Source organism: Panthera tigris, chromosome A2 (genome assembly GCF_018350195.1).
Source record: "Panthera tigris isolate Pti1 chromosome A2, P.tigris_Pti1_mat1.1, whole genome shotgun sequence".
In the NCBI taxonomy this organism is placed as follows: Eukaryota; Metazoa; Chordata; class Mammalia; order Carnivora; family Felidae; genus Panthera; species Panthera tigris.
In genome coordinates, this window is record NC_056661.1 from 111,505,706 (window position 1) to 111,649,884 (window position 144,179).

The 144,179-nt window shown below is 37.1% G+C and overlaps 1 protein-coding gene across 1 annotated transcript; it reads right to left on the reverse strand.

The window, feature by feature from the left end:
• Window positions 1-30,707: 30,707 nt before the first annotated feature.
• On the reverse strand, window positions 30,708-95,186 carry MACC1 (MET transcriptional regulator MACC1). The gene is made up of 5 exons (XM_007089074.3): window positions 95,056-95,186; window positions 52,464-52,585; window positions 48,946-50,987; window positions 45,143-45,331; window positions 30,708-31,332 (listed from the first exon to the last, which is right to left on the reverse strand). Exons 2-5 carry the CDS (start codon window positions 52,576-52,578, stop codon window positions 31,120-31,122), a joined length of 2,559 nt encoding a protein of 852 aa, XP_007089136.1. The 5' UTR covers window positions 52,579-52,585; window positions 95,056-95,186; the 3' UTR covers window positions 30,708-31,119.
• Window positions 95,187-144,179: the final 48,993 nt, after the last annotated feature.

A 144,179-nucleotide genomic window follows, 5' to 3' on the forward strand; every position in this document is an offset into this window, starting at 1 on the left:
TTTTATCACTTAAGTGTGAAAATAATGGTTATTACATATGTAATGTAATGTAATAATGATAAAAATTATTAATAATTTGGCAACTGGCATTTCATGATATTTTCATTCAACTCAATTTTCTACATGTCATCTTTTGCATTCTTTCTCAAGTAGAATGCATTACATAGAGGAGGGTATTCTAGATCTTTTTCCAGGCTTCATTGCTATATACCAGATGCCAAAAATATACATACCAGAGTATTCTGGAATTCTCTGAAGAAGCCATAAAGAATACAAGTGATTCTTTTCTCTATGTCCCTTGTAGGAAGTAGTCAACCTATTACTGTCACATTTGAGTCTTAGCTTAAGTTTGCATAGTTTTAAAAAACTTTAGATATAAAAATAAGTCATACTATAAACAAGGGCTAAACACAACCCTCTTCCACTATCCCAGCTGTTGAATCAAATGGTGCCAGCTAATGCAATACATAATATTAACATTATTTCCTTAGTCATTTATAGCAACCCTTCTCAGTGACATAGTGACCTTCTAACGTGCAAACATAACCATGATGTTGCCTTTTCTAAAACACTTCCATGCCATTTCACACCTCACTGTTGAAGTTAAAATGTCTTAGCATGAAATATAAGAGCTGTTGTTATTTAACCCTTGCTTATTATTCCATTCCTTGTCACTTGTTGCCATGTCCCACATTCCTTCTTTTCCTTATAGCTGAGGTTGCAGACTTACTAAACTACTTGCAGTTTTCAAAACACACCATATCTTCAGTGACCATCCCTGTCTCTCTTCATGTTGCTTGGACTGTCTGGGGACCCTACCTAAAGCTCTTCATTTCCCTAACTGAATCAGAGGTCAAATATCTGGAAATGTCAACCCTCTAGGATATTGACCAGAATCTGAGATAAAATTAAACAGGTCCCCAAATAAGCTAGAATCAGTGTTACAAAGACCCAAGGGAGGTCTAACTTAGAGCCTGTTAAATCCAACTTCATACAAGACCTATTATCCAGCTTCTGTGTTTACAACAGATTAGTAATAGCAACTTTGACAAAAGAAGTAGGCTGATAGAGAAGCCCTGGTTATCAGCAAAAGTTAAAATATGAAAAGCTGGACAAAACTAAAGGAAAAGACCAGAAAAATTTAAAACCTTATACAGTTTTATGGAATGCAATAGAGTAACCTACATCATTCAGAAATACATTATTTTCAGTGTATAATTAGTATATATTGGTAGAAAATGTTGTAACACATCTAAGAAAGACTGTGGGATAAATTGTTTAAAAATCATGAAAGGATGGTACATAAAGAATAGTACTCTCATCTAAAAGGATTACATTTACATGGAATATTGCATAATCTAGGTAAGGACAGTATTACTTTATTTGGAAATTTTAACATATAAGAACAAAGTTGTTCTATTCTATTGAAAGATTCCAACTTACCGATGGCCATATATTTCTGTCCTAATTGCACTGAATTTTGACAATAATTTTTCAAAGGGAAAATATATTTATATGTCAGTCATAGGTTTTTATCCTCAGTTATACCAATACATGATGTTTGTATTTAAAAGAGATCTTGGGCGGGGGAATGGCTGGCTCAGTTGACAGAGCCTGAGCATGTGACTCTGGGTCCCAGAGTCCTGAGTTTAAGCTCCTACTGGGCATAGAGATTACTTTTAAAAAAGTTAAAAATAAATAAAAAGAGATCTTAGCTGCAAGTTTCCATATATAATAGCAGTTCAAGTTTAAGGTTTATTCTAAAATCTTTGCCATTTTAAGATATAAATACCTGTAAGACTACAGAGGCAAGAAAATCACGATATAGGGACTTCATGTGTCTTGGTAGATATTGGAGTCCATGCGATTGTAAGAATGAATGATAATTAACTCAATTGAGAGAAAGGGTAATTCAGAAGAACATTTTATGCCCCTGCACATTTATTTCCCACACAAAATTTGGGGGGAAAACTTTTGTTTTCATTAATGCATATTTCTATAAAAAAAATCCACAGGGGTCTTATGTCACAAAAAAAGGAGAAAATGTTTTCAATGACAGAGAGGGTCACTTTCTCTCTTAGCATTAACTAGTATTTCCTTATGGGATGAATGATATCACTACTCAATTAGTTCCTTCTGAGCTATAACTAGAAAAACCCATTCATTTCATTGCCTATTACCAAGTAGGGGTGAAAAGTGAGTTTCCACTAAATATTTCTGATTCACACTCTCCTTTTTCATTTCTCCATTGTGACCTGCCTACACATAACACATTTCTGTTATTTAAGGTTCTTCTTATAGTTCTTTTTTTCACATTCCCCCCATACCATTTAATCTGTCTTTTTATATACATGATGAAATATATGCATTGAAAAAGAGTGAAAATACATATTCTCTGTAACAACTTGCTATTTCTCCTCCTAAAAGATTGAAACTTAAAAAAAAAAAGAATTAAAATAGCAAACATATGTAGTACATGCCTGGGAAATTTATAATAAATTCAGGAAATAATATTCTTATAATAGGTCTTTAATCAATAGCCTAATATCATCTGTGCTTTTCCTAATATCCCCATAGCCATCTGGGGTTGAAAGATACTTGGGAGCCTCATTGCATATGAGAAACACTGAAGTAACTAGCTGAGACAAAGCTGTTCAAAATGGATCCTGAATCTGGGTGGGTGTTCCTTTTTCAAAACTATCTTGTCCACAAAATCCAAATGGAATCTGGGAACAACAGCATCCTTGGACAAGCTGCAGCTTTTTATAAGAACACTCTCTAAAATGTGGTCTGCTGGAATCCGAAGACTAATTTTTTACTCCAGGGCCTATCACTTAACCTTACCAGCTGTGTGATCATGAGTTATTTACTTCTCTGAGTTTTAGTGTTCTCATTGTTGAAGCACATATGATAACAATACCTACCTCACAGGTAGGTAATATGCACATATTAACTCATTTACTATCAACGCCTGTCATGCAGTCAATGATTGATAAACTTTAGCTATTTCTCTCATTGAGGTAAGTAGCTACATAGAAAAGAGGCATTGGTAAAATTAAAGATCACTTGTGGAATCCATTTCCATTACCTTTAGGTAATAACATTAGAGAGTACACAAGTATATCCTTACTCTCCTTAGCCACATACGGTTCATCACAGTCATTTCAGGAAGAGGTCTGGATATTTTGTGTTTGTGTAAGCCAAGGAAGGATAACACAAGAAAATACTTGAGTTCCAGAAATGCTATAACTAATGGAAGATATCAGACGCTTGGGGCCATTCTTGGAAGAGCCACTTTTAGCTACTACTCTTCTGAGACCAAAGCCACACTAAGAATACAGAGAGGACCACAGGGTAAAAACAAGTTGCTATCAGTTCTGTGTATCTTCTTTTCTGTCAAAAATAGTACCGCTTGTTTGTACTTCCTTGTGAAAAGCAGCACAAAAGAGGCGATGTAAGAGTTTCAAAGATTTGGTTAGTTTTAAGGACTAGGGAGCCAAATTAAGTGAATAAAAGGATTAGTATGGGACAAAAGGAACACAACAACTCGGTTTGGATTCTAAGTCAGATTTCTGAGATTATCTGACTCAGCTCAATGAAAAGCCTCTTCATTCAAAATCTTTTTACACCCAATAACATGAGAATATGAGTAACTATAAAACAAAGAGAAACAAAAACTTTGATGTTGGAAGGACATGTTCAAAGGCATTAGCAAAGGGAAGTTGTGATCCTCACATATAAAATGTTAATAAATGTGGAAAACAGGGGCGCCTGGGTGACTCAGTTGGTTAAGCATCCAACTTCGGCTCAGGTCATGATCTCACAGTTTGTGAGTTCGAGCCCCGCGTCGGGCTCTGTGCTGACAGCTCAGAGCCTGGAGCCTGCTTCAGATTCTGTGTCTCCCTCTCTCTCTGCACCTCCCCTGCTCATGCTCTTTCTCTCTGTCTTAAAAATAAATAAAACATTAAAAAAATTTAGAAATGTGGAAAACAGAGCATGGACTGGGGAAACAAACACCTCTTTAAATGCCTTGGGCCATATAAAAAGAACAGTGTGGCGCTATTCTGCTCATAATAGTCTTCTGTCTCTTGATTAAAGTCTTGGGTTTTCATATCAATTATTTGAGATGTGAATTTCTTCTTTCCATTTTCTAAAGAATAAAAGTAAAACACAAATTCACTATTTTGAAATGTTGTGGTTTACTTTTACTTTAGGAAAGAGCAAGGCAATGGAAACTAATATGGATATTTTTAATTCTATGTATCATGGAGATACGTATGCATGAGAGAGGTCAACCCAGATCCATCTGCCTGTGAACCTTGCTTAACAGTAGTTCACCACATTGCACTGTCAGTCAGAGAGACTCAGGATAAACTCTTCTAGATCCTGATTCCTACAAGGACTTAATGGCTAGCTCTCTAAGGACAGCTGCCTTCCTAAGAGGGAGGAAGGAATTAACCATTCTAGACAACAATGGTGGGCAAGAAGTCTCTGCTCAAGGCTTATTTCTTCCTTTTGTGAAGACTGAATTATCCTCCTGGTTCAAACTAACAAGCATAAGACCAAATGCCTTGCTGTGTTGAGCAGGAGATCAGTAATGAGCATGCAGAAGGATTCCTGGCAGAAAAGATTAAAAAGTAAATAGCTTATTTAGAAAGAGTATTTGAGCCTTAGAACAAATGGAATTCATACTTTTAAATGAGGGAATGTAGATTTTGGCATGTAAACTTCTTAGCTTAAGAAAGAAGTTATCAATCCATGCCTCAAGTTGTAAATAATTAAGTCAGAGTCTTCCCAGAACCCTCCCTGTCAGGGAGGAAAGCACTCAGGATTTTGTTATTCCAGTCTGTTAATTAGCATTGACAATGCCTGAGAAGATGCCTAAGATAATAATGGACTCTGAGATTTAGCTAGGTTCCCATGATAGTTATGGAATCATTTTTATTCCAGCTCAACTCCAACACTGGTGTATCTCATCCCAATCTCCTCTAGATTGGTTGTGAACCTCACCATCTAGCTCTTTATTGCATAGAGCCTTATATGAACTAGTAATTACCCCATGTACTTTACTTCTTATATCTCAACTACATTGTTAAATCCTGAATGCCCAGGACCAGAGCATATATGTCTTTTCACTCTGGGATGCAATGCAATAGTGTGAAAGTACTTTACATGTGATAAACCAAAACATTTGGTATCATAAGTTTTCACAAGCCTAGCATGGTTCTCAGCATACAGAGTCACAGCATTTTATCACAGTAATGAAGAGCTGAGCCTTCTATATTTGCCAGGTACTTCAAATATGAAATAGTTATGTAAAATAGCAAATATAATCCAGTTCTAAGATCTATGCTTGTATTCTGTTATTCAGTTCTCATAAGTACCCTATAAGGAAAGGATGACAGTCTGGTCCAGTCTCATCCCAGAACCTACTTCTTTAACTTATCTCTGCCACTTTGCCACCTATGGAGAGGACCCAGAGCTAGAAAGAATTTCAAGTCTTCAATTTATAAAGGAAGAGGTGAAGACCCAGAGGGGGCAACTAACTTGCATATGGTTAAACTACTATTAAATGTCAGAACTGAGCTAGAGACCAGTTTCCTAGTCCTAAGCTCAGAGTTCTTCACTACGACCCATCTCCCTGTATGAGAGGCAATCCATATATGTAACTTGTGTGCAATTTTAATGTGTTAGAGGAAAACTGCGGCAATCTCAAAGTTTCTTGGTCCCTTGCACACTCAGTTATCTTTGCATATGACTGATCTTTTATAAAACGAATACATAACTAATTGTTTTAAAGGTAGCATCCTTGCCACTTAATGTTGGATGAAAGCATAGCTCTCAACTATTAAGTAGAGAGGTTAGTTAAGATAAGAGTGGTGAATGATTTAAGATTCTGCTTGGTGAGGAAGTCTGCTGAAAATTTTTCCTAGCAGAAAAATAGGGGTTAGGCTTTTTTTGTTGTTGTTAATTTGTTTTAATTTTTAAATTTAGTTTGGCTTACCAGGTATATCAAACATGAGAAAAAGCACAGGATGTATTGTTCATACAAACATCCATATGCAAAAATAACTACATTAAATGCATGTTAATTTTTGCTGTACCTGGTTCAAAGCTCCATTAAAAAAAATGTAATAGAAACAGCCCATGCCCCACTACTAATCTGTTTCTTCCTTTCTCTAAATGTGATTGCTTTTCTGAAACTGCATGCATTTCCCCTAGGCAGGTCTTATGCCCAATTACTACATAGGTATGCATGTAATCATAGATAACATACAATAATTTTATATACTTAAAAATGTATATGAAGGGCTACATATTGTTTAAATTCCTTTTAACTGTATTTTCTTCATGCAACATCATGTTTTTGTTTTAGCTTTTAGTTAGAAGGTATTGTCTTTAGGTATATAAATTATACCCTTAGGTGTGAAGGCATATGACAGGTGTAAGCAAAAGATATGATTATGAAGGAAACACATATTTAAATAGCAGATTCCCGTAAGGCAAAGGCTATTGTGTATCTTAAATTATGTATTCGTAATTTTGATTTAGTGGTATACTTCTTAAAGAAAATGAGAAATTGACATAATAAAATTGGAGTGGAGGTACAACAATGTCAAGTATTATATATAAGGAACCAAGCTGGAAAACATCGTGAGAGACTCTAGAATAAGGGGCATCCACCAAGAAGGGTGGAGAATTCCAAATACTCTGGGATCCCAGTCCTAGTCAGCCCCTACTTAGGCTTCTTTCCCTTTGGCTGTCTCTCCAATACTCCTGTCCACCTGCCTTAATTTCCTGGGTTTACAAAGGCTCTGTATCACTTCTCAGCCCAGTTAAGAGTTATAGCCCTGGCAAGAACTACTCTTTCTCTTCCTTTCCCTGGAAACCTTGCCACCCAACAAAATCTCCTAAAAGTCCCCCACATGCCTCAGGAACTCTCTTGCAAATGTCTTCCTTTTGACAAATTATTTTGCATTTCTTACTTGCTGCATTATTCATGCGTTTAGTCTGAGAAAACTCCTCAAGGCATCGTCCTTTTGACACAAATTTCTAATTTCCCATACCTGTTGTTGTATGACTAAAGCATAAGCAATTATAAGTAATTTTAATAACTCAGTGGCTTCTTGAGTTATATTTCTCTAGGACTCAACTGTCATACCATATAAAATGTAGGATATTGTTTTTATAATAGACAAAAATATTAATGAGAAACTCTGAAAGTTAGACCAATAAGAGTGCTGGTCTCTCACCCAAATACTAGATAAATGCCAGAAGCACCACCACGGGGTGGCAGTGGGACAAACTTCCTATAAAAGAATTATTTGAAGATATCACTTAATACCTCTACAAATCAATTTTGTTTACATTCCCTTATTTGATGTTCACAACAAAAGGTTAAAGAAAAAGTGATATTTAAGCCCGAAGACTACTCTTCCTTCTAATTTTCTATTATCTTCACATGTATAATTACAGACTACTGAGACAAAAAGCTACATATAGACATGCTTTTTGGAATGTCAAATCAAGGAGGTAAACACACTGAGAAGAGTGTTCCCTAGAGGGGCCTGCCTACCCTCTGATAAGGTCCACTTGGCTGTGGACATTTTTATGAAATATTTAAATTAGGGCAAATCAACCTAGGTATCTGTAATATCTGGACAATTTTATGATTCCAAACTGCATTACGATAACAAAAGATTGGGTGAGACTATAATAATCTACAGTTGAAACTGGAAATTCTGTTTTGCTACTGTAACCCCCAGCCACATGTCTCTGATAGAAGGCATGGAATATGGTGTGGGCCATAATAAATGTTCATTCTCTTAGCCACATACACACACTGGCACCCACAGAATGTTCTCTCACTCCATACAAACTCTACACAGTGTCTGGGACTTAGACATATCTTCTCTACTCTATTTATATTTGTGTCTTGAATGCCATATATGACAATGTTATGGGTTAAATTGTGTCCTCCTCAAAATTCATATGTTGAAGTCCCATTGCCCCATACCTCAAAATGTAGCTGTATTTGGAGAAAAGATTTTTAAAGAGATAATTTAGTTAAAATGAGGCCCTTAGGAAACAGCCCAAATTCAATATGACTATGTCCTAACAAGAAGAGAAAGGGACACCATGGGTATCAGAGAGATGATCATGTGAAGAGGCAGCAAAAGGGAGGCCAGTGACAGCCAAGGAAAGAGGTCTCAGGAGAAGCCAACTTGCTAGCACCTCAATCTTGGACTTCCAATTTCCAGAACTGTAAGGAAATACATTCTTGATGCTTAAGCCATCCAGTCTGTAGTGGTATTATGTTATGGCATCCCCAGCTAACTAATATAAAGCAAAGAATATAAGTCCTGGACACTTTGAGTATACCAAATGACCTCCTCTGCAGTCAAAAGAAAGCATCACTTGAGGTCTTGAGTTCTCAAACACCCTCAACTACAGATCCAAGTTTCTGTTTTGTCCTATACCAAGAACCGCCTGTTCTTTTGGATTTGCACATGGCTTGTTAGTTATCCTTTATATCATGGATTCCTGTGACAGATAGGAGCCCAGCAGCTTTAAATCCTGAGCATTAAGAAACAAGCTCTACATAGTCTGGTCTCAGGCACACTGTCTAAAAGATAATCAGAAATTCCCATGAAAAGTAACCTCTTGCCGTCAGATCTTCTAGGTATCATTGTACAGAATGTGACTATCAACTTCTTCACTGTGATTTCCACTGATAAAACAACCCCACTTGTATTACTTAAACTTTGATATACAACACATTCTAAGAAGTTTCTTAAATTGGTTTTTTAGCAGGTTCAGAAAATTTATCCTACCACACTCACTGTACTATACAGTTAAATTTGCATTAAAAAATCCTTGTAACTGCTTATGTCTGGTTTCTGAAATGACTTTGCAGTTTCCAGTTCCTTCTTATTAAGGTACCAGTGCTAACCAGTAGCCAAGGTAAGTTTCTGTTTTCATTCTGCCTGAATTCCTCTTCATCTAGTTTCTGTTTTCTATGCTATCATTTTCTATTTGGGGATTGATCTCTTCTCAGTGTCTGGATCCTTACTTCTGAATCTCTGCTTATATAGCTCTCCAAAATGTACACAAGAACAACATTTAGTAATAAATGTCTATAAGCATTTTCATCTTTTAAAACCTTGGCTGCCTACATATTTATTGCTCGGAAATGACACCTACTTTTTCTCAACTCAGCAATACTGCTCACCAACCCAAGCACCTGTGCTTTTTTCTCTGTCATATTGGGAATACTGGAGGATCACTATAAACCCCTCATGGGAAGAATCATTTCCAAATGATGTCTGAACTGAAAGCTGATCTCATGGTGGCAGGGGTGATATTTACAATATTTAATAACAAGTAAGGCATAGGCACAGACCAATCAATACTGATACCTAATGTTATGCAGCAAAAATAAGGTATCTTTAAAATTATCATAAGAAAGGTCTAAAGGTACATTAACATTCATCAAATATACTCCTGTTGGCCCTGGCTTTGTTAGGGCATAACACTATGACACTTGCTGGTCACTTGAGAAGCACAGGATCAAGTCATAATTATTGCCACCCTGTCCCCCACAGGACTGGTACTCTGCAATATCCCTGATACTGTTGGCATCATTTCCCCATTGCAGACTTAAAGCTTTGTGAGGCTGCAAAAAAACCCAAGTGCTGTTCCTGCCTTATTAAGCAGATGAATCTTAATCTACTGTGGGTGAGTCAACCAGATCCTTACCCATTCATTCACTCATTCCATTCAAGTTAACTGAGTTCCAAATATGAACCAGGTACGAAATTTATTTTTAAAATGTAATGAATAAATGAAATAATATGACTAGGTGTATGAGTGGACAAATTAGCAAAGCCACTTTGCTCACTAATTCTCTTTGTAGTACAAATATGAAATATTCTCAAAATAAAAAGCCTTAACACAGAAGACACAGTGGGCAGGAAATGTCCTCCCATTTACAGAGACTAGAACAGAGGAGGGAGATTTATATCCAAGATATCATGGATAGGCTATGTTCCAGCCTCAGAAGCTGTCATTAGTTGAGAGGAAGAAGAAAAAAGAAAAGCAAAATAATATTTCATAGTGGTGGCAACATATAAGGCTATTTGACTCTTATGAAAAATATTTATTTATACTCTTCTATTTTCAAATTAATACTATTAGAAATCTCTGGGTTTTCTATAACTTACTACAACCCTGAAGAAGTTTATGCTCCATTTTATATCTAAAGAAACTGATTACTTTGTAGCTTGCACTATTTCTCAGGTCTTCAGTTGCAGATTACTGGTTTAACTCTCAGTGAATTTTGCTGTATTTGGGCCTGGATCTGGAACCACAATCCCTAAATCTAACACAAGAAGAGTTAAATCATAAGCCTCTGAACATCCACTTCCTTATCTGCAGGGCACAGGCAGAATTAATGGGACTGTATTAGAGAAGCTGTTGTTTGCGCATTCTGGAATTTCTTTTAGAACATGAACTTCTTGAAGACAGAAATTATGGTCATATTCACATTTGCCTTACATATGACAGGTGCTAAATAACTGTTCTGAATGAATGACTGAATACATTAGCATACTCTGGACAGGCCTCCCCAAGACTGGGTTTAGTACTGGGCAAATTTGAAGAAGAGCATGGGCAAACCACAGTAAGTGACAAATGCAGGGAAAAATCTGGAATTTATCTGAAATGAGGCAGCCTATGGGTATGTAGCCTAATGAGGAAATGTGTTAAATTTAAGGAAGTGTTAGTTGTCTCAAATGTCTGAAAGAAGTAAATATAGAATGGTCCTGGTGAAAAAGGCTTCTCCCATTGACTGCAAGATCCATGAGAGCAGGAAAGATGTCTCATTTATCATTTTATCCCCTGTACTTATGCCACAAATCAGGCACTCACTATTTATTAAATGATGAATGAATGAATATATGAATGAATGAATTCATTAATGGTGTTCAAAAGGTAGCTTTATGCTTAAGCATAGACAGACTTTATTCATAAAAGGAAAAACGATCAAAAGCAGAATGACCTGCCTTTTTAGTGGTGAGTTTTTCCGTGTTGAGGCTGATGAAATAGAATCTGGATGATCATACAGTGGGTTTCTTTCAATTTTAAGATATTCTGATCTATGCACTGATCTATCCATTGAGCTACTATATATTTTCTGGGTCAACTGATTCTGATAATTATACCCAATATAAATGTGACTGATATTCACTCAAATTACTTCACCGGTAAGTTTCTCCAACCATCTTAGAAATCGTGATATTATATGATTATAACTATTCCTATATAATATATAACTTTAGATAATCCTGTCACAGATATGCTTTGATAGTCTATGATTTTATTTGGTAGAGTGTTTTAGAGAGATATATCAAATCCCTTGTTCCAGGGATTCTTTCCAACTACCTTATCTAATATCCAGAAACTATTTATATTTTATATCCCAATCATTAAAATGTTTAGTTTTTTTTCCTAAACATAGGAACAACTGTCAAAGTCACATCTTCACAGTTAATTATAACTAGGCCTCTCTCAAGGTCTATTTCCTGTACAAAGTACTTTGTCACAGAATTATTTCTACTTGAGCACTATTTAAATAGTCAGGATTGTAGCTTTTCTAAAACTCTTTTAAACAGTGGAATGTTTTGGAAATACAATCTCCTTTATTAATGTAAGAGCCCTGCCCACAAACTTGAGTTAATTCTGTTGAGTCAGGACTTACAGATAGATTCCTGAATTTACCGAGAGCTTTAAATGTAGTGTTCCAAGTGCCCTTTGCCTCTAGGAGTCAAGGGGTGCATTAATGTAGTTGTCACTGTAATATTTAATAAGGAACCTTGTGTAAGATTTTAGAAACTTTCCATTCAAAGGTGTTTTTTGCTCCAAAATAACAGACACTATCAATATACAAATAGGGCTGGGAAGGCAGAAGAGCTGGTCAATTGTACTTTGCATTCTCGGGACATAGAAAAATGGAATTTAAGAAGTAGGTAGTCCAAACAGAAAAAAGTCTTCAAGTTCACTGTTTTTACTATGTGCAATAGTTGAAATTAACTGTCAAATGAGCTTTGAATCAGACTAAATGTAAATATAATAAGTAACAACTTATGGTTAACACAAGCACGTCTGCTGTTTGCCACAAAGCCATAAGGGAAGCGGCAGGACTGAACTGCAGGACTGATGACAACAGATCTCACGACTTTTCATGTCTAATATGTTTTGTAAGTCCTTTAAGATAATAAGCATTCATTCAGTGACTTTCTACATGTAAACTCAACTGCTGACCAATGCTTTTTTTTCTGCCATGTTTATAATTATTTGTTTACATGCTTAGCTCTGCCACTTGATAGAAGGTGATGTAATAATGGAAAGATTTTCTTTATGTCTCATGCTGTGCATAGTGCTTTAGATATGGTAGAACAACATGAATATTGTTTTCTCAGAAATAGTTACTTCATTAAGAATTATAGGCCTCCTTCCATTATTTTTGCCAATGAGAAAAAAGAACAGGGGAAAGAGGAGGAGGAGGAGGAGGAGGAGGAAGGTGAAGAGGAAGAGAAAGAAAGGGGAAAAAGCAGAGGAGAGTGACATACACCAGAATGCCATAATTAAAGCAATCAATTCCCATTTAAATTTATTTGGATCATTGTTCATGCATATGATACCAGATTTGGCACATATCAGTGATCTTTAATGTTAACTGATAGGCTGGTTGATCACTGTGTCCATGTTAGGTCACTGTCATGTTCTAGGTAACCCCAAAAAAGATTTCCAACGATGCTGCAAAAATCGCACTTAGACATTTAAAACCCTTTCACACCTTCTCCATATTTTAAATTTAGTGTGCAGGTGAATGCACCTAATACTGGTCTTCATAAATCTAAATAACTGCTTTAACAAATACTCTTTCCATAATTTCCAAAACTCCAGCTAAAATTTTAATTAGCAAGATGTGTTCTCATATCTCTCCCTATCAAATTTTGCACCTTGTGTTCAATTTAAGTTTTGCCTTTTTCACAAAACAGCCTGTCTCCAAGCCATCGATCTTTCTTGCTACTTTTCATGACTCTCTTCACCTATAAAAACAGCCTATGTCCCTTCATTACCATGGGGTTAACTATTGTAATTATTTGAGCTATGGCACAAAATGCTAGACAATGATTTCAAGTGTCATCCTTCCCAGTTGCCACTTTTATTTTTATCAGTGACTTTCGTGTTTTGTACCTGGGGTGAAAAACTATCTCAGTTTGTCTGGGACTTTCCTGGTTTCAACAATAAAAATGCCAAGTCTCAGGAAATCCCTCAGTCCTGGGCAAACTGGGAAAGGGTGTTTACACTAACTGCACTGAAAGGACTCAAAAATGATAATTGGGGAACAGTTTTTTAGCCTTCGCTCTCAAATTGCAGTTCCCAGTTGGAGATTTTTCTGCTTCCTCTCAAATCCCTGTTTGGAATAGTGATCTATTTAGCCCCCTCAGGAGTTCACCATATCCTGTCTTTCTTCCCCACCCACCACGTTCTTCAAGACACATTTCCCAGATTTGCTCAGTGTGCTTTCTGGGTGACCTAAGCCTTCTAATATTTTTGTTTGTGCAATAAGAGACATTTGTCTTCCCAGGAATCTCCATGTTCACACAAAAGATAAACAAGTAAATAAAGGAGTCCAGATTTATGTCATAGTCCCCATCAATGATGGTCTGTTCTTAGACTATCTTCAGATTCCCCACCTGTCAAAAAAACATTATCTGCAGCACTCAGATCCTTTAGTAACAACACAGAAAACCCAAGGGAAATTCTCTTACATAATTCTCTTACATTACAAGTATGTATTATCCATACCAGTATTTTTCATTAGTTCTAATATGCAGAATTAGTGCTTTATCTTGCCTGAGGTAAAAGGATAATGCAGACCTAGGTCTGCCAACTCTTTACAGTTCTGCTCATTCTGTGGCTCTGGAACACCCATCATTTCTCAGACATCTAAGATTTGCCTATGATCAAGAAACAAGGAAGCATAACTTTCAAATGATCATTGCAAAATTGCTTAAAATTCATTTGAGGAGTTTCTGGGGATGATGGCATAGTAGGAGGACTCTAGCTCAACTCATCCCACAGATACAACTAGAGAAAACTCATACCAGTGTAAATCACCTGTGTAGGAAATCTCTACAACTAAATTTAGAAAAGAGGCCACATGCAAGAAGGTAAGAAGGGCAGAGATGCAGTTGAGAAGTGAACTACAGGACTGTCCACAGGAGGAGGGAACGCCAAAAGTACACAGAGGGGAGAGAAATAGATCCCCCATACCAGGGAGCTCCCACAGGGAAGACAAATCCGCATGACATTTGACTTTGAGAACCAAAGGGGCTGAGTTTCATGAGTTCTTATAACTAGCAAGACTTAAAACTTAGAATTAAAAAAAGGGGCACCTGGGTGGCTTCATCGGTTGAGCATCTGACTTCGGCTCAGGTCATGATCTCACGGCTTGTGGGATTGAGCCCTGAATTGGGCTCTCTGCTGTCAGCACGGAGCCTGCTTTGGATCCTCTCCCCCTCTCTCTTCCCCTCCCCACTCATGCTCTTTCTCTCAAAAATAAATAAACATTAAAAAACAAGTTTAAAAAAGAAAAACACAGGCTCAGCTCTAGGAGAGGGGGATGGTGAGAGAAAACTGAATCCCCACCCTTAAAAATCAAGCACAACAAACAGCCTGTGGAGATAAAGCATAAAAACACAGTTTGAAAGGCACCTGGGGCATATGGGAGGGAGATTTATTTCAGAGCTTATCCAGAGGAACAGAAATCTCTGGAGAACTCCTCTAGAAACAAAGGAACTGATAGGCACCATTTCCCTCCCCCCGCCCCCCCCCCCAGCATAAACACACAACCACCTGCTGAACTCCATACCCAACTTGATAACACTGCCACCCCATGACCCTTTCCCATGCTGTGCTTCAGCTAACCGCCCCTCCAGACAGCCTGCCTCACTCTCCGTGCTGCAGGGCCCCTCCTGCAGAGGAACCATCATGCCCAAAGATTGTTAGCACAGCCACCTTGCTGCCTCACCCTGCTATGCTGTGCTTTCACAGAGATGGACAGGCCGCTTCAGTCCAGGCACTGCAGGGTCCCTCAGATAGAGAATCTGGGGCACACAAAGCTTGCTAGCACCTCTCCCAGGCTGTAACTCTCATCTCTTGCAGTACTTCAGTGCACCCGCCCTCTGCAATATGCTCTTGACTGGAGCCAGACATCACAGGCCTGGAAGTGTGCAATCAACTCCATACAGTGGATATCACCATTCCAAAGTGACTCCTACCACAGAGAGAAGGGAGAATAACCACATGCACCAGTCAGATGGAAGCCCCAGCAGTGGGCTGGAGGCAGACAACTGGTCTGACTGCAGGGCCTGCCCACCAAAAAAGCTTCTCAGGGGACAATACGGGGGGAGTACCTTACAGTTTGGTGCTACTGCATCTCTGGCAAATGCCTGGTCTGAATCAACTGAAGCCCAAGGCATCCCCAGACTGGTCCGCTAATACCACAGAGACCAAATTTGCCTACAATGGGCAAAAGAAGCCACTGGAGATGTCTGGACTGAAGGAAAAAAGCAGCTCAGCCATAACAGCAAAATGCATGCAACACGCATAGCAAACACCCCTGAAGTGCCAGGTTCTGGTGAACAGGGAACACTGCAAGGGAGAGCACTAAAGAACCTCTTTTTCATAAGGCCATTACTTTCAAGAGATGGAAGATCTTCTGGGGAAGCAAAGAGAAATCCAGATTCAGGATGCACAGAGATCCCCCAACAAAGTCAACCCAAGGAGATGCACACCAAGATACATAGTAATTAAGATGGCAAAAAATAGTGATAAAGAGAACATTTTTAAAGCCAGTTACAAACAAGGGAAACCCCATAAGGTTATCTGCTGATTTTCCAGAAGAAACTTTGCAGTCCAGAAGGCAGTGGCATGATATATTCAAAGAGCTGAAAGGAAAAAATTCTGTAGCCAAGAATACTTCATTCAGCAAAGCCATCATTCAGAATAAAAGGAGAGGTAAATAGGTTCCCGGACAAATAAAATTTAAAGGAATTCATGACCACTAAACCAGCTTTACAAGAAATGTTAAAGGGAAATATGTTAGTGGAAAGAAAAGACCATAAGCAAGATTAAGGAAAATAGGAAGCACAAAGCAGTAAAATAAGTATACGTGTAAAAATAAGTCAGGGGATTTGCAAAATAATGAATGTGACGTATGGCACCATATACCTAAAATGTGGGGAGGAGAAAAGTAAAGAATGGGTTCAAACAAAAGTGACCATCAACTTATTATAGACTTCTATCTATGGAAGATATATACAAACTGAATGGTAACCACAAATCAAAAACCAGTAATAGATATGCAAAAAATAAAGAGAAAAGAATCCAAGTATATCACTAAAGAAAGCTAACTAGATGTGAGAGAAGTTAGCAAGAGAGGAAAGGAATGGAGGAAAACTACAAAAACAATAAAACAAGTAACAAAATGGCAATAAATGCATACCTATCAATAATTACTTTGAGGGGCGCCTGGGTGGCTCAATCGGTTGGGCGTCCAACTTCGGCTCAGGTCACGATCTCACGGTCCGTGAGTTCGAGCCCTGCATCGGGCTCTGGGCTGATGGCTTGGAGCCTGGAGCCTGCTTCCGATTCTGTGTCTCCCTCTCTCTCTGCCCCTCCCCCGTTCATGCTCTGTCTCTCTCTGTCTCAAAAATAAATAAACGTTAAAAAAAATTTAAAAAAATTAAAAAAAAAATTACTTTGAATATAAATAAATTAAATGCTCCAATCAAAAGACAGGATGACAGATAAAAAACAAAAAAACAAAACAAAAACAACACCACCAATCTGTATATACTGCCTACAATGGGCTCATTTCAGACCTACGAACATATGCAGATTGAAAGTCAAAGGATGGAGAAGCATTTATCATGCAAATGGATGTGAAAAGAGAGCTGAAGTAGCAAAATTCAATACTTAAATTGGACAAAATAGACTTTAAAACAAAGACTGTAAAAAGAGACCAAGAAAGACACTATAATCATTAAGGGAACAATTCAACAAGATCTAATAATTGTAAATAAATATGCACTCAACATGAAAGCATCCAAATAGTTAAATTAGTTAATAACAAATATAAAGGAAGCAATCAATAGTAATATAATAATAGTAGAGGACTTTAATACCCCACTTACATCAATGGACAGATCATCCAAACAGAAAATCAAACAAGGAAAAAATGGCTTTGAATGACACATTGGACCAGATGGATTTAATAAATACATACAGAACTTGCCATCCTAAAACAGCATAATACATATTTTTTCACATGCACATGGAACATGCTCCAGAATAGATCACATATTAGTGCGTAAACAAGTCTCAACAAACTCAGAAAGAATGAAGTCATTCCGTGTATCTTTTCTAACAACATGGCTATGAAAGTAGAAATCATTCACAAGAACAAATATGGAAAGAGTAAAAATACATAGATATTAAATAACATGCTACTAAACCATGAATGGTAAAAACAAGCAATAAATTAGGAAATAAGAAAAATGGGGACAAATAAAAATGAAAACACAACAATCTAAAATCTTTGGGATTTAGCAAAAGCTGTTCTAGTAGGGAAGCATTATACATTGTATTTTATAATAATACAAATCTACCTCAAGAAGCAAGAAAAAGGTCTTTTTTGCAACCTAACCTTGTACCTAAAGGCACCATAAAAAGAAAAAAACAAAATTCAAAACCAGTAGTAGGAAGGAAATAATAAATAGTAGACCAGAAATAAATGAAACATAAACCAAAAAAAAAAAAAAAAAAAAAAGAACAGATCAATGAAAGCAGGAGCTGGTTCTTTGAAAAGATCAACAAGATGGATAAACCTTTAGCCACATTCATCAGAAAGAGAAAGAGAGAGAGAGAACTCAAATAAAATCAATAATAAAAGAGGAGATATAACAACTGACACCACAGAAATACAAATAATCCTATGAGAATAATGAAAAATCATATGCCAACAAATTGGACAACCTAGAAGAAATGGGTAAATTACTAGAAATATATAATCTCCCAAAATTGAACCAGGAAGAAGTAGAAAATTTGAACAGACTGATTATCAGCAATGAAAATGATCAGTAATGAAAAACTCCCAATAAACAAAAGTCCAGGACCAGATGGCTTCACAGGCCAATTCTACCAAACATTTATTTATTTTTTTAAATAATGTATTTATTTTTAAAGAGTGGGAAAGAGAGAGGAGGGGAGGGTCAGAGAGAGGGAGAGAGAGAGAATCCCAAGCAGGCCTTCCATTGTGAGCATGGAGCGTGACGTGAGTCTCAAACCCACGAACTGTGAAATCAATACCTGAGCTGAAACCAAGAGTTGGGGACTTAACTGACCGAACCATCCAGGCACCCCTCTGCCAAACATTTGAAGAAGAATTTATTCTAATCAATCAACCAATCAATCAATTGAAAAAAATTAATACCTATTCTTTTCAAACCGTTTCAAATAGAAGAGGAAGGAAAACTTCCAAATTCATTCTTTGAGACCAGCATTTCCTTGATACCAAAACCAAGTAAAGACACTACAAAGAAAGAGAGCCACAGGCCAATATCTCTGATGAATATAGATGCAAAAATCCTCAACAAAATATTAGCACACTAACTCCAACAATACATTTAAAAATCCTTCACCATGATCAAGTGGGATTTATTCCTGGGATGCAAAGGTGGTTCAATATTTGCAAACCAATCAATGTTATATATCACATCAATAAGGGAATGAATAAAAAACATGTGATTATTTCAAGAGATTAAAAAAAAGCATTTGACAAAATATAACATCCATTCATGATAAAAACCCTCAACAAAGTAGGTTTAAAGGGAACATAGTTCATAAAAACCTTATATGAAAAACTCACAGTGAACATCATACTCAATGGGAAAAAACTGAGAACTTTTCCCCTAAGGTCAGGAAAAACACAAAGATGTCCACTCTCACCACTTTTATTCAACATAGTACTGGAAGTCCTAGCCATAGAAATAAGAGGAAAAAAGGAATAAAAGATATCCAAATTGTAAGGAAGAAGTAAAACTCACTATTTGCAGATGACATGATACTAACTAACATGATACTATATAGTTTTACTATACAGTAAAATCTCCATCAAAAAAACTTACTAAAACTGATAAATGAATTCAGTAAAGCTACAGGATATAAAATCAATGTACAGAAATCTGTTGCATTTCTATACACTAACAATGAGGCAACAGAAAGAGAAATTAAGAAAACAATCCCATTTACAATTGTAACAAAAATAATAAAATACCTAGGAATAAACTTAACCAAAGAGGTGAAAGACCTGTACTCTGAAACTACATAACACTGATGAAAGACATTGAAGATGACACCAACAAATGGAAATATATTTCATGCTCATGAATTAGAAGAACAAATATTGTTAAAATGTCTATACCCTCCAAAGTAATCTACAGATTTAATGCAAACTCTATCAAAATATCAATAGTATTTTTTTACAGAACTAGAACAAATAATCCTAAAACTTGTACGGAACCACAAAAGACCCCAAATAGCCAAAATAATCTTTAAAAAGAAAAACAAAACTAGAACTATCAAAACTCCAGACTTCAAATTATATTTGAAAGCTGTAGCAATCAAAACAGTATGGTACTGGCAAAAAAAAAAAAAGATATTAGATCATTGGGAAAGGATAGAAAGCCCAGAAACAAACCCATAATTGAAGTAGAAATGTTGGGGTTCAGAGCCAATGCCCAAGCCCAAGAAAGAATTCTTGAAATGTCTTTGGTGAAAAAAAAAAGGTGGTTTTATTAAAGCATGGGGACAGGACCTGTGGGCAGAAAGAGCTGCCCTGGGATTGTGAGGAGTGATTGATTATATACTTGGGAGATGGGAGATGTGGGGAGGTAAAGGTAAAGGAAAGTTTCCAAAAGGAATTTTATATTCATATGCTAAAGAAGACTCACAGGATCTTGGAGGCTATTGTCAAGCTAAGGTTGTTTTTCCCGCTATGAAAGCATTAACACTAAGACAGTTGGGAGTTCCTGGAAGAATGTCATACTCTCCCTGCCTCAAGTATTCGTCAGTGAGCTACAGTTATAAGGCAATTTAATTTTATATACCTTTTCTTCTGCTTTTGTTCCCCACATCAATGATTATATGGTCAATTAATCTTTAACAAAAGAGGTAAGAATATGCAATGGGAAGAAAACACATGGTGTCTCTTTAACACATGGTGTTGGGAAAACTGGACAGCTATATGCAAAAGAATGAAACTGGACCACTTTCTTACCCTATACACAAAAATTAACTCAATATGGATTAAAGACCTGAATGTGAGGCCTGAAACCATAAAAAATCCTAGACAAGAACACAGGTAGTAATTTCTCTGACATTGGCCAAAGCACAAGTTTTCTAGATATGTCTGCTGAGGTCAGAGAAATAAAGGCAAAAATCAACTTTTGGGAATACATCAAAATAAAAACTCCTGAAGAGTGAAAGAAACAATCAACAAAAGTAAAAGGCAACCTACTTACTGGGAGAAGATAGTGGCAAATGACATATCCAATAAAAAGTTTGTATCCAAAATATATAAAGAATTTATACAACTCTACACCCAAAAAACAAATAGTCCAATTAAAGAATAAGCAGAAGACATAAACATTTCTCCACGAAAGACATCCAGATGGCCAAAAGACACATGAAAAAACTCTCCACATCACTCACCATTAAGGAAATGCAAATCCAAACTATAATCAGATATTACTTCATACCTGTCAGAATGGATAAAATCAAAAACACAAGGCAACAATGTTGGCAAGGATGTGAAGAAAAAAGGAATTCTCTTGCACTGTTGGTGTGAATGCAAACTGGTGCAGCCACTGTGGAAAACAGTGTGGAAGTTCCTCAAAAATTAAAAATAGAACTACCCTATTATCTAGTAATTGCACTCCTGGATATTTACTCAAAGAATACAAAAACACTAATTCAAAAAGATCTATGCACATCTATGTTTACTGCAGTATTTGCAATAGCCAAATTATGGAACCAAACCAAGTGTCCATCGACAGATGAATGGATAAAGAAGATATATACAATGGAATATTACTCAGCCATAAAAGATGAAAACTTGGTATTTGCAACAACATGGATAGAACTAGAGAGTATAATGCTAAGCAAAATAAGTCAGTGAGAGAAAAATGAATACTGTATGATTTCACTCACATGCAGAATTTAAGAAACCAAACAAATGAACAAAGGAAAAAAAGAGAAACAGACTCTTAACTCTAGAGAACAAACTGATGGTTTACCAGAGGGGAGGTGGATAGGGGGATGGGTGAAATAGGTGAGGAGGATTAAGGGTAAACTTCTCATGGTAAGCACTGAGTAATGTGTAGAATAACTGAATCACTATATTGTACACCTGAAACTAATATCACACTGTATGTTGCCTATATTGGAATTAATATAAATAACTTAATAAAGAAAACAAATTTAAAGAAAAAATGCATTTGAACAATGTATTTGATTTCAGGAAATTAAAAAAACCCCCAAATTTGGCCAAATCATGGCCAACAAATTTTTTGTTACAAGCTTATTGTTATTGTGTCCCCCAAATTCATATGTTGAATTCCTAACGCTCAGTACCTACCAGTGTAATTATATTTGGTGATGAAATCTTTCATAGGTAATTGAACTAAAATGAGGTCACTAGGGTGGCCCTTAATCTAATCTAATGTCCTTAGAGGAAGACATTAGGACACAGACACATGGACCAAGGTAAAACCCTGTGAAGGCACAAGGAGAAGATAACCATCTCTAAGGCAGCAGAGAGGTCTGGGACAGATTCTCCCCTCCAGGTCCGAGAAGAAAGCAACCCTGCCAATACCTTCCTCTTGGACTTCTAGCCTTCAGAATTGTGAGAAAAAAAAATTCTGTTGTTTAAGTCACCCTATCTCTGGTACTTTGTTATGGCAGCCCTAGCAAATTAATACAGTTTTCTAGTAGATAAACACAGAATATACCAAGTGGTCAAAATAGAGCTCTCATTAAAGATAGATTTAGAAACTTGCTTAAGGCAGGAACCCAGGTGGGTAGATTAATTACTTGCAGTGCATTTGAAGCTCTCACATGGGAACTTGGATTCATCCCTAAGCACACAGTAATCATCTCAGCAATCAAAATGGAAAGAAATATAAAGGTTCTCTAAAAGTGTGAAAGAAGGATTTCAGATTTTTTTCTTCCAAACTATCAGTGAAACCTCTTAAAAACGGCTTTAGGGATGTTACATCAAGTCCTCTCTCCTAGTCTTCTCACAAATAACCTTGACTGCTAATCTCTTATTTTACCACAACCCACAGTATTCCACTCCACCCTGAAAAACAGAAAAATATGATACTCCCTCCTGAAGAGAATTTCTCCAGACACAGGAAATTGTGAATATAACTAAACATATATTAAATAGGAACTATATATCAAGAAAGAAAATGTTGATAGGTTCATATAACTAAACATATATTAAATAGGAACTATATATCAAGAAAGAAAATGTTGATAGGTTCTTAAAAACAGACAGGGTGAATTATATGATATGTGAATTATATCTTAAAAAGATACTATGTATGTAGAACAAACAAACACACCACCTTTGTCAGTGTATCTCTTTCCTTTGGCCTGTTTTTCACGGAAGTCTTGGAACCATCTAAATCACCTTGTTCATAGTGCTGTTCTACTTTCCCCTTGGGCAACATTTAGAAGTCATTATTGATTCAAAAGAGGAGATAAAAGTCTCCAATGAAAAGTCAGATGGCTGAGAAAGAAACACCACTGACCTTGGGCTTGCTTTCATAATTGCATTCAGAGAATATTCAAAGATTTTGTCATGCTGTTTTTCACTGGTAGGTGAGGCCATTAGACGCTAACGTTACAGTTTTGTCAATCAGTCATTCTGGGAACTCCTCTATCCCTCTCTCCCGGTCAGCTTTTTTCTGGCAGCAGGCAAGGTGCTTCTACTAGATATGGGCCCTGCTTTGAGAGTGAGGAATTAGAAAGAATAGAAGATCTGCCCCTGGACTTCCTGGGCCAGGTGAACCCATAGTCTTAGTGGGGTTTTAGATGGCTCCATCATGTCATCAGCAGTTCATAAAGTGGTATGCAGAAGACAGATATTGCTGGCAAAACTCAGTCACTTAGGATTTGATTTAGTGTAGAAGTTTATAGATGCTGGCCCATTACCCAGTCGCATAAGAAGGACCCCGATGACTAGCCTTGTGAATTACACCTGAGGGAGAAAGTTGTCTTGGTACCGGAAATAGTGCTGAGGTTAACTCACCTCACATTTTTAGTGGAAAATTGCTGTTGACTTCCCCAACATCCATCTCCTTCCATTTCCAAAAGTATTTCGATTTCACCCGGTGGTCAATGATGCTCAAACCTTGTGTCCTGGATGATTGTCAGAGGAGGAGCCTGTAACTCAGTTCTGGCCAAATGACCACTGGTTACAGCTCTCACTGATTGGCTGAGGGATGAACACCGCACCTAAATCGGTCCAATCAGAGGGACCGTTCCTGTGAGGTTATTAGGAAATGCTCTCTTGCCCTACCTATTAATAAGCATTTGCTCAGAAAAACAGAACCAGCAACAATGATGTACGCTAAAGATTTATTATGGTGATTTGACTTTATACATTTGTGAGAGCTGGTCAGAGTCTTGGCTGGCTCTCTCCACTGTCTTGGCGCTGAACCTGAAGTCACAGGTCAGGCTGAAGGAAAGAAAAGATGGACATGGACTGGGGAAGAACACGTACAACTAGAATCTGTCTGTCCCTGGCACCCACTCTGCTTTCTCCCTGACTTCAAATCTGCAGCCTCACTGCTGAGTATAACCCACGTTAGGTGGCGCTCTCGCTGTAGATTGGCATTCACACCTGGGCAGGATTTGGACAAGGGGAAGAAGGAGAACCTAGGGAAACTGGGGTTGCAGGTCAGGCAGCTGTCCTTCCACCCCTACCCTGCCAACAAACGAAGTCAGGGTCTGCAATAGGGCCTGAACTACACCCACCTTCCAAGAGTCACAGTGGCTGCTGCTTTACTGTGGCCTTTCAAATATTCCCAATATGCTGCTACCCTTGTAAGCAACACTCATATACCATTGTCTCGCTTGTTTGAATAGTTGGGTGGTGTTCAACTATTCAAAACAGTACATATTGCAAAAACAATTTCACTAGGTTATGTAATAGTGTTAAGTGCTATAAAGTGCTTAGTATGTTTATGCAGCCTACTTGGCCCGTGAAAGGATAGCCCAGAACTCCTGGGCTGCTTCTGTGGAGCCCAAGGATGAAACCAATATAATCAAATACAGAGAAGCGGGGGAAACAAGCAATTTGATTGCCTCCTTCAAGTCCTGAAGCCAGTAATGCCTGAAACTATCCTAGAGTTTTCAGGTGTGAGAGACAATAAATTCTTTGTGCTTTAGCCAGTTTGAGGTAGGTTTTCTGACACTAGCTCCTGATAGACTGCTAAGTGGCAATCTTAACATAGATCTGCAATGTTTGCTTTAGCTGACCTTTCTTAGTAGTTTTAAAGGGCAATCTTAAGCAGCATTAAATCTATCCTGGAGAAAACCAAGCAGCAGTTAATTGATAACTTATTATTGATCAGATAAGGAGAAGAATGAAGATACTCTCCATTTTTAAGAAGATGAACAGGACACAGCTGGGTAGCTCAACCAGTTGAGCATCTGAGTCTTGATTTCAGCTCAGGTCATGATTCCAGGCTTGTGGGATCAGGTCCTTCTTCAGGCTCCTCTGCACTGTCACTGAGTGTGGAGCCTGCTTAAGATTGTCTCTCTCTCCCTCCCTGCCCTTCTACCCCGCTCATGTTCTCTCTGTAAAATAAGTGAAAAATGAAAGTAAAAGACCAACACAAACAGAGGAAGACAAAGTTCCCATTGTCCCTGAATAGTCTCCTTTCTTTAGACCATAATCAAACTCTTTTCTATCTCCCCTTCACACTTTCCTTCCTTTCAACCATGATGTAAGGGGACTGGGTGAGCATTGAGTACATATTTCCTGGGAGCAAAAGAGTATATTTTCCTCCCATAAAATAAATTTTTCTAGGAAGGAGTTTGGTAGCTAATCCTATTAAACAATTTAACCTGATACATGTAAGGTCAACATTACACCAAAGTTGCCAATCCCAAATTCTTTTTAAAAGACTGAGCTTGGTGGAACCAGTTTAAGTAAAACTCATAACTTCATCATGACTAAGTTCTGATTTTTAAGTACTAAGCATGCTTATATGGATATGCTAAATGTCCAGTAAATTCCAAGGGTTCAAGTGTAGACTTAAATATTAAGATCATTTAAAAATCTGCCTCCAGGTACAAAAGGACAGACTCAAACATCTATATGAATAGAAATAAAAAGTCATAGGTTCTCTCCAAGTTACCCAAAGAAGAACAATTTAAAAAGGAAATGATGGCAGAGGATGAAATATGATACATAATATCTACATGAGCTTGTCCACCTCATCACCCTTCTCAGAGCCACCATCCCTTTAAATGTGGAAACACTCGTTGGAAAGAGAACATCTGGCTACCTTATTAACGAGTGCCTATAATCATTTTGTAATTCTACAATGAAAGTAAGGCATATGGATAGTTGTATTGATCATGTTAGTTAAAAACATTTAAATGGGTGATGGGCATTAAGGAGGGCACTTGTTGGGATGAGCACTGGGTGTCATATGTAAGAGGTGAATCACTGGGTTCTACTCCTGAAGCCAAGACTACACTGTATGTTAACTAACTTGAATTTAAATAGAAAGTAAATAATGGTATCCTTGGAATGAAAAAACAAAAAACAAAAAACAAAAAAAACACCACTTTCCCCAATAGGGAAAATGAATTCAACAAGAAAAATGTACCAAGTGATTGGCCAGTAAAACAAAGTTTTCTCAAAAGATACAGAAACAAGTGCATCATTACGTATATTTTGCAAAATCATCTTAACACCTGAAATTATTATTAATCTCAAACAACTAACCTGTTTTTATTCAAGTATGTTTACATTTCAAATAAAATGCAGAGTTCTTAATTATTTCAGTTAGTTTTTCAATGAAAATTATTATTTTGAAATAATAAGGCTTTTATTAATTTCCTGTGAAAAGTTCATTCTATATAAATAAATGGAGCTATTATATAACATGATTTTTTAAAATAATTTAAAAACTATTTCTCTGATGGAATCACATAAAAATTTGTTTGTCTAGAAGCAAGTTTTTCTGGCTTAACAAAGATTCTTTTATTTTCACAGAGAGGAAGGAAACTGTAATTCAGTGGTTCTCAAAGTGGGGTCCCTGGATGAGTAGCATCTGCATCACATGGGAACTTCCCAGAAATGCAAGTTATTGGGAACAACTGCAGACCTGCTAAATTAGAAACTTGGGGGTGGGACCCAGCAGTCTGTGTTCCAACAAGCCTTCCAGGCAGTTCTGCTGCTCTGAAATTGGAGAATCCCTGCAGCAGAGGTTGCCTGGTCTAAGGCCTTGCAGTAAGACTGGAGTATGTTTGCCAGTGTGCTCTAGGTAGCTGCTTGTAAATTTCTGCTACCCTTCTAAGCAACACTCATACACCATTTTCTAGTCTGTTTGAATAGTTGGGTGATTTTCAACTATTCAAAACAGTACATATTGCAAAAGCAACTTGACTAGGTTATGTGAGTAATATTATAAAGTGCCATAAAATGATCAGTATGTTTATGTGTATGTGCTATGGGTGCTATGCCTCACACATAGGAGACATTATTATCATGTAGATAATTAGTATTCAAATTATTAGTCTTAGCTCACTTTTACTTCCTGCATAGCAAGACAAATAAACAGAAAAAAACACCCATAAAATATCGTGCTCATTATATACTCACAGACATTTAAACCCAAGAGGAACTTTGTCAGGCACCTTGTCTTACGGATGAGAGAAAACTGAAGCCCAGGGAAGCTGGGTTACAGGTGGAAAGTCTCTTAGGAAGTAATAGGCAAAGATCAGAAGCCAGGGGCTCTCAACTCCTGGACAACTCTTTTGCAGAAGAAGCCATCCTTGTTGTGTTCACTATAACAGCAGCAGCACATGCTCTGGAATTTTCTCCATTGGCATTACTAATTATTTTCCAGTACTGATATTTCCATCCTCACCCCCTCATATATGAACTGACACTATTATTCAGAATTGCAAAGCTTTTAGGTGAAAAACCTTCTGGATTACATAAGCCTAGGTATACATAAATAGAAAATCAATGTAAAAAATACATGCAAAAGCCACAGATTTGTACATTTAGTGAAATCTTGATGCTTGAATATGAGACAAACATCAGGTGCTAGATATGTACAAATTCAAGTTTCCTGTGTACACATAGTCACTTTTTATTTTGTGTTGTGCACTAATATGTATACATGCAAGAAACCAACCCTCAACAATTACTTTATTCTGAAGAATGTCTTTGAGTTAACCTCACCTAACATAATGGTAATATATGATCTTTGGAACTTCACTAACATGGAAAACAACTTCATATAGAAGAAGGGCAAATTATGTGGGAATAAGAAAAAAAACATCTATTTTAACTAGAAAAGCCTCTAGCAACATGTTTTCATTATTCTCCTTTTTCTTTATATTGCCTCAAATATTCCTTAGACATTAAAAAATTACGGAAAATACAAATTACAGTAGCACAGTATGAAAATTCAAGTTTTGAACCTTCTAGTTACAGCATAGTATGATTTGAATATATTCTCTCTGTTGTATTTTCTTTTTCTATTGTATTTTCATATCACATATTCAAACCTGTTTATTAGCAGTGGCATTTCTTAGACCAATGCCATCCATTGATGTACTACATTCTGCCCCTTCCAGAAATCTAGGCATTGTCAAGGTCAAAACTTCATATGGTATTTTCTACATTACAGGACATGAAAATGTGCTGTATCCATCCCGCCGGGTATGAACAGTTAATTATCTGCTGTTGCATGCACCTCCTTAATTGGCCTCCATATTAAGGCTTTAACACAGGAAGTGGAGGATCTGTGGCTTCCATTGAAAAACTGTTACATTGCAAGCTGAGCACTGAACTAAAATCTCATCCTAATGCATCATTAGAGAAAAAGCCTGAGGTACTGAAAGAACTATGATTTTTCCACTTCGGAAGTGCTTAAAGAAGTTTTAGATTAATGGCTTTTGATGCTTTTAATGATGTCAAGGATGGAATTTAAGTGCCTTATTAATTCCCTTGATTTGCTGCCAAATATTAAAGGAAATTCATGATTACTGAGTTAATCTTTTCTGATTATGAAATCCATTATAGGAAGAAAAATATAAAATTCAGAAAAATAAAAGTGATTCATAAAAATATTAGAATATATTTATAAGAACAGAATGTTTGGACATGGGTTTAAAATTCCTCTGGAAGGATTTGTTACAAGACTATAAGATATCTTTGTATATATTAATATTTAAGCCATTGCTTCATCCTTAAGTTGCACTTCATGTTTTTCATTTTTTAAACTCTTTTTAAACTTCCCAGCCACAGTCACAACACATGATGCGATGTAAACCTGAAGTGATTTGTTTAATCTTACTACCCTAATCAGCTAACAAGATCTCTGTCTTCTCAGATCTTGGAGCCTGGAAAAACCCAGTTATTAATTCCTTACTATCTCTTCCCGAAATTCTCTGGTTTGCTGACATGTTAATAAGATTCCAAGAATGTTCTAAGGAAAGCAAAATCACCACTAAAAATGATTGTGTCCTGAACTTACAAACTATTTCTTTCCTCCCTCTCCCTGAATTTATTTTCAACTAAAATAAATTCTGTCCTTGAATGTGTGTACATAACTCCCTGGGCAGACTATGTTCTCTTATTATCAAATATAAATATTGAAAGCCTTAAAAACTGTTCTTAAACCTAATTCAAATTACCTTTGCCAGCATAAGAAATACCCCAGGGTAGGTGTATTAAAAGCTCTAAAAAGATTCTGCTTTTACTTTTTAGCCAAATGGATATGTTTTATTCAGGATCCCCAAACAAAATCCTTATTCAGCTCATTATATTACCTTTGAGGGTGTGTCTTTCCTTCCTTCACTTCTTCACCCTTTCAAACCCTTCACTCTGGCTCTCTGCATCTCTGGAGTTTCCCTCCTGCCTCAGGGCTTCAATGCATTGAGGAACGACCTCTTCTACCTTCCCTGGACTAAAAGCAGTGCTTGATCCTCCTTCGGTTCACCATTTCTTTCCCAGAGAAAACATCCCTGACCCTTTGGATTCATAAATGGCCTTTCATATCTATATCCCTTGGCATTCTGGCCTGTCCATTGTAACTGTTGTTACAGATCTAATTTTACATTTAATTGTATAGTGTTTTAAATTGTTGCCTGTCTCTATAACTTAGCAATACTGAAGTCAGGGATCATGCTCTTTCTTCCACCACTATTAACCTCAAGCATCTACGTGCCTGCCACAGAGAAGGTACACATACTCCATCTGTTGATTAAATACAATAAATGAATGACTGTCCAAAGCACATAAACACTGGCATGTGGCCAAAGGATTGAACATATGAGTAAGCACAAACCATCTCTTTGTGAACTCTACCAGCAGTTAGCATTTGCACTGCCCTAATTCCCTATGTAATCTCTGTCTTGCAAAAGCTTCTGAAACACTCTGGTAAACACACACACACACACACACACACACACACACGTGTGTTTGTATGAGCACATGAGCATTCACACCCACAGATATCTGTGTTTTGGGCGGTTACGACTGCTTCATTCAACAGTGATAAGTCAGGTTTTTAAAAAATAATTCTTCTTGGGGCGCCTGGGTGGCTCAGTCGGTTAAGCGTCCGACTTCGGCTCAGGTCATGATCTCACGGTCCGTGAGTTCGAGCCCCGCGTCGGGCTCTGTGCTGACAGCTCAGAGCCTGGAGCCTGTTTCGGATTCTGTGTCTCCCTCTCTCTCTGACCCTCCCCTGTTCATGCTCTGTCTCTCTCTGTCTCAAAAATAAATAAACGTTAAAAAATTTTAAAATAATTCTTCTTATTAAAAATCCCTGAGAGTTAAAGAACTGCTCTGCACAATGATCCTGAAGAAAAAATCCAAGTTAGGCAGGGTTAGCTATGTCCCAAGATGCTAGGGGAAGGAAGATGGTGAAAACTCTAGTCCATGGATGCAAACAACAGATTTCTGATGATCAGTCATATTTTTTTTTCTGGCAGTCTTTCAATAGATGGTGGAAAAGTGCAGCAAGTTTCACTTAAAATGAAGTTGCTACTATGTCCCTATAAGTTTTAATGTGCACTTTTAGTTTTTTACTATTTTGCTATGTGCTATGCTTAAAAAAAATAATAAAACCAGATTTTGCAGACAGAAAACTTATTTCCCATTGGCTATTTGCCCTGAGTGTCCTCACCACCTTAGTCTTTTCAGATGAAAAATGGGAATAATGTTAGCAAACTCCACTAATAAATAAAAAAGATGGAATATAGAAAGCTTGTGGCTCTGTGCCTGTGCACAGAGTATGTGTTTGCTTCTCCTCTCTCTAGACCCGCTACAAGTAAAACTCCAGTGTTCACACTGGGAGCCTCTAGTTTATCTAGGTAACTGTGTGAGGTAATTATGCTAACAGCCATTTGTTTTGACTTAAAGAAATTAAAGCAACTTTGAAAGGGGCAAGGGTTTTATTGTCCTTTCTCAACAACAAAATGGCTTAATGTTTGCATTTGAAACATATAAAATTACATGTTTAATTATAAAATGTATCCTTGGCTTTTGTGTTAAGCTGTGCTTTCACCAGGAAAAAATATTTTTTGACAAATGAAAAAAAAGTAATACTTTTCTGAGATTCTTTATGTACGCGTGTGTGTGCACACACCACATGCACACACACACATACACACACACGCACTCCATTTCCCTCCTACCGTTCTCCCTCTTCCCCAAAACATACCCTATACTTCCTCAGAAGTAGAGAATGCAGTTGCTCTCAAAAACTCTAAGGAATGTATCAGTATTAAAGCTCCAGTTAACTCTCGCCACTGCTTGGTCACAGGGTTTTTCATTCTGTCCAAAGCCGATTGAAGGTCTTGTAACACGTCTCTGTAGCTACTTCCATAGTGAGCACCCCAAGTATAGAGAAAATCATAAGCAGGTTTCCACATCATCTATAAAGGAAAAAAAATTAGACTGGAGTAGTTGGAAGACAAACAGAGATGAAAATAGATGCTTTTAAAAAAAGTTTTAAAAAGCCTCTCAGGACATAAAAAAACTGGAATACCAATTATACATGGACTTACTTAATGTCATAGAAAACGTTTCAATAGCTATCACTTCCATCTTATATTTTTGTGTTTCTATGCCTAGAAAAATTTTAAAATAATGACAAGTAGTGCCTCTTTTTTTTTTTCTTGATCCATCATCTAAACATTGTTCATTGCCTTGATATGATATAAAATTCTTTGTGTAACTTTTTGATGTTACTGAGATAAACTTTTCACTCTCTGAAAGATTTTTAAGGTAAAAATAATGATTCTTTTATTTTAATACTATCTATGGTGAGCTTTATTACACGACATATCACAAGAAGGAGCTATACAGTGTATTTAATGCTTTAAGTCATTTTATTTGAGCAAGGAAAACAAGAAAAGATGTACTTTCATGATCAAATCTTAAAAGGAAAGTAAAAATACAGTTCTCTAATTTAAAAATAATTTAATGAATCATTTTATAACCAAAAGAAAGATCAATATTCAATGTTTTATTATGCTTTCCCCAAGCACCTACCAATACCAATGACATCATTGTTTCCATAGAAATAAATGTACGTCAAAGAGGAACTTCATGTTCGAGCATGTATGTAATGGTAACCAAGGCAACCGGGCTCAGAGAGAATAAAGACAAAGGCTGACCAAAGAAGATAAATTGTAGAATAAACACACACACACACACACACACACACACACACACACACACACACAGAAACACAATGAGCTTAAAATAAATTTTTCTAAGAAAATGAAAAAACGAGCCATGTACTACTTATAATTGGACTATTTGGAATATAAACTTTATTACCTCTACCTATTTGGGTTCACTAAACTAATTCATTTGTGATTTTATCACAAATGCAGGAACACAGACTGTGAGCTCAATATTATGCAGAGCTGCCCTCTTAAATAGAGCCTCCATTAACAGTAATATCACATGAAGTAGGGCTTTGGGATATAATTTTTCACCCTCCTCTGATAGCCTCATATACTCTACAATTGAAATTAAAAGAATGAAAGACCATAATAAAGAGTTTCAATCAATTTAATCTACATAAAAGGATAGGCATTGAACTCAAAAAACAGTTTGATGTTATTTGTCCAAATTGGCATTCCTGGGAAGCCATGAACACCCATATCTTTGTCTCTATTGATGAAGCTTGATTCTGCAAGGTATTGAATGGAAAATAATTATCAATATTATACTATATCCAGGAGGTTATGATGCATCATCCCAAATGATCCCAGATTTTTGTATATAAGTTTTACCCTCTCCAACCTGATTTACAAAGAACTGCATCTTCCATCACTGATAGACTATGAATGAGATGTTCTCTTGTTTATTTTTCTGAATAGTCACTTTGAAATCAAACCTCCCAGTTGCTGGTCACCACTAATATCTCAGCAATGGAAGATGAATTGAGGCATATTGACAGATGCTTTTTGCCAGATTCAATCTTGCCTGCCACTTCTCAGATGCAAAGATGCACTAAACAAGTAAATTATTCTGTAGTGAGTATATACTAACCCTCTGTAAAAGCTTTGAGACCTGTATTCTATGTTGCATTCATTTAAAATTCCCTGATGCTCAACTAGTTGGTACATTATTTTTCAACTTGCCATATATTGTTTAAAATAATGGTGTTTATAGCTAAAACCTTCTCATATTTTATGCTAAGTCCTTTAGTAATTTAATGATAAAAAGATGTATTTGAGGGCTGCCTGGGTGGCTCAGTACGTTAAGCATCCAACTCTTGATTTTGGCTCAGGTCATGATCTCATAGTTCACGACTTCGAGCCCCGCATTGGGCTGTGTACTGACAGTGTGGAGCCTGCTTGGTATTCTCTCTCTCCCTCTATCTCTGCACCTCCCCTGCTCACGTGCACTCTCTTTCTCAAAATAAGTAAATAAACTTAAAAAAATAGATGTATTTGAAGATATTTTATGATAAATAGCATCTAAGAGCATTTCAGTACCCAGATGATGGCATAGTCTCATAAAAACCAGATGTCTTTTAAAGAATCATATCTGGATAATTTTCAGTTTATGCACTACTATGTGTGCAGATTCAAAGTAACATCATAGAGGCAGCCAGAATGGCTCCACTGCCTTTCCTGGTAAACACACACACACACACACACACACACACACAACTCTGCACCACATATCTTGCTGCAGCACAGTGGATTGCTATGTATAGAAAAGCCCTGAGGCATACTCAATCATGCAGCAGTCCTTTGGTGCTGTTTGAAATAGGAAATACACCAAGGCGATGCAGGAATTGGGAACTACAGATTCAGAAGTCCAATGATACATTTATCTACTCACTTATGCAGAGAGCTATATAACACTCTCACATTTGGCAGTTTTCACTGACAGCAGAACATTTCGGTCAGTTCTTGCAATTCAGAGAAATTTGGATAGACTTCTGAGTCCTGAACCCAAATTAAGACACCTGATAGTGTGAAAGGACTCCCCAGGAGTACTCTGAATTAGTCAGAAATGCAAGGAGGGATACTGCTTTAAATTCATTGGGGATTTCCTGGAGTCTAATCCATAAGCTACATAGAAAGGGTTACAATAGCTTGGGGCTGAAAACACTAGAGCAATGGTAAACTTCATGATTTATACTAAAATGTGTATCTATTGCATTCCAGTTCTGTTTCTCTTTGAAGCAAACTAACCCTGAATATTCCTTTAGTGCAAAATCTGATCTGCTATATATAACATCATGTGTGGCTGTCCATGCAGATGACAGAGAAACACTATTGTAGCACAAATACAATGAATATATTCAAAACACATTGTTGTTCATTAATTATTTCACTTATTAAATTAAGAGCTTTTGAGTAGCTACCACTACAAAGAATTTTGTTACACAAAGGAATAAAATGATGAATATAGCATGGCTTGTTTTTAGAAGCTTATAGCATAGAAGGGAGATAGACACTTGCACAAACACTGACCCATTGTATAACTAGACAGCATTTGGTAATTAACAGTTTAAGAAAACTCAAAAATTACTTTCATGTTTTCATTTAGTGTAATAAAAACTGAGAGTTCATTGACTGAGAAGCAGTGTGGTGTAACAGAAAGAAAGATGGGTTTTGATGTCAGAGCTCTGGGTTGCCATCTGAGTTGCACTGCCTATCGGATGGGTCAATTTGGGTAAATCAAAGTATCTGAGTTTTGAATTTTTTAATCTTTAAAATATGGACAATAATTTCCCAGGTCTGTGTCCAAAGAACCTTCTAAAGTATCTGGCATATAGTTTGCATTTAATACTTTTTAATAGGATATGAAGGAAAGTGGGTACTTTTGGGGTGAGAGAAAGATAGGCAACCTAGTTTTAACCCTAATGCATATGAGGTGAAGGCATGAGTATCTCCATCTCCAGTAAGACTTTGGAATAGAGAGATGACCTCCAGGAAGCAGCCAAGAATTTATTAGCATCATGCCAAAGTGATGAGGAAAAATGAGAGTAGTGGAAAATGCCAAGGAAGAAAATGAAAGGGTGAAAAATTTAACCCTCAATTAAGTCCACAATTAGGGACCACAAACAAGAAATAGAAGCAATGAGGGGTGCTGGATGGTTCAGTCGGTTGAGCATCCAACTCTTGATTTTGACTCATGTAACGATCCCAGGGTCGTGGGATAGAGCCCTGCATCGGTTCCGTGCTGAGTATTGGGATTCTCTCTCCTTATTTGTCTGCGCCTTCCCTACTTGTGCGCTCTCTCTCTCTCTCAAAAATAAATAAACACAACAAAAAATTCTCTATTTCCCTCTGCCCCTCTCCCCTGCTTGCATGTGCAAGCTCTCTCTAAAAATAAAATAAAGATTTAAAAAGGAAAAAGAAAAAAGTAGAAGCAATATAAGTATGGAGAGAAGCTGGTGTCAGAGTCATAGAAAATGAAGCAGGGTACTTCATGTTGCAAAAGTCAAGGATTGATAGCATTCCAAAAAGGACATTCAGCTCACCCCAGCTTCTCAGAGCCTGTTGTTCACATAGCCTCCCAACTCCACATTCAGTGACATCACATTAGGAGGTGAAAATCATCAATGTTAGGAGTTTTTACACCACGGAAGATGGCAAAGGTATAATTTAGGGCTTTTTCTCCCTTGAAGAGCTATTAAACGTGTGCCAGCATGCCACTCTTTGAGGACATCTCTTCTCTGTTAGCCCCTCTCTTACCTGTAATGTCAAGTAATATGGAAACATGAAGCAAAAATGAGAAAAATCCAGGATTTTGGCACTATTAGGACTTCAGTAACCATGGAGAAGGCAGTTTGAAGAGAGTGGTAGAGGACAGACTGCAGGTAGGACCAGGTGACAAGGAACTAGAAACCACAGAAAAAGTGGGTCACATTTGGAATTTGAAAGTTAAAAGAAGAGAGACAAAGCTAGAAGGAGAAGCAGTGGAGAATAAATTATTTTTAAAAGGAAAAAAAATCTATAAAGACTAATATTTTACATTTGAAAGGAGAGGTTGGTTTGAATCCTACCCTAGCCAGATAATTTAGGGTTGATGAAGATTAAGGAGGCAGCATATTTCTCAAGAAGATAAGTTAACTTCCTTTAAGCAGAACACATAAACAACACAAATGTTAAAATCATTATGGAGTTAGGGTAATGAACAGGGAAAATATCAAGAATAATTGAGAATAAATGGGATTTAAAGCATATGCTATAGTTGTGTACTTGGTACAAATGAAAAATGTTAAATTTGGGGAACTAGGTTTTAAAAAAATTTTTTAACATGTATTCATTTCTTAAAGCTTGTGAGCAGGGAAGGGGCAAAGAGAGGAAGACACAGAATCTGAAGCAGGCTCCAGGCTCTGAGCTGTGAGTACAGAGCCCAATGCAGGCCTGAACCCATGAACTGTGAGATCATGACTTGAACCAAAGTAGGACACTTAACCAACTGAGCCACCCAGGCGCCCCTCGGGGGCTAGGTTTTAAAAGTATGTTTTATTAAGAGAAATAAACAAGTCTCTGCCAGGTATGGTAAATAGAACTTTCTCTACATTGAGATTTGCTTTAACAAAGCATGACAAAAGCCCAGCCTTCATCAATGCAATAAATAGTCCAATCAGTGTTTTGTTGTCCTTTGCGACAGAGCTATATGATATTTGACTCAAGTCCTTAAATATTTTACTTTTGTTTCTTCAGCACTTCTTTCTGTCTGTCATTCTACGTTTGCTTATTCAGCAAGTGAACATATGCTATTGAAGGCAAAGACACAAGAGGAAACTGGCATACATTAATTAACTATAGACTTTACAAAATTAGGTCCAAAAATACACATTAAAAGCCACAAAGGAAGGGTGTCTGGGTGGCTCAGTCGTTTAAGCATCCAACTTAGGCTCAGATCATGATCTCTCTGTTCGTGGGTCTGAGACCCACGTCAGGCTCTGTGAGGACAGCTCAGAGCCTGGAGCCTGCTTCAGATTCTGTGTCTCCCTCTCTCTCTGCCCCCACCCTGCTCACACTCTGTCTCTATGACTCTCAAAAATAAACATTAATTTCTTAAAAAAAAGCCACGAAGTATTCTCAGCTTTGTAATAATTAAAGAGAAAACAAAGTCATACGTTTTCTGGAAATGTTTGAATAAAATCAGTAGAATAAACAATTTTCTTTCCACAATGACCTAAGTCCTCTGAAAGCTGGAAGTGATTGTGGACTGCTATGATCTCTTCCAGGTTTATGTTATCTTATATATCTATTTAGTGGTTTAAAATAGTTCTTCCGTTCTTGTTCAGTGTTATGATTTAAGGGATGATATGCAGAAACTCTGCACTAATGCGTAGATAAATCAAAGGAAAGCATGCTCCTGAGGGTTTGTTTTTGTTGAATTACTCGTAACCACAAAACAAATTCTCTCAGTCTTCTTCACCTCTAACACAATTATTTGACACACAGGCATTACTCTTACTCCTATACTCTGAGATTTTTTTAAATGTTAACTTCACGATGTTATGGGTTCATCTCTGAATAGGAAGCACGAGGCTGACAAAAGCATAGAGTTGTTAATTTCTCAACTGTGTGTTTTGATCTCCTTCTATAAGGGAGCATCAGTAAGCATCAGGAAGTATTTAATCTATTAAAGGTTAGCAGTTTCCAAAGTCCTAACATTTGTGTGAAATGTCTTTGGTTTATCTTCCAGGCATTAGAGGACAAAGAAAATGGTAAAAGAGCAATAAAAGAAGTGGTGAGATGTCAAAAGAAATGAAACAGGAATAGAAATTTAAAAAATAGTTTTCCAAATTTAGAGCGCTTGTTCCCAGAAGCCAGTAAGACTCATTAGATAATGCTCTGGATAATGAAATGCAACATGAATAAAAGCAATTCAGATTTGAGCTTAGCACTCTATGTCTTTTTTTAGCTCATAAAACATGAATAGCATAAAGGATGCAATTGGTTAACTACAATTGGATGATTACATTTTTCCACATTAAAAGATTCATAACCCCCTTACTTTCCTCATAAAAGTATAGGAGCAATGTTTCATTTTAAGTACAATTAGCTGAAGAAGTATTAAGGCAAATTTGCATTATTAAAGATTATTACATGTGTTCTATCTTCAGTACATCATTTATAATATCCAGGTGGGTTTTCTATCACCTTAAATGGTAAGTACATAAATAGTGTTGAGAGTTACCATTATCTTCAGAAAAGAAGGGAGGCTAACCTATCAGGGAGTCCCTATTTCCTTAGAAGGGACATGGACTTGTTTGAAACTTGGACAGAAGATTCTCTTGGAAAAGTCTCTGGGTACAGCCAGCTTTGCTTCCTCTAGGAATAACCACTTGGAACATCAGGGGTTAAGCATAACCCAGAGGAAGATAGAGGACTCATACTTTGCTCCTGCATCTACTCAAAACAATCTAACATCTTAGGAAAACCGGCTGGACGAGCCATCCTCACTAACTCCTATTTAGGAAGAGAATTCAGGTCACCCAGCTATAAATCCAGAGTCATTTCATTAAAGTATAGCCATGGATTTATTTCAGTAGTAAGCAGTTTTAATCAATGCTGATTTAAGTCTTATACTTAGCTGGGGTTTGGTTTTTCTAATATTCCTGGTTGTTTGTGATTCCTCAAAATAAACCTCAATAAAGAAAACCTAAACTCTAAATAAAATATTTGTGTCTCTAAATCCAATTTAAGATATCTTTATAATATTTAAACTTTATAATATTTATTAATATGATTATTATTTCTATTTGATTTTTGGTAGGTAATAAGACATATAATGTAGAAGATCATATGACTACAATGTGCTACCCCATGAATTTCACTGCGATGTCATTGTTTCTTTATTTCATCATTTCAAGAAATGGAGTAATTTTTGGAATTAAATATTGTAGCAACAAGCATTATAGTATTGTACAAAATAGACTATGGTAATCTAAATATTATGTTACTGTGTCAAATCTGTAGTCCAAACAATGAAGAACTGAGAAATTAGTCTATACATGTTACCACTTGTAGATGAATTTCCATATAATACTTTCCCACCTTTAAGAAATTGTAAATGTATCTCATACTGTAAAAGCCCAGCAAACCATACAGTTAAGTACCAAGGCTAGAAGTGGACAATGCAATGTCCCTGCAGAATCCAGGACTTGCTGTGTGAGCCAGAAAACCATAAGAGTTCAAGAACTTCCTTTTATCTTTTGCAAGAGACATTTTCCAAGGAAAATAAACATTGTTAAACCAGTAAAAAAAGCTGACCAGCCAAGGCTTTTTTCTTCTTATTTTTTCCATGCATTACCATTCCACCAGTTTTTAGAAGAGAAACCTTGAAATCATTGGTGACTTTTCCCTTGCCTACATTCTTTCTATAGTTACTTGCAGCCATATTACTAAAAAATTACTATATTTCCTTTTCCAAAATCATTCAATGTCACACAGTTGTCAAATTCACCTCTTGCTCTTAGTTAAAATAATAGATAATATATATTTAGTTATTACAATGTGCAAAGCATTATTCCAAATATTTCATGTATATTATTTCATTTAATCCTCCAAATATCCGATGAGCAAGATAGTATAATTCACATCACTTTCCAAAAAAAAAATATTCCTAGAAAAAAAAGTTTATTTGCTGAAGACTAATAGATAATAGACTAGATCGGGAATCCAGACCAGCAATCTTAACCTCTATGCTCTGGCAGTCATTAAAGACTCTATTGTCTCCAATATATACATATATGACCATATCTCCCAATAATTACTAAAATGACCTCTCCCCTCCAGCCCACATAGTCTCCTCAATGGTCTCTAGAAGTCACTGGTATCCAGAAGCACTGAAATCTCCTTCCAATCCTCTCCAATTATCCAAATGCTATCCATCCTTCAGGACTAGGGTGTGTCTTCTGACAGCTCCTTCCCAATTTGATCTTCTTTTATTTAGCTAATTCTGAAAGGACTTATTAGTTGTGCATATTGGATAGGACTGTGTGTAAAACATACCTGGGTCTGGAACCCAGTTCTGTACTTAATAACCATGTAATTCTGGATGATTTACACAAATGCATTCACTCTTAGTTTGCATATCTGTAAATTGTGAATGGTTATAATGTCTTCCTTAGAAAGTTTGTTAAAATAAATGAAATACAGTAAATAAAATGCTCATAATGATTAGCTGACACAGTAAACACACAATAAATTGCAACTATTACCATTCTCATTATTTTCACGTATTTCAGCATCTTATCATATACATTTTTAAAATAAAATAATTCAAGTTATTAACAATTTATCTCGATTCCCAGGCCAAATAAAATGTGGCTTTAGGGAGGAAAAAATCATATTTTTCATTCTGTTTGTGATTTTTGTAGCTCCTAAAGCTCCAATTCTGGGAACTGACAGTCCTAGTAAATATGTTAAAAGTACAGATGAATTAAATACTGAGAGCAAGGATTCAGAGGAAAGATACTAAATAAGTAGGAAGAATTCCATATAGAACTTTTATTCGTGTATAAAAATAAATAAAGTCAGCTCTTTGAGGAATACCTACTTTCTCACTTTAAATCTAGACCCAGAATAAAGTGCTCTGAACACTATAGCTGCCAGTCAGAAATAAGGGGGGACAAATATATGGCTGAAGACAAAACAGAAAATCAGACTTCACTGATTGAGCAAAAAGACTTATAAACACACCATTCCAGTCATAACTCTCTATAGGTGAGTGGCTTCTGAGATGAAACTATATCACAATTAACAACGTTGACTTCCTTAGGCTTCCATAATTAGGGCGGCCCATTCTGGCAGGTCAGATAAGAAATCAGCCTTGACAGGCCTATTGGTGCCTGTGTTTGACGTGGAGCCCAGTGCGGTAGAAGGTAACTTAGTAAGAAGTAATGTTTAGTGTCCTTGGTAAGTAAGTGTCCTGACTGAATAAGATGGAGAGAGTATCTTCTTCATTGTGTGTCAGGGGCCAATGGAAGACAGTTACTGGGAAAATTGTCACACAAACCATTAATCCCAGAAGCTTAAGTCAAGAGTATCCAAGTTAGGCCTAAGAACATCTTAGCCCTGAAATCCCCAGCATTTTCTCCTTATAAAATCCAATTTTTTTAATGGGCTATTTTTCTAATATTTTATTGATTCTGGTTTTTAAATTAAAGCTCTAAATTTGTTCAGGAAAATAAACTCCAATGAATTTTCATTAACATTCACTGGAAAACCTTGGCAATGATTAAACATCTTTGTGTAGTACAAATGTATTTCTTTTTCAAAGGCAATACTCCAAAAACATATTTTGCTTAAAATAAGACTCAAAATTTTATAGTTTTGTTTTTACATTAGAAATTCAATATCATCAGAAAAGTTGACTAACATTTCTTATAACTTAACTTAGATAGGTGGTTAGTTTAAAAAGTGACTTTCTCAAAGTCTCCAGGGAGAAGGTTTTTTTTTCACCTTATAAAATAATAAGAAATGGCCAAAAGTACTCAAGAAAAATCTGACATGCTATTAATAATCTCTTTTCTTTAATTGGATTGAAGCTTGATAAAGATACTAAGGCAAATTTTGGTAGTATCATACAATGGCTTGAAAAAAGAAAAAGAAAAAATGAAATGAGTTGCTTAAACCCCCAGTCCTGACTACACCTCTGGCACTGCCACTCAGCTACCATGTTGGATTTGGTGTGGGTGGGCAGAGCATAATGGTTAAAGTACAAAGGTCCCAAAGTCAAAGTCTATGCTCCAAACTTGGTTCCATGACTTCCTAGGTATGTATGTTTAAGCAAGTTACTCAGCCTCTCTGTATCTTAGATAGTAGTAATATCTGCCCCAGAAGTTTTGGTTGAAAGGATTAAATAAAGTTAATTTTTGTAATGCTCTTGGAATAGTGCCTGGAACAGAATAAGAGCCAGATAACTGTCTTTAAGATAAAATAAAAATAGAACAAAAGCAAAGAAGAGAAATAGAAAAAGAATGAAAGTGAGTGAAGAGCCCGATTGTAGACATTGGCACACATAGAGAGAAAATGTTGGAAAGTATGCCCTCTGAGGAAGTGAGATAAAGGAAACAAAAGCAGCATGGGAACCACCAGGCCTTGTTATCTCTGTGCCCCAATTCTGGTTCCCTCCTTCTGCATTCCCTACCCAGAACTAGTATCAGTGTGTTTTAAAATCATTTCTTGACTTGTAAATTGATCATTTTTGTGAGTAGTCTCTTTCCTGAGAGAAAAAAAAAACAAAACAAAACTGTACAGCTGTTTTTTGTTTTTGTTCTTGTTTTTGTTTTTGTTCTTGTTTTTGTTTTTGTTTTGTTTTGTTTTTCCAGGGGGATAAAACTTAGCATACATTTACCCTTTAGTTTAAGTGGTCTAGACTCCCATAGATTATTTGGAACGGGTTCAGGCCCATATCATGCATAATTTTCTAAGCATTTAATAACATGAATCACAGCAATGACTGTCAGCATTAGCCACAGTAAATTGAATGATAACCTCCAGAAAGACACCTAGGGACTTTCCTTTCTGTTTCTGAATATATATCAACCTTAGACATGCACTTAGTCATTTGTGATTTGGACTGTGCAAAAGTAAATAATGGAAAAGTAGGCTGTTTGTTGGCTTCCATCAAGATTTAGGGAAAGACAAAATATAAACAATCACAATTAGAGAGAAGTTAGATGCTTAACAAACCTGAGAGAATAAAAACTTTCTGGTAAATAATTCTCAAGAAAACCCTTTTAAAAACAAGGCCTTACTAAGAAAAAAAAGGCTGGTTTTCAGTTAGGCAACTTTTTTTAAAGAATTATTTTTAGGGGTGCCTGGTTGGCTCAGCTGATAGAGCATCTGACTCTCGTTTTCAGGTCAGGTCATGATCTCATGGTTTGTGAGACTGAGCCTGACCTCACAGTTTGTAAGATCAAGCCCTGTATCTGGCTCTGCGCTGACAGCATGGGGCTTGCTTGGGATTCTCTCTCTCTCGCCCACCCCCACCTCCCCCCATTTGCACTCTTTCTCTGAAAATAAATAAAATAAACATTTTTTAAAAAAAGAATTATTTTAGAGCAGTTTTAGGTTCACATATATCTAGATTTTGCAGGTAGAGATTTTGCATATATCTCCCACCTATGCATAGGTGCATATGCATATATGCATAGCCTATAGCCTACCCTGTTATCAGCAGCCTCCACCTGAGGGGTATATTTGTTAGAATTGATGAATCTACAATGATATATTATAAATACTCAATGTCTACAGTTAACCTTGGGTTCATTGTATATTCATTGCATATCCATGTGTTGTATATGCTATGAGTTTTGACAAATATAGATATCATTATGATATTATACTGAGTATTTTCACTGCCCTAACAATCCTCTGTGCTCTGCCTATTCACTTCTCCTTCCTGAAAGTCTGGCAACCCCTGATCTCTCCACTGTCTCCATAATTTTACCTTTTCCAGAATGTCATCTATTTGGTATCATACAGTGTGAAGCTTTTTTTCCAGATTGGCTTCTTTCACTTAGTGATATGTATTTAAAGTTTTCCCATGTCTTTTCATGGTTTGGTAAGTCATTTCTTTTTAGCACTGAATAATGTTCCATTGTCTGTATCTACTAGTTTATTTACCCAGACACCTATTGGAGGACATCTTGGTTGCTTTGAAGTTTTGGCAATTATGAATAAAGTTGCTATAAACATTCATGTGCAGGTTTTTGTGTGGACAAAAGTTTTAACTCTTTTGGGTAAATACCAGCGAATGTGATTGAGTGATCATAAGTTAAGGGTATGCTTTCTTTGTACAAAACAGCCACAGTGCCTTCCAAAGTGACTGTATCATTTTGCATTCCCACCAGCAATGACTTGGGATTCCCATTGTTCCACATCCTCCAAAGCATTTGGTGTCATCAGTGTTCTGGATTTTGGCCATTCTGATAGGTGGTGGTATCTCAATCGACAATGTATTAATCAAGTTCACTTAAATATCAGAATAGCATATCCCTCAGAATGTTGTTCTTTTTTTCCTTATTAAAGGTGTGTCATCTTTTAGCTCATTCAGTAAAAACTGATTTGTAGATTGTAATGTCCTTCTCAGTATATGGAAGTAAATGTAGTCTACAAGGGGGAGGAATCTAAAAGGGGGGAGGATGTGTCCTGGATGCTCTTGCCTCAAGAGTCTGTTTGGAGTCCTTGCTGGATAGCCAGGCTCTAGGAACGCTGAAGCTTCCAGCGCAGCTGCTGGGATTTACCTGACTTGATCTGACTCTTCAAGCTTCATGGAAAAGTTGTCTTGTTGTGCTCACCCAGCTGGCATAGTTGCTTCAAAATAAGAAAAAATTCTCAAAAAATTAAAACCCAGCTCTATGCCCAAATAGGAAGTGGGGAACATAGCTTCTGCCTCCTACCAAGTTATCATCTAATCAGAGAGATAACCTTTCCTTAACTAAAAATATCTTGAAAATGCTTTCACTCATGTGAGAGAAAGACACAGGACATTTTATATGTGATTATCACTAGAATATTTTCATTTAAGTCAACAAAAATGGATTCTCTTTCTTTATGGTAAATAGAGAAAATATTTACCTAATCTAGGCCTACCAGTGTACATTTGTTTTGATATTAATAAAAACAATATTTGCATGGTAAGTATTTACTTTGTACTAAGTGTTGTTATTCTATATTTGATGTCTATAGTTCTTACTGTATACAAAATTACAAAGGAAATAATGAAGCTCTTAGGTACTTCTAGCTTGCATTACCAGGCTCTCATTACCAGCAACCCCACAACACCCACCTCCTTAATGTTTGTCACCAAACATTATTTATCATAGGTGACGAAGTCTATAACTGAGGCTGATAAATACTTATTATTATATCCTCCTCCTTTATTCTGATTTGGCCCCATTTCCTCTCTTCAAAGTTTATCTGTTCTCTGCCTCAAGTTCTTATTAGCCCTGCCTACTCAATGGCTAGCTATCTAATTTGCTCAATTTATTTGCTCAAAGACCATGTTAAAATGCAATCCAATAGGAGAAACATCAATATATTTTAAAGGTTCTTGAGGCCTTTAAGGAGAGATGTAGGTTTAGTTCAGATAATATTGATGATTATAGCTACAGTGACTTCAATTAGTGGGTCCTCTAGGAGACTGCCTCAATGAATCCATGTATATGGATTTATGTTTGATTTCCTTGGTCTGCAATTTTTCACTATTTAATTAGACAAATAGAAATCTTACCTCAACAGCAATACCTCCAGCTTTTCCTCGATGAGGAATCTCATATGCCTCCATCTGTTGCTTTGTGAGTCGCACTAACTTTTCAGCTAGTTCCCTCCAGCCTTTTCCAAGTTTGACAGCTGATGTCAGAATAGCAGCCTCTTGGATGAGCTGTGCTACTAACCCTTGGCAATCCATCTTCAGCAGAGCCTGCAGCAACAATTACATACCATAGTTAAAATCAACTAATTTTGGCTTCCTCCTATAAGTTAATTTTTTCATTATACATTCTAGAAACTGGTATCCTCTCTCTCACCACATGTATACTTGAGGTTTCTAAAATTCAAAAAGCTGATTTACTTTTAAGCAAATCCAACCAGCAAAGTACAGAGGATATGACTAGACCAAAATTAGGGGAGAATTAAGCCCAACTCAATGACTAATTATAAGGCCTTGGGTAAACCACTCAACTAATATGTTTCTTTAATATCCTAATTGGAAAAAGAGGAAGTTCAACTGGACACTTCCAAAGATACCCTGAGGTTCTAGCAGTCTATAATTTTTCAACCCAGAAATGATTATTCACTCTACAAAAAATAATTCCTTTCCTTACCAGAGAATTGGTTACAGGATTTTTCTAAAAAAATAAGCATACTAGTGCTGGTAAATATTATTCTATTTTTCTTCAAAATGTGATTTAAAACTTCCCAGAATGATGCCTCTTGCATAAAATAAGATACTCCTACAACTTTGAACAAAGCTATTTATATTGATGACTTTAAAAAAAATAACTCTCTGCCTTCACCCCCATTGTAGTTGTGCTAAATATAAACCATTTAGTATTAAAAACAGTCTTCAACAATGCAAAATGGAAAACATCAGTTTTCCCTTTCCTTCCTCCCTCCCTTCCTCCCTCACTTCCTCCCTTCCTTCCTTCCTCCCTCCCTCCCTCTCTCTCTCTTTTTCTTTCTTTCTTCCCTTCCTTCTTTCCTTCCTTCCTTCCTTCCTTCCTTCCTTCCTTCCTTCCTTCCTTCTTTCATTTTAATTAGGTGTCTGAGCTTTGTCAATGACCATGCATATTTCAAACAAATCTATGAGCTTCCCTTTGGCTTGAATATGTTTTTTAAAATAGGATTAAATCTATCTATCTATCTCTTCTCTTTTCAAATAAGCAAATAAACATAGTAGTGCCTCATCATTTAACAGCATTTCAAAGTGTTATCTATCACTATGAAACAATAAGTAAAAATGAATGGCCAGGTAAGGCAACTAGTAAAGTCCATGGAGTGTTCATTCCTATGGAAGCATCAGAAAGACCACCCATGGTTTTTAGACATTGACTGTATTCATCCTTACATTTATGATGAGGAGCTAGGACCTCAGGGAAAAGCAGTACTGAGCTAGCAGGCCCCTGAAGATGATTTTAGTAAGTTGTGGAATGGTTTTAGCAATGCTTATTCCAGGTTCTTGCTTTAAGGAAAAGAAATTTACACTTGGAGTTACATAATCTGAGTTTAAAATCCAATTACACAAAGTATAGACCTTTAGATAAATAACAAAATATCTCTGTTTAGTGATTTTTAAAATGGATACAGTGGTGATATCACCTTCTGTAGCTGCTCATAATCTTTATGAAAATCGAATCAGATACTCAGGTACTTTAGGAATTGTCAAGTACATAAAGACAACCAGTCTCAATGTCTAAGATATGACTAAGGGTTTTAGAACCCACAGTCTTTATTATTTCCCTTCAAGCTACTCCAAATTAATATACAATCCAAGAGAAACATGTACTTGTTATGCAAATAAGGTTTCAAGATATGGCCTCTATACCCCTTCCATACAGAAATCCTGAAGCCTCTGCTCAGGCACAGCATGAGTTTTTAGGAACTACTCCCTTGAATGAGTTCTTCATCAGCACTGTTTAGGTAGTCACCAAAGCCACTAAATTCATTAGCATACACCAATATAGTGTAGATATGATGAGGCTTAAACTTCCAGACCACCTGACCAAAATAACTTTTTTTTTCCATTAAGAGAAACAAAAAAAGCAATTTCCAATTCAAGATTTTATGGGTCCACGCTGAACGTGAACTAAGGCAGAGGTAATGAAAGGTAATGAATCACTGCAAAATGCACATGCAGCTTCAACCAGGTAGATCAGCCAATGACTCTAAATGGCTAGATTGAGAATGTGGCACACCATCATAAAACTATCCACTTAATGACTGGATATTGGGGCTTTCAAAATTTAACCTTCTCAGTATCACTGTTGAATCAAAAAAATTATAAAGAAAAGAAAATGTTTTATATATACTATTTCTTTATTGTTAATGTCACAGAATAAATTCCTCTCTAAAAATCTCTCTCCTCCATGTGCACCTTGATTAAAGCTTTTGTCCTCTCTATGAACCTGCCTGTATAATCTTACTCATCTCTCCTAAGGACCAGTTATAATGGTATTTACTACACAGACCAATATACATATTCACACAAACTTTTACACACACACACACACACACACACACACACACACACACACACACACATTTATAACTGTTTTAGGAAAGTATAGTGGTTTCAAATGTGGCTTTGGAGCCAGAAAGGTCTCAAGTCCCCTCTTGATACTAACCAACTGTGGGGTCTTGGGCAAGTCTGCCAGCCTCCCAAAACTCAGTTTCCTCTGTTGGTACAATGAAGATACCAGCTAGCTATACTTACTCCATAGAGTTTATGGCTGAGATAGTGTGTATAGGGAGTTCAGCATAGGGCCAAACACATAGATAACCCTACAGGAGTGTTAGCTATCATTATTATTATTTATAAATTCATATTTTAGCTAATTTTAGGAATATATTCTTGATATCTCTTTTTATTTTTATAAAATACTGAATCTCTATTTTAAAGGCAAGACAGTTTATCTACTTTGTATCTCTCCATTGAGCCTGTATTACTCCATTGAGTAAATACTATGTCGAAAAAAAAACCAAAACAATGATCCTGAGAGTTCTATTAAAACATGAGGATTAAGAGGTGCCTGGGTGGCTCAGTCGGTTGAGCATCCGACTTCAGCTCAGGTCATGATATCTCAGTCTGTGAGTTCAAGCCCCGCGAAGGGCTCTGTGCTGACAGCTCAGAGCCTGGAGCCTGCTTCAGATTCTGTGTCTCCCTCTCTCTGCCCCTTCCCCTCTCATGCTCTGTCTCTCCAAAAATGAATAAACGTTTAAAAAAAACAAAACAAAAAAAAAACATGAGGATTAAGAAGAGAATTAGCAATATCATTTTTTGGCTTATGATGCATTGCATACGAAAAATGTCAAATTGATAATATGAAGGATATTGATGATATGGGTCTTTTAAAATTCTGATGATATGTTTTAAAAGCAATGCTGAAAATTTAAAAAAAAACACACTAAATAGTGGACAGATAGCAATGGACAAGTTAATCAATCTTGTTTCAGTTTGTTTTTATTTACTTTCATCTTATTGAAGCTTCTCTGATATTTTAAGAGCTATTCAACTACTTGAGAGAGGAGAAGAGATCTCTTAACTGTTACACTCTAACACAAACAGAATCTTTAATCTTCCTTTGAAAGATGATCCTCTGGAGCCTAGTTTCTGGGAAAATCACTCTTGAATTTTAAAACTTAGAAATCAATTATATTATCTTGTAAGAAAATCTCTATATTTGCTATAACGTGACTTCAGTTTATTTGAGACTGCTGAGAGTTTTGTTAAGTTCTCTCATATGTTTGGTTGTAAATATTGCTAAGTTAATAAAGTTCTCTATGGTAAACATATTACTGTGATCAAGGAATACTCACCACAATAAGTTCATAAAGAAACTTCCTGGTGTGTCTAGCTGCATGGCAATCTTCCTTTAACTTCTTTACGACATAGCAAACCTTTTCCGATTCTGTGTCTGCTTGTATTTGATCAAAATCTTCTAGTGCCAGATGTGAGTAACCCAAGACATCGGCTAAAGCTTTCCAATCGTAAACTTTTTCTGACACCAAGGTCAATACAACTGAGTAGATGTACGTCAGTTTTTTAAAGGGTAGGGTAATTTGTTCAAGAAGATTTCTGGTTGTGAAGACATTATCTGACATAGATATTACTTGTTCCTTGGCAATCACCTTGATATTTTTGCAGTGTATAAGTCCAACCTTACCTCTCAAGATTCCCACATACCATTCTTTCACTTTGGACTGCCCAATAGCTTTTACCTTACCCTCTCCAAGAAGAGCTACTGTGTCCCCTTTGAAATATTCAAGTAAGTAGTCAATCTTTTTTTGTCTTAGCACTGTCTTCAAGGTTACCCCATAGTTGGTGAAGTTCATTTTTTTGTCCTGAAATGTGGGATATTTAATACACACTGTTGGTAACAATGGAGCAGACCTGATTTTCTTCTCTTCCTGCAAATTACCTGGCAGATTTGAGAGCCTTTTTAGGCTTGGAGCTGGATCAGGTGTAGTGATAAAGAACTGTGTAAGTGCTCTACCATTGGGAGGCTCCACCTGAACACGGAAAACAAACAAGTGCATTTCTCTGGAATCAACTAAGGAAAATAAAAATTGTTGATTAACTACTTCACCTGCTTGCAACTGCTTTTGTTTAATTTCTTTCCTTTCTCCTTGTGCCTTCACTTCAAAATCAGGATCACATGAAAAAACAGAAATATTTAAATCTTGTGGCTTGTCAAGGAAGAATGAATGCTTCCCCCAAAGCTGAAACACAACCGGAGATGTGTTTTTACCACCCTTCTTAATATCAGAGATTGTAAGCTTTCCTGGCATATAACTGTGTCCACAAACTATAAAAATAGCAGTGAAACTGGGATGAATATATCTGGGCCCATAAATTCCAACTGACGTGGTTTTGTGGATACAATCCCAAATGGTGGCAGCTGGTGACTGAGTAGCTTTAATTTGTGCAGCAACCACTAGATACATCACCTGGCTCAAGTCTATTAGCTTGACTTGAATAATGTCTTCATAAATATAGCAGTTGTTTAACACTTTGAAAGGGCCTTCTTTACCCAAGCTGTGTAAACATACCATTTCTGTCATGACTTGGCTGAAAGGATCCTTTCTCACTTCAGCCCCTATTTTCATCTCCAGCAAAATGGCTTCCATTGTGTTAAGGTTGCCTAACATGATTTCCAACAGTGGGCTTACGGTGCATGAAAGATCATGGTTAAGCGTTTGTGGAGGTTCAAGAAAAGCCCTTAGAGATACCTCTTGGAATTCTCCCACAGCTACATGGCCTTGGGGTACATGAACAGTGATATCTGATTCAGGTAATTGTACTGATCCTCCTTGGTGGCTTAACTTACAAACTGTCACAGTCTCTGCAACTTGTGTTTGGGCCCATCCAGGACTCTGATTAATTATATTCAAATCCAGGCAGGAACGGGCCAGCTGGCGCTGACTTAACCAAGCCATTTTATAAGCCTCTCTGTCATTCTGAAGCCATTCTAAGTCTTGTTCTAGTATCTGGTCAGAGTTATGTATATTCTGATGGGCATGTGCTGTGTCATCTAAAATGTCCAAAAGTTCTGAAACACTTTTAGATCTTCCAGCTTTCCGTGGGGAAGACTGCCTAAGCAACTGATGCACGTCCAGTTCATCGCCAGAGGAATCAAAAGAATTTCCGATTTCTATTTCTCTAAAAAAGAGAAAAGGATCTTCCTTCAAGATGGAAATATTGTCTCTCTTCTGGTTATTTCTTAGCTGAGTTATGTCATCCAAAAATGGGTTAGAAGCAGACAATTCATTCCAGAATGGATTTGTAATTTTGGAAGCACTATTGCCATGACAGGTGAAAGCATCTGGCCAATTGAGAAGAAATCCTGGGTCTGGACATTCTTGTTATTTAGACAAAAACAAAGCAAAACAAAGATGAAGTGGTGTTCTGAGATACAACCAAAAGTAATTTTCACTATTGCTTAACAATTCAAGACTCTTTAGTTTGCTTTTCGATCTCCAGTGTAACAGCTACTACAAAATTAATGTTAAATTTGCTCAAATTTTGATATTACAGGAAAAGAGAAACTGTCCTGCCAGTTTATTTTTTACCATGTTTAATGTTATTTTACCTTAAGTCACTATAATTTACAAATAAGTGCTCAAAAATTTATACAGTAATCAGTTGAACACATTTCCTTGAAAATTACCCAGACTACCTACACTTATGCATTATTGGTTTATATTTTATTTTCACAAAATAAAACCCCTGAACAAACAGAATAATTTAGTCAACTATCCAGATTTTTCTAAACACTGAATATTTGGTCTCAATATACCTAGATTATTCATTTGATGTTTTTTTCTTTTCTGATAATATTCCATGTGTAAAAATATCAAACGCATCTGTTAACGGCTAAAGCAATTTTGTATTTAAAATTTTAAAAACAATATGCCAAATTAAATAGTAATGCATTTCTTAGGTTATTTCCTGATAACTGCACTGATGAGTTTTAATAATCTTCAAGTTTTTTCCAGAAAAATAAACATTTCATGACAATAAATATTGAAAAATTGGTCACCATTAGATTTACTATTTGAAAGGATTCGTTGAACTTTTCCAAGTTTAAAATGACTAAGAACAGGCTTACCACTATGAAATGAAAACATGTTATTTCTTTGGAAAGTAGTTTAAGAATCACCAACACATTAAAATATTTACACATGAACCGTAAGGAATTTCTATATATCTCACAAATATTAAAGTCATTTTTTAATGATTAGAGTAACTCATACTTGGTCATTTCTCAATAAATACTGGTAACGATTCTGTGGACTTGGTGAACCTAGTACTGCTTTCAAGAAAATGAAAGCCAAATGGCCAGCCAAAATTGGAAAATGAGTTCAAGTAAACAGTCAGACTTTTTTGCTTAATATGTATACAGCTATATCTTGATTGAAATGAGTTTTCAGTATCACATATTAAAAATTAGAAGATGCACTTGAACAATAAAAATTGCATTTCTCTTATTTCCTTGTTGCTTCAACCTGGTTTCATCTCTCTTAAAACTTACTCTTCCTCTGAAGATCAATTCAACTCTTTTATTCTCCATAAAGATTTTCTAGCACACTCCAATCTCTAGAGATCTCTTTAGCCTCCAAATTCATTATATGTACCAGAAATATCATTCACTTAATAATAAATTTTTGCCGTCTCATAAGATTTACATAATCTGTTGCCTGGGCTATTTCGTTTTGCTCATCTTTTTAATGATAGTGTATTTCTATAATAATTTTATAATTCTTTTAATCTTTTGTAGCTCTTCTCAGAGGTATCCCTCCAATAGTTATTTGCAGTGGGTAAAATAATTAAGTACCTGTAATATGGAAATTTCTTGAGGATTTTTGACCTTCCATGTCACATAAATTTCCCTCAGACTTACTTCGTGAAATCCCTCCTGACCAAAAATGGGCTCTTTCATTGGTTAACATTTCCCACCTAGACAATAAACAAACAAACAAACAAATAAATATTTTACAAGTATACATGTACAAGGTGGCAGAGAAACTAAATTTAAAGTATTCACATACCCTTAAATAGAAACTTTCATATAATAATACTCTACATAGGTCCTCTATTTCTGGTAGGATGCTAGATTAGATATCCTGAAATATATATTAGTACTTCTCTGAAAAATGCTCAGATTCTAAACTAAAATGTATTACTGATCCCATAAAAAAAAGTAATTAATGAAAATCCCAAGGACAAGAGAAAAGGAATAGTAAGTTGAAACTTCAATAAATCGGAAATCCCTGTTTGGTGATTGGAGGACAAACATTCACAAAACTGGAAAATCTCCCCTAAGTTCTATACATTCAGTGCAGTTCCAAGGGAAATCACAAGATGTTATGTATGTGTATGTGTTTGTAACTTCTTAAGCTTTTTAAAAATTTCTACAGAAAAGCAAAGGGCTAATATTCAAGACAATCCAGAAAAATAACAGAATGGAAATGAAGTGTGCCACCGGATATTAGCACTTATTATCAATATGTGCTAAGTGAGACAATGTGAAATTGGAAAAGAAATAAACTAAGGACATACAATAACCCTAGACAGACCCATCCCCACACAAAAACTTGCTATATGACAGAAGTGGCCACTCAGAGCAGTGTAGAAATGGTGGATTATTCAATAAATGGTAAAGATACAATTTGTTTTCATGCTTAAACAAAATTACATTGATTATACAAAAATCATTTCTAAGACATTTGAAGACTGAAAAGCAAAACTTGAAAACTTGAAAATAGAGTCTAAGGAATTATCTTTACATTTTCTGAGAAGTAGATAATTTCTAGGCAAAGAACAAACACACAAAATGCAAACCATATTAAAAAAGAATGAGAAGGGCACCTGGGTGGCTCAATCAGTTAAGCAACCAACTCTTGGTTTTCCGCTCAGGTCATGATCCCAGGGTTGTGAGATTAAGCTCTGCTTTGGGATCTGTGCTAGGTGTAGAGCCTGTGTAAGATTCTCTCTCTCTCTCTCTCTCTCTCTCTCTCTCTCTCTCTCCCCCCCCCCCACCTGCTTGTGCATGACACACACACTCGTTCTTTCTCTCTCTCTCTCTCTCTCAAAAAAAATGTAAAAAGAATGAAAAGTCCTATAGATCAAAAAACATCATTTACAAAACATAACAATATAAGCCAAAAAGTGAGAGAAGACCTTTCCATTACATATGACTGAAAAAAGCAAAAAAGGATTGGATTGTAAAAGACTCCTACAAATTAATAAGCAAAATAAAAACAAAATTATAGACAATTTTGAAAAGACCTGAACAAGCATTTCTTTAAAAGGTAAACACAAATGACCTCCAAATATATTAAAATATGCTCAATTTATTGGAAGCCAGAGGATTCTAAGTGAGACCACTTAAGGTACAATTATCAAATTTGCCAAAATTTAAAAATCTGCGACACCGATTATCGGCAACGAGGTGGAGAAAATGGGAACTCATGTACACTGTTAGTGGAAGTGTCAATTGGTATAATCACTTAAAAATCAATCTGGCATTATCTAGGAAAGATGCCTACAGCCTAGTACCCAGCAATTCCTATCTCAGTTGTTTTGTTCTAGTACCTTTGTTGTAGTAAAACCTTGAATATGTACATCAGAACAGATATACATGAATGTTCATTATATTAACAAAAAACTGGAATCATCCCAATTATCCTTTGCCATATGAATAGAGAAATAAATATGGTGTTTTAATTCAATGAAGTACCGTGCAACTATGAAAACAAGAGAATTGCAATTAAAAGCATCAGTATATACTAACTGGAGGCATCCCATTGCTGTGACTCACCCTTCTTCACATACATGTTATCTCTTTGTCCCATGACAACACTGAAAAATAAATATCTTCAGTAAGATTTTAGAGTACAAAAATGAATCTCAGCAACGGAACATAACTAGCCTACGAGGTCAAACAGCTGGTGAGTAACTGACCCTGACATAATTCTTCATTCACATTACTGCTACTCCATAAATTCCGTGACCCAGGATGCATACGCCCCTTCTCAGACTCGAGGTTCCCAATACTACATTCTCAGACTATCCCACCTTCTAATTCAAACTGCTAGTCATGCTAAACTTTTACTTCTTGTTCTCCTTTAGGCATTAACCACATCTCCTTCACCTTTAACTATGTTTGTCATACTCTTCTTTCAAGTTCCTGACATTTTATTTCAAAGAAATTCGTTCTATTTTTGAAAGGAATCAAAAGCCGTTTCTGGTATCAAGAAAATAATGAACAAAATTAAATGAAGAAAGAAGAGGAAAGGGCAGGGAAAGGAAAGAAAAGAAGGGGGAAAACATGTTTTCCAAACATAGTGGATAAACAAATGCAAAATTATCTCATAATGTGGCATACTTAAAAAATTCAAATGGTGAAATAACAATTTTTTTCCCCTGATAGGCAAAACTGCATGGAAAGTTGGGGTGAAAAGCCAAACTGGGCAATATGCAATTTAAACTGAAGCCTCAAGTTTCCTGGCAGATCTTCAAAATTCTCTGGTTGATTTTACCAAATACAGTGTCAAAAACTAAAGTCCTTGGCACACCATAGGTAGCCAAAACTTTAGAATAGAAAACGAAGTACACATCCTTGAGCAACATTGAGCAAATCAAATTAAAATGAGAAAAAAAAAAATCCTTACATGAAAAAGTATTTTTTAAAAATATAAAGTACATTTTAAATGGAAAATCAATGAGACAGAAAGCTCCCTAGACCCCTTAATTTCTTGTAGAGGACAGAGCAGAAAGGAAGAGTTTATATCCAGGATTCCTTCAAAGCTAACAACCCTTAGTGTAGAAAATAGTTAATAACCTAGAATAATGCAGTTAAAAGTCCTCAACAACCTAAGAATCAGAATGGTGACTTATGCACCTATGGTCCTGGAGGATCATAACATTTCAGAAACAAAGGCACAAGGTGGTCATTAGCTGGAATTCTTTGTGAGGTAGCCCTCTTCTCCAAATGCTCAAGCAAATCTTCGCTGTCCTTGAAACTAGTGGTTCTAAACCTCAGTGGTACCAGAATCACCTGGAAGGTTTGATCAAACACAATTTGCTGGACCTACCCTGTATTTCTGATCCAGAAGGACTGGGGAGGCACCTGAGAATTTGCATTTCTAGCAAAGTGGCCAAGTGATGTGATGCTGTGGCTCTGGGTTGGGGAGAGAGGGGCACATTTTGAGAACTACATTCTAAAAACCACCATGCTAAATTCTTTCCAAATAGATTTCTCCTTATTCTCTGCCTGTTCCCACTATCCTCCAACAAATCTTCCTTCTCTCAATCTTTTTGTTTACACACACATACACACACACACACACACACACACACACACACACACACCACGTCTTACAGGGCTTCACCCTATGAATTTGTTCTATGAATACAGGGAGGAGAGGTGGTGTACGGGAAAAGGCTTTGACTAAAATGACCATGACGGTGACCTGTTGAGGTCAGTGCTTGTTTACACAGGTGCAAATAGCACTTGCCATATTTATCATTCCCCTGTGTTTTCTTACAATTAAATGTCATACTCAATGGCAATTGCTTTCTTAAAAGGGGATTTTTTTAAAAAAAATTTTGTCTAAAGAAGCATGAGTCAATCTTGGCTAGAATGAGTAAGTGGGAAAAGAGCAGTCTACTACTCACTTAATTGGGGACATATTCTTGTCAAACATGCCTTTTACAACACACTTATTCTGATTTACAGATGCATTATTCTTTTCTTAAGAAGCCAATGCACAAAGTTTTGCTTTACATTTATTTTACTATTTAAACTAGGCCTTAAGCACCTGGGAATATTTGCCAACTGCACAACTTAGCAAAAGATCCCAGAAAATTTTGGGGGGCAGAGAGGAACATTTGCAAAAGAGTAGCCAGGGAAGCAATATCATTTAAAGGAATTACTCCTTCATTTTTCAATGTTTATTTATTTTTGAGAGATAGAGTGTGTGCACGTGTAGGGGAGGGGCAGAGAGAGAGGGTGAGAGAGAATCCCAGGCTGTCTCTGCACTGTCAGTGTAGAGCTTGATGTAGGGCTCAATTCCACGAACTGCGAGATCCTGACCTGAGCTGAAATCAACAGTCGGATGCTTAACTGACTGAGCCATCCAAGTGCCCCTAAAAGAGTAATTTCTTTAAAATGTATTTCTTTGTTGGGTTAAACAGGTGATGGGGATTCAGGAGTGCCCTTGTCATGATGAGCACAGGCAAGAATTGTTTAAATACTTTACTGTACACCTGAAACTAATATAACACTGTAAAAATATGAAGTTATGCTCATACCAAAGAAAGTAAAATATAACATGTTCCTGTGAAGTGCTTATAGTAGCTATTATATAGTGAAAATTGCTACTTGTAGCCACTTAGTAGGTTCAAAGTATTTTCTAACTATTCCTTGAACACCTCAGATCTTTACATGTTTCCATGTTTTGTTCTGTATTTAACTCTTGGACTATGTGGTATTAAAAATATTTTCATGCGGCGCCTGGGTGGCTTAGTTGGTTGAGCATCCAACTTTGGCTCAGGTCATGATCTCATAGTTCATGAGTTTGAGCCCCATGTCGGGCTCTGTGCTGACAGCTCAGAACCTGGAGCCTGCTTTGGATTCTGTGTCCCCTCTCTCTCTGTCCCCCAAGCTCACACACATTCTCTCTCTCAAAAATAAATGAACATAAAAAATTAAAAAAAAAATAAAGGTAGGGAAATAGAGGCTCACAGAGTTTATTTGCCCAATATTAGGTAGGTACTAAGCACCAGGGTTAATGGTTGAACACAGGGATATCAGACTCTGGAGAACAAGCTTTGGAACTCTACTCTGTGATTCCTACCCATTGGTCAGACCTTCCCTTCCAGTGGAAATGAGACCTGAGACTATGCCCTGGGTTTGTTGCTGGAGAGTAGCATCAAGCCTTTATTTTAATCGCTGAGAGCTTCACCAAGTTCACAGCAGGACCCACATCATGAGTATGTGACCTGTGTGGCTACACAGAGCCCCACCCTCAGGAGGTCTTCATGCTTAACAGAAGCTCTGCTCTTTAAATCTTAAAATATATAATATGTTTTGAGCAAGAGGCTTCCTATTTTTATTCTGGACTGGGCACTGCAATTACGTAGCCAGTCCTGGTTCATAGAGTTGGCAACCCTTAGCCTTCAGACCCAAAGAAATAACTGTATTTGTAAGTTACCATGAAGAAATGAAAAGTGCTATTTTAGATAAAGGATGTTCATTTTACAGATGATAAATATGAGCAGCAAGAGATTAAAATGAGCTGCTCAAAGTAGCAGGTTCATCACTGGCCAATTCAGGACTCAAATTGTCATCTCCTAAGTTGAACTCTATAGGGAAAAAAGGAGGGTATAAAAATAGTTCTACCTATTTTGATGGATGCTATGACTTAAAAATGAGATCCTTTTAAGTTTTGGTGCTATGTAATGTCAAAAGTAATAGTAGTATAGATTTTAAGACCTCAAAGCAAAAAATGATAAACATTTTAATAACTCAATGAGAGTGAAATAAAGTGGCCCTAACCTCATGCTCCTCCTGCATCATACCTCCTACGAAACCAAGAGTCTTTGAATATGACTTTTAGGCCAAGGCAAGAGAGAACCAAATCCATAGGTAGGGTCAGCCCTCTATATCCTGACTTTACTTCAGTCTTGCAGCATCTCTTCTTCCACCACACAGAGCACAACCAACATCCAAAAATCAGGTAAGGGATCTTTTGAAAGTTCAGGGGATACTCCATGGATATCGAAGTGCTTAAGGGAGTATTACAGGCTTCTGATAAATATTCATTGTAAATCAGGAATCTTTTAATAATGACCTAAGCATATAACTGATGATCAGTAGATATATTTTTAACTTGAATATTCGTTTTCATTATATTCATTTTAAGGATGCACACACACACACAACCACACACACATATACCTTTCTTTGGTTTAAAAACAATTTGAAAATGCTTACAAATACTCAAAAAACATGGTGTGTTTAAACAACAAGCAAGTGTATATTATTCTTCAGTGAGAAAGTTAAAAAAAAGTGATTTGGGTGACAGTTGCAGAGAGTTGGTAGGAAACCCAAAATAAATAACTATGAACATCATGCTTTAAGTTCCATTTATTGCTAGCATCAGCCACAAATTTGGCTCTCACTTTCTCAAAGAGATCACAGCAGGGAATACATTGTTAGTTACAAGCCTCACAGTGACCATACCATACAAATAAACCACTTGGCAGAAGCACCAGCCTCACCAGGACTGCTGGGAACAGTATCCTCACCCCGTCTTTTACCCTGTATTCAGCACTGGGGTCTCTTTCATGGAACTCTTTCTTAATGTGTCCTGATGGCATTTTGCCCAAGGTCAATGAGGTCAAATCAGATGGAAAGTAGCAGATCCAGCTAAGCAGCTATCTGCTGCCTTAACCAGATACAAAAATACATGTTAGGTTACAAAAAGACAGGATAGATCATCTGATCTGGTAAAACCCACCATATTTAGTTCTTTCAACTGAGTTTCTGTTTCTAGTTCTTAATCCACATGGAGTTAGAAGTTCTAGCTCTTGATGAGGACTGAGAGCAGCACTTTCTCTGGAAGACCCAAACAATCAACTCAGTTAAAAATGAGAGTTACATTCTTCTGAAAATTGAGACAAATATCTCAAATGTAGGCCTGAACAGATCATTCTACCTCTGTATCTGGTGGCTGTGACATGGGCTGAAATGTTCCCCAGAACACAATTGTGTTATTGCTCCCCCACAAAAGTGTATGGGTAATGACTTCCTAAGTCACAGAGCAAGGCTTTAGTATTTTCATTGTGGAAACACTTAATAAATTTGTTATCAAATGCCCCCTGTTGTCATATAATAGTCTCAGTGATGTGCCTCTCAAGTTTAAGTTTAAATGATGTATGCTCCTAGCAAACCTTCAAAGATAAACTAGCTGTAAATCCTGTCCCTAGTAACAGAACAAGTTCAATTGTTGAGCAAGTTCTTGGATACAAGAACTGTGTAACAGTGACCCTAAGACTCTTTTTCTTGCACCCATCAGTGCAAGAAAAGCTTCCTAGCTTGTATTTTTCAAAAGATACAGAGATCAACCACTGGTTGAAAAGGGGTGGAACCACAGTCAGATTTTAAAGGTAGCTAACGAAGCTGAACCTGTAATACCCTTGTTTGCAAAGCCCTTTGCAAGGCCCTGGGCATAATTCTGTCTTTTTTTTTTTTTTTTTGTAAGCTTCATATCCTACAAAACTCCATCATTTAATAGAATATTTGACATTGTGAGATCTCACTGTTTTTCACCTATCAACAGTATTTGTTTTTCTGTTTCTTATATATAAATGCATTTTGGTAAAGTGCAGAGAATACAGGCTTTGGAATTAGAATTCTCTTGTTTTAGACCCTGGGTATAAACTTGAGAAAGTTACAGAACATTTCTGTGGGGTTATTTATCATCTGTAAAAAAGAAGAATAGCAAGAATTACATTACTATGTATTACTTCTATTATTCTATAATGAGCCCACAATCTTCATAGGGCAGCTTTAATAGTCAAATGGAATACCGTATAAAAAGTGGTACAACCAGCTGATTCCTTTTTCTTTCTTTTCCTCTGATTTCTCCCTTCTATTATTCCTGAGCATGTAGAAACAAGTTCTCCCACTGGACCCACTTGAGAAGCTTGGGTTCCTCTCCCTCAGATGGCTTGAGACACTGACCTCACTCCCTAGAAGAAAAAAAAAAAAGACTACTGACCAGTTGTATCTTGGGGCTCAATTGTCTCTTATTCACTCTCCATAGAGGATTTTAACAGCTATTTTCTTTCTTTCTTTCTTTTTTAATAATTTTTTAAAATATTTATTTATATTTGAGAGATGGAGGAGAGAGACAGTGCATGAGCAGGGGAGAGGCAGAGGAGGAGGGAGACAGAATCTGAAGCAGGCTCCAGGCTCTGAGCTGACAGCACAAGAGCCCAACATGGGGCTCGAACCTACAAGCCATGAGATCATGACCTGAGCCAAAGTCAGACGCTTAACCACTGAGTCACCCAGGCACCCCTATTTTCATTGCTCCTGCCAGAAAGAGTGCTAGGTTTCTGACAACAGAGGCACTAGGGTATGGTGGAAACAATACAGATTTCTAAATTAGACAGATGGGTTCAAAACAAAGCTTACAAATGAATACAGTGGTCTGAGCATCACTTTTTCTCATTGATAGAGTGCAAAAATATAGATTTTAAGTAGTTGTCATAATGGCATGTGAATTACATCTCAATAAAGCTTTATTTTTTAAAGCTGTTGTGCAAATCAAATACCACAAATCTCCAATTAAAACTAATCACTGTTTAACATGATAGTTCTTGTTTGTTTTATTTTCTCACATCTGTGTCATTTCTCTTGGTTTTATGAAGTAAGAGTGGCTACTGACAAAGATACTTAAGGAATATTGGAAAAGAGAGAACAATAAAGGGACCGTGGAAGTTTAACTGCCATGTTAGCTTAATTGATTATTCAACCTGATAATGCTCTTTTCACCTCTCTAAAGAGAATAATTGGAAAAATACTCTATTATTTTCCAACTAGAGTTTATCAATCCCTTTTCAGCAAAAATCTAATGTTTTTCAGCTACCCGTTGCCCCAATGTTATTGGACAGAATTAATTATAAGATTCCCAATATTCTTTGCCAAAAGAAAAACACCCTTGGACAAACATTTTGTGTACACCCACAGTCTTCCTTGGTTTGAACTTAGAACATTGCTGTGAATCATCTACATATCATCTGACAAGTCTACCTTCTTGGCAGAAAGTAAATTTCAACGTTCAGTGGCTTTTAAATGAGAACAGAGTGTTCATGAACTAATGAGCACATGGACAAAATTTGGTAGAACTGGTAAGATTTAAAAAAGGAACACTCATTATGCAACATCATCCAATGCGTAAAGCAGGAGTTTCCCCTAAGTTCTCCATGTCAAATTCGTAATGTTTTAGGGAATTACCATGTTTTTATTTATCAATTGTGTAAACTGAGAACACCATGGAAAGTATGAAGTGTTTATCAAAGCACAAACTTGAAAAATACTAACATGTGGTCCTACTCAGAGAGACAGATGGATGGATGAATGGACAGAGATGGATGAATATATAAATATATTTATATATTACAATTATAATATATATAATATATATATAATATATAATTTAGCCAAACAAGAAATCTTTTTACTATTAGTAATGCTTCACTATTCACTGAGTACTGGAAACTAGATTCTTTCCTTTCTGAGAGACAATTGAATATTCAAAATTTCACTTATTTGAAAATAGTATCAAGTAGCGGTGGATTGTACTAGAAGTCTGAAGAAGGAAGCTAAAAAAACCCAAAATTTCCCTGGGTAAGATGGGGTGGGGAGTTGGGACTGCAGGTGATTGCAGCCTAAAAGGGAGATGGGGAATAAGAAGATGTAACTAATGACAATATTCTCATTGAAACACTTAGGCATATCCATTGCCAATCCTACCATCTAGTTCTCCCATATGATCTTCAGAAATGTCCATATGACCTACTGATGCAAAAATAATTATATTGAATAATAAGAGGTGTTGAGTCCTACTTAGAAGGACGAATAACAGGAAAACACAGCTTCCCAAGTAAATATGGGTTACAAGTAGGTAGACCAATCATCCATCTGGGTTTGTACAGGGCTATCCAGTTTTGAATCTCTCAGTCCAGGGAAAACCAGGATGGTTGGTCACTGTAATTACAAATACTAGGGTATAAATACATGGCCTCACATGGAGATTGTGAAATATTCAATGTAAATTCCTTCTATCTGTACACATTTTTAAACCATTTGAAACTATCATGAAAAAGAGAAGCAAATATCTATACAACCGAGTTGTACAGGAATGATTAATTTTAATGTTCAAATTCTATTTTTTATTCTCTTTTCAGGTATTAAATTCTAATGAAAACAGCAACTTAAAAACAAAGAAAATCATCTAGAATGGAATGAATAGAATTATCCATTATTGTCCTTTTGATTTCCCTAAATCAGACTAAAAAATTGAACCCCCTCACTTAGCAGCCTAAAGGGACTGCAAACCTTTTCAAGAAGAAGCCCTTTCTCTCTCTTCCTCTCCATGACCCTTTTCTTTTAAAATAGGAGCAATACTCAGGGTGCCTGAGTGGCTCAGTTGGTTAAGAGTTCGACTTTGGCTCAGGTCATGATCCTCATGGCTTGTGGGTTTGAGCCCTGTGTCAGGCTCTGTGCTGACAACTTACAGCCTGGAGCCTGCTTCAGATTCTGTGTCGCCCTTTCTGTGCCCTCCCCTACTTGGACTCTCTCTCTCTCTCTCTCTCTCTCTCTCTCTCTCTCTCAAAAATAAATAAACAGTAATAAACAAATAAACATACAGGAGTAATACTCAGGTTTAGGAGTTGTGTTTCCCTCAGCTGAGACCCATCTTGCTTTGTGGGCTCAGTGGGCTTCTCCTGTGCAGATGGGTAAACTGTAAGGAGGCTCAGAGTTTTGTCCCTAGCACCATCGGATGCCAGGTCAGGGTCCTCCTGGACTGCTGTTCTGGAGCTTTGTCCAGGTTAGTCCCCTGACCATTTACCCTAACCAAGTTAGTATTAAATGGTGGTTCCCAATGGTTCCTCTGCATCAAAATCAACTTCAGAACTTTAAAAAAATATGTAGATGCCCAAAACCTATCCCAAGATCCTGGGGTGGAGCCCAGGTATCATTATTTTTATAAAAAGCTCTCAAGACATTCTGATGTACAATAAAGATTGAGAGCCACTAACATAATTATAAGGTGATAAAAATATTTTTTTTCATTTGGTTTGTTAGACAAACTTATTACTGGACATAATAAAATATATGGCAGCTCAAGATGCTCACCCCGACATGGCAACACTTCCAGGGGCAAAAACATGCATTAGGACATTGTACTAGACATGGGATTTCAGGGTGATAAATGAAAACTGCAGGATTCTCTCTTCTCTGTGGGTGGTGTGGCCTTTCCTAGTATAGCCCAGGAATGATATCTAAGACCAGTTCTGTTCTAGATTAGGGACAAATACTCTCTCCTTCACACTGCTTTGCAACGGTTCATATCTCCTTGTGTTTTCTTAGAATTATAAGATCTAGATGGAGACACTTCTTGATATTGAGATAATGTAAATGACTGTTTTAGCATAAATCTTTGTTTTACCTGCAGCTTAGGAAGAAAGTTTACTTGTGCTCCAGGTGGCATTTTCTAGCTCTCTCTTTCTCCCTAGACATACCCCCCCACACACACACATGCACATTCCAAAAAATATCTCTCTGATTAACATTTTCCCAGTAAAAAGGTTTCTAGTTTTTAATACATAAACTTTATAGAACATGTGAATCTCCCATTACAATATTTTGGCCAACTGTCTTTCTAAGGAATAAAAGTATTTAAAATTAAAAAAAAAATTCCCTTAAACTCAAAGGAACATATTTAACTAAGCAATATCAAGAAAACCTAAAGTTTCATTTCAGATTCAGCCAGTAGAACACTGGAAACATAAGTAGCCATTTCAAAATGAAGATAGTATAAATAAAGGACATGTGAATTTTGAAGCTACTGGCAGTAAGCAATATTGAGTTTTTGGTTTTTATACGACTACATTAACTGTGTGCTATTTAATGTGTATGTTTATTTTAGTATTTTTTAAAACATTTTTAGGAAAGGAGTTGAGGGTTTGGGGTGATATAATAATGTATTATCACTTTTCTCATTTAAATAGTTGGAAATACAAAAGCACAAAATATCTGAAGTTAAAAAATTATTGATGTTAGGTAAAAACTCCCTGAGTCCTTTTGTGTCTATTAGGTGAAGTTTTTGAACTACATTGTTATAATTATTTTACAATTGTGTGATTTACAAGTTTCTGTAGGAGATGTGATAAAATTTCCAACTATAATTTTGAAGGTGCTAAATTTTCTTGTAATTCACTCAGTTTTTGCTTTATAAGGTTCAGGGCTTTGTTGTTAAGACCAAGTAAGTATGCAAGGGTTATGTTTTCTTTTTTTTTTTTTAATTTTTTTTTTAACGTTTATTTATTTTTGAGACAGAGAGAGACAGAGCATGAACGGGGGAAGGTCAGAGAGAGGGAGACACAGAATCCGAAACAGGCTCCAGGGTCTGAGCTGTCAGCACAGAGCCCCACGTGGGGCTCGACCGGACCGTGAGATCATGACCTGAGCCGAAGTCGGCCGCTTAACCGACTGAGCCACCCAGGCGCCCCAAGGGTTATGTTTTCTTAATGGATTTTCTCTTAATATCCTCTAGTGTTTCTATTTATTCTTGTAAATGCTTTTTGACCTAAATTTGTTTTATATGATATTAATATTGCCATACCAGCTTTCTTTTCATTGTTGTACTTTACAATTTTAAGACACTTTTTTTACACAGTTTAATATCTCTAGGAATCAAGATGCATATGCAATTGATGTCAGATTTTAATTGGCTTTTTTTCCTATTTGTTATTACACAAAATAAGGGTGGGTCTTAAAATGGATGGTATCTTAAATTCAAAGAAATATAGCATTTTCCTGGCATATATTTTTCTACCTCTTTATTTCAACACCTCTGGCTGGTTATTAGGTATGCCACTACAAACAGAAAACAGCTGGATTTTAAAAAAATTATGTTTACTTTTAATCTGTCTTTAAGTAGTTGAATGTTATCCTTTTACAATTACTTAAAACCTCACGATTTTTACTTATTTCTACCTACCATCTTATGTTGTGTTTTACAAATTTGCTTTTATTTTTCTCCTCCTTTTGGATTGATAAAATTTTCAATATTCCCTTATGTTCCCTATTCCACATTTCTGAACATATATTTCTCTTCATTTCCCAGTAAGACCGTAGAGGACAAATAGTATCAGTCCTCTCTAAGAAGCAGAAAAACTGAATCTGAGTCACCAAAAAATGGTTATTCGTACAGAGGCCTACAGTTCGCTACTAGAAGAACTAATAAGAGACAAAATGTTCTTTAAAATTCTACCAACATCCTTGCCACTTATTTCTTGTAAGCTTTTATAAGACTGTATTAAAACATTTATTTCTCCAAAGTATATCTCCTGGCATATTCAATAAACAAAATGAGCATTCCAATTAAACCTGAACAGAAAAAAAATAAAGTCAGAGAGTCATAAACTAAATGAAAATGATATGTAATCATAGAAGAGAGGCAAGAAATAAGGAAGATTCTTAAAACTGATTTAGATGTCCAAGCTAAAAATGAAATGGCACTTATAAAATATATGGAAGGGAATAGAAAGCTTCCTGTAGACAGATTTTAACCATGAATAAAAATTAAAAAGAAAATTAATTCTGCTTAATTACAAAGAGAAGAGGATGAAAATAGAGGACAGTAAGAAAAATTCACTTTTAATATTTTTAAATCACTGTGAATAAAATACAGTAATAGAAAATAAAGACATGGAAGACATGAGAAATATGACAGAAATAAGGAAAAGACTGTCTCATGTAGATTAACCTAAATTTATAGTAATTACTAATAGCTAACAATCACTGGGCATCCTATGCCAGGCTGTGTTCGAAGTACTTTGTCATCTCTTCTAACTTGCACAGCAAGGCTGTGGGATAGGTAATACTATTGTCTCTTTTTTGCAGTTGGGGAAACTAAAATACATGGCGATTAATTAACTTATCCAACATCATACTGTAGGAAATAAAGGGGACAGGAGTCAAAGCCCAAGAATCTTGTTCCAGAGTCCACACTCCCAGTGACCACAAGCAGAGTAATCTGTAGGCAAATGTCCCTGAAGACCCTAATGCAGAAGGCCTTGAGTAGCTTTTCCGAGGGAACAACTACAAGAATGACTGCCATGTTGCCAGAGATCCTGTTACATCCACAGTGGGGTTCTAGTTCAGTAAAACCTTGCTCACTGGCTTGTTGGGTTGTTTTTCTTTCTTATTCCTCATATCACCTCTCCTTGCAATCTCAAAGCACATTTGATTCTTATACGCTGAAAGGAACCTGCTAACTGGATGTTAATTTTGAGTTTTGCAATATAAGGAAAATGAAGCATTTGTCAACAACATTCTAAACAGTTCTGGAAACACTCACCAGAAAAAAAATTAGTCCAAAAATAAAATATTTATTCACTGTGCTAAGTAACTAAAAATTGAAATAAATTATTGTTTTAATTAACAACATGAGAATTTATGACTATGGTCTGAATGGAAAGCATAAAAAATGTAGAATCATATAGAAAAGTGGGTAAAATAATAAAATAAATAAACAGGAGCCAGAAATACTGAAAATGTAAGATCAGTCTGCTATACTTAAATCCAGTGGGAAAGTTATTAAAATGCGATGTGGAAACTTTGAGAAGATTCATATAAGGAAACCAAAATTTCTAAGAATATATTTGAAGATTTGGATGATTTTGTTTGAAAAAAGGAAGAATAAAAAAAAAACGGGGCAGGGGGGCGCCTCGGTGGCTCACTTGGTTAGGCGTCCTACTTCAGCTCAGGTCATGATCTCACAGTTCATGGGTTTGAGCCCTGCATCAGGCTCTGTGCTGACAGCTCAGAGCCTGGAGCCTGCTTTGCATTCTGTGTCTCCCTCTCTCTCTGCTCTTCCCACATTCATGCTCTGTCACTCTCTGTCTCTCAAAAATAAATAAACGTTAAAAGAAGAGAATGAATTTATAAAGATTCCTAAAGGAATCTAATAATAATATTTTAATTATGCATAGATATATTCATCACTATACAATTTCAATGTCAAAGCAAATTAATATAAATATCCTGAATACAGAGAAAATTGAATAAATTATGAAACACCACCTCACTGGAATATTATGTAGTCATTAAAGATAATCTTGATGAAACTATGTAATAGCATAAAGTATGCTTATGAGACAGTAAGATGGAAAACTTAAAAATGTTGAACAAAATCAAATGCATAAAATTATTATTATATTATCATGTTCTACAAAATCAGAGGAAGGGAAAAAAGACTGGAACAACATAGTCAAAAGTACCATAGTACATGTGTGTAAGCAGTAAGAATCATAATACTGATTTTCATTGTCTTTTTCTCTATTTTCCAATGTTTGATGATATATATTCTCTTATGAAAAATGTTTTACATAAAACGGGTCATGGTAATTAAATCATAGTTTGTTTCTAAAGAGGGATACGCGCAGAGTAAAACAGGATGAAGAAGAAATCACAATGAGAACAAAATAAATTTCTTAAAATTGTGATCAATTCTAGCATAAATTAATATTTCATCTCAATCCCTTGGTGTGCCTGGGTGGGTCAGTCAGTTAAGTGTCGGACTTCAGCTCAGGTCACGATCTCGTGGTTTGTGGGTTTGAGCCCCACATCAGGCTCTATGCTGACAGCACAGAGCCTGCTTTGGAACCTCTCTCTCTCTCTCTCTCTCTCTCTCTCTCTCTCTCTCTCTCTCTCTGCCCTTTCCCTGCTCTCTCTCTCTTTCTTTCTCTCAAAAATGAATAAACATTTGAAAAAAACCCCCGAAAACGTTTCCTAACTAAAAACTTACTAGTTTAGTATTTCTTGGCAATCCCTCTATTGCAATAATCCTTTCACCTTAAAGGACCAGCAACCAATCAATCTTACCACCTTTTCACTGCCCTCACCTGCCACCCCCACAAACCTTCTCCTACTCTATTCACAGTTTAAATGACAGTCATTACAATTGCCTTCCTGCATGCTCGTTAACTCTACATCCTTCTTTTACCAATTAGTGGGACCATACCTTGGTCAAATCCAATATTTCATCTATTCATCATGATCCAGAGATCTGGTTGTAGCTAAAGAACTAACCAGGTGAGCTCTTAATGTTTCCAGGATATCTTACTTAATGTCCCTGGCACATTCACTTTCCTCTCCTTTCTTGTCAAATCTCTAACACCCTTCTCGGCTCTCATTTTTTTTGCTGATGATCTTCCTTCTATTTTATTGAGGATTTTAAAAAAAGAAGCAATCAGAGAGAAACTCTACCTGTTTCTACATATACATCTTTTGAACTACCTGTATTTGGAGCCGTATACTGGGATTTCTCCCCTATTACTGTGGATGAGCTGCAGGTGCTGCCAGACAATTTTCTCCCCTCCATGTGTGCCCAGGTCCCGTACCTGCTCACCGAGGCAGAGGAAACACATCAAAAACTCTCCTCAGTCTTTCCTGCATTAGAAATGTGTTTCTCTGTGTTGCATCTTTCCCATAAGCATAAAAACATGCTGATGCTTTTGATACATTTAAAAAACAAACAAACAAACAAACAAACAAACAAACAAACCTGTCTGGCCTTACTTCACCTTCTAGCTGCCATCCCACTTACTCTCCCCTTTATAGCAAACACACACACAAAATACCTTGTCTCCTTATTCACAAATATTTTTTTCCTCTCAGTCATGCTCTCCAATCTTTTTCACCCAATCCCCCCACTCCATGAGAAATGCTATTTTCAAGGTCACCTATGACCTCTCATTGCCAGATTCAGTGGAAAATTCTCATTCCTCATCTTATTTCACCTACCAGTATCAGGCAACATAGCTTATCACTCTCTCCTTATTGAAACATTTAGACCATATCACTCAGTTCATATCATTTACCTGTTCAAAACCCCACAATGGTTCCCTTTCACAACCAAATAAAAGTGAAAGCCATACAGCCTATATGGGTCTTTTCTATAATACCTGGTGCCAGTATAATATGAGGTCATCTTCTAATACCCTCTCCTTCCTCACATGACTCCACTCACAGTGGTCTTACTTGCTTTTCCTCAAACACACTAGGCATGTTCCTGCCTCAGGGCCTTCATACTTGCTGTTTTCTCTCCCTAAAATACTCTTTTCCCACATAGCTATGATGACTTCCTCAGCATCTTTAGATATTAACTAAAATATCCCCTTATTAATGAGGTCTTCTCTGATCTCCCTATTTAAAATTAATAACCAAACACACATTCCTTGTAGCAGTTCTCTGCTTTATTTTTCTCCATACTACTTATAACATCTAATAATCAATTCATATGACTATTTTGTTATATGCCATTTCTCCACATTAGGATGCAAACAACATAAGGGTAAAGATTTATATCTTCGTCTCTTTGGTCCACTTTTCTATCCCTAGAACCTAGAACCGTTTCTAGTATATCTAGTAGGTGCTCAATAAATAATTATGGAGCGAATGCTCAACAGATTTCATTCCCCCCTTGAAAACTGAGAAAGAAACAAGCTAGATTAACAGACCAGAAGTAATGTGCAACAAATCAACAGAAGTCTGTGAAGGTTTTCTAGGTGATTTGCGAATCTCTTGGTAGTTAACTAAACAGCCTTCTTGAAAGAAATGCCAATCACAGTGTGAAAGCTCTGAGAAGACTAAGAAATGACATATTTAATTTCCACCATCTATGAGTTCTAGAAAGACTGCCTGCAAATAGGGGATGAGGGAGAGACAGAGACAGACAGTCCAATAGACAGACAGGCAGAGAGACAGAGAGGGAGAGAGAGATGGAGGGGGAGAGCGAAGAGAGAGAGAGAGATCCAGAAAGTACATGAAACTCTGACTGCTATCCTTCTACCTTCTCATTTATATTTTAATCTATGCTATATGAGAGGATTAAAGTGACATATTATGAGTAGACTAGACGATCACAAATATTTTCACTTTCTTATATGATCTGCAGATTCATATACTTGAGAGCTAGTAAATGTCTAGATTCTCTCTAGTCTACATCCATCCTAAGACCTCATTCTGTAAAGATTGGAAGAGCTCATTCTTGACCCACCTTTGTTATTAGTTTTAAGCATTGTTCTCCGAGCTCACAAAACAGTCTCATGAAGTGATGTACTAAGTAAGCCACAACTGGTTTTAATAAGTTAACTGGTAGCTTGACTGATGCCAGTCCTTTGTATTCCAAAGTGACTTAATAATTAAAGAAGAGCATCTAGGACATGGAATAATTATAAATAAGTTGTACTATAAAGATAAATATCCAGGGGCGCCTGGGTGGCTCAGTTGGTTAAGTGGCTGACTTCGGCTCAGGTCATGATCTCGCGGTTCGTGAGTTCGAGCCCCGCATCAGGCTCTGTGCTGATGGCTCAGAGCCTGGAGCCTGTTTCAGATTCTGTGTCTCCCTCTCTCTCTGACCCTCCCCCGTTCATGCTCTGTCTCTCTCTGTCTCAAAAATAAATAAAGGTTAAAAAAAATAATAAAGATAAATATCCAATTAGTAGTCACAAGACCAGGCTTAAGATGATAAAAAGTAAATCAGGACAACTTTATATGTTTATTCAAATCTATGCATACCATACTATTTTTGTCTGCTGAATACCAAAGATAATTACAATAATGCCAAATTAAATGTTTAATTTTAAGCAGTTTTACTCTTATCTTCCTTTAATAATAAATTTTGATTGCATTATTTTAACTATTATTTAGCATACGTATAATATTTGAAACCACAAATTAAGTAATAAACTAATAAACCACTAATATATTAGTTTATCTTGACAATAAAAAATTTTGCTCAATTCAAATTTTGAAGAACAACGGATGTGAGTCAATAAGATAAACATTATTAACAAATAAACATTACTCTGTTGATCCTTTTGTTCAAAAACAAATTAGAAGTGTCTTTTTCCAGTCCAACAGACTGCACAGATAAAATCCCTTAAATTTTTTTTAATGTTTTTATTTATATTTGAGAGAGAGAGAGAGAGACAGAGCACAAGCAGTGGAGGGGCAGAGAGAGAGGGAGACACAGAATCCGAAGCAGGCTCTGTGCTCCAAGCTGTCAGCACAGAGTCCGATGCGGGGCTAAAACCCACAAAACATGAGATCATGACCTGAGCTGAAGTCAGACACTTAACCTACTGAGCCACCCAGGCACCCCAACACAGATTAAATTCCAAAGCATGAAAATTCTAAAGCAGTTCATTTCTTCAAATGGCAACAAAGGCAAAATCTGTTAGTTTTTGTCAACCAGAAAAAAAGGAAAGGTTTTTATCACAAGCTTTTTTCCTAAGAATAACCCACTTGTTCGTTTTTGAGAGCCCGCCTGTGAACGGTTAATGACACAATGATCAGTGGACATATTCCTGTGACTTCTGCAGTTACAAAATTCAATTTGACATGGACAAGAAAAACAAGCATTACTCCCAATAATGTTTTGTGAAAATACAGTCTTTCCTTCAAAACACAACAGGTACTGTGACACAAAGCCTTTGAACAAGGGAGGGTATTAAAAACTCAAAAAACAAAGCTCCAATGTTTCATGAATGAGTTGCTCGCCTTTCTGTCACACCGGCTGCACTAATTGAAACATTCTTCCTTAGACATTTTATCCATGTCTACAAATGACCGGCAGTAACACAACACCTACAGGGTCCTGTAAGGAGAAGAGAAACCATATGAGGTCCTTCATACCTCAGCTGGAGGTAAGGAAGCTGGTGCAAGGTGTGTTACACACCAGTCTGAAAACATGGCTGGGCCCTGTATACCCAGAACTGCTGGGTACCACTCACTCCCATTCTTTTTGTGACTATTCCATAAAGCAAAGCACCATTTTCAATCTACCTTTTAGAAAAGAATCTGAATTTTTTACACGTGTGTTCACAGCTACTCATTGCTGAATACAGACCACATGGTACCTGCTCACATGTCCGTCAGGTAGGCTTTCCTGAAACATCGAGACAAAGGACAAAAATCCTTTCAATAACCAGAGACTTATAGCGGCCAGCTAGTCGTGTGAGAATTTGCCAGTTCTAAGACAATGTCTGCAACAATGTGGTCGGTGTTTGTGGCCTCTAGAAATAAGGGAATGATGTCCTGTCTTGGCACATTACCACGAACTTGGAGGTAGACTCACCTGAAACAAATAATGTTTATTTGTTACAAACAGGATCTGCTTGCTGGTTCTGGGATAGCCGAGGGGAGCACCACCTGGCAAGTGCTGTGATATCTGAGGTGGCATTAGTCATGAAACCAAGGAAGAATTCTGTATTATGGATAACTGGAATAGCCAGAGGATGCTGGAATCCACAGCTCTTTACTGATGTAGATGGAGCCCAAAAGCTGAAAACAGGAGGTAAGTTACTTTTCTCCTCCTTCATTTCTCAGTCTTTTGCTAGGACCTCACATTGGGAAGGCCTAAATGGAATTTTGCTGGAAATAAAAACCTGGAAGGTAATCTGTGGAGTATCAGAAACCTACAATACATAGAAGAGCACAGAAGAGCAAAAAGAGAAACCAAAGGAAAACAGGCAAATGGCTGTCACTTCTTCTATCTTCCATGACATTTTTTCTGTAATATTTATTTAAAATAGTTATATTAAATATGCCAGTGAGAATTTGGCATCTCACTTTTATCATCTTACCAAAAGAATAAAATGATAGATAAATAAATACATAAATAGATAGATAGATAAATAAGAGAGCTCTAAACAGAAGATATAACAGAAGGATATAATATGTAATGTGTAATATATGATAATAAACTAGTGACTTTATTTAAGCCTACTATTTTTTTTTAACGTTTATTCATTTTTGAGAGACATAGTGTGAGTGGTGGAAGGGCAGAGAGAGAGAGGGAGACACAGAATCCGAAGCAGGCAACAGGCTCTGAGTTGTCAGCACAGAGCCCAATGAAGGGCTTGAATCCATGGACCGTGAGATCATGACCTGAGCTGAAGTTGGATGCTTAACCAACTGAGCCACCCAAGCGCCCCTATTTAAGCCTACTATTTAAAAAATTCCGATTTTTCAACTTTAATAAAGGCGCATTTAGTCAATTTTTCCAAGTTACAAAATGATATCTATCTTTTCTTACTTTCATGAAACCATGTTAATGTTTTACTTAAACCTGTTCAAATTCCAACATATAGTGTTCATGAACAGATAACTTATGCAAGAAGTAAGCAAACAAAAAAAAATTTATTAGACTTTGGTAAAAAAAAGATGACCTCTAATTCTATTCTTTGCTAGTCTCCTCTTTGCGAAACCCTGTGAATCTACATTAGCCTTTGTGCTCTGCTGGATAGCTGGGATTGCCAAGGCTAAATCACACCAAACCTTGCAGCCTGGGCCCAGGTTTCCTTAAAAACTTACTCTGGGTGAAACCAGCTGCCATGTAAAAAGTCCGACTGCCCTGCAGCCACCTTGCTGGAGAGACTATGTATGGGTGCTCTTGTCAACAGTTCCAGTTGAGCCCCGACTCCGAGTCAGCCCCTGCAAGGTTCCAAGCATGAATTTGAATCCACCTTGGACCCTCCAGACCGCCCATCTGCAAGCCGAGAACCACAGCCCATACCACGATGAGCAGAAAACCACCCAGCCAATCCTTACCTAAATCTTTCAGCTATCAAATTTTGAGATATAATAAAATGCTTATTTTGAGCCACTAAAGTTTTGGGATAGTTTGTTACATAGCAAGAGATAATGGAACATGGTCTTTCTAATAAGCAAAAACATGCACACCAAAGCAAATTATTCATATTTTGGTAACCAGGTTATTCTAGCTAATGTAATTAAGTCATAGAAACATAGTATTCAGGAATGAAGTGTTGTCATATCTTTTTAAAAATTTTTTTTAACGTCTATTCATTTTTGAGAGACAGAGAGACAGAGTGCTAGTGGGGGAGGGGCAGAGAGAGCAGGAGACACAGAATCTGAAGCAGGCACCAGGCTCTGAGCTGTCAGCACAGAGCCCGACACGGGGCTCAAACTCACAAACTGCGAGATCATGACCTGAGCCGCAGTTAGATGCCCAACCGACTGAGCCACCCAGGCGCCCCGAAGTGTTGTCATATCTTAATGATGAATTTGAAAATTAATACAATATTTGAGGGAAACTCTTTTGACTATATGAAGTTGATACAAGTTTAGCTGATGGCCCGTCAATGTGATGAGTCCCTTAAAGGCATTGGGAGAGCCCCTAAAAATTTATGTTTTTAATTTGTATTATTTTTATCAAAGGTTCCCCTTCCCAAATTGTATAAATTTCAGGCCCCACAAAATAGAGTCTGTCCTGGGGAATACACATTAACAATCCTAAAACTCTTTTAGCCTTCTCAGTAATTTATATTTTCCCCAAGAAAATAGTTCAAAAGGAAGAGGGACAGCTAAGTTTATAAAACTCTTTCTCACAGCATCATATATAATAGAAAAATAAACTGAAAATAACCCAAATGTTCTACAATAGATGAATAATTGAATAAATTATAAACTACCAAGTCAGGGCACAATGTCATCTTTTTAAAAAGTAGTTACGAATCTCTAACAACATGAGAAATTGTTTACAGTATGGCTAAATGAAAAATCTAATTTGGAAAGTTTATGTAAACTATGATTGCAAGTATAGAAATTATACATTACAGATAAAAACTGGAAAGAAATTTGGAGAAGTGAAAATGGGTTATGTTGAGGTGATGGTCATGAGATGCAACTTAGTCTTTAATTTTTTTTAATTCACATTTTTCTTCTAAGTCACATCCCATTATGGTCATTGGTAACTGATGCAAGCTCTCTGAGAAATCAGCTTCTGAGGTTTAATAAGAGATATTAGCTGTGGCTAAGCTCATGGAATTGCTGTAACGCCCAAATCTCAGGAAAGCAAACTGGGTTGTAGAAGGCCACTTCTCCTATCTTTGCAAAATGTGATGTGGGAAAATAAATTTGTCATTAGGAAGGTAAACTCAGACTCTTGGGGAAGTTTGTCTTCTTTCTCTTCCCCTTTGTTCTCATGAATGGCAAAATAAAACTGTTAGAGGAGTCAGAAATCAAAAAGCAAACACTGTTTGCCATCTCCATATCTGCCATCTTTACACAAACAGGAATGGTTCTGCGCACACGCACACACTCACACATGCACACACACACACACACACACACAGATACACCTTCAAGTAGACATATTTAAAGAGACCATTAGCTTTTGTAATAATTTTTTGGATATTGTGGCATGGTGTATGGGAAACATCAGGATCTGGAGGCCAGTTCTGGGTTTGTGGCTGGCCAGTTATATGACTGCAGTGGCTCCTTGCTTGTTGAGAGCCTCATGTCTCCATTTGTAAAACGGAGGAATTGTCAAGGTGTGATCACCAAGTTCCAGTCTGCTGTCACCACCATCGGACTCTATTCATAAATGAAATGGGGTACATTTAAAAGGTAGGGAGCTTGTGAAGCCACACCATTGAGTGGGTTTTATCTCTTTTTTATATCACAGTTTTAAATGATCAAATTTCAGATGATAATATTTTAGGTGCTAGAAAAGAACGGCACAGAAAACCAGGCTCTGACACAGTTCAGTGGTGACACAGGCAGGGAACCCAGCTTTTCATCTCTTCCCCAAACTTAGAAAACAGTACATCCTAGACAATCCCCTCCCATGTCCTTTCCTTTTAGTTGTCTTTAGAGTAACACAGGGAAAGACATTTTAAACTGACCCTGTGGCAGAAGTACAAAGAGCCTCGTAAGTAGGCCTCACTCTTTTCACTGTACCTCACGCAGGTGCTGGCTCTAAGCCAACTCAACCTATGGCCTCTTCTGGCTGAGGTACAGGAGGCAACTATGCAGGCAAGACCATTTCAGGCACTTTACCTCCACATAACACATCATTTTGCTGTATTCAAGAGCAATAAGGAAAGCCTCCTTTCAGATTTGTCCTCACATGATGAATTTAAACTTGCCTACCACATAACTTCCATTAAAAAGCCACATTTATAATAGAAGGGGATATGCAAATCACTTACAGCACACTGGTCTTCTTCTAGTCTTATCCCTAAATTAGTTCCAATCAAAAAGCAGCATTAAAAGCAAAGTATAGGAAGGTTGGGTGGCTCAGTCGGTTAAGCATCTGACTCTTGATTTCGGCTCAGGTCATGATCTCATGGGTTGTGAGATAGAGCCCTGCATGGGGCTTTGCATTGATAGTGTGGAGCCTGCTTGGGATTCTCTCTCCCTCTCTCTCTGCTCTTCTGCTGCTCACTATCTCTTTCTCTCTCAAAATAAATAAACATTTTTTTTTTTAAAGTAAAGCATGGGGCACCGGGGTGGCTCAGTCGGTTAAGTGTCCAATTTTGGCACAGGTCATGATCTTGTGGTTCGTGGGTTCGAGCCCCGCATCAGGCTCTATGCTGACAGCTCAGTGCCTGGAGCCTGCTTCACATTCTGTGTCTCCCTCTCTCTCTGCCTCTCCCCCACTTGCACTCTGTCTGTCTTTCAAAAATAATAAACATTAAAAAAAAAAGTAAAGTATATTACTCCAGGCTCCTATCAAAATGGCCTATACAGAGTGATGGCTCAGCATTACCTCTTTGGTTTTTATTCATGGTACTGATGAGATGTGACATGTATGAAATTTGTACAGTTTGTACATGTTTTGTTGGTTTGTTTGTTTGATATGTTATCTCCTCCTCCAACCCCAATCCACCATACTTAGTCATTATTATGTGAGGCTTAGCTTCTATTGTTAATGGTTTTCAATTTTATTCTGTGTCTATGTTTATGATTAGATACTTCAAATTGTATGGGGTAAAGTTAATATATAAATATGTAACAGTGTGTACTGGCACATGTATATGCGTGTGTGTTATATGCAATATATATTATCATTAATAGTCACAGAAGACATATCTTTAGAACTGAAAAAGACCTTATTGATTATTTAATCTAATGGTTTCTAACTTAGTTCTCTCATGCACGGATAACCTATTTCTTTAAAGGAAATAGTGTCCAGAACTTAGAAAGATATAGCTGTAAAATAAATAAATAAATAAATAAATAAATAAATAAATAAATAAATAAATGCAAAGTTCATCTGGTTGAAAGGTAAGGGGATAAAAGCTCACCACCCTCACCTTGCTATCCACCCTGTTCACTGTAACAGGGACTCTGGAGTCACTCCCCAGAATTCCTAGTTCTCTATGGTACATATTTAAACACTACTGTTCAACTTCACTTGTCTTCTTTTATAAATATGGAAACTGAGACATTGAAGTTGTGAGTTATCTAAAAACACTTACCTAGTTGGTAATAAGGTCAATACCAGATCTCAGGTTCTCTGATTTCCAGATGTTTATTTTCTTTTACAACAGAAAGATAAATCCCAATCTTGGATTAACATTAAAATTGTGGTGTTTGAAAAGAGTTGAGTGATTTGGGATTTTGTTAAAAATTTAAGAAACTCTGAGATTTTCTTAAACTCAGTGAGGCAGCGAACACTGTTCTCTCTCTTTTCTTCATCCTCCCAGGCCTATCCAGCAAGGAGCTGCTATCTCTTCTTTTCAGTTTTGCTTTCCACTGGCTCTGTCACTTGCCTGTTCCCTGTACAAACCCAATAGATCTAATATTTTGACCCTATGAGTAAAGAATCATGTGGCCCTGCATTTTTTTGTATATAAATAAGCATAGCTAAGATAAAGATTCTGTGGAATCTTAGTGACAACTTGTTTTTCTTTCTTGGGCATTTTTAAAGTTGGCCAGACTTTGATTTTTAACAGCGTGCATATCAAATTCTTTTGTACATTTAGAAAAACCTGCACATGTTCTTATGTAGGCACCATCAATGAACTAAGGAGTGAATTAACTGAGGAATGAATTAACTTGGAAGCATGGTTTATTTTACAAATGTCTCCAGACAAAAACTAAGAAAATAGAATGTAATTGCATTATGTACAAAGATTTTAGACAAACTCTGGATATGCCATGGAAAGTTTTAAAAGCCATATTTGAGCTGCAAAATTCAAAATCACAATTCTTCACACTCAATTTCAGGTGAAACAGAATATATTTTGGTCATCTAATATGAGACTTAACATAGTGGCTTTTAAGAGGAATGTTATTACTCTTTGTTTTCATTTTTATTCCTTACAATATACAAGCTTATTTTTTCAACTAGAATATATAAGCGATTTCATTTATAGAAATATTTATTTGATAAAAACCATTTCAACATAAGCAATTTCAAGGATCATATGAAGAAAACCACACTCTCTAGCGGTGAAACCTTGAAACAGCAAAGTCATGAAGGCAGACTTCTGCCTGTCTGACAGGCACTGCCTCATTCAGGTCGAGGGAATAACAGGAAGGTCTGAAGTTTGGGTATTAGCAATGAAACCTCAAGAAGACTACAACATCTGGAGGTTCCTGAGAGCATTGGATACCTGAGGCATGGAGGAGAATGGTGGGAAAAGAAGCAAACCCCTGACAAAAAGATATTGATCAAAGCAATGTCTGATCTCCTTTCATGAGGACTGGGGAAAACCTGGCAGTAATTAAACTAGTGCGTAAGTAAAGTCCCAGGGACTTTTCTGAACCAGAATTAGCCACTGAATCCAAATGCAGCATGGGAGATCAAGAGGGATAAAGAGCCAAGAGAATCATGCTATTTCAGGATGTAAACAATGAAGAAAGCAGGACTGCCAAAGACTTGAGTTTAATGGATGTTGGTCTCCTAGCGGGCATGAAAGGATGAAAGGGGATCAATTCGTCAGTGTAAACATTTAAGGCTTACCCAGACGAGTAAACATTTTATCCAGGGTCCACCCTTTGATTATTCAATCACGTCTTGATAATCTCCTGAAGTCTGCACCTGGTCCTAGCCTCCATTCTGGGGTTCTCCTTTCAAATCTCAGCCTCATTTTAAATCTCTTCAGTATTCCTCTAATGAAGCAAGATTTTTATGAGGGTCACCAATTTATAAGTCAAATTACATATATATTATCCAGTTAATCAGAATAATCAATGCCATGCACCCCAATCAGCCTTGATATAAAACAAATCTTTCAAATGAGAGACAAAATAGGACAATAAAAGAATAATATCAATTGGCATAACAATGAAGAGTTCATGAAAAAGAGAGATCTACAGAAGACTCAGTAAATGCTTTGTCCATAAAAGTACAATTATGAGACTATGCGGAAGGAGGCTTTTCTAAATTATTAAACATTATAAAATACTTTTAAAAATGCAAAGCTCTCTATAAATACTAGATCTTGTATGAATTATTATTCTGCTGGCAGTAAAAAGGGAGGAGGGTAATAATGGTAATTTGAATTTATGGAAGGCCTATCATCTCAGACACTTGTGCTTTTGAATGCCAGCTTATTAATCCTCAGGGCTATCTTAGGAGAAAAGTAGCCAATGTTATGAGCTCTTTTTGCAGATAAGACATTGAGACACAGACAGAGTGTGTGGCTTATACAAGGCTTGCACAAGGAAGCTGGGAGTAGAAGGAAAAATCCTTAGCTACAGAGGGGGGAATGTGGTCCACAGATAAAGAGTTGGCAGATTTGACCTTCTCCTGTCCAGACATATCAAAAAGTAGGCACCGTCCCACACAAAGCTTTCGGAAGCAAAAGGGGATTACACAGAGAAGGGGCCTGAGAGTGTGTGGTGGAGTGTCAGAGTGTCGGAGGCAGCAGTTCAACCCAAGCGATACCAGTGAAATGCACAGGTAAAGGGCTTGTCTTCCTTGCTCAGCAGGATGGACACGCTGGCATCCTGAAGCCAATCCCCTCCTCTAGCACCACCCTCCCCCTCCACACACTCCATCAACCCTAGGGAGATCATCACATAACCATCAGGAAGTAATCACTTCAGAACCATGCTCTGAACAAGGCTGGAATAAGGGAATAAGTACAATTGCTCAAATTAAATAGGAAGCACACAGTGACAACAGAGCACTTATTAACATGAGAATTAAACACCAAAATGAATGAAGAGGAAATCGCAGAGGTGAGTTAAGAATACAGAAAGTGTCATCCAAAATAATGCTTGAGAAACTACTTTCAATCCTACCACCTTCTTTCAGAAAAAAAAGACCATTTTAATTTAAAACTAAATAGTTATTTTTATTTAAAAATAACATTTAAAATAAATTCAAAAGTAAGGGGTGCCTGGGTGGCTCAGTCGGTTGAGCATCCAACTTCGGCTCAGGTCACAATCACACAGCTCATGGGTTCGAGCCCCACATCGGGCTCTGTGCTGACAGCTCAGAGCCTGGAACCTGCTTCAGATTCTGTGTCTCCCTCTCTCTCTCTCTCTCTCTCTGCCCCTCCCCAGCTTGCACTCTGGCTCTCTCTCTCTCTCTCTCTCTCAAAAATAAATAAAATTAAAAAAATTTTTTAATTCAAAAATAAATAAAACTAAACGTTCTGTAAAATGAATGAATAAGAAAGCTGTGAATTTTCATAAAGGAAAAAAGTCTTTTGAGCAGAATTTTAAAGTGGCTGGGATTAAGCCATATCCTATACAATTATTATTAGCAAGCTAGAGAATAAAGAAAAACTAGGGGCTCTACCATTTGGTGTGCACGCACGCACACACATGCATGCACACGCATATGCTCATTTAAAAGAGTACTAGAAATGGATAGCTACAGATACATTTTAAAACACCTCTCCATTAACAAACAGTACTAAGTTGTATTTCAAAATAATAATAACAATAAAAACCAAAGAAAAAACGGGACGGCATCCAAGAGGAAAAGAAGTTACTGAGAGACCTCTGTTATCAACATTCTCAACCAACTTACTGATCACAAAGACACATCCTGGAATAGAAAATAAACAGTGCATAGGTTAATCACAGGGAATTTGAACTTTAGGAAACTGCCAAACCCAACTTGAGACATGAGAGATCAAGCAATGTAATTGCATAAGAAGGGAGACAAAGCAATGCATACAACTATTAGTATCTAATTTCCTGTTTGTTTGAGCCAGGAGAAATATTCCCCTTTATGTGTAGTTAGGCTCCTAAAGGTATCCCTTGCCATTATAGCCTAGAAACATGGAATATCATTCTGCACTCAGGTAAGTGTCAATCTGAGCCTACCCAACCTAGTTGTTCATTTCCCTTTTTGAAGTCCTCAAAGATGACTGGGTATTACTTAGTAGAATGGATGTCTATTTTTATGTTTCTTTATTTGAAAATAGATATTCTAAACAGAGAGAAGTAATACTGAGTCATCACAATTGATGAATCAAATGTAGAGATGATCTTGATGGATGCTGGTCAACCCAGAAGAAGGCTGACACGGTCTGTAGTTATAATAAACGAGAGGGAGGAAAGTAGCAGCTGGGATCATAAGGACAGGAGAGGTTCCTGGGCCTGTCTGCCCCATAGTATCCTGTAGTGTTTACGAAATTGTGATATCTGTGTTCAAATGCCAGCCACACTGGAGTTTGGTGAGAGGGCTGCAGAAGTGGCAAGAGGAAAGGATATGGACTCCAGCAGGGCTGGTCGTGAATGACCTTATAAGACATCTGAGGAACTTGAACTTCAGCCTAAAAGAAAGAAGACGCAGAGGAGTTTAAATCAAGGCAATGATGTGATCCTATTTATGATTTGAATTGTAGAACTATGGAGAGAAAAAGTGGAGCAGAACCAGAGACAAGAAGTGGCAGCGACCTGAACTAGGAAAATGGTCATGAGAGTGGAGAGTAGACAGAGCCCAACTGACCTCCTTAGATTCCGTTTTTGAGCTTCAGCCTCCAAGGACGTGCAACTTGGGGATAACCCCCCTTAGTCCAAGCACCAGCTGGACCTTTCTGGCCTCCTATAAAGGAAGGGTGTGTGTGTTCATACCTCACTTACTGGTAATTATCCTTTTCCCCCCATGCTCCTGTATTTCCCTCCCAAACAGTCATCTCCAACGCACTACTAGATGTTTTGTGTGAAGCAGTTTCATTATAAATTTCATTTATCTTCATTTGTAAAAACAACAGAAAGCAAGTCTCAAAACAATCTATACATATCCAAGTCAGTGAGAAACTTTTTAGAGAATCCTACTGAAGTGAAGGGATAATATAGATAAGTGCAGATATTTAATATTTGCTATTGCTACTAAAACCTTTTGCATTCATTAAAACTATCTTTTAGTTGCATCAATCTCTGTGAATAAATTTCATGGATATTAAAATGGCAGGTATTAACAACAAGAAATACTATTGGTGTTTGCCACCAACAGTAATGACAGAGAGAACGGCAAAGACTCCTTCCCTTAGGGATTTCCAGATTTCAGAATATTCCCATTGTATTCTTAAAGTAGAGTGAAAATGATTTTATATGTTATATTTGTTTTGAGGGTTGACTAATGTGTTTTAGAGGAAAGAACATGGGACCTGGAATAAAAGAACTTGATCAAGTTCTGAAACCTCTCTGATCTTTGATTTTTACATCTATTAAGTGGAAATAATAATTATGCCTTTGCTGCTGTGTTTTTTTAAGAATTCTGTGGCTTAATGTCTGTTATAAGGTCCAAAAATTTGGTGGTTTTAGGAATGTTCCAAAGCTGCTCTCTCAGAGCAGTAGTCAAGAGCTACATGTAACTATTAAACACTTGAAATATGGTGGTGCAACTGAGGAAATGAATTTTTAATTTTAATTTATTTTAATTAATTTAATTCATTTTAATTAAAAGGCACATGTGCCAGTGATCACCATATTGGAAAGTGCACCCTACAACATGGTTTTACTTTAAATTATTCCTTTTTAAAGTTAGTTAACTCTACTCTGGTCTGGAAATCCATAAACTAGTATATTGCACTTATTTAAGAATGGTGCCTAATATATAGGCAACGATAGATATATAACCATTTTAAATACAATCATGAGATGAATCAGAATGCAACTGCATTTCTGTCTACCACTTTCCTTTTAAAAATGTATTCACTGGGGGGAGTTTTTTCCAATACCACTGATAAAAATCCCCCAGTTAGCCTCGTGTATCTTCTGGTCACTCTTGACCTAAAGAAAATCCTGTGGTTACTTAAAGTTGCAAAATGCAGTTTTGTTTCATAAATTAAAATGTCCCATCCAATATTTTCATGAGTACACTAATCTCCCATCTTAAAACAGATCTCCTAGCCCTGCAGGTTAACAGCCTTTGTGGGAGGGAGTTCAGTGCACATCTTCTCTTTCCCAGCCTCACCTCCTCCATCACCAACTTACAAGTTCCTGTTACTGAAGTCTCCAAAGTTAGAGAATGGGGAAAGAAAGGGAGAGAGAAAACAGAGCATTTTTACCCTACTGGTATGACTGGAAGCTAGTTTTGTCTCTGCTGATGTTTATTGCTGATACTGTGGGGGGTGTGTGAGGGGGTATGTGGGTGCGTGCATCCGCGTGCAAGTGAACTCTAAGGGATCCTGAGAAACTCATGACTGCACCACTTGTGAAATGAGCAATGCATCTAATTCTTCTGTCAGTTACTCCTCCCTCAGCTCTGTTTTTCTACCAGAAAAACACATCAAGCTTTCCAGGAGTTTGCAATAGAGCCACTTCCTCAAAGCTTGAGATAAAAAGTACTGTTCCTCATATTCTACCCCTCTGCATTGGGGTAGCTCTCTAAAAATCATTCTCACAAAACCCTCCAAGTATTTTTTGCTCCCTATAGCTTTCTTTATAACCTGAAAGTGAATGAGGAGCTCAAGAACTGTGAAAATATCCCCAGGTGGAATTTTAGTCAGATACCTCTTTTTGGCATCTCAAATCAATTGTCTTAGAATCTTAGCCAAAATTTCCAGTTTAATATCCTGTTACTGTGTAAAAATGATCACTGCAGCTGTGTTTACAGTTGAAGACTAGGAAGTACGTGCAACTGCCAATAGGAGACCAATAAATAAATTTTGACGTATCTATGATCATTGTGGTAAAAAAAAAAAAAAGAGTGTGGTATCTTCATATGCAATGATATGAGTCAATCATCAAAATATTAAGTAAAAACATCAAGGGCACCAAACACTCCATATGCTTAGAATATCTACTCCTAGAAGAATTCAAAAGAAACTGGAAACTGCCATGCTGTGCTTCCAGGGAGAGGGTTTGTAGACTAGGAACCCAAAATCTGGCGTTTCAGTTTACTTTTCATTCTCTAGCTTATATAGTACCTGGATTTTTTCATTGTGGGGAAGAATCACTTTATGTTTTTTTAAAAAATATCCTTGTAAATACATTTTGAATAGATATTAAAGCCTCTCTTGATTGTCCAATTTTTTAAAAATACTATTCTCAAGTCTTTCCATTTGGCACAGTCTCTAGCACCTTTTTTTTTTTTTTTTTTTTTTAGCCCTGGCATCCTAACACAGATTTGTCTAAATGCTAATCAGAGTGAAATGTGCTACCTAAAATAAACCAACCAGCTCATTTATAACATCAACCTTTGGAAACCTGACTGAAACACCAAAGACAGAATAAATGAGTCTGTATTTTTGAGCAAATGGGTGAGCTATAACAAGCATGCTTTCTTTTTCCAGGAGAATACAGAAAAATAGACTGGATTATAGGCATAACATAAAACCACATTCACACTTTAAGTTTGTAAGCTATGTGTAAATATGGAGGAGTTAACTTTACATCTGGAAAATGATGCTTGATTCTTGATATTCAAAGACAAATAATTTTTTTACTGAATTTTCAGTTTATTGCAATAATCCAAAAAGAGAATCACCCAGTGGGCAGACACTGCTCACTTTGCTGGAGACTTGCTATTTTTCAATCAAACAAGGATAGAGGACCCTCCTAGTAGTTTAGTCTGAGGGTCTAGAATTAAACTTAGCTATAGATATCAAGGAGGAAACTTCAGTAAATAAAAACAAATTTGGTATATGAATTGATATGTGAATTAACACAACTTATTTTCTCTAAAATGGCAAAAGTAAGAAGAGAAACCCGCATAAAATTTTGCCTTTGATAAATTTTCATGAGATCAAAACTGTTTAGTTTCTAGTATCGTAAGTGAGGTCATAAAATACTTCCTGTAACTTCAGTCAGGAAGAGCAATCAAAAGGTGTGTTATAGAATTAAACAAAGTTAAGTATTTAACTCCATGCAAAAGGAAAAACAGAAATTAATAAGGGATAAAAAAAAAACGGGGTGCCTGCGTGGCTTAGTCGATTAAGCGTCCAACTTTGGTTCAGGTCATGATCTCGCAGTTTGTGAGTACAAGCCCCACGCCCGTCTCTGTGCTGACAGTTCAGAGCCTGGAGCCTTCTTGGGTCTGTGTTTCTCTCTCTCTCTCTCTGCCTCTGCCCCACTCATGCTCTCTGTCTCTTTCTCTCTCTCTCTCTTTCTCTCTCTCTCTCTCTCTCTCCCTCTCTCTCAAGCAAATAAACATTAAAAAAATTTTTAAGAAGGGAAAAACACCTAGAAGACGGCATAAGTCCCTGTATCAGAAAAATATAAATATTCTAAACTGTATTTTTCAAGATAAAGCAAAAGTTAGAAGTAGCCCAGATCCCGAAGGCCTTCCCTGGTCTTCTTTCTGTCCTCCTGCAGCTGATTTGGTCATGATCTTGGCTTCCTAAAACTCTCTCTCTAATTTCTTGAATTAGTCTCCTCATGGTTTTCCTGCTTTGCTTTCCATGTTTTCTTCAGTGGCTCCACTTGCATTACCTGTTTATTTAAATATTGTCCATTTATTTTGTTATTGTTAGTGTTGTTCTTTTCACTCTCAGGGACCTCTTTGAGCTATTCCAGCCTTCCTTATGATTCCATGTCCCATTTTTATGGGAAAAACTCAGTTATTTTTGTCTTTGAACTAGAGCTCTGCTATGAGCTGCAGAACCTTATCAGCCACCTTCAGAATATCTCAGTATGAATACTGCCATAGCCTTATACCTTCCCATACACGCCTCAGATCAAACATATCCACGGTTGAACTCGTCTCTCCTTCTTTATCTCCACCAAAACAATGCCTACTTTTTTTCAGGAACTCTGCATTTGTTGATGGTTTTGCAATCTTCTCACTTATATCAAATTAAAATCTTGGAGCCCCCTTGAACTGCATCATCTCTCACACACATCGCATCCATCTACTTGGTACACCTTATCGCCACATTCTCTTTCTAACTAATGCCATGGCAACTGCCCTGAGTTAAGCCTTATTACATCCTTTCTGGAACCTCAATCCCTTCTCCACTAGTCTTCCACTTTCTTGTCTCTCCCCTTCCTGCACGATTTTGCCCACTGCCATAAAAGTCATGTCATTGAAACACAGGTCTAGTCTTAGCATTCTGGTGTCTGTCCCTGCTGCTCTATTGAAACTGCTCTAGACAAGACATCCACTGAAATTTAAAGGCCACCTTTCATTATTGTTAAGGCCTTACTCTGACATGTGACACTCACTGCTAACTTCTCCCTTAGTGGAAGTTCTCCTCCTTTGTCTTCACTCACTCTACTCTCCAATGAATTTCCTCCTATTTCTCTGGCCTCTCCACAGTCTTCATAATGGTTGTTTCTTCCTTTGATTAAACCTTTATGTTATTATGTCAGAATGCACCACCATGAACCCCCTACTCTTCTCATGTGCAGTCCTCAATACCTCTGGGAGATCCCACCCTGACCCATGACTGTAGCTATGTCTAAGGATTGCTGACTTCCACATCTTTCTCTGATTTATCTATACCCCTGACTCCTAGACCTGTCCTACTGTTTAAAATTTATCTATGTGAATAGTCACAGGCAGGTCAAAGTCCACTAGCCTCAAATGAATTCACCTATCTATGCTCCCAAATCTATTTCTCTTATCTTCCCTATCTAAGGGAACAAGGACACCACCATCCAGTTAGTTACCTATGTCAGAAACAAGGAGGTAATCCACAATTTTACCCCATTCCTGCCCCCTAGCCACTCCCCCTAATCTGTTAATTGCTGCAAAATTAATATCTCTAAAAATGTCTGCCATATTCCAACACTAATTCCCAACACTACACCTCATTTGTGTAGGCTCTATTTTTTTCCTCACCTAGGTTTCTGCAATAAATCTTACCTGGTCTGCTGCTTCCAATCTTTCCTATTCTCCATTCCCAATATTTTAAAAATAATCTTTCTAAAATGCAGGTTTTATCAATTCAGTTTCTAGTTAAATATCATATGAGGACTTTCCTTCTTTTGCATGATATGGTCAGGAGTTTTAGTGGGTATTATGACCTATAATCCAGATTCTACAAATTTATCTTTAAAAGTACTCAGATATGTCCTAAGATTCTTGTACAACAATGCTCAATGTGGCACTATTCAAAATAGCAAATATGGGGGGAAACAGATATTTTCAACACTAAAGGACTGGTTAAGTTATAATATCACCGACAAATGAGCAACTTAAAATTATATTATATAGAAAAATATACAATGATACAGAAATGTGTACTATATTATTAGGTGAACTAAAATGATTGCATAACATTTTTATAAATTATTCGTTCTTAATACCGACTATAGTCATAACAAGACAGGATATACACACAATTCTTAAAGATGCACATCCTTGTTAGGTATAACTGTGGTTCTTAAGTTTTCTACAGTGAACATGCAACACTTTTGAAATCAGGAAAAAAATACAAATAAATGCTATTCTATAAAAGACTACACTCATAGATGAATGAACAAAGGTGTAGTACACACACACACACACACACACACACACACACACACACAGAGGAATATTACTTGGCCATAAAAATGATGCAATCTTGCCATTTGTGACAACATGATGGGTCTAGAGGGTATTATGCTAAGTGAAATAAGTATATGTTAACCTATACATACAGAGAACACCAGAGGGGAGGGGAGTGGAGGATGGGCAAAATGAGTGAAGGGGAGCAGGAGACACAGGTTTTCTTCCAGTTATGCGATGAGTAAGTCACAGGAATAAAAGGTACAGCATAGTCAATGGTATTATTATAGGGTTGCATGGTGACAGATAGTAGCTGCACTTGTGAGCACAGCTTAATATACAGAGATGTCCAAAGCCTGCATTGTAGAGCTGAAAGTAATGTAACATTGTATGTCAACTCTACTCAAATTTAAAAAAAAAAAGTCTAAACATAGTTATTCAATTTCTTTAGGAAATTTTCTTTATCCCCAAATTCACCTTGAAGTATCTCCCCCCCTGGCCCTCCCACTCCTTGCTACACTTTCCCAGCCTGGGCTAGGCATCTCTATCCTATGCAAACCCATTTTAGTTCTCACACTGTACTATCAATTTTATATACTTATTGGTCACTTCTTTTGTCACATGACCTCCTCCAACTCTACATGTCCAGCACTCATCAAAGCATGGGTAAGATAAATGTTTACTGAATAAATGAGTGAATAATGCTGCTCACCTCACAGTGACTCATACTGATTCCTCACTGCCTTCAGAAAAACGTGCATACGTCTAGGGTTGATATTTGTAAATCCTCTGTAATAGAGGCAACTTGTCTTTTCAGTCTTATTATCTTCATATTTTTGCTTCCATTTCTCCAAGTACCAAATCTCCAAGCACACCTATCTATAGGGAGGGATGGTGTCTTTCTTGTTTAGTGCTGTATCCCAAAACTTGGCTCAGTGCCTCACATAGAGCAGATGTTCAGAAGTTATTTGTTGAATTAATGATTGGATAAATTAACGGTACCAAATATATTTTGTACTTTCTACTTCCTCATACTTTATAAAAAGCTAATCCTGGGTCACCTGCATGGCTCAGTCGGTTAAGCATCCGACTCTTGATTTTGGGTCAGGTCATGATCTCTCAGTTTGTGAGATCAAGCCCTATGTCTGCCTCTGGGCTGACAGTGAGGAACCTGCTTGGGATTCTCTCTCCCCCTTCCCTATGCATGCTTTCTCTCTAAATAAATAAATAAATAAATAAACAAACAAACAAACAAACAAACATTTGAAAATAATTTTAAAGCTGCTCCCTTCCTTTTTTTGCCTCTTTAACGTTTTTTTCTCATCTCCAAGGCTCAGTAAAGTTTGATCATCCATAAGAATCATTTTCCAATTTTCCTAGGCAAAATTAAATTCTCCCACTACAAATGTAGCACTCATTTGAGACTCCCTATTACTTATGTTATTTTGATATAATTTAAATATTAACTGGTTTCTAAATTTTGTGGAGTTAAGGATTATGATACTTTAATGTCTCTCTTCCCAGTCTGTTCCCACCTATCCTTTCTCACCTGTCCTAGCTGGAATGCACTGAGTATATACTAAAGCCACCAGCCCTACATACTGACTATTGATGTAATATTTCTGTGAATCAGTTTCTTCATCTCTAAAATTGGTATAATATCATTATCTGCCCTCCAAAATTAACTTAAAAAGACAATGTAATTAAAGTGCTTAGGACAGCACCTAGCACATGGTAAGCATTCAATGACATTAACGGTTGTTAATATTATTATCACTATTATTATTAATATAATTAATACTAAAGAAAATGTTAAATGGACAAGTCAGTTAATTTTTCACATAGGTTAAAAAATAAGAAAGTTAATTTGAAATAAAATTTTGCATTATACTTTAGAGATTGGAATGTTCCAAATATATCTTACTCTCTCAGATACCGCAAGAGTCTGGTTTTCAGCTGTATCTGGAAAAATTATTTATGTGGAACATTTGAGATAAATAAATGTGTTGAGAATGGAGAGAAACAGGAACTCTCATTCATTCTGGCATGGAATATAACATGGTGTAAATATTTTGGATACCAATTTATTATCAGTATCTCATAAAATGAAGATGCATATACCTATGGCTCAGAAAATCTATTCCCTAATATCGTCACTACAGTAATTCTTACATTTGTACGTAAGTGCATATGTAAGAATATTTATTATAGTGCTACTTATCACAGTAAAATACCATACAGCTATGAAAATGAGTAAGTTGTGCTACAAAATCAACATGAATTAATCTCCAAAGTATAATGTTGAGAGAAAAGAGCAAGTTGCAGATGAATAATATATTTAATGTTTGTATACAAATTTTAAACACTCAGAACAATGTTATATATATATTTGGACATATTCACATAGTGGCAGAGAGAATAAAAGCATACAATGGAGAGAGAATCTACAAAAACAGGATAGTAGTAACCTCTGAGTCGGGAAAATGGGGAACAGGATCAGGGAGAGTGCTTTATGTTTTTTAATTTCTAATATTTTATTATTTAAGCTGGGGGTATGTGATATCTATCTTTCAATATCCATCTACTATGTATTAGACATATTAGGGAAACATCTAAATTAAGTGCCTTTCCCACAGAAACCTCCACTCCACCCTTCCTAGAAATTCAAGCCACTGACTGACTATTTTCCTGGCTAAAGATGAAGATATTTTTGTTTATTCTCAGGAAATACCCTATAAAGGAGCCCCATCTCTGAGCAAGGTGGTGGCTGTAGTAATTAAGAAAGGATTCTCAAGAGAAAATAAAATTTGGGGAGTAAATAGTCAACCTCTTCTCCATTCCCCTTCCCTTCCCTAGATACCTGAAGATTCTCTTCTTGTGTCCTTGAGTGGGACAGGAAAGAGAGCAGGGCTAAATTTCATTTTAAGGAGGTATGTTCTTGCTTTCTCCACTTCTCTGGCCAACACTGATGGCTTTCTAGAATTCCAGGACCATGTGATTAACAATGCAGTTTCCTTTTCCACTGGGAGGTTGACTCATCTTATTTTCGAACTGCTGTAGCACAAAGGATCATTTCCCCAACAAAAAATAGCTCTTTCTCTTTTGCCTCAGTGTCACTGTAATTCTCTTAGGCCACAAAACTTAACAACTCAAGAGCAATTTATTGGTGGTCTTTTTATAATTATGACTTAATTTTCTTTTTTGTTGATTGACTTCTTCATCTCTGTCTTCTTTTTCATTTTTCCCCATCAGCTGTTATTTACCCATGCTCAGAAAATTGAGACTTATTTTCAAAGTACTCTGTTTGCATTCATGTTCCCTGTGCTCCAACCCCCTTATATGCCATTTCTTAGATGATCTTCCCTTTTTTTAAAGTTTATTTATATATTTATTTTCCTTAAAAAATTGTTTATTATAAGGGAAGGGAAACAAAAATAATATAAAAACAGGGAGGGGGACAAAACATAAGAGACTCATAAATATGGAGAACAAACAGAGGATTACTGAAGGGGGTGTGGGAGGGGGGATGGACTAAATGGGTAAAGGGCACTAAGGAATCTACTCCTGAAATCATTGTTGCACTATATGCTAACTAATTTGGGCGTAAATTAAAAAAAAAATGTTTATTCTGAGAAAGAGAGAGAGAGTGAGTGGGGGAAAGGCAGAGAGGGAGGGATAAAGAGAATCCTAAGCAGCCTTCACACTGTCAGTGCAGAGCCTGATGCGGGGCTTGAACTCACGAACTGTGTGATGCCGATCGGATGCTTAAACAACTGAGCCACTCAAGCACCCCATTAGATGAGCTTCCTAAAGCACAACTTTCAACATGTGCCTGGGTCAGGGCCCTTTTGGACCCTCCATCACATAGAAGCTGAAGTCCAAATCTCTTTAAAACTTCTACATTTGACTTTATTCCTGAATCATTATCCAAATATATCGTAGAATACCAGATATCCTTCCTTCCCAGCTATACATAAAAATAACTAATTCAATTTCACTTCCGAATTTTGCAGTGGAGTTACTACCTCAATATTTCCCAAACTTTAGGGATTCTGGCACCTCGTCATTATTTTTCCATTACCAATTGCCATCTGAAATATTTTTTACTTACTATTCTCTGTAAATTCACTCTCATTTTAGCTAAGATAAGTATTGTAAAAGCAAATTTCTAGCAGTATCTTAAATGGGGAAAAAACAGCATCTACTGGAATTATTGGGCAATAAGTATAAAAATAAATGTTATTCTAATAGCTAAATTACTACTAAATACCTTTTGCCTGCTAAAATCATTGAGCTTGCTACTTACTTTATAGTTCTTTTTTTTTTTTTTAATGTTTATTTATTTTTGAGACAGAGAGAAACAGAGCATGAACGGGGGAGGGTCAGAGAGAGGGAGACACAGAATCTGAAACAGGCTCCAGGCTCTGAGCAGCCAGCACAGAACCTGACGCGGGGCTTGAACTCACGGACCGCAAGATCATGACCTGAGCCGAAGTCAGACGCTTAACCGACTGAGCCACCCAGGCGCTCCAGTTTATAGTTCTTATAAAGGAGAATGGAAAACAAGTGTTGGAAGAATTTTAAAGTCATATTAACAACAATAAAATTTTGTCCATAAAAAAATGGAAAGAAATTTTTAAAATACACTAACTTTCTCATAGCATTACCAATGTTATTAATTGTCCAGTCTATCTATTGTCCCAAATAATTTCATCCGTGCAAAGCTGGGAAATACTGCTCTAGATGAGATAGTCTCTTCATGTTTTTCTGCAGATTTCAGCTCCGCACATCCTTCCAGACCTGGCCAGACCTTCAGCACTTCCCACAGTGTTCTCTCAATATTCAGTAAAGGATGGCCTCCCCTTTCTCGGCTAATCTCTGTACACATCTCTTCACTCCATTTTGCTATTGACCGACTTACATAAAAGTTTTGAAGTTTATTTTTTTCTAATCTCTAATGATTACAGTTCAAGCAAAGATTTACGGAGTTCTTTTTAATCTCCCGATACTAAGCATCACACCTTCTAATTTCTCTTCTAATTTCTCTTCTAATAGGTCAGGATTCCCTCAGGACTATGCATCAGTCACTCTTTAACTACAGGCCTTGCCCGGGGGAGAACATTGCAGGATTGATAGAAGTAGTTGTTAAATAAATAAATGACACTTCCTAGAGAAAGTAGGCCATAGATGGCATTGAAGGGCAAAAACAATGTGGCTCTTTTAGGTGGTATTTATCAAGTGCTTCTGCAGCTTTTCTTCTCCTATAAGTTTATTCTGGTACTATGCTGGGCTTGCTGACATAGCTCCTGAGAGGATTTAAATTCATGTGGTATATCACATGCAAAACTTCACACACTTGTCACAAACACTTGTAGCTCTCACTTTCAGTTATCACCAAATACCACAGGGAACAGTCTTAATAGACAGCGTGTATACATATGGTCTTTCAAGAAAAGATTTCCAAAAGTTCAAAAGTGACAAACTTTCAAGTTTCAAATCAATATAATTCCAAATTATCTTTTGTCCTCCAAATTAGCCAATACGTTTTAAGATAAGGTGGCGTTTAACAGATCCTGCCTTGAGACACATAAAAATAATCTGTTTATAAATTAACTACATGGGGGGCACCTGGGTGGCTCAGTTGGTTGAGCGTCTGACTTCGGCTCAGGTCATGATCTCACAGTTCATGAGTTCGAGCCCCACGTCAGGCTCTGTGCTGACACCTCAGAGCCTGGAGCCTGCTTCGGATTCTGTGTCTCCCTCTCTCTCTGCCCCTCCCCTGCTCATGCTCTGTCTCTCTCTGTCTCTCAAAGATGAATAAACGTTAAAAAAAATTAAAAATAAAAATAAATAAATTAACTACATGGAAGATGAGAAAACCTAATTAAATAATGCATTTGAGTTGTAACTAATAATTGTTGACTTCATAATTCCTAAATTCTGCACAATACCCATAAAGTCATATTTAACATCACTATTACAAATTGGAGATAATCACATAAAGCTAAGGAGAGGATTACCAGATACTAACATAGGTGATCCAATATCAAACGTGAAATTAGACCCTATAAAAATGGACTTAGACATTTTTTTAAGAATGGGACACATTAATAAATTGAAGGCACCAGAATTTTTACTATATGCTTTTTGATCTATTTTTTAAAATTCTGCTGAAAAACACGTAACATAAAATTTACCAACTTGACCATTTGTGAGTGTACAGTCAAGTGGTATTAAGTATATTTACATTGTATACAACCAATCATCAGAACATTTTCAAATTGCAAAACTGAAACTCTGTACGCATTAAATATTTCCTATTTTCCCCTCCCCAACCCCCTGGCAACCACCATTCTACTTTCTGTTTCTATGAATTTGCCTACTCTCAATACCTCAATACAAGTGGAATCATACAGTATTTTTTTTCTTTAATCTGTTTTTGGGGCTTAGTTGAAACTTAATTTAAAAAAGCCAAGCTTATTGTCCCTCAGTTATTGTCAAATTATCTATTTAGTACAGCACATTATGCTAATTTCACCCTATTAACCCAATGAGGTGGATTTCATATTGACTCGACAAATGAGGAAACTGAGGCTTGACAAGGTGAAGCATCTTGCCAAAGGTTACACATCTAAAAAGCAGTGGGGCCACCAAATCCAACTTTATCTGACTTCAATGCCCACAGTCTTTAATACACCTGTCTGTCTTTCGAAATACTTACAATTTTAGAGCATTTCAACCATCTGAAATATCTGAAGCAAGCCAAAGTGGTGTGTGTGTGTGTTTCTAATTTGACTTTGAATGTTGCATATCTTCTTCCCCTCTTTTTATAAATTATGTTACTCAAAATCATTTCTCAAGGCATTGCTCTATTCTGTCTCAAAGTTTATTCTAAACCCTGTCCCACACAATCACAGAATATCAAGTACCTTCCCTTTTTAAAAAAACAACACTTACAGTTGTGGAAATGAACCCCAGCTTCTTCATTTCAGGAACATTATTTTAGTGAATGGAAGTCACCCTTCCAAAACCAAGGACTCTCTTCAAACGTGTCTCCCTCTGTGTATGGTGCCTGACCTGCTGCTTATGGAGCCACCTGGGACTGGAAGTCCTCCCACTGTGACTCCAAGGTTGTCCAACCAGAAACCCCAAAAGGCAAAAGAACTACAATACCCACAATTCAGACCTCTCACCTGAAACTGGGAGAAGAGAGTGGATGGCTACAGTTTCACCCTAGGAAAAAGGGGTATGTAAATGGAAAAGCAAAGCAGTAAAGTAAAGCATTAAAAATTCAGATCAGGTGGGTATATGTAAGAATAATTTATAAATATTGACCTATTTATATAAAAGGAAACAAAAGTGGTTGATGCTTGCCAGGTAAGAAGAAAGCTCCCTCGGTGTAGGCAAGGACTAAGAGCTGCTCATGCAAACAAATCCTCGTGCAGGGGTGGAACCTGCCCCACCAGATTCTCTTTGAGTGAGTCAGAGGTAAGGATGCCTCACTGCCTCGTAGAGCAGGTGAAGAGAACTTCCCTGGGGAGGCCTGACAAGCCTCTCCTACATCAGCCCTGTGATTGCCACTCAGAGATGTTACAGCCACAGTGGAGATCTTTCACCTTTGCATCTTACAAAAAATCCCCTGGATTTTTTTTTAATGTGAACAAAATGAAACCCTTTTTGATATTTCCTTCCGTTTTCTAATTTTGTGTTTTCCTTCTGTGTGTTTCCACATTATTTCCGGTTGCTCAAGAACACGAAAACTGAAGGGAAAAAAAGAAAAAATAAATGTTTAAACTTGGTTAAAATGAAAGGTGCAATAATGGTTTCATTTTTTTTTCAACATTGGGAAGAGAGAATGTTAAAGAGACACACAAAAGCTGAGAAATGTGTTTCCTCCAATTGCTCATACAGCATCTTTTTCTAGCCTTTCATTTCCTACCAGGCAAAATCCAGAAAATGGATATAGACAAGCCCTGGAGTGGTCTGGGCCCCCAAACATAATAGGAAGCAGGTGGCTGAATGGTGACAAAAGAGAAATTTCTTTTCCCTTTTCTGCATTTCCTCTCTACCCTTTCTATGTGCTACCTGCCTAGGGAACACTGGGGCTCCACGTGCCCAAGCCACTTCACTCACACAGAGTTCTGTTGAACTTTCCCCTCGGGTGGTCCCACAATCCAAACTGAGATGTTCTCCCTTCCTTTGTCACAGGTCCTTCAATCTCCTGACTAGAACCTAACTTTCCTTTGTGTCATTTATGTTCCTTCCAGAACAAATGGCTCTCCTATTTCCCCAAACCCTATATATTTTGTTTACCGTGCTGTGTTTTTCTCCCTAAAATATGCTTTGCCCACCTTTAAATGTTCAGTTCTTTCCTTTCTTTCTCTCCTTCCTAATAAATTACATAATATTCTATCTAGTCTTGTCATAACACGTTTTATACCTCGTTTCATTGTTTTGTGTGTGTGTGTACACAGGCAGTCTTACCTTCCAATATGAAGGCAAGACCTTGTTTTATTCCTCCTTCACTAACTCAGATAAATAATCAGTGAATGAAATAATGAGATATTAACTCTAAGCTGGATGTTAATACGAATACCATTTCTATCTGTCCCAGAAAACAAACATTCACATTTAAAGAACTTTCTAAATGTCTCTATAGAGTACTGTTATCAGAGTCCCCCCCCCTCAACCCCGCCCCACATGGTCTAGTCTGGTGTGGCTTCCACAATCATTATTTGCAAAAAGGTAAGGTATTAAATCTATCATTTTAACTACTGACAGTTCCTGAAGTAAAGGCTTTCATGGATCAGCACTAATTGTTTCACCAGCTCTGCCCTGTCATGTCCTTGATTTTCCTAATACCTTCCCAAAGACTGGCCCTCAGCCCCATGACTGGATCTTGGAGACTGGGCCCTGCCTTCATCTATGATTTTTGATCACTAGTTCCAGAATCTCATGCTCATTTCTCCTGTAATCTAATCTCCCCACTCTGAAGAAATAGCTGTGAACTTTGGACTACTTTAAATAGCTCTTAATCACTAATCTCTCTCACCCAAGGAAGGGAAGTGTCTCAGCAGTAGTTAGTTCCTTACACCTCTGCTTATACGGGATTCTCCTGGTCCCCACACGCTACTGTGTCTTGTAGCTATCAGCCACTGTAGAGGAAGTAAACCTTCTAGAGCCTGCTGACACATAATGATATGTCTACGGACCATCAGACACAAAGGCAGGCTGGTGAAGGTGACTGTTGTCTGGAAAAGTCTTCTTTACTCTCCTCTATCACGTCATAAGGACTGTCAGTCCCTTAACCTGCCTATGAGAACATAATCTAAGCTATCTAAAGTTGGGCACAGAGTTCATCCTCAACATACACCTCAGTGTTTTTCCTTATGAAAGTCTTTTCCGGGGCACCTGGGTGGCTCAGTCGGTTGAGCATCCATCTTTTTCCTAGGTCATGATCTTGCTGTTCCCACTTTCAAGCCCCACTTTGGGCTCTGTGCTGACAGTTTAGAGCACAGAGCCTGTTTAGATTCTGTGTCTCCTTCTTTCTCTCTCTACCCGTCCCCCACTCATGCTCAGCCTCTCTCTCTCTCTCAAAAATAAGTAAACATTAATAAAAAATTTTTTTAATTAAAAAAAATAAAATTTAAAAAAAGAAAGAAAGAAAGAGAGTCTTTTCTGACCTCTTCACCCTTTATTTTTCTCCTTACATCTTTCTTGTACTGATTTACACAGATGTCTGCCTGGGTTAATATTTTGCCCATGCTAATCCAATACATTTTCATCTACTCATGAAATCATCATCACTTGCAACCATGATATTTATTGTACCTAAAAAATAAGTAGAATGTGGACAAATGTTATTTCCTGACTGATAGAAAATGGAAAGCCAACCCCATTGATCCCAGTGTGTGGTGAAAAAGCAAAACAAAGGCTTGAATGGAACTCTAAGGGAAGCTTCAATAGAAACATATTGGTAGGTACTGCTTTGCCCAAGTTGGGAGAGCTAAGCAGGTACTAACTATACCTATATACTTTTTTGTTTTTATAATTTTTTTAATGTTCATTTATTTCTGAGAGAGAAAGACAGAGTGTGAGCGGGGGAGGGGTAGAGAGAGAGGGAGACACAGAATCAGAAGCAGACTCCAGGCTCCACGCTGTCAGCCCAGAGCCTGATGCAGAACTGGAACTCATGAACTGCGAGATCATGACCTGAGCTGAGGTCAGGTGCTTAAGTGAGCCACCCAGGTGCCCCTACCTATGTCCTTAAATGTGGAAATGTGAAGGTACCAAGAGGCCAAGTGGACATGCAGAAGCCAGGGGCTAGGCAAAGAGGCTACACCATGCCTTTACAACTCTAGAAAAATGGTAAGAATCATCCACTGATGGATGCCATGCTTGTACAATGTTCTCAAAAGGCCCATTGGTCAAGCACCAGAATCAAACCAGACTCCACAGCGGCAGACAAGACCCAGTAGCATCACATGAGCTCCAGCCCCCCTTCTTTTCACCATACCAGAATGTTATGTCTATCCTCCTACCATACACTCAGGTACCATTTTGGAAAGAAAACGAGACTAAGGAAAATGAGCAATTGAAAATTAAAAGGAGTCACCCAAAAGAATATTTAAGCTGAAGATTGTGATGTCCTAAACTGTGAATTTAAAATATGCTTCACCCCATCCACAATCTAATGGTGACAATCGACATGGAAGCTGAAGTGCCAGTTATTCATTGACCCAGCCATCCTGACAGATAAGAGCAAAGCACTTAGAATACCTAATCAGACACAGCCATCTGGGAGCTGGGATTAGGAATTGGCGACAAAAAGAATCAGGAACAGGGAAGAATCCACTCTCTTGGTGAACAGGGGCAGCAGTGTAAACACTGTCCCACTCTGAATGTGGCTGTAATGGCCATGGAAAGCAGGGTCCAGAACTCTTCATGTTGATCATACAAACTGTGATTTCTAGGGTTAGCAGAAACAATGAATGTATCCAGTGGCATTGTTTTGGCTGCTGCTCTGGCTTCACAAGCTGTGTGTCTGATTCTCCAGCCTTCCTAGAAACTATGGGGTGGGTGTGTTACTTTTCAATTTATATCAGCCAAACTCATTTGCTATTGCTTGGAGGCAAAAACTCTGATACATACACCTAACACAGCTCTTACTTTAATGACACAGACAGTACCTCTGCCTACTCTACTATTATTAAACTCCATTAGATCAAGGACTGGATCTAATTTAATTTCTAAATACCAAAAATTCCACAGTGCCTGGTCATGGTACACATTTGTTGACCTATATTAAACTGACCAGTAAAATAAGGAAGCCTTGCTTAAAGTTCCTTCTAACTTTATAATTCTCTGACTACATGGAAGCTGTCAGTAGCTTATTAATGCAGAGCTAATTTTTTTTTTCTTCAGCTGATTTGGAATTTAGACTTTATCCCCTCTCTGTGTCTAGTAAGAGAGCATAGCTAGTGATTTCCTGCATCCAGAGGGGGAAATCAAACACAAACAGTGGTTTGAATATGCCCAGGGTGTTACTTAATAATCAAAAGGGGATTTTCTTGGTATCCTTCAATGACCTATGTTAAATGTCACTCATGTTTGGTCTCAGTAGGACAAATATACAAGAAAAAAGTGATAGGAAACAGCCATATTCCCCACATGCTTAGATTTTTCCCAGTATGAGGTTATCTTGGAGAGAAAGGCCACATTTAAAGCTTAGAAGAAAGTTCCCCCTGGAGTTTTTTCTCTGTCGTCTTTCAGTATGTACTAACTCTCAGACCCCTGGGCAGCCTGTGACATCCGTTTTCTGGGTCACTTTGTCCCTGAGTCATGATCACACTGTAACTTTCCAAAAATAGTTAATAACTGTGCCTTTACCAGTTAATTTCAGTGAATAGCTCAATCATAGTGAAATGTTACAGCCAAAGTTAATTTAGGTCAGATTGATCTTATTTCCCTAGATTAAGTGAGCCAAATGGTCCTTACAATTTCATATTTTCCTTCATTACATCTTTCTGGCTTCTTATTGAACCATAAGATGAATCATCCATAAATTGACCCCCACCAAGCTGTAGACGTTTAGAAGTTGAGAAGTTCATCACTGTTTTCTTTTGTTCACTGCTTTCAGGATAACACACAAGAAAAACATGTGCCAACTGTTCGCATGATCATAAGATGTTTCCATGCTGCCCTTTTGCTACTAATCAACAACAGAAAACCCTCTGTACAGTTTTTTTCTGGAATGTCTTTGGATTACTTGCCTCCTAACCATAATCTAAAGAGTTGTTTTTGCTGACTCCTCTATATTTTTATTGGCACAATTGCCACTTTTATACCATAATCACTTTTTGTTAAAATCTTCAACAGTTTTTCCATCGACTTCCCTCAAACTTACATGATTTTCCAGAAATTCTCCAAAGTATATATGTGTATATTTGTCACTAAATCCTAAGAATAATGTAGAATTTTGATTAAAAGAGTGATTTTCTGCATTTACTTAATAGGTAACTTTGTGTGTGTGTGTGTGTGTGTGTGTGTGTGTGTGTGCGCGCGCGCGCGCGCGCGCGCGCGCGCGCACGTGCTTTGGGGGAAAAAGAGTTTACTCTGACTTCCTGGTATACCAGATGGTAAGTTATTTGAGAGTCAAATATCAACTTTTAATTTTATTCTATAAACCTACAATCTAGAAGCCAAGACAAGGGGATGGCAAATATTCCTATCTCATCTGTTAATATGGTTTATATAATATGCTTCACTATATATATGTTCTTGAATATTTCTTTTTTTTAAATTTTTTTTACACTTTATTTATTTTTGAGAGACAGAGAGAGACAGAGCGTCAGCAGGGGAGGGGCAAAGAGAGAGGGAGACACAGAATCAGAGGCAGGCTCCAGGCTCCGAGCAGTCAGCACAGAGCCTGATGCGGGGCTTGAACCCATGAACTGTGAGATCATGACCTGAGCTGAAGTTGGATGCGCAACCGACTGAGCCACCCAGGCACCCCTGTTCTTGAATATTTTTAAATTTTACATAAAGACACAAAACATTTTTTTAATTTTTCTTTTAATGTTTATTTTTTTTGAAGGAGAGAGAGACAGAGCATGAGTGGGAGAGGGGCAGAGAGAGATGGAGACACAGAGTACCAAGCAGGCTCTAGGCTCTGAGCTGTCAGCACAGAGCCCAATGCGGGGCTTGAACCCATGAACCATGAGATCATGACTTGAGCCAAAGTAGGAGGCTTAACTGACTGAGCCACCCAGGCACCCCAACACAAGACATTTTTTGATGTTAAGATCTATCCACATACCACTATGTGCTATGGACACCATCATTGGCATTTTTCAGGAATAGTTTATTTTTTCTCTCAATTTGAAGCTCTGTAATAAAGTAGCAGTATATTTCATACAATGGGAATACTGCCTCTTATCTTGCATGTTCCTAATAAGTATTGAACCACAGTCTCTATTCTCTAACTTGGGGTTAAGAGATTGAAATCCATAGAGACACAGGTTTATACAAGGTACAAAAATTCAGTGTTCTCTCACATAGAAAACAAGGAATGTCTTAAGTCACTTATCCACTATCCTATAAGGATTCCCATCTGGGATGTCAGAACCTATATGATGTTGGCTGCTTATATTTTCACACATTTGGCTGGTGCCAACAAGGGCATTTGAGTGTGTTTGTTTTTCATTGCAACCATAACAAATCACCACGGATTTAGTGGTTTAAACACAAATTAATTATCTTACAGTTCTGGGGGTCAGGAGGCTGACATGAATTTCACTAGGCTAAAACCAAGGTGGGAGTAAGAGTACATTCTTTTCTAGAAACTCTGGAGGAGAATCCATTTCCTTGCCTGTTTCAACTTCCAGAGGCCATCCATACTCCTTAGCTTAGATTCCCTTCCTCCAACTCTAAAGCCAGTAACATCAGGTTGAGTCCTCACAAGTGACAACTTTCTAATCTTGGCATCCCCTTTATCTCTGTTTCTGTCTCTCTGCCACTCTTGGTGTCTCTGTCTGTCTGCCTTTCTCTGTCACTATCTGACTCTATCTCTGTTTCTCTGTCTCACTCTCTCTCAGAAGCTGGGAAAGCAACTCTGCAAAGGACTCCATGATTATAGTGAGATCACCTGAGAAGCCCAGGATATCCAACCCCTCATCGTGAAGTATGAGCCTTAATCACATCTGCTAAGTTATTCCTGCCATGTCAGGTAACATATTCATAGGTCCCAGGAATTAGGGTGTGGACATCTTGGAGGGGCCATTACTCTGGCTATAATGCCAGTATACCACCTTGGGAAATACTCTATATGGTATTTTCGGATTAGAGCTGGACCCTGTACAGACTTCCCACTGATGTTGAAAGAAAATAGTTTTATTTGCACACAGAACCAATTTTAGAAGAAGATATATAATTGAAGAGGCATAAAGAAAGGCCTTGAGCCACCCCTCACCCAAACATCACCTGCTTCTCAGCAGTCACCCATTATCTAATTTTGAGAGACCTATGATTCAGTTCTAAAAGTGATTTGCTCTCAAGAACAATTAAATTCAATTAATTAAATAAGACCATATTAAAATGGAAATATACCTTAGAGGGATTGCCACCACAAAGATTCATTAGCCAACATTTTGTAAGGGATGGTTTATGAAATGGACAGAGTGCAAGAGGAATAAAGGCAGATTTAAATTAAAAAGTAGGAGTTAGCCTGTATCAGAGATACCATACAAAGTGCCTCTCCCACCCATGTAGAAAGGGAGTGTCTCTCCTGTCTCATGAAAGAATCTAGCCACAGATATACTTTTTCATGCCTTTTAACAGATGTCTCTACTGCTCTGACCGACCATCGATGACTGATTATACATGACTGGATTGAAAATTGATGTCCAAACAAAGTTGTCCATATGCAAGCTAAGCCACATTTTTTCACACCCTATGTTTGACCTGTCTGTGGTTTATGAATCAATTTGTCAACATTTTTAAGTGAAATACAGTATATGGAAATGAAATAGAATAAAATTGATCAGATAAATGGCATGGAATGAATAGAAGACACTAGAAAAGAATAGATGTGAGTACCTTGAACTAAAAATGGTGAGTGTTACTTCATTAAGTGTTCATTTCAGTGTGTGTGAGTGTGTGTCTGTGTGCATGTGTTTGAGTGTTTGAATATTGGATCAAATGTAAATTGTTTTGCTTCCTGTGGGCAAATTTGAAAACTACTTAGCTAAATGGTGGTCTTATGAGGTACTCTGGCATGAGAGCTATGCCCAATTACACACACACACACACACACACACACACACACACACACATACACACACACATATATGATTGCAACTAACTAACCAATTAAATCATCTCTCTTATGGAATGCAAATGAAAAACTTCAACTAGAGCTTCGGGCTCTGGAGTGTTGCAAGACCAAGATAAACACCTTGACAAGACGGAAAATAGAAACCACAAACCAGTCAAAAGCTTGAGTAATATGCAGAGACTGTGGGAGTAGAAAGCAGCAGGGTGGAGGGGTGGTGATTGACAGTGACAGAAAGAAAGAAGCAGAGTAAAGTAGAGGTTAGTCACAGGAATGGCAGAATCACAGACTGCAAGTTATGAGATATACCCATTTATAAGGGCAAGGCAAGGTGAGCCGTTCGTCATCCCCACATTCAACAAATACTAACTGAGTGTCTACTATGTGCCAGGGACTGTTCTAAGAGCTGAGAATACTGCAGAGAAGAAAACAGACAGAAATCGATGTCTTCATAGTGTCTATATTCTAGTGGTTGTATACTGAGTTGTGCCCCAAATTACATTTAATCATACAAATGTCACAGTGACTTCCTGTGTTCCTTCATGGTTCTCTATCCTTTCAACACACCTTCAGTGTTGTATTTCTTGCAACATGAAAGAGCCTAGTTAATGAAAGAGTCAAATAAGAAATTGATTACTTAGAGTTTTGCCCAGGGCTAATTCTAAATATACCAAAGTCTCACAATGGAGAGGATGAGCTAAGAATTTGCCTTTTCTTGCAGATGGCATCAAGAACAAAACAGAAGAATGAAATTAACTAAATAAAATAAAGTTTCCATCGTTTCTTTTTCACTCATTTTCATTGGTTATTTATTTATTATATTACAAAAATATTCAGTGTCAATTATCTCTTATTTTCTCTTGCATTTTCTTTCATATTCTACCTCTTTTCTCTCATTAGAATCCTTTCTCACTCACACACCTCTTAAGTCTCCCCCATTTTACAAAAACAGCAAACTTTGTTGCCAAGCAACTGTGATAATCTTTGCATCTCATCATTGATAAGCTGTAGACAGAAACTCTATATACTTGCTGTCAGTTTTCTTACCTTCTTCTCAGTCCTCAACCCTTTCTAATCTGAATTTTACTACCATCAAGCTCTCCTTATGGACATTTTCCCTAAAATCAATTGTCTTTTTTCAGTCTTCATCTTTCTTGATCTCTCAGCAGATTTTAACACATATAAAAAAAACCCCAAAACCTTAGGTTCATCATAACCAACGTTTCTCTCTTGCTCAGGTAAGCTTCAGATTTATTGTTCAGGGAAACTTCATGAGGGCAGGGTCCATTTTTGTGTTTCTTCGCCATTAATTTCCCAGGTAGCATTGGTGTGTGGGATACAGCAGGTGTTTGCTGACCATAGTTTGAATGTATGACTGAATGGTGAATTTATATTCCTTTTGTATACTACATTTTAGAGGAAACAAGATTTATATCTTTCTTTAAAATTGTCCCCCAAAATAGAGAGGAAGTGAGGTCTTTATTAGGAGGGAAATTTATAAAGAAATACTTTTTTTCTTGGACTAGATGAGGTTTTTGCTAAAATGAACTTGTTTATGAGATTATTAGTGATAAAAGAGGCACAGTTGCTCATCTTTTCCAAATTACATGTCATGGACATTCCCCTAACATGATACTTAGGGTAGAAAGTAGACACATTTCCAGATGCCCACTGCTGAAAGAAAATAATTAACTGGAACACTGTTACAGTGGTTTCCCCCCATTTCCATTTGAAAAGAAATTTATGAATTTCCAAAGGCAGAGTTCAAAGTCATGGATGCCATTTTAAGTAAATACAGGCCTGCATATTTCATCGTATTTCGGGGAAATGAAATTAAACAGCCCCACGCACAAGTGATTAAAGCAATGTGTCACCCTAAATTCCAAGGTGATAATTTTTGGTGTCATCCTAGGGACTGATGCTGCCAGTAAGAAGGAGATAATTTGTCTTAATTTAGACATATATTAACTCTTTTAAGTTACTAAAGTTCTTTGAGTAGAATTTTAAATGCTGTTTAACTAATAATGCTTCTTTTCACTGAAAGGGTATAATTTGCATTTGAAGTTGATTAATCAATTCCTCAGTAATGGACTAAGCAACAGAAATTTTACATTTTTAAGATTCAAATCTGTGTTTAAGACCCAGGTGTCATCAATAAGGCATTTTAAAATGAACATGACTAAAATAATTTCAATATATGTAAGAAGGACAAAATATCAAATTTGAGACTAAAATCAGAGGGAGATTATTCACATTAATTACTCTGTGTAATTAAATTATTCTGAACTTCCCTTAGCACTTTATAGCATTAACTTCTTGGAGACACCTAATCAGTGAATTTTAGTGCTATTATAAAAATGTTATTTGCTTATGTTGTCTATACCTATAAAATAGATATTATCTAAATTTATAAAATAGATTGTTCCTATTCCATTCATCCTTGCAGAAAAATAATAGTTTGCCAGTTATCTAGGAAAATCCTGCCAAACATGATTTAAATGATGCCCAAGTCACTGTGGGTATTATGAAAATTATTAGAAAGATGTTAGGGTAGAGTCTAAAAAGAGATTAGTAACATTGAAAAGTTACTTAGAATTTTTCAGAATTAAGACTACTTTTACTTTTTTTTAAGTTTTTATTTTAATTCTAATTAGTTAACATACAGTGTTACATTAGTTTCAGGTGTACAATGTAGAGAAACAATTCTATCCAACACCAAAACCTACGTTTATTTTGTAAATCCATACTACATTATTTATTCGTATAACTCACAACAATGTATCAGGTAGGTACTGAAACAAATAAACTCAAAGTATTTAAGTGAGTGGTAGTGGATGAACCAAGCTGGACACTGGCTTTCTGTGCTCTTAATTCAGTGTTGTTTCCACTTTACCACGACACTTAATATAATCTTCCTGGAATCGTCAATGTTCCAACACTCTGGAAACCATAATACTGCCTATTTTCAAATAAATGTTTTTATCTAAGTGGTTAAAAGGAACCATTTAGTAAAAGGGAAAAATGATTTTCAAAAAAGTATTTGAGGATCAAAAACACTATAGGGAAATGCTTTAGGATTCCAAAGAAGAAATTAAACAGAGAAAAGTCCCTTTCATATTCACTGGTGGGTAGATGAAAGTAAAAGTTCTGAAATATGAAAGAGTTCTGGGATTCATCTGGATACATTTGCTTGTATTTCCAAAAGGTAAACCACATAATATAAAAGAATGTTTCTGGCCAGTTTAACAGCCTTAGGAGGACAGTTTGTGGTGTCACCACACAATTTCCTTTTATATCCCTGCTGCTGATATTGATTTGCCTATTGTTCTCTCTTTTGGCCACCTTTTCCAACATCATTGAGACTGTGCGAGTGCTAGAGAAATAGTAAATTTGAAGGTTATTTCCAAAGACTCTTTCCACATATAATCTCTTTGAGGTGAAGGACATGAATACAGTCATGCTAGTTTTTAACAATTAAGGACTGTAGAGAATATGACTATTGTCTCACACAAAAGTCAGAAGCATCTATGCTCACTCTATCATGGGATTTTTTTCGGGACAATGAAAATTCAGGCCTTCCCTGCCTAACAAGATGACTCATCAGTTGACAGAGTGATCCCTCTCTACAATCAGCCTCCATATTTCCTTTCCCAACTGAGCACTGACTCCACGCCTTTAAGATTGCCCCAGAAAGAAAACTTTCCTTATGTAAATCCAAATCATAAGTATCTAGTGGTTTCATTAACCTTGTATTTGCATGCCCCTAAATGTTAATAATACTTTTGTGGGCTGATCTGTGAACCCAACCACTATTTGAACATTGTTGCTTTGAGGAGCTACATTCCCATTCCAAAAAACTGACCCAGGCACATTTGATAGGGATTTTTTAAAGTATACATGGTTTAAGCCTTAGAATGCTATGAATAATAACAACAAAGTTTGAGAGTGGTTTGAGGAACTAGATAACATTTTCAGCTATTCTTCAAATGCTTGTGGAATTTTGCAATTTTGCAATAGTAGATAAAACAACTGAAAAAGAAATCCAAAAACCTGGATTCATGTCCTAGCTCTTCTACTTACTAAGCTATTTGACCTTGATCCAAAATACTTAACATGAACCACAATTTTCTCTGTTGGAAATGGGTGTAATTTCCATCCCATTAAATCTCAGGCTTGTGAGGCAGCACAGGTCAGTTGTGGGACCTTGACTTCAAAGTGATACAAATGCAGGTTTGGATTTTATCTCGACTACTTACCATAACAGTGAATTTCTCTGAGTCTCAGTTTCTTGCTTTTAGAATTTAGGAGGATTCAAAATAATATGTACTTAATAAGTTCTTGGCCAATGAATAACTGCAATGATCTTAAGAGATGTGGGAGGTGCCTGAAAACTGTAGAGTATTATCTAATTTTATCTATATTAAAAAAATTTAATGCTTATTTTTTTAATATATGAAATTTATTGTCAAATTGGTTTCCATACAACACCCAGTGCTCATCCCAAAAGGTGCCCTCCTCAATACCCATCACCCACCCTCCCCTCCCTCCCACCCCCCTTAATGCTTATTTTTGAGAGAGAGAGAGAGAGAGAGAGAGAGAGAGAGAGAGAGAGAGCCCAAGCAGGGGAGGAGCAGAGAGAGAGGGAGACACAGAATCAAAAGCAGGCTCCTGGCTCTGCGCTGTCAGCACAGAGCCCAATGCGGGGCTCGGACTCACAAGTCTTCGAGCCATAAGATCATGACCTGAGTGAAAATTGGCAGCTTAACCGACTGAGCCACCTAGGTGACCCATCTAACTTTATCTATGTTGTTAAACATATGAATATGTACTTCCATTATGCGATTTAGATTACAGCTTGAGATCAAAATGTATACTGAACTTGATGCTTAATATCTGTCTTTCTGACTAGAATGATTGAATGCAGGACAAGGGAAGTGAGAGGTTTTATCTCTCTTGATTATGACTTTATTCCTACAACAGTGTCATCACAGAGTAGGCGCTCGATAGTACACTCACATGAACAGGGCACTCATGTGTCAGGCATCTTATCTTCATAACAACCCTGTGATCCAAGTAGTATTATTAGCCACAATTTACAGGTAAGGAAACAGTGACACTAATCAATCTCACAGCCAGTAAAAGCCAGAGACAGGACTTGAACATGGTCTCGCTCCAGAGCCCGTTCTCTTAAATGTTACACTTTACCAGAGATTAATATTTGTTGAATAAATGGGTGAACCCCCATATTCTTGTACACTTGTTTGTTAATCACTAAACCATAATAACAGTAAAGATATAATGTTAGTTAAACCCATTTTGTGAAGAAGGATGGTCATTCCCTTCTGTCTTCATACAAAGTGACCCAAAAAACTTCCTTGGGGCAAAACAGAGAAAATGGATTCATTTTCTGAGCATGCCCAAGGCCAGATCACCTAGGGCAGTGAGAGGCAAAGCAGTTGTATGCCCACTAACTCTGCAGCATTTTCTCCTTCAATTCAATCCCATTGAATACATTTATACTCCTGATAAACTGTAGGGTAAACTGTGTTCTATGGAGAGGTCTATCAGTAGTGGCTTTCTCTCACAAGGACTAGACCTCAAAGAAGCTGCTGGTCTATTGGCAGATCTAGGAAGCAAAACTCACACTTCCTAGATTGTATTCTGGCTTCTCCATTCTGTGATTCACTTGCCTTTGGATTTTTCATTTTGTCTACTCAGAAGTAAGCACTTTCTAGGCTGGATAGTATTTGCCCTCAAAGTCAGCTCATGTCATAGAAGAGCTGTGGAACAGCTGTGGAACCTTACAGAATACAAAGCTCAGCCTTAATTTCTTAATAATACTTGTTGCTTCTAATTTATACATCTCTTTTGTGCCGATATGAAATAATGCATCAAGAACTATAAATTGCTACTCAAATGGAAGGAATTTTGTTGTTCTTGCAGAGCTGGGGAGGCAAATGGCAGAGTGGTTAAAGTCGGAGTCCTGCACAGCACTGCCTGATTCCTGATCCATGTGATCTATGACTCTCTTGTGCCTTCATCTCAAAAGTGATGACAATAATACTTATATCATGTGGATTTTGCAAGGGTTAACAGAGTTAACACACGTCAAGTTCCTACAACAGTGTCTGGCATGTGATGGCGATGTCTTAATAAATGTTAGTTGTTATTGAATTACTACAGTGTGTAATTGAATTACTATAGTGACCAGGTATGGCCTAACTGCCTTCCTCCTCTCAGGAGAGCTGCTAGGATGCCCCCACATAAGCCTCCATCCTGCCTGTCCGGGAGCTAAGTGTGAAGTTGTGAAGCTCACTAAGTATTTAACCAGCCATGGAATCTGATTGCTGTCAGATCTCAGTACAGTTCTTCAGGGGAGAAATATTTTATCTCAAAAATATTGTCTGGAAGAAGCCATTTGGTGTACCTGAAGTCTGATTATAGCATCGTTTGATTTACAAAATGTACCTGTCTTAGCAGTCTTGGTGAATTCCAAATTTCTAACCTCTAAATTATATAACAAGTATTTTACCAAGCCACAATCTGAGTCATATTCATGCCCTTTTCAGTAGTAAAAATGTTTCAGTGTATTCAAGAAACACAAGTATTGTGGCTGGATTCAGAAAGACATTAGATAGATAGATAGATAGATAGATAGATAGATAGATATGGTAGTGGTAGGAACCCATTTTTTTTTTAGTTTATTTATTTATTTTGAGAGAGAGAGCAGGGGAGGGGCAGAGAGAGAGGGGGGGAGAGAGAGAGAGAGAGAGAGAGAGAGAGACAGAGAGAGACAGAAAATCCCAAGCAGGCTCTGCACCATCAGCACAGAGCCAAATGCGGGGCTAGAACCCACAAACCATGAGATCATGACCTGAACAGAAAGAGCAGAAATCAAAAGTTGGATGCTTAACCAACTGAGCCATCCAGCTGCCCCATGGCTGCAGGAATTTAAGATGAATTGCATTCTTAGCTTTACTTGAAAGATAGCTATAGAATGATAAATTGAGGAGGTAAAGAACTGTCATAAAATGGTTAATATTTACAACACATCCTATGTATTCTTCTGGTCTACTGGCTGAATGTTGAATCAGATAGATTTGAGTCAGAATACAGGCTACTGGTAGTTGAGAGCAAATTTTCAATCTCTTTAAGCCTCATTTGACGTATCTGGAAAATGTAAGTAATAAAAGTACCTACTTGATAAGACCCTTGAGAAAGTTAAATGCACACTTATAAAGCAGTTAGGGTGTCTAACTCAAAGCTGTTTGACAATTATAACATGTATAGACATCAGGGATTCCTTGAAAATACACATTGAGTTTGATTTATGCCTAATATCTGTTTTTTTCTCTCTCAATAATGTTTATGATCTTAAGGACAAGGAATAAAACAAAGAGATGAAAATCAACTGAATAAATAAGAACACATATTTTTTAAAGAAAACACTAGCATTGGGGCGCCTGGGTGGTTCAGTCGGTTAAGCGTCCGACTTCAGCTCAGGTCATGATCTCACAGTCCGTGAGTTCGAGCCCCGCATCAGGCTGTGTGCTGACAGCTCAGAGCCTGGAGCCTGCTTTGGATTCTGTGTCTCCCCCTCTCTCTGCCCCTCCCCTGCTCATGCTCTCTCTCTGTCTCAAAAATAAATAAAAACATTTTTAAAAAATTAAAAAAAGAAAATACTAGCATCTCATCAAAAGTTAAAAAAAAAATTTAAATCAACACAGAAGTGGTTGTTCAAGTTCTGAAAATTCAATGGATCTCCAAACCAGAAAGCTGTAAGTCTTCAGTACCAGAGAATCATAAAGACTAGCTGGGGAGGAGAAAAAGAAAGAAGAGCCCACTAAGTAGAAAAATAAGGAAGTCTGGGAGTTCTTAAAAAAAATCAAACAGAGTGTCACGGGGATCTGAATAAATGAGACAGTTTGAAATGAAAATTTCCTCCCTCAACTTCAATAAATACTCATTGAGTGAATAACATATGCAAAGATCCAGAAAAACAAGGTGATAAAACATGTTCTCTGCCTTTAAGAGAATTTCAATACCATAACAGGGTTATTATAGCAGGAGTTTATGCAAGGAGACATGAGTAGAGAGGAGAGAACACCTCGATCTGTTTGGCAAAGGGTGGTGGTCGAAGCAGCCTTAACAAAGGAGGTAACAGGTGGGTTGAACTAGAAAGATGAGTATTAATTGTCTGGGAAGAATGAAGGATAGGGCATTCTGGGCGATAGACCATATGCAAAACCACCAGAGGCTTGAAATAGCCTGGCATGCTTGAGAAATTGCAGGTTTGGGGTCCTTTAGGGCCTTTGCACTCTCTATGAATTCTGTGTAGGAGGTTCGCTCAGCTACACTTCAGGTGCACATACATTCTAGCCATTCAAGTCTCAGCTTAAATGTCACACCTCTATAAAACTTTCTCAGATCACATAGCTTAATTTAGTCCCTTGTCATTCTAGAGCAAATAACTATTTTCATTATGTTAGGAGAGTGTACTAATGTTTTTTTTTTTCTAATTTCCCTTATTAGCTCATTGTTTACAAGCTATTTGACCCTAACAGTTCCTTGAAAACAGGCACCCTATCTTATTGACCACAGTATCCTACTGCCTAGAATTCTGCCGACCATCAAGTGGACACTCAGTAAATATTTGGTTAATGAATGAAGTAGGTTGGACATGTAAGCAAGGGACAGAGGTTGAAGGGATTTGTAAGCCATCATAAAGATTGTGTATATTCAATAGGTGGAAAAGAACTACTGGTGATTAATAAGTAGGAGAAAATATATAAATAGTTTCCTCTTAGAAGATCACTCTCATGATTATACAGAAGATGCATTTGAGAAGAATGGGGCTGGTTTGAAATCTAAGGAAGTAACTAATACATGACATCCACAGTGAGGAATTTGAAGATGTGACTGATTGAAAACAATTTTTAATTGGAAGAACCTAAAGGTGAGGACCGGACCCAACACTCAGGCTTATAACATGTACACAATACAAATACTTCAAAATTGAGTTTTCAAAGATTTAAGAGAGTCAATAGTATAAAAAGAGGAAAAGCATACAAAGAAAATGAAAACAGAGGTAAAGTTGTGGCAACATAGAAGTCATTGGTGGTATTCCAGAGCAGAAATGGTGGAAGGGATCTCTTGCTACCAAGAGCAAATGAATATGATGGCTGTTAACAGCTATTCCACTCTTCATCTCTGGCTCCACCCTACACCACGGTGCAGGGGGTGAAGGGGCGGGGAGTGGATTCAAACAGATTTGATTCAAACAGCCCACAAGAGCAAGCTCTATCCACACCCCTCACAGAAAACTTCCCCTGGACACCACTCAGGCTAATAAGTACAAACACTAGCGGCAGCAAGATACATTTCAGGAAATAGTCCAAGAAGTGTACAAGCACTTTTCTTTATGCACAAGCCTTGCAGGCCAACTTGGGGGTCAATGGAAAGTGAATTCCAGAGTCCCGGATTCCTAGATAAGGGGGTGTCTTGGGCGCAACCTGATCCCTCCCCATGGCCTTAGAGATTCCTTGATTGGTGTTAAGAAGCACAGCTGGGGGGAGACCAGAGCATGAAGGTCCAGGTCAGACGCCAGTTCTACCTGGGTCTAAACTCAGGAAGGATTGCAGAAGGAGCTCAAGAACTCACATCCTGTCATCTTGAAACCTCACAGAAATAGACTAAGAAATCTCCCTCTGCAGGAGTCCCAACAAAGTCTGGTTGTTCCTCAATCACTCTAAGTGGTCGCAAGCCCGTCCCATTGTAGGCATCAATCATCTTGGCAGGGAGGAATGTGGTTGACTATTTGACTTAACCTGGACCTATGCTGTACCCTGGGGGAGGGGCGTGAACACCATAGTCTGAGAAGGGAGCAGTAGTGGAGGCCGGGAGAGATAAGGTGAAAGGATGCAGAGGGGCTGTGATGTTTATGTGTGCACTACTGTTGGACACGAAGGAAGATTCCAGGGTCCTATGGAGGGGAAAGCAAAAAGGAATTGGAATATATGAAGCAGCACATGGAAGTATGATCCCAAGAGAAAGGAAAAATATAATTAGAGCAAAGAGAAGGGGGCAAGGCCTGATGATAGCTTTGTCAGGGAAAATCTGTGCATGTTTGAATGTAGAGGAGGAGAGCTTCAAATTTTAATATACATATAATGTTTGTTCTTAAAATGTAGATTTTGATTCAGCAGGACTGAGGTGGGGTTTGAAATTCTGCATTTCAAATAACCTCTCAGGTGATGCTGCTGGTTGATAGATCTCACCTTAAGAAGCCAGGATATGAAGAATTAGGTATGAAAGAAAGAATGAAATTGAAGGGGCTGCAAAGAAAGGAGAGATGAAAACAAGATTCCCTGAAGCATTCCTCTTTGGGAGTGGGGACATTGCAATGCTCAGTGAAGTATGGAAGAGTATTCGGACCATGTAGCATAAGCATGAAGAAGTAATGTTGCGCTTGTGAATGTCTTGTCCTTCCTATGCCCACGCTCAATGAAAACATGGCTTTCATGTGTGCGTGTCTGTGTCCAAGGATGTGTGTCTGGGCGTGTGTGCCCGCATACGTGTGTGTGCATGTTGGATTCTTTTGAGAGTCTAGCAGCTGACCACAGGCTTTCAGTCACATTGTTAGTGCTTCCCTCATGACTTCATTTTTAGCCAGTCATATAAATAATGAAACTGAGTAAATTAGGGCTTCACAGAGTCTTCTTTCGACAATTCAGAGATCTGAAAGCCATATAAATTTGCCGAGTAATGAGGTGTCAGCACCTTAGGGTGACAATACTAAAAAAGTACCTCGTTAAAATAAGGAAGTAATCATTAGCGAAAACTTATTTCTGCCACTTTTGAGCCGAAACAAAAATAACGTCAGTTTTTTCCACAGATATTGACCTCAACAATGACTCTTCTAAAGCATTAAGTGGGGTACTGTCATGACAAATATTTTCAATAAAGCCTTTTATTTGAAGTTTCAAAAAATGTTTTACAACTCATCTACCATCCCACTGTCTCAATTAACTATTGGGAAATAACATATTTTTGCAAGTGAAGAATGTGTAACCTAAGGATTTTATCTTGATTATTACTCTATGAAGCATTATTAATTCTCTGGATATATAATTTGTCCCTTAGTATCTTGAAGACCAGCTAAAATTTGAAAGAATTTTTTCCTCCTCATGGCTCCTCAGTCCATTTAATACTCATTTTACTGTCTTGGAAACAGGAGAGTAAAACAGAAATCATGGGAATAAGTCTCTGAAAACCTGATTTTCTTGATTCTGCAAATATTTTTTTTTTTCTTAATCTATATTAAGTCACTAAATTCCCCTCCTCCTATTTTTCTTACTTCCCATGTTAAGTCTTTCATTTCCTTTGTCTGGACTTCTTTTTGACTGGCTTTCTCCATTACTGTCTCTACCTCATCTTTCCATTTCAGCTTATATATCACCTCTTTAGAGAGGTTTTCTTAATCTCCCCTCCATAAAGTGAGACATTTTATTATTTTCTCTCACAGCACTCTGCTGAATTCCTTCACAGCAATAATCATAATCTGCCTGTATTTGTTTACTTGATTATTTTGTCTTGTCTTTAGAATGCCTACTGTACAAGCTCAGGTAAATATTTTCCCTTGTTTTTGGTTGTAAGCCAGAACCAAGCAGTATATTGCATATGATTTACTCTCATAATATGTGTTAATGACTATAGGAAGGAGAGAAGGAATATTCCATAAGTTCTTTTAAAGTAGGAATTTGTTCTTTAATCTCTATAAACCTCAACTTTGTAGCCCCATGCTTCACATAGAGTAGGTGCTCAATAAATATTGGTTGAATAAATAGATAATCAGGAAAGTGTCTGCAAATGTGAATAATTTCACTCTCAGTAGCCACAAGAGACAGAAGAAGAAGAAGCAGAAACCAGAAAGCCATGTATCCACCAACCACAAGTACTCTTTTGATTTTGGTTGATATTTGTGAGGCTTTTCCCTGGTCTTTCCAAACATACTCTAGAAATGCTTTACCCAGAGGACTTGTCTAAAATACAACAGGGAAAAAATTATCTAATTTTCTCCAAGGTTTCTGTTTCTACCAACCTATGTGTTTAAAAACTCTGTAGTGCTCATGGGGATCACCCTCAGGAAAAGTGGACAGATACTTAGAAAAACCACAATCTTTCACCACAGTGGAGTACGCACTGATCATGACCAAACAGCACCTTCAGACATTTTGTGCTTAATGGCATGCAGTTCCTTTTTTCCCCACTTGTCACTTAGAACCAGAACCACAAGTTTATTTATCAGAATAAAAGATTCACATAGATGGCTTTTGCTTAAGAGTTAACAATGTAAGTCTAATTGCTAGGGTCCGTGTCCACTCCCCCAATTATATGTGGGACCTTGAGCAAAATGTTTAATCTTTTTAGGACTACTACCCACAACATGAACATAATAATATTTAACTCATGGGGATTTTGTTTTCATTCAGTAAAATAATTCAGGTAAATATTTGCATATGTACTGCCAGGAAGTTATTAGTGATTAGTAATTCCTAGTGCTAATGTTAAGAATGTGGTAAGAGCTTGATATTAGCTGGATGTTAGCTATTATCATTACCAATTTTATGATTGTTTTTCAGTTGCAGAAGGAAACTCAGATATTTGATAAAAGTAGAGGAGATAAAAAGAAAACGTTTGCTACTTTATGGACATTCAGAAGTTATGAATACCATCATTACTCTTTCCTGATAAAACAGGATGAGAGGGAACATAAGGCCTTTCTTCTCCACAATACACTGGAATCCTCCAGGAATGGGAAAAGTTTCTTCACAGTTGTATGAAGAGACCCCAGTGTGTTTTTTGTTTTGTTAAGTCATTCTGTTGTATTTTTTCTGTATTTCTTGGCCTTTCAAGTTTTATATCAATAGTTAGGTGTGTTAACATTGTTAGATAAAAATTCCATTGAAATAAACTGGAGTAGGGGCACCTGGGTGGCTCAGTTGGTTGAGCGCCTGACTTCAGCTCAGGTCATGATCTCGTGGTTCATGAGTTCAAGCCCTGAGTCAGGTTCTGTGAAGACAGCTCAGAGCCTGGAGCCTGCTTCAGATTCTGTGTCTCCCTCTCTCTCTGTCCCTCCTCTGCTTGTGCTCTCTCTCTCTCTCTCTCTGTGTCTCTCTCTCAAAAAATAAACATTAAAAAAATTTAAAAACAAGGAAGTTTCTTTAAAAAAATAAATTGGAGTAAAAGAGAATGGCAGCACTCACAATGAAAGAGATGAATCTGTATTAAAAATAGCATTTTAACAATTCTTCAGAAAAGCCATGCCAATCTAACTAACCCACTTTGTGTGTATGTGTGTGTGTGTGTGTGTGTGTCCATGAGTATGCGAATATACTGAATTAATTACAAAGGCTAAAGTTGTTAAAAGCATACCTTCTGTCAATACATTCCCCAAAACGTCTCAATTCCATCCTTACTTGAAAAACTAATATGGGGTACCTGGGTTAAGCGTCCGACTTCAGCTCAGGTCATGAACTCATAGTTCCTGAGTTCAAACCCTGCTTCAGGCTCTCTTGTCTCTGGCTCTCTGTTGTCAGCACAGAGATGCCCGCTTGGCATCCTCTGTCCCCCTCTCTCTTTTCCCCTCTCTCTCTCCCTCCCCCCATTTCTGCCCTTCACCCACTCATGTGTGCACTCTCCCTCTCTCAAAAATAAACACTGAAAAAAGTAATATACCCAAACAATACATTCACAAAGTTACTATCCAAAATACTCTAACCCCCTACCTTGCTCTGAATACCTATTACTATCTTATAGATCTGACACTTTATTTATTGTCCATCTCCCTTACTAGAATGTAAGGCGAGGAATTTGTTCATCTAAGTCATAACTGTATCTCTAGCATATAGTAGATACTCAATAAACACCTGTGGGATGAATGAATATCCCTTAAAATCTGTGAGATGTCAAGGCAATATACTTATATGCACAGCACAAACCATGGGAAAATCCTTGGTTGAACTCAGTATAAGCAACAGTGTGGTGTGGCATAAATATCAGTCGAGGTTTAGATTTTAGACTTGGTTCTGCCACCAAATGTGACAATGTAGGCAGAGATTATGGCTTTCATCTGTGTCAAACGACATAGATGATTAAGAAAAAAAAAAGCATCTTCTTTTCTGTGTTTGATTCAATTCACCAAAAATTATTTCTTACTAAGTGTCTATTAAGAAACTCAGATTGTTTCATAGGATAGAGTTGTGGGGGGATGGGCAGGAGAAGTGGCAGGGAGATAGCCAGTGTCTATAAAGAAATCTTTACACCCAGGAAGTTATTAGATTAGCATACAGGACAGGATAAGCATTGACATAATTTTGTTATTCGGTTACTACTTTAAAAATACGAGTTTCCTCTTTTGATTCTCTGTTCTGCAAAATAAAACTGGTAAGAATTCAAAGCAGAATCTAATTGAAATTGTAGAAAATAATAAAACTGTCATACAGTTATTTCAAATATTCAGTTATTAATTTATAATTTGAAGTATTGCTAAATTTAGCTTTTATTAAAGCTTATGGAAACATAAAAGTGAGTATATTAAAATATAGATCTAATTCCTCCTATTCATTATTCCATTGTTTTAGATTGCAATTTGTTTTAATAATGGCCTGCCTTCATTTGAAAAGCACAAGCTGAAATTTGTTAATTTTTTTCTTGCCTAAGAAAAGTCTGTAGCCATCTTACTGCTATGATAAGTGTATGACACTGTAGTAAGTTTGTGAATAAATGTTAATGAAGTATATTTAGTTGTCATCTGAGTGTGTAGAAACCTTTAATATGATCTGGAGAGAAATAATGGAAATCATGGTAACATACATCTTTTAAAAATTTTACACAGTATTCCACTGTTCAAGTAATAACTGCAATGTATTTTAAAGCTTTGAGATAAAATTGTAATATGAAATTTCTAATTCAATAAAAAAGTATCAAACTTCACATTAGTTCCAAGCCTGCTGTTCTAGAACAGACTTCCCTTGCAGCAATCTTATATTTGCACAGCGAATCTCTTTACATAATATACAAAAACTGGACTACAGTGTACCATATAATCACAAAAGAATGTGAGACTTCTGAAAGCCTCAGTAACCACAAAACACATAATAATTTAAAAGAACAGATAATTAGAAAGAAATTTTTGCATCAGGGTCAAATAAGGCAGAAAAAAGGAATGTTCACTCAATATTCCCTTCCATTCAGTAAGAAAAACAAATGCTTGTTATGCTGATGTCCAAAATAATTTTTTAAATTGTTATTTCTAGTTAGTAGACTTATAGGTCCTGTATACTGCACTATAAGAACAACTCTAATAAGCTTCCCAGCCTTAGGAAAGAACTAGAAATGAGCTATGAATAGTGAAAAGTGAGTCATCATTACAAATAGATAGAATGTGCCACTGAAACAAATAGCAAAAGGTCAGGTCTAAAATGTTACCACTTTAAAATGGCATACTTTTTCCCATTTTCTTGGGTAATATTATTCATCACTGGCCTTGAACATTTGTGTCCGAGGCAATATTGCATACAGAAAGAGCGTGGATGGACTTTGGAGCTCTGAATTCTAAATCAGACTCTGTCAATTTCTAGGGAAGAATTTGGGAAATTACTCTCTTCCCCTGAGATCCATCTCCCACTTTGGCAAAAATGTAGGTCACACCTCTTGTTTCAAGTTTCATGGGAAAGATTAAAGGAAAAGTATCTGACGTTATCCTAGTACATAAAGGACATTCAATAAATATTAGTTTCCCTTTTTCTTTTCCTAAAAATGCAAAGCAATCCAAGAAAAGCCAAGTGTTTTCTCTGTGTATTGCATAAAAATTTGAACATTCCAAGCAATAAATAGCTTGAGTTTGGCAGTCATGGGTTATCTTTAATTATAGTGTCTTTTTTTCCCCCAATAATAAACTCAGGACTTTTTATAAAGATAATATAATCACTTCTTGATTCTCAGTTTAATGACCTACAGCCACATGAACCAAACCACACACCCCTCCCAAATGGATAAAAATTCCTTGGTTCTGTAATAGCAATATAATGGGACACTGTAACACAATGTAACAGGTAGCTACCTTGTAGTGAACATAGCATAATATATAAACTTACCTAATTACTAAACAGTACACCTGAAACTAATGTAACATCGTGTATCAAATATACTCAAATGAGAAAAACCACTTTACACATATATTACACAAGTAATAGACATGAAATACTGAAAATCAAAGAAACTTTCATAGTTACCTTAATATAAGGAAGACATCACAGAATTCTTAGATAGAAAATGAATTCTGGCTATAGTTTCACATCATATAAGTATACCTTTCTGAAGTGATAATGACTTCAGTATGGTAGACACATTAAAAGTAAAGGCTGAATTGTGAAGGCTTTATTCTTTCTTTCCTAAATTTCACCACGTGCTCTAAGGATTAGTGTATTAAAAGCCAAATTCAAAGGTTCCAGAATGTGTTAAGTTTGAAAGCTATCACCATGGACAGCAAGACTTAACATAGGAAAATGGATATCCCTGCTTCTCTTTCGTTCCTCATTTCTTTTCTCTCCTCTGTACCTACTATACTATAGATTCTTAATGGATGCTTGTTGTATATATTAACAAATGAATGAGAGATCTTAAAAAACTTCTAAAATTTTAAATGAAAATGTATGAAGGTGAATCACTTGGCTGGTACTTATTGTTATCGTAACTAAAGGAACCACAGTAGGACACTGTAGAACTGTGCAGAAGGGGGTAAGTGCATTTGTGCTTCTAAAGATAAAGATTAGATGTCTTTCCAGAAAAAGGAAAATTACCTAAAATCACTGCAAAAGGTAACAGATGTTGAATTTGATCCAAGCATTCCACTAAAGGCTGGGAATACAAAGATGAGTATAGAGCTCACTTTAAAGAAATTTATAGTATCAAGGGAGAAATTAATTCACAAACAACCTAAAATATATGTAAAATAGACATAAAATAGACATAAAATAGACATAAAAATTACACACACACACACATACACACACACACACTACTGTGCTCAGAAGCAGGAGCAATCTATGCTGCTGGGGATATAGGGTATAAGCAGGACGGGGGGAGCATTGAAATATGCCTCTAAGGGGACAGTTTAATTGGGTCTCAAAGATAAGCCAGATGTTACCGGTCATACAAGTTGAGGCAGAATATTTAGGCATCCAGTAGTGGACGTGAAACAGCAGAGAGGCCCCAAACCAAAGTGACCAGTTTAAGGAAAGGTAGGGAGATCAATTCAGTGCACAGCAGGTTAAAAAAAATGTGAGGGTAGGGAAGATTGGTTAGAGAGGGGCTTGTTTGCCACATGGAAGAATTTGGATTCTATACTATATGCCAGTGGTTTTCAAGGTATAGAATAGAGTCTCCTTAGGGCTTGCTGGAAGTAAAAGTTTCTTAGCTTTTAACTGTTTGGGCTTCTAAATAACATTTCCTTTATTTAAAAAAAAGGTTTCTAAACCTCTATTATAGGCAATGAGCTTGTGAAAGGGAAATTTGTTTCAGAGAGTAATTTGAACAGATTTACGTTTCAAGAAGTCATTGACTAGATTTTAGTAGAGGTAGAAGGAGCCTGAGATTAGATCCTAAGAATAATTAGATCACCCAAGTAAAGATCTGGGAGCCTATTCCCAGAAGGCCACAGGCAGGATGAAGAGCAGGTCACTGGAACAGAAGCAAATGGTCTTTGGAACTCTTTTCCACCTCCCTGGATTAAATGATTGAACTCCATATTAAGAGAAAGCAGATCAGGATTAGTCTCAGGTTTTAATTTAGGGTTTTGCATACATAAAGGCACCAATGATAAGGGATAAAAGTAGGATTAGGCTTGGATGCAAAAATGTAAATTGAAGTTGAAATACTGTAGTCCTTATAAGTGAATATGTGTATTCAAGTGTTGGACATTAAAGTGTGGGGAAAGAAAAAAAGATCTATACTAAGGATACAGCTTTGAGAGCTAGTGGCATAAGAGTGTGTCTCCATACATAAGTATGTAGTGGGTCACTCCAGGAACAGATAAGTACATGAAAGTTCCAAAAATAAAGTGTGTTTTGTTTTATTTAAGGAAGAGGCAGAGGAAGAGAAATCTGTGAAAGAAACTAAGTAGGAAAGGAAGAAGAAACTAGGAGAATGTAGTGTCATGTCACAAGGTAAAGCAGTTCCAAGGAAAGAGTCAAACACTGCAGAAAGATGTAAAGACTGAGGAGAATCTATTGAATTTGGCAATGTGCATCTCCTTAGAGACCTCAGCTAAAGCAGATCTGTTGATGGAATAGTGAAAGCAGAAATGGTGCTACAGTTTGAGAAAGTTAGGAAGCCATCGAATGGAAAGAAGGTACTGAGATTTCATTTAGAGGGACTTCAGGAGCAAAAATACTGATTTGTGTGTGTAGAGTTTGGTAGAGACTTCAAGAAAGTCAACATGGCTATAGGGCAAAACCAATAAGTATGAAATTTCTACTTACTTATGAGACCAGTACCATCTTAAAAGTGGTATTTATTGGGGCGCCTGGGTGGCGCAGTCGGTTGAGCGTCCGACTTCAGCCAGGTCACGATCTCGCGGTCCGTGAGTTCGAGCCCCGCATCAGGCTCTGGGCTGATGGCTCGGAGCCTGGAGCCGGTTTCCGATTCTGTGTCTCCCTCTCTCTCTGCCCCTCCCCCGTTCATGCTCTGTCTCTCTCTGTCCCAAAAATAAATAAAAAACGTTGAAAAAAAAATTAAAAAAAAAAAGTGGTATTTATTGGTGGTAAAAATCACAGGATTTTTTTTAAAAAAATTTTTAATGTTTATTTATTTTTTGAGAGAGAGAGACAGAATGTGAGTAGGGGAGGGGCAGGGAGAGAGAGGGAGACACAAAATCCAAAGCAGGCTCCAGGCTCCAAGCTGTCAGCACAGAGCACGATGCAGGGCTCGAACTCCCAAGCTGTGAGATCATGACCTGAACCGAAGTCAGATGCTTAACCGACTGAGCTACCCAGGCGCCCCCAAACTCACAGGATTTTTAAAGGAGATTAAGAAGCAGTTTTGGAGTAAAAAATAAACTCATAGACTTGAAGCTTGATAACTGATTTATAACTTTGTCTTTTCATTCTGGATTCATTTCATTATGCTACCATGAATATAGAGAATTAGATCAAACTAATAAGAGAAATCAAAATCAAAATGCCATATTAGGGCTATCACCAGAGAGTTGGTGCCAGGAATTGGCAAATCTCTGTGTCCTTCTGTCTTGAAAGTGGAAGAAACACTGAAGCATTTAGAAGGCAATAACCAGGACAAAGAACATGTAAACAGCTGTTTCCTAACTAGGGAACAGATCCTTGAAGAACACCATGGTTGTTCTAGCATTAACAATGTGATTTTTTTTTTTTTTGAAGTTCAAGGGCTAACATATTTAGTTAATTTGGTGGGGAAAGCATGACCTACTTTCTACAACTATACTCCGTGAGAGCACAAGTGAACTTTACTTTTCAAGGACTCTCCATTTTTTCCCCAAGAGGAAAAATAATTACTTACAAAACATTTAGGTTTTTTTTGAGTGTTGGGGATGTTGGAAGTGGGGGTAAAGAATATCATTTAAAGATTTATGTTTCCTTTCACTTTAATGAAAATTCCATGACCTTTATTTATGAACTAACATGTTTCTAAATAGCTCTTAAAAGTTGAATTCTTCTAACCCTGTTTTATTGAACAGGCTGAAGTCCATCCCACCCCAAACCCACAGTCTTTTTACTGTTTTGTTGAGATTGAATGATACAGGTAGAGAAAATTTATAAATTCCTTGAAAGAAGATGGCTACATCCTCAGGGCTTCATAGATAGATGTTTAATACATGCTTACTGGACAAAGGTAAGTCATATACAAAATAATAGTGGCCAAAATTTCACTTATTTGAGGGATGATATCATCTTTCTTCTTTTAAAAAAATGTTCCCCAGCACTTACAAATTAAAGAACTCAATAGCTATTTGTCTTGAAAATAGATTTTGTTTGGATCCATTTGATTGGTTGACAAAGTTATTATTTACTCAAACAGGAATAGTTTAGCCCAGATACTAAGAAATCAATGCCCATGATTTGACCAAGCCCAACCTTGGATATAGAGCTTACTTTAAAAAAAGGCGGGGGAGGGGGGGTAGAACTAAGATGGTGGTGTAGTAGGAGGACCCTAGGATTGCCTTGTTCCTCAAACAGAGCTAGATAACTATGAAATCATTCTGAATAACCATGAAATCAACCTAAAGACTGATAGAACAAATTGCACGACTAGAGAGAGAGAAGAGGTCACATTGAGGAAGGCAGGAAGGAAGTGCAGAGACATGATTTGGGGGAGAAAGGGATCATGGGTGCTGTGGAGGGAGGGAGCCCTTGTTACAGACAGAGGTGAGAAAGAGTTGAGTGTACAGGGGCATAAGGAGAACACTTCTCCAAAGGCATTGGCTGGGAAAATGAGAAAGGTTGATTTTTGTGAGTTTTTGCAACCAGTAGGACTCAAAGACTAGAGTTTTAGAGGGCCTTGGGCATGGCTGGGATAGAGACCTGAGGACGGTGCCTTGTTTCTGTGGAGGAGGCAAGAAACAACCCCAGGGCAAACTGTGTGACCTGAGGTTCACCTAAGTTGTATGAGGAGAGACTGTTTGTATTTTTTGGAGTCCATCTATGAGAGATGGCATTGTTTCTATGGGGACAATAGGGTTGGCAGGCACCATTTCTCTTCCCCATCCCTCAGCATAGGCACAGAGACACCTGTTGAGGGCAGCTAACCCAGACACTGTCTGTTCAGCCTTCTTTGCTCCAAAGCCCATGCCTTGTGCTCTGGCATGACCAGAAGTGGCAAGACCACTTCCCAGAGGATCAGCATATGTCTTTGCCACAGCAGGCCCCTAAAGTTTGGAATTTTAAAAGTCAGCAGGCTAGCTAAGGTAGAGCCCAAGGTGTGCTGCAGGGCTCCAGGCAAGAAAGTGACACAGAAACAGACAGTGTGAGAACAGCGATCTGATAAATGCCTGTAATGCATGAGAGGAAAGTATTCTCTCCTTTGAAAGTGCTTCCCTGAGAGCAGCAAACACAGAGACCCTTCTCCGGGGACAAAGGAGTGAACTGACATCATTTCCCTCCTCTACCCTTCAGCATAAGCTAACTTCAGTAAATAGCACAGTGCCTACGCTAGCTGCCTAACCTGTTTACAGCAAGTCCTGCCCCCCTATCCTCTGCCAGGGTACTGCTTCTCTCTGGCAGGTGTGCCTAAGAACCAGTGTGGCAGCGTCCTTCCCTAGGAAACCGGCACAAGAACCCACAGATACCATGTCTACTAACCATAGTGTTCTGCAAAGCTTCAGTTCTAGGGGAAATAGCATCAGGTCTCTTTTAGCAAGCAGATCAGAGCACAACTAGTTGAAATTCACCACACTCTTGACAAGGTCCAAACACTCCCCACTCTGGGCAAGGAGAATCTCTGCAGACAATTGACCTGAAGGATAGAGCAGCCAAAACACAACAGCACAGTGAATTCAGCACACACCAGAGACACTGCTTGAAGTACCAGGTCCTGAACATTATATGACCTCTTCTTAATAAAGTCATTATTCTCAAGAGCAGGAAACAAAACAGGCCTTTCTAACACAAAAAAGACAAAGAGCTAGACAAAATGCCAAGATGAAGAATCCATTCCCTCCAAAAAAGAACTAGAAAAGGTTGCAACCAGGGATCTAATTGAAAAAGATGTAATATGCCTGATGCAGAATTTTTTTTCTCACTTTCTTCTTTTATTAGGAAACAGACACAGGGCATATCACAGGGTCGGAAGCAGTGTGATGTCTCCTGGCAAGACCAAGGACAATGGTAGCCAGAGTCTGAGTCACCGTGGCCAGGCCTAAGTCCAACCCTAATGCAGAATTTAAAGCAACAAACATAAGGCTACTCACTGGGCTTGAGAAAAGCATGGAAGACATCAGGGAGACCCTTACCACCGAGATAAAAGGGCTAAAAAACCAAGCTGAAATGAAAAATGCAATAACCAAGATTCCAAACTGACTGAATGGAGTGACCACAAGGATGGAAGAATCAGATGAATGAATAAGTGATATAGAACACAGAATTATGGAAAATAATGAAGCTGAAAAAAGAGAGAACGAAAAATTTTGGATCATGAAAGTAGATTTAGGGGTCAGTGACTCCATCAAAAGTAATAATATCCATATCACAGAAGTCCCAGAAGAAGAAGAGAGAGAAAAGGGGGCAAAAGGTTTATGTGAAGAAATTATACCTGAAAACTTCCCTAATCTGGGGAAAGAAATAAACTTCCAAATCTAGGAGGCATAGAGAGTTCCCAACAAAATCAGCAAAAGCAGACCAACTCCAAGATATATTGTAGTTAAATTTGCAAAATATAGTGATAAAGAAAAAAAATCCTAAGAGCAGCAAGACAACACAACTAGAAGATCTAACAATTGTAAATATTTATGCCCCGACTTGGAAGAATCCAAATATATCAAACAATTAAGAAAAATATAAAGGAACACATTGATAATAATATAATGATACTATGGGACTTTAATATCCCACTTATAACAATGGGCAGATCATCCAAACAGAAAATCAACAAGGAAACAATGGCTTTGAATGATACACAAGACCAGATGGACTTAACAGATGTATCTAGAATATTTTATCCTAAAGCAGCAGCAGCAGAATACACATTCTTTTCAAGTGTACATGGGACATTCTCCAGAATAGATAACATATGGGGTTGTAAATCAGCCCTCAACAGGTACAAAAAGACCAAGATCATGCCATGCATATTTTCTGACCACAACACTCTGAAACTTGAAGTCAACCACAAAAATTTTGGAAAGAACACATACATGTAGGTTAAAGAACATCATACTAAAGAATGAATGGGTCAACCAGAAAATTAAAGAAAAAATAAAAAAAAAATATATAGAAACAAATGAAAGTAAAAACACCATGGTCCCAAACCTTTGGGATGCAGCCAAAGTGGTCATAAGAGGGGAGTATATAGCAATACAGGCCTACCTCAAGAAGCAAGAAAAATCTCAAATAAACAACCTAACTTTCCACCTAAAGGAGCTACAAAAACAACAACAAACAAAACCTAAAGCCAGCAGAATAGAAATAATAAATATTAAAGCAGAAATAATGATATAGTAGTGAAAAAAAAAACAGTAGAACAGATCAATGAAACCAAGAGCTGGTTCTTTGAAAAAATTACTAACATTGATTCACCTGTAGCCAGATGTATCAACAAGAAAAGAGAAAGAACTCAAATAAATAAAATCACAAATGAGAGAAAATAAATAACCACTGACACCACAGATATGCAAACAATTTTAGAAGAATATTAGGAAAATTATATGCCAACAAATCAAACAATCTGGAAGAAATGGATAAATTCCTAGAAACGTATAAACTACCAAAACTGAAACAGGAAGAAACAGAAAAGTTGAACAGACAGATAACCAGTAGAGAAAATGAATCAGTAATCAAAAATCCCCCAACAACAACAACAACAACAACAACAACAACAACAAAAATCTTCCAACAAACAAAAGTCCAGGGCCAGAAGTCTTCACAAGGGAATTCTACCAAACACTAAAAGAAGACTTAATACCTTTTCTTCTCAAACTATTCCAAAAAATATAAATGGAAGGAAAACTTCCCACCTCAATCTACCCCAACTCCAAAATCAGATAAAGATTCCACTAAAAAAGAGAACTACAGTCCAATATCTTTGATGAATATGCATGCAAAAATTCTCAACAAAATAGTAGCAAATTGAATCCAACAGTACATTAAGAGAATCATTCACCACTATCAAGTAGGATTTATTCCTCGTTTGCAAAGGTGGTTCAATATTTGTAAATCAAGCAACATGATACACCACATTAATAAAAGAAAGGATACGAACCATATGATTCTCTCAATAGATGCAGAAAAATCATTTGAAAAGTACAACATCCCTTCAAGATAAAAACCCTCAAAAAGTAGGGACAGAGGGAACATACCTCAACATCATAAAGGTCATATATGAAAAACCCACAACTAATATCATCCTCAATGCAGAAAAACTGAGAGCTTTTCCTCCATGATCAGGAACAAGACAGGGATGTCTGCTCTTACCACTGCTATTTAGCATCATACAGGAAGTCTTATTCTCAGTAATTGGACAACAAAAAGAAATAAAAGGCATTCAAATTGGCAAGGAAGAGGTCAAACTTTCACTATTTGCAGGTGACATGATACTCTAAGTAGAAAACCCGAAAGACTCCACCAAAAACAAGCTGGAACTAATGCATGAATTCATTGAAGTTGTAGGATACAAAATCACCATACAGAAATCTGTTGCATTTCCATACACCAATAATGAAGCAGCAGAAAGAGAAATCAAGGAATCAATCCCATTTAAAATTGCACCAAAAGGGGCACCTGGGTGGCTCAGTCGGTTGAGCACCTGACTTTGGCTCAGGTCATGATCTCACAGCTCTGTGAGTTTGAGCCCCGCATCGGGCTCTGGGCTGATGGCTTGGAGCCTGCTTCGGATTCTGTGTCTCCCTCTCTCTCTGCCCCTAACCCACTTGCATTCTGTCTCTGTCTCCCTCAAAAATAAATAAACATTAAAAAAAAGTTTTAAAAAATAAAAAATAAAATTACAGCAAAAACCATAAGATACCTAGGAATAAACCTAACAAAAGAGGCAAAGGTTCTATATGCTAAAAACTATAGAACACTTATAAAAGAAATTGAAGAGGACACAAAGAAGTGGAAAAACATTCCGTAGTCATGGATTGGAAGAACAAATATTGTTAAAATGTATGTACTACCCAAAGCAATCTACACATTTAATGCAATCCCTATCAAAATACCACACCAGCATTTTTCACAGAGCTATAACAAACAGTCCTTAAAAATGCATGGTACAACAAAAGATCCCAGATAGCCAAAGCAAATTTGTAGAAGAAAAGTAAAGCTGGAGGCATCACAATTTATATTACAAAGCTATAGTCATCAAGACAGTATGGTACTGGCAGAAAAACAGACACATAGATCATTGAAACACAACAGAAAACACAGAAATAAACTCACAACTATATTGCAAATTAATCTTCAACCAAGCAGGAAAGAATATCCAATGGAAAAAAAGACAGTCTCTTCAACAAATGGTGTTGCGAAAAATGGATAGCAATATGCAAAATAATGAAATCGGACCACTTTTTTACACCATACACAAAAAACAAATTCAAAATGGATGAAAGACCTAAATGCAAGACAGGAAACCATCAAAATCCTAGAAGAGAACACAGGCAGCAACCTCTTTGATGTTGGCCATAGAAACTTCTTCCTAGATCTGTTTCCTGAGGCAAGAGAAACAAAAGCAAAAACAAATTATTGTGATTTCATCAAGATAAAAAAACTCTGCACAATAAAGGAAACAATCAACAAAACTAAAAGGTAACCTACAGAATGGGAAAAGATATTTACAAATGACATCTGATAAATGGTTATCATCCAAAGTATATAAAGAACTTATCAAACTTAACACCTAAAAAACAAATAGTCCAGTTAAGAAATGGGGAGAAGACATGAATACACATTTTCCAAAGAAGACATCCAAAACTAACAGACACATATAAACATACTCAACATCCCTTAGCATCAGGAAAATATAAATCAAAACCACAATGAGATACCACCTCACACCTGTCATAATGGCTAAAATCAATAACACAGGAAACGACAAATGTTGGCAAGGTTGCGGAGAAGGGAGAGCCCTCTTTTACTGTTGCTGGGATTGCAAACTGGTGCAGCCACTCTGGAAAACAGTATGGAAGCTCTTCAAAATTTAAAAATATCACTACACTATGATCCAACAATTTCACTAATTGATAGTTATTTACCCAAAGCATTCAAAAATGCTGATTTGAAGGGATACATGAGCCCCAGTGTTTATACCAGCATTATGAACAATATCTGAATTATGGATAGAGCCCAAATGTCCACTGACTGATGAATGGATAAAGAAGATACGGTGTATATATGTATATATATGTGTATATATGTATGTATATATGTATATATACATATATATGTGTATATATGTATGTATATATGTATATATACATACATATATACACATATATGTGTATGTATGTATATACATATGTATATATGTGTATATAATGTGTATGTGTATTATACAGCACACACAATGGAATATTATTCAGCCATCAAAAAAATGGAATTTGCAATGATCTGGATGGACTAGAATGTATTATGCTAAGTGAAATAAGTCAATCAGAGAAAGACAAATACAATACAATTTCACTCATATGTGTAATTTAAGAAACAAAACAGATGAACATAAGGGGGAACCCTGAGAGGCAAACCATAAAACAGATTCTTAACTATAGGAACAAACTGATGGTTACTGGAGGGGAGGTAGGTGGGTGGGATGGGTTAAATGGGTGATAGGGATTAACGAGGGCACTTTTGATGAGCACTGGGTGTTGTATGTAAGTGACGAGTCACTAAATTCTACACCTGAAACTAGTATTACACCATGTTAACTAACCGGAATTTAAATACAAACTTGAAAAAAGAATGTTTATGGCCAGAAAAAAAAAGAAAGAAAGAAAGAAATCAATGCCAAGAGAGCCAAGGAGATAACAAAAAAGGGGGAAATGTGTGGGCGTAAGGGACTAGAGATACTGGTGACTGAAAGGAACCAGGCAGCAGCTATATCACTCCAAGAGATTATGCTGCACAGGCAGGCATCTGTCCCAGATTGCCTGGTTTTTCAGACCTCAGAAATATGTATTTTGAGACTAAATCTCTCAATTTAAAAATTTTAACTCATTTGCTTTTAAACCACCATGTGATTGACTACTTCTACTCTAGGTAGATATTGGCAATTAAGGCCTTCAAACAACAAACCATTAAAAAAGGGTGAATAAATACAGTGAATAGATTATGTGTTCAGCCTGTGCCACTTGAATTACAAATAAACTTTCTCAGTAACAAGGGTATAAAATACACTGCGTACAGCTGTAGGAATGATTATCAAATTCTCTTTTCTCTCTTCAGCTGCAGCAGCCTGTAATGCTACCATAATCTAAAAGTTGAACACCAAAATGATTAAGAAGAAAAAACACTTGGAGACTTTTGCATAATTCATCATTGCAGCTGGGACTGAAAGACACATTGTCTTGTAGCACAAATACATTATAAATTACAACACATAATGACAATTCAGTTAAAATATACTTAAGTGAAAAGATTTAAACTAATTTCTTCCATTATTAGAAACACTTACAAAACAGTTCATTCCTCCTAACCTAAACGAACACATTGCTAACTTTTAGATATATTTTATGCAATAACATTGTTTGATTGGAGAAGGAGACTTTGTGCAATTCACCCATGATCTATTCATTCCAAATGGCTCGATTGTAGGATTATTATTGTTCCATCACATGAGAAATGCATCAGGGCCCATTCGATGGACAAAGCACACTGTAGTAGAAACACCACAAGTGGTGCCAACTTTTGTCACACTTCAGTGAAGGTATTTAGAAAATTTTTCTTTAGCTGTGGATCATTCCCTAACAAAAACTGTCTGTACCATGCAGTACTTTTAAGACTAGATTTTTAATAGCTACGTGTTTAGATGAGTGTGTATGGTAGTAAGAGGTAACAGCACAAAACAAATGTCCCATAGGTACACAGATTTGAATCCAGATCTGCCACTCATTCGCTATGTAACCCTGGACTAATAACCAGAATATTTTTGAGAAGCTTTCATGTTCCAGGCACCATGCTGAGCACTGGGTACACATGAGTGAACAAGATATAATCCTCGCCCAAAGAAGTTTAAAATTTAACAGGAGAATCAGAAAAGAATAGGCAATTTCAACACAGAATTTGAAGGGCTATAGGAAATGTTAACCAGGGAGTATTTTGGGAGCACACAGGAGTAACATCTATCCCAATCTTAAGCTGTAAGTTTTCCTGGAGGAAGTGATATCTGAGCTGATATCTGGAGGAAGGATAGGAGCTGGTAAGTGAAAAGTGAGGCACAGAATATTTTACCAGGAGGAAATAACAAAGACCAGAAACTGAAAGACAGGCTAGAATTTCTGAGGACCTGCTCATGCTTTGTATGTCTGTACAGGCACACACAATGGAATATCAGCAGGACAAGGCTCAATGTTTGTCATAGCCAAAACAAGTTTGAAGGGCAAGACAAAAATGCAAATACAAAAGTAGTTTAAAAGAAGGGTCAAAAGTATTACCTTATTACTACTCATTTATTTATTCTTCCTCTTTACAAAAGGTCATTTCAATCTACCGTGTTTAAGAAACTATAGGGTGCCCCGTCCTCCATCTCTTCTCACCTACCTCCATTCTAGCGAGGAAGTCAGAAGAATGAGAAAGAGCTTGTGTGTGAAATGCTTTAGTGTGGAGGTTGCTAAGGCTGCTTTTCTTATGTTTCAAGAAAAAAATAGACTTTAAGTATGGAAAAAGATAGCACTCTGGAACAGAGGCAGAAGGGAGAGAGTCCAGATGCAGCAGCATCAGAAGGAATAAGCTCCAGGCAGGTGAGAAAATAATCTGGTCCCTCTTTTTCCAAATTGGTCATAAGTGAAAACCAAATCTTTCTTTTAAAAGTGATTTGAGGGGCACCTGGGTAGCTTAGTCAGTTAAGCATCCAATTCTTGGTTTTGGCTCAGGTTATGATCTCACGGTTCCTGAAATGGAGCCCTGCTTTGGGCTCTGGGCTGTCATCCCCTGCTTGGGATTCTCTCTCTCCCTCTCTCTTTCTCTGCCCCTGGCTCACTCACTCACTCTCTCTCTCAAAAAAATAAATAAACATTTTTTAAAGTAGATTTGATATTTAGAAACAGCCCAAAGAAAGGGTTCCTTAACAAAGTTAAAGTCTCTTCTAGATGGCCATTAAGGAACTTGTACTTTCTGATTTGAAACTGCACTACAAAGCTATAGTAATAAAAAGAAATTGGTACTGATATAAAAAACAGACACACAGACCAATGGAACAGAACTGAGAGTGTGGAAACAAACCCATGCAAATATTGTCAAATAATATTTTATAAGGTAGCCACAAATGCTCGATGGGGAAAGATAGACTCTTCATTAAGAGCCTCGTTATGGTAGTGGGAAAACTGGATATCCACATGCAAAAGAATGTAATTGGACCTCCATCTTAAACCATTCACAAAAATTAACTCAAAATGGATTAATACATGAAACTTAAAACTCCTAGAAGAAAACAGAGAAAAGCTTCTTGACATTGGACTTTGCAATAATATTTTGGTTAACACCAAAAGCACAAGCAACATGAGCAAAAATAAATGAAACTACTTCACACTAAAATCCTTCTGCACAGCAAAGGAAACGATCAACAGAACGAAAAGGCAACCTATGTAAAGGGAGAAAATAATTATAAATAATGTATCTCATAAGGGGTTAACATCTAAAATAAATAATAGACTTACACAACTCAATAGCAAAAATGAAAGGAAGGAAGGAAAGGAAAGGAAACAATTTCATTTAAAAATAGGCAAAGGGTTTGAAAATATATTTCTCCAAAGACATATAAGTGGTCAACAGGTACATGAAAAGGTCTTCAATAACAGTAATCATCAGGGAAATGCAAATCAGCACCATAATGAGATATTACCTCACACCTATTAGAAGTTATTATCAAAAGACAAGAGATTACAAGTGTTGAAGAGGATGTTGAGAAAAGGGAACTCTTGTGCACTCTTGGTGGAAATGTGAATTAGTACAGCCACTATAAAAACCAATCTGGATGTTTCTCAAAAAGGACTACCATATAATCCAGCAATCCTACTTCTGGATATATATATATACAAAGGAAATGAAATCACATGCATAAAGAGATATCTGTACCCCTGAGTTCTGTACAGCATTATCCATAGTAGCCAACACATGAAAACAACCTAAGTATTTGTATACAGGTGAATAGAGAAAGAAAATGTGTTTGTATACAATGGAATATTATTCAACCTTAAAAAAAAAGGAAATCTTGCCTTTTAGGATAACATGGATGTGCTTGAGGGCATTATGCTGAGTGAAATAAGTCAGACAGAGACTTAAAGAAGAATCTCACTTAAGTGTAGAGTCTAAAAAAAATCGAGCCTATAGAAACAGAGAGTAGTATGGTGGTTGCCAGAGGCTTTAGTTTGAAGAAAATAGAGAGATGTTGGTCAAAGGATACAACTTCCAGTTGTAAGATGAGTAAGTTCTGGGGGATCTGATGTATAGCTTCGAGACTATAGTTAACAATACTGTAGTATATATTTGAAGGTTGCTAAGAGAGTAAGTCTTAAATGTTCTTACCATACACACACACAGACACAAAAGGTTATGTGAGGTGATGGAGGTTTTAACTAACCTTACTGGTGTGGTCATTTCATATATATGTGTATATCAAATCACACTGTACACCTTAAATTTACATAGTGTTTCATGTGTATTTTTTCTCAATAAAGCTGAAAAAAATAACAAAGAAATTACAGCCATTGCTTTCATACAGTCTATTAATTTTCACATTAAATGTGACAATTCTCCAGACACTATTTGAAATAAAACCAGTTGGGGCACCTGGGTGGCTCAGTCGGTTGAGTGTCTGACTTCGGCTTGGGTCATGATCTCGCTCTCCAGGAGTTCAAGCCCCGTGACAGGCTGTGTGCTGACAGCTCAGAGCCTGGAGCCTGTTTCAGATTCTATGTCTTCCTCTCTGTCTTCCCCTCCCCTACTCATGCTCTGTTTCTCTCTCTTTCTCTATCAAAAATAAATAAACATTAAAAAATTAAAAAATAAATAAAACCAGTTGACTGATTTTAGCAGAGAAAATGCTCATTTCTAGATCAGCAATAAACTTCATGAAAATCATCGTGCAGAACACTAGTACTAATAAATTCCAAGAGAAAAATGTAATGTCGTTGGTCAAATAATTTGGGGAAATGCTACATACTATCTCTATTGGTCACTGACCATTTGTGTTAACATATTTAATAATCTTTTTTTAATGTTTATTTTTGAGAGAGAGAAAGAGGAAGAGTGCACATGCACACACAGGGGAGGGGCAGAGAGAGAGGGGGACAGAGCAAACTCTGTGCTGACAGCAGAGAGCCCAATGTGAGGCTTGAATTCACAAACTGTGAGATCATGAGCCAAAGTCAGCCGCTTAATCCATTGAGCCACTGAGGTGCCCCAACATAGTTAATTATCTGAGAAGTCCTAATGTAAACAGAGAAATTGAGAAAACACTTTAACCCACGATTAGATAAAGGTCAATTGGCACAGATTTAGTCAAGAGACTAGAGATACCATTCACCAGGCATGAGCTAAGTGCCCTTGAAGCTGTCATTTTCAAAGGAAATCCTTGAGGATATCTTTTACAAAGGACCTAACTCCCTTACACTATCATATACAGGGTACCTTTTCTATCAAAGGAAACTAATGAGACTGACCACCACAGAACAGACCGCCATTCTGTCTGTTGTCCTTCAATTGTGTATGTCAAGAACTATGTATGACCCTTCCTAGAAATAGCCTACATAGTCAATGCTGAAGAATAACATAGCACACTACAAATCCTTGATAAACCTAAGTTTCATTTTGGGGATCTTGGCTGGCTCAGTCAGTTAAGCACCTACCTTTAGTCAGATCATTATCCCACAGTTCGTGAGCTTCAGCCCCACACTGGGCTTCACACTCTCTCTCCCTCTTTCTTCCTCTCTATCTGTACCTCATGCGATACTCGCTCTCCCTCTCTCTTTGCCCCTTGCTGTCTTGTGCTCTCTGTCTCTCAAAAATAAATGAATAAGTAAATAATTAAAAAAATTAAGTTTCACTTTGCCCAGCAGTCCTACTTTCTTGTTTGCCTTTTAAGTCACTTTAATAGAATAGGTGAAACTTTTCGGTACCAAAATTTATTAAAAAATAAGTTGTGACTTCTCTGCCACCTAAACCAAAATTTCTTCCTAAAAAGATGAATAAAAAAGGTCAGTTTCTTGGTAAGCCTTCCTGTTTGTGTTTTCAGGGTAACTTGGGCAACCTTTGCCATCAATCCCCATGGCCAAGTGAGCCGTGCCACCTTTCAGGGTCCAGAACTTTTCAGATACTTGAAAAGGGACTTCTGAGACAAAAGGCAGAAGCAGTGGCAGTGATAAGAGTCGTTACTTGGTACTAAATTTGTTAGGGAAGGGAACATAAATGAAACTTCCATCTTATTTTTTAGAAGGAAGCTTCCTAAGGATTTGTTTCCTGACCTGACTACAATGCAAATGATGTCATGCAGTTCCTACCTCATTGCCTGGCATAAAATACCTACAGTACGGTCTTGCCTAGGGAATGGACGCATCTCTAATTTTGGTAAACCTTAGAACACTTTTGTACCTTTTCTGTAACAACTTTATGATAAAATTTACAAGTTATCTACAAGAAATGGACTCATGTCAAACTTGTCGCTCCTCCAACACTTGCACTGAGCAGTGTCTGAAACAGACAGTACCACCATAAATGTTTGTGGAGGGAGAAAAGGGAAGGAGAAGAGGCTCAGAAACTGAACACGAAGGTTGCCACTTTTTAAAAATTTTTTTCTTAATGTTTATTTTTGAGAGAGAGAGAGAGAGAGAGAAAGAGAGAGAGAGAGAGAGAGACAGAAAGAGAGAGAGAATGAGTGGAGAAGGGGCAGAGAGGGACAAAGACACAGAATCCGAAGCTGGCTCCAGGCTCTGAGCTGTCAGCACAGAGCCCGATGTGGAACTCGAACTCAAAATGGTGAGATCACTACCTGAGCTGAAGTTGGTCACTTAACCAAATGAGCCACCCAGGCACCCCAAAAAGGCTGTCACTTTTAAAGGAGCAAATCTCTTGTCACTATCTTAAAGAAGAAATTAAAGGTATGTTCTAAAAAAGTTTTGGTCTTTTTAGGGGAACATATTTCTTTCATATTATTTGATATAAAGAGTAAGCCTGGACTTACTTTCAGAAAAAAACCTCATATACTTTTAATTATAAATTACATTCACTAGACTTGATTCATCCTTAATTCATATAATTTGATCATTCTCTACTTCACCTGCCATTCTGAAAGGAAATCCTCCTATTTGTGTGTGTGTAACACTAAACAGGCACACTAGCATAGGTATTCATATATCTCATTACTGGCAGCTACAGTTGAGTAAATGAGTCCCTGTTGTTGCACAAAAACATATTTAAGGCCCTAATTCATATTTGAGGTCCAACATGCCTTCACGAAATTTTCAAAGTTGTTCACTTTGAACTCATAATGTCTTGGACTAAAATTATCCATCCACACATTGTAATAATCAGTACATTTTCTTTCATTGTTTTTTAATGTTTGTATATTTTTGAGAGAGAGTTTGAGTGGGGGAGAGACCAAGAGAGAGAGAGAGGGAGACTCAGAATCCAAAGCAGGCTCCAGGCTCTGAGCTGTCAGCACAGAGCCCGACGCGGGGCTTGAACTCACGAACCCCGAGATCATGACCTGAGCCCAAGTCGGACGCCTAACGGACTGAGCCACCAGGTGCCCAAAGGACATTTTCAGTTACAAGTAACAGAAACACAAATCAGACAGGCTTATGAAATAACTAAATGAATGGATGGATGAATGAAATATTGGCTCACTTCACTGAAGTCCAAAAGTAAAACCTGGCTATAATTGGTGTGAAGAAATAATACTAGGAATCTATATTATTCAGTTTCTTAGCTTTCCTTTTCTCTGTGTTGATTTCATTTACTAGCAAGCTCTCAACATCTGGTAGCAAGATGGCCTCAGCAGCTTCAGGCTGTTTCCTCCATCTTTGCAAGCCCAGTGTGAGAAAGAGCTCTTCTTTCCTAAGAGCACCAGAAGAATTTTTAGTGAGCAGGCCTGGAGTGCCCACCTCTGGAGCCTAGACTACAAGTAGGGAAGGGTGACTCCCTCAAGGAAAATCCAGATGCTACTGTACCAGAAGAAAGGGGCATGGATACTGGATGTGTAAACACGCAATAGCTATCTGCTACGCTCATACTCTAAAATCTTGTGGACTAGGTAGAAGTCAGGGTTATTGAGTTATATTTGGATTGTTCATAGGCAATTTATTAAGTTTTTATCTTAAATACTATTAAAAGTCATTTTTCTCAGGTCTAGACAACAGCTGGGTGATTTTAATTCATACAAATTTATCATTAAAATGTACTGAGAAACAGCAGGTAAGCCTTTCATGAACCTTTTGTGAGAGTTCACTGTGGTAACTTAATTCACTGATAAAACTCCATTATTCAAATATCACCAGTGATTCAATATCAAACATTCGCATTTAAGACTATAAACATAGAAAAAGGTAGATTGTTAAATGTGAATGTTTATGAGCAGAATCAATCAGCTACTGGCTAGATAGTAAATTTGAACCTGCCAAAATTACTTGATGAACATAAATTCTCTATTTTTAGAGAGATGAATAATCCATTGGTTAAATAAGCAATCCCAGTTCTGTGTGATTGGAATTTTACCCAACAGAGTAAAAAGAATAGCAAACATAAAGTCAGAATATTTTGGTTTTAACAAAAATTTACCTTATTATAACTACACAATTCTGGGGCAAGTAATTATCCTCAAAATTTGCACAATAGTTGAAAGGATATTGTATGGAAAGTAGTTATTAAACACAACACAAATTTACAAATCAAGGGTTTTCTCCTAATGCATTTGTAATTCTGCTGACATGGAAATTCTTATCTAGTTGGTGCTTTGTTATTATTCAGTCATTTTGTTCTGATGAATTTATTACTCTTCATGATTCCTTAACTCTTTATGATTATTATGTAACTTATTCATGACCACACCACACTGCTCTGTATTCTCTAATATATTGTACTGTAGTTTGACCTTTTCGGTAATGCAGAGAAAGTAATAGAAGGTAGTAAGAAAACTGATGAAGGAAGCTGTTATTTTGATAATTTATGTAGAAAATAATTACATGTAGGGCTTATATTCTTATTTAAACGAATTTAAATTATTTAATTGAACAAACCTCTGTTATTTTAAATACCACTAGTTATCCTTCCATCATTTTATCTGAAATAAAGTCAATTTTCCAGACAAGATTAAAAAAAATAGATACAAGATATTTCCTTAATTAAATATGAAAAATAAGTTCTTGGAAATTAGAAGGTGTCACATGCACATGTGTATTTGACTAAAAATCATGGCTGTGCCATATCCAATGCCAATCTTGACATTGAACCATATATTGATCCTCAAATCAGAGTAATTAAACCTGCAGGTAGGCAGATAGAGTATCATGCAGAAATGTAGAGTCGGCCTGGCCTCGTGCCTTGACATGCAGAGACGAATAAATAAGCCAGGTAATACACTGTTTCCTCTTTCAAAAGTTTGGAAGATATGCTGCTACCTACACTCTTACAGTGTGTTAATAGTTTCATGTTCACTTTTTAAAGAATATATAGCTTTATTATTATGCCTTATTTTCTTAGAGTCTACTTTCTTGTTTTCAAACAATAATTATTATCTGTTTACTCACTAAATGTGTTCATTTATTTTATCTGTTATACATCACTTCTCGGCCTTTTGGCTAAGATCAAGTGAGTATTTTATCTGTTATTTATCATAGCTTTGTATTACCTGCAATAATAAATATCCAATTGGAAAAAAGTATTCCTGGAGGAGGAATAATTCATAACATAATTTTGCAGAGCTGAGGTCCCTAGAGCTTCAAGTCTATTTTGACATCTGCTTAATTCATCTGTTTAATAACCAAGTTATGATGAAACAGTTGTGCTGTCAAAAGAAATAATCAGTGCTGTAGTATTATTAGTTGCATTGCCTTCTGGTTCCACCTTCTAGATTTTCATAGAAATCTAACAAAAGAGACAAACAAACATTTGGAATACAGGCTAATAAAATGCCTTCTGCATTATCTGGCCAGTTCTTTAGCTGTGTTGAAGATTTGGATAGAATAAGAAAAGCTCATCCTATGATCTCAGTGTTTCTTTTTTCTTAAGGTAACTTTGTGCAAATACTTATCTTTAGGCATGGTTGGTGAATGGAATACTATTATTAATATTCTATTGAATAGATTTATTATACATTTTATATGAGAGTTTCAATAAAAACTAGATTTCAAATCGATGAATATTTACAGTGTCTTACCCTGTACCAGGTATTTATAAAGTCTCATTTAAATTGCAAAATAAACCAAGGTTGTTAATATAACCATTTTACAAATGGTCCATATAAAAGAGGTCCAGGAGCTTGCCTCAAGCACCAAGCTGGTGAGTAAAGTAAAGGGGCTTAAACCACTGATTCTAATTTGAAAACTTGATTTCTTCTTACTGTTCTACGTTTAATACAATAAATGACAAGAACCGTGGATATTAGATAACAGCATCTGCCATATGCCTTACACTCTTCCTACTTGTCACAATTCAATGTGATTATACCTATCTTTCAGTTAAACAAATGGACAATCCAAAAGTCAGGCAGTTGCCAGTGGTCACCCAGCAGGTAAGTGGTAAAACTAGAATTCAAATTCAAATCAGGCCACCCGACTTCAGCATTTAAATTCTTCCCACGATGGCATACTGACTTTCAATTGAAACTAAAACTTGAAAAACTACAATTCAATCTGCATGGGATGATTAGATGATGATTCAGAAGCTAACACTTCACACTCACCATTGTGAGGTACTGGTTTAAGAGGTTTTTTATCAAAACAGAGTTAAAAAATATGAATGCTGGATTCAAATTTTCATTTTACTTCCATCTGAACATTTAGCATTATGCACTATATTTTGAAAATTCTGGCAGCGTGCATAGTTTTTCACACAATCAGAATAATAAAAAGGGTCTTACTGATTCAGTCAGAAAAAAAAAAAAAGACTAAACAGACAAACATAAGAAAACACTAAACAAAAATATATATATTTCAATTTGGTAATGTAATGTAGTCTCTAAGCAGTTTGGTACACAATCTCATAAATAAATTAATACATACTACTATACATATACACATGCTTAAATAAATATGATGGAACAAGCTGCAAATTAAAAGAAGTAAAGTCTGGGAATCCCTGCGCAGTAGGGACTTAACTACAGAAAACAGCAAACTTTTTTTAAAAAAAATTTTAATGTTTATTTTTGAGAGAGAGAGACAGAGCACGAGCAGGGGAGGGGCAGGGGAGAGCAGACACAGAAACCAAAGTAGGCTCCAGGCTCTGAGCTGTCAGCACAGAGCCCAACGTGGGGCTCAAACTCATGAACTGCGAGATCATGACCTGAGCCGAAGTCAGACACCCAACCAACTGAGCCACCCAGGCTCCCCCAAAACAGCAAACTTTTAAATCAACTTTGTTAGGGGGTAATTTAAGCATACAGTTTAAGACCACTTTAAGCATATGGTTCAGTGAGTTTTGACAAATATATAAATCTGTGTAACCACTATGAAATGAAGATATAGAACATTTATATCATCCAAAATTTCAATCATGCCCTTATAAAGTTAACCTTACTTTTCCAGTACTAGTCAACCACTGATTTGCTTTATAACACTAAAAATTAATTTTGCCTATTCTAGAACTTCACATGAATGAAATCATACAGTATGTGCACTTTTTTGCCTGCCCTCTTTTGCTAATCATAATACTTTGAGTCTTATCCATGTTGCTATAAGTATTAGTAGTCATTGCTTTGTAATGCTGAGTAATATTCCATTGTAAGTATTCACTACAAATGGTTTATCCATTCACCACTTGAAGAACAGCTGAATTGCTTCTATTTTTGAATATTATGAATAAAGCTGATATGAACAGTTGTATACCAGCACATTTTCATTTCTCTTGGTGAATACCTAGGAATGGAATTGTAGAGTTGTGTAAGTGTATGCTACTTATACATGAAACTGTCAAACTCTTCTCCAAACAGGTTGTACCCTTTAATAGTACACCAGCAATGTATAAGAGTCTCAGTTGCACCACCTTCTAGATACATTTGGCATTGTAAGTCTTTTTAAATTTTAGCCATTTCAGTGAATATGTAGTGGTTTATCATTGTGATTCTAATTTGCTTCTGGGAAACAGTTTATTTTTGCAGAGGACTAGATTAGCAACTGAGAATCCTAGTTAAGCAGGGTTGTCAATAGGTCAACACATGGATTTGAACCCCAGATCTGGGACCTCCTATATGTGTGACTATCAGCAAGTTGTCTTACCTTCTCCAGGCCTCAATTTTCCCTTCTACTAAGTCACAATAAAAATAGTACATTTCTCAGATTTTGTTTTAAACTTTGAAGAAAAAAATGAATGTAAAGCACTAAACATCGTGCCTGGATCATAGTAAGTTTTCAATAAAAGTTAGCTAATATAAATTTTTTAAACTTACAAGGTTTGCTTCTAATAACCGTAACAACAATGCTATGCCTTTATAGGATCTACCTTACCCAACATATGACCTTGCTTTAAAAATAATTTTTTTAAATAAATCTATTTTCGGGGCGCCTGGGTGGCTCAGTCGGTTAAGCGTCCGACTTCGGCTCAGGTCACGATCTCGCAGTCCGTGAGTTTGAGCCCCACGTCAGGCTCTGGGCTGATGGCTCAGAGCCTGGAGCCTGTTTCCGATTCTGTGTCTCCCTCTCTCTCTGCCCCTCCCCCGTTCATGCTCTGTCTCTCTCTGTCTCAAAAATAAATAAACGTTAAAAAAAAATTTTTTTTTTAAAAATAATAAAATAAATAAATAAATAAATAAATCTATTTTCTTCAAAGTTAATCATAATATAAATATATATTAGTCTCGAAGGCATCTAGGTTTTTCTGCTTTCTTTTTAAAATTTTGTTTTGTATTTAAGTTGGGATTTGATCCCAACAAAATATGTAGACAACATTGTTTTACATGGCCTTGATCCTAGAAAGTGGCAGTATTAGGTATTTAAAGCAACCTACAATATATCATAAGCATCCTACCATGTCTACCTCTTCTCCTTCCACAAGCAATCTTTGTGGTCTCAATAACTCCCTAAAATGCCAACTTCCATTTCATCCTGACATCAAGTGAACCAACATGTTTTCTCTCCCCACCCACTGGGACAAATTCCCTACCCAGCTGCTTTCCACTAAGGGTATAGGCAGTTCACTAGCACTGCCTGTAACCACTCTTCAGTCCTGGCCTAGTGATACCACGTCAGCTTCTCTTCTGCTTGTCACATTGCCAAATCTCTCCTCAAGTCTGATAGCTCTGCCAAATTATCTAGCTTTTGCTTCTGTGTGGTCTAAGAGAGTTGGCACAAAGGGAAGCAGTGAGTTCTGTGACTTCCTGTTGGGTTTTCTTTCACAATTAGGAAAGAGGGTTAGGAGTAGCCAACAGACATTAATTTTTTTAAGAAAAGTGTCCTTCAGAAAAAAAACAAAGGGGTGCCTTAAAACTCTGAAAACAAAGTTTAAATTAATCACTATTCAGTCATTGATTTATTTGATGATCCTGATGTGTTTACCACTTGAATCCTCAGTTTTTACGAGGTTATTGTTACAGAATTTTAAAGCTATTGTTGTTTATCTGTTAACATCACAGAACAATTAAAAATTTATATAGTGATTTGGTTTTCCAGTCCTCTCATGTAAAATCTCATTTGAATGTCATAACCACTATGAGTTTGAAAGCATTAGGTAACAGGACATGTCACCACTATCACTATCAACCCCAAGTACAAAAACTTTTGAGGGCTGGGCTGAAGTTACTGGGGAGAATTAGAACAAGAACAAAATAGAATTACGGAAGTAGAATACAGCTGGAGTAGGCAGTTACTAATAAAGGGCTTCAGGCACGACAGGCGGAAGTCTATTAATCAGCCTTGGGAACAGATATAGGGCAGGCACTGGTCAACAACCAGAGTATAAATGGGTTGCAGAAATTTATCTGGAGAGCAGATCATAATGGTCCAGAAGGATGTCTGCCTTCAAGCAGGATGCAAATTAACTCATGCCTCCAAACACACCATTTGGGATAAAACAAAAAGATGCCGTTTACCATGTGTACACAGTATGCCATTGTTTATGCCTCATTTCTGGTATTTTTTCTCTCAGATCCATTCACACTCAATCTATCCCTACAGCTGAGCAAGTTGGAGTTCATCTGCTTCCCATAGCCTTTTGCTTAGTATTAAATTTAAATCAATGCCCACTATCCAAATTTCTCAGCTAGAGTTAGATCTATTAAGGGCTAGACTTCCCTAATACTTGGCTACTTCTCCCGTCTTAGCACAATTTTCTAGATTTTACCTTACCTGCCTGCCTAGGCCTTTTATTTTCCAGACCCCCTATGTCAAACTAGACCTCAGTTTCTGGGTTCTCCTAGTCAATAGAGACCTGTGGCCATCTATGTATTACAATAACTCTTGGCTTCTCTTCTCTCAAGAGACTAGTGTGCTAGAGAAGTACTACTCTAATGGCTAGAGAAGAAGACACCATTGCCGTGAACATAATCAAGGAATGACTTCCATTAATAAGCAGCATGCAACCCCCTTCAAGATTGAGCAGATATGAGCTCTAAGAGATTCCACAAAAGGAGAAGTTCCTAAGGTGCTTCCATAGACTAT

What these genes read in the sequence shown, in the direction of transcription:
- MACC1 (XM_007089074.3), bottom strand. Translation starts at nt 52,578, where the DNA reads ATGTTAACCAATGAAAGAGCCCATTTTTGGTCAGGAGGGATTTCACGA. An exon ending in AAGAAATTTCCATATTACAG is followed by an intron (nt 50,988 to 52,463) that starts GTACTTAATTAT and finishes CTAAATAACAAG; the next exon opens with AATGTCCAGACCCAGGATTT. An exon ending in TTCTTTATGAACTTATTGTG is followed by an intron (nt 45,332 to 48,945) that starts GTGAGTATTCCT and finishes TTGTTGCTGCAG; the next exon opens with GCTCTGCTGAAGATGGATTG.